At 37.6% G+C, this 124,794-nt stretch overlaps 3 protein-coding genes across 15 annotated transcripts; all 3 read right to left on the bottom strand.

Annotated features, from left to right (window-relative positions):
* Nucleotides 1-4,130: 4,130 nt before the first annotated feature.
* LOC127647021 (sphingomyelin phosphodiesterase 2-like) lies at nucleotides 4,131-16,428 on the bottom strand. 4 transcript variants are annotated; one of them, XM_052131074.1, is made up of 12 exons: nucleotides 11,131-11,171; nucleotides 11,004-11,050; nucleotides 10,551-10,640; nucleotides 9,994-10,090; nucleotides 9,206-9,282; nucleotides 8,957-9,050; nucleotides 8,082-8,171; nucleotides 7,925-8,007; nucleotides 7,602-7,734; nucleotides 7,411-7,515; nucleotides 5,608-5,776; nucleotides 4,131-5,303 (listed from the first exon to the last, which is right to left on the bottom strand). In XM_052131074.1, the coding sequence occupies exons 3-12, from the start codon at nucleotides 10,598-10,600 to the stop codon at nucleotides 4,885-4,887; spliced, it is 1,317 nt and encodes a 438-aa protein (XP_051987034.1). In that variant the 5' UTR covers nucleotides 10,601-10,640; nucleotides 11,004-11,050; nucleotides 11,131-11,171; the 3' UTR covers nucleotides 4,131-4,884. The 4 variants fall into 4 exon arrangements, with proteins under 4 accessions (XP_051987034.1, XP_051987031.1, XP_051987032.1 ...); XM_052131071.1 differs by lacking the exons at nucleotides 11,004-11,050; nucleotides 11,131-11,171 and adding an exon at nucleotides 16,032-16,428; XM_052131072.1 differs by lacking the exon at nucleotides 11,004-11,050 and having other exon boundaries at nucleotides 11,131-11,245.
* Nucleotides 16,429-22,649: 6,221 nt separating this feature from the next.
* Nucleotides 22,650-97,265, bottom strand: LOC127646510 (transcriptional enhancer factor TEF-5-like). 10 transcript variants are annotated; one of them, XM_052130222.1, is made up of 15 exons: nucleotides 97,112-97,265; nucleotides 96,644-96,713; nucleotides 73,113-73,364; nucleotides 50,544-50,608; nucleotides 48,352-48,414; nucleotides 48,190-48,252; nucleotides 40,889-41,020; nucleotides 40,149-40,192; nucleotides 34,916-34,948; nucleotides 34,769-34,833; nucleotides 33,527-33,690; nucleotides 30,939-31,112; nucleotides 28,826-28,969; nucleotides 28,541-28,693; nucleotides 22,650-23,773 (listed from the first exon to the last, which is right to left on the bottom strand). In XM_052130222.1, the coding sequence occupies exons 3-15, from the start codon at nucleotides 73,234-73,236 to the stop codon at nucleotides 23,660-23,662; spliced, it is 1,338 nt and encodes a 445-aa protein (XP_051986182.1). In that variant the 5' UTR covers nucleotides 73,237-73,364; nucleotides 96,644-96,713; nucleotides 97,112-97,265; the 3' UTR covers nucleotides 22,650-23,659. The 10 variants fall into 10 exon arrangements, with proteins under 10 accessions (XP_051986182.1, XP_051986185.1, XP_051986183.1 ...); XM_052130225.1 differs by lacking the exons at nucleotides 48,190-48,252; nucleotides 96,644-96,713 and adding an exon at nucleotides 44,049-44,060; XM_052130223.1 differs by lacking the exon at nucleotides 96,644-96,713 and having other exon boundaries at nucleotides 33,527-33,663.
* Nucleotides 97,266-100,020: 2,755 nt separating this feature from the next.
* Nucleotides 100,021-115,657, bottom strand: LOC127646921 (tubby-related protein 1-like). The gene is made up of 13 exons (XM_052130903.1): nucleotides 115,643-115,657; nucleotides 111,928-112,051; nucleotides 111,724-111,828; nucleotides 110,514-110,675; nucleotides 109,980-110,090; nucleotides 109,311-109,463; nucleotides 109,036-109,121; nucleotides 107,679-107,846; nucleotides 105,679-105,791; nucleotides 105,361-105,469; nucleotides 105,150-105,248; nucleotides 104,532-104,703; nucleotides 100,021-103,060 (listed from the first exon to the last, which is right to left on the bottom strand). Exons 1-13 carry the CDS (start codon nucleotides 115,655-115,657, stop codon nucleotides 102,927-102,929), a joined length of 1,551 nt encoding a protein of 516 aa, XP_051986863.1. The 3' UTR covers nucleotides 100,021-102,926.
* Between the last annotated feature and the right edge of the window lie 9,137 nt (nucleotides 115,658-124,794).

The raw sequence follows: 124,794 nt of genomic DNA on the forward strand, positions 1-124,794 counted from the left end.
TAAATTTACTAGGGTGGCATCAACTTTTAAAACATCTTGGGCACGAGGAAAATCATGGGGGCAATGTCCCTCTGTGAATATTGTCACGACTAAGGGTGTTGTTGGAAATGATGCACAGGGTGGCTTTATTCACAATATAAAACATTTACTACATTATAAAATATTATGTACAACATTTCTTATAAAAAAATAATTTCAGAAAGCAAATTCAAGGATTTAAGTGCCATACTTCTGCTATAAGATATAGTCCCTGACATGTAAGGCCTATGGGGGTTTGGTGCTGTGATGTATAGCCTACACGGTACAGATGAACAGGTGTTTATTTACCAATCATCATCCAGGATCAGAACTTCATCCTTTTATAAAAGCAATTTCATGAGTTAAATGAGATATAAATACATTTATTATCTTTATTTAATTGACTATAGAAAGCATGTGTCAACAACCACTAGTACGGCAACTATTGCAATAAATTAACTAGGGTGATCATATGTCCTCTTTTAAACCTTAAAAAAGTGTCCAGCCGGGATTTTTTTAATTTACAAAATTGTGCGGGATTCGGCTTTAGTTGCATTATGATGTGCATCTGGTCTAATACTTTATTATGTGTGTGCGCATATTTTCTTTGTTTTAACCCCTCTTGTAAGTCCCGCCTTCTCGCACACCAATTGGTCGATTATAAGAGACTTGCAGCAACTATGGGCCAAATTCCTGCCTGTCAATCTCTCCAGGAAGTGCTGTTGTGTTGTGCTTGACAATAGCAGCAAATGAGTGGAAACAATGCCCAAACGGAAGTGCAAATGTACAGATTTGCACCAAAAATTCCCAATGCTTTCATCAAGGTCGAGATCCGTAGGAAGCAGAATGTATGACATGTAAAGCTGCACTTCTGTGTCAGCTGCTAATAAAGGTGCAGGTGATTTAGAAGCACACATTAGCTATGCGAAGCATAAAGGGTCAGCAAAAGGTGAAAGTTCATCAGACTACTTTTTGCAACAAGGTAAGATTGTTTTCACGTTGCTTCATTTTCCATGGCCATTCAAAATAATAGTAATAGTAAATGAAGGTACACTCATGACATCAAATATTTTATTTTAATACATGGACATTCAAAAGTATGTTGGAAATGTTTATTTATTTATATATATTTATGCTATGCTAATAGAGTTTCTTAAAGTTTGTTTTCATAGTAACACTGTTTTGAACCCTATTCAATACTCATCCAACTTTCAGATGTCAGCCCTGCAGACTGTATTACTCACAGCAGCACATTTGTAGACATTACAGGTTCAACCACACCCATGACAGGACTGTGCGGTACTCATCTGTACGGGCAGGTCTCACTCGAGCAACGTGTCATCTTTAATGTCAGACGACTGTCTGTATTTTGAGTCAGTGAAGGGGCAAGCCAGCTGATTTGTCCTATACTTAACTGAGAAGAAAAGACGAGGAGAGGAGGTTACTTTCTCTTGTTTTACCTAAAGGAATAGTTCACCCAAAAAATGAAAAGTCTGTCATCATTTACTCACCCTCATGCTGCTCCAAACACTAATGACTTTTTTTTTTTCTTCCGTGGAAGACAAAAGATGTTTGGCCAAAATATTCTTAGCCTTAGTCACCATTTCACAACTCCGATGTGTGGAAAAATGATAATGGGACTATTTTTCTTATTTATTTAATTATTGCCACAAACACACACACACACACACACACACACACACACACATACACACACACACACTTGTTGTGTTTCCATGTTTTATGGGGACTTTCCATAGACATAATGGTTTTTATACTGTACAAACTTTATATTCTATCCCCTAAACCTAACCCTACCCCTAAACCTAACCCTCACAGAAAACTTTCTGCATTTTTACATTTTCAAAAAACATAATTTAGTATGATTTATAAGCTGTTTTCCTCATGGGGACCGACAAAATGTCCCCACAAGGTCAAAAATTTCGGGTTTTACTATCCTTATGGGGACATTTGGTCCCCACAAAGTGATAAATACACGCACACACACACATACACACACACACACACACACACACACACACACACACACACACACACACACTATAAATAAATACATATATATATTAATATACATACAGTATATGTACATGTTGATGTATATAAATATACATATTATATACTGTATACATATATACTGTATATATATATATATATATATATATATAATACACACACATATATATATATAAATACATTCTACAGTACACACACACACACACACACATATATATATATATATATATATATATATATATATATATATATATATAGTATATATTAGTGCTGCCAGTCGATTAATTTTTTATTCAGCGATTAATTGCATCATTTTCTTGTAGTTAATCGCGATTAATTGCTTATTTTATTGCAGAAAGTGCTGAAATTTCACACTATATATAGTTCTTTTCTTGTCAAAATGTATTTATTTCCATCTTAGGAAATAAAACAAAACAATACATAGCAATAAAATGCTTTATTAACATTTTCCAGACAAAACCTTCCACAACATAAAGGCAATGCACTAAAATTTCCCCAATTCAAGTAACATTAAACATTTCCCAAAGTCTAAGTGGGAGTTTGACTAATTGTAAGAACTAGTCCTCACATAGGTTGCATATTCATTGCAATGGGCATTAAATCTCTTAAACTCTCATCCTCCACAATATTAATTTACCAGCAGACTGTAGCTATCAGCTTTCCTACAGCAATCGTGAAGCTGCGTTTATGATTCGTGCCAGAGCGTCGCTGCCAGCGCTACTTTGAAGTCACCATGAACAGCGCCTGCAAACAAACAAGTTTTGATGATAATTAAGATTTGGTGTGCTTCTGTGGTAATAAAAATATGCCTAACATAGGCAGAAAAATACTAGATTTCTATCACAAGTCCCGTCTGGGCTTGTTTTGTACAACGAATAGCTTGAAGAGCCCATTTGTCCATCATTATATTGTATGTTTGGGTAATAACAATCTCCGTAGAAACCATTATTCTTTTTTTAACCTCTGAATGAGTGAAAAAGTGTATACTTACTTAAAATAACCAACACTGCACCCTTGTGGCATGTAGGCATTTACATAAGGAAAATTGGTAGATGCTTTTATCAGTATACATACTCCCTGGGAATTGTACCCATGACCTTGCCATTGCAAGTGCCATGCTCTACTAGTTGAGCTACAGTGATAAAAGGAACACAATGTCTGTGTATTGTTTATTTATTTTATAAAATATACAGTTATGTAAAGTGTTAAATCAGAAATAAATATGGTTGTTGACAGGTTAGACGAAAAGGACAACCCCATTATACAGTTATGGAGTGGTTTGACAAAGTAACTATTGACAGCACCACCTACAGTTAAACAGTCCTCTGCTTCATTATCCAAGACATAAACTGTAAAATATCTGAAGACATGGGGTTGTTTTTAGTATCAGTTCCCAAAATGGATATGTAATCTCGATAGAAGTACATAAACTCATAATAGCTGAGGACTGGAAAGATTTAACATAAAAAAGAACGGAGACACCTGCCCAGCAGGTCTCGGTTTACAAAAGTTAACGTGACAATACTGAGTAAACAAAAGGATAGAATCATAAAGCCTCTGTGACAAGCAATAATGAGCTGCTACATATGTGATTAATTGTGGTCCATTCTTCTACGACTAAGTGGATTTCCTTGGAATTATTTTGACTGACTTTCCTGTGGTTTTCTTATAAGTTACTCAACCGTTTGGAATCATGAAGACATTCAAAATAATGCTTCTGATCACCAATGTAGGATTTAATTGATCAAAAATACAATAAGAACCTGTGATATTGTAAATGACTATACGGTTTGAAATAGCAGTTTTCTATTTTGCTATTTTTGTATATTTGCTATTCAAATTTTACCTTTTTATTTATAAAATTTTTTTATACACGTGCTGGCAAAGCCCAATTTTTAGAGGCCATTCCTTCAATTCCTTCAGTCTACTATTAACACATTGTTACATAATCGTTACGAAATATTTCTGGTGTGCCTTAGTTCAAATCGGTTGCGCTTCTTAAAGGAATATTCCGGGTTCAATACAAGTTAAGCTCAATTGAAAGCATTTGTGGTATAATGTTGATTACAACAAAAATAAAAAAAAAATCGACTCTCTTTTTCTTTAAAAAAAGCAAAAATCTGGGCTACAGTGAGGCACGTACAATGGAAGTCAATGGGGACAATCTGTAAATGTTAAAATAATCACGATTGCAAAAGTATGGCCACAAAATGTAAACAATATATGCGTTAACATAATTTTACGTAACATAACTTTTCTGTGCAGTTAAATCCAATTTTACAACTTCGTTGCCACAAACACATAAACGTCCATACAAATGACGATTTAAACTTTACAGCTCAAATAATACACAAGAAGAATTGCAAGTGCTTTTATAAAATTAAAAGATTCACATTTCTGCCTTTAAAATTTTTTTCTGAAAAAATAAAATAAAATAAAAGTGCCTGACCTTGATTTTTGCTCTTTTTTTTTTTTTTTTTTTTAAAGAAAAGTAGGCACATACCAAACCAGTAATATACATTGAAGAAATTTGTAAATATAAATAGTCATTTATCAAATATCTATACTGTCATTTTTTTTTTCAATTTAATGCATCCTTGGTGAAAAAAAAAATATATAAATTTCTTTAAAATACATGAATAATTCATAGTGATTCCAAACTTTTGAACAGTAAAAAAATGTCTGGTCAAACCAAAAGCCCTCAAATAGTACGTAAAAGTATGCAAAAGTAATAAAACAAGAGGAGCTCTCAGTTAAGACATCCTAAAATAGTGACCCAGACAATTTCCTCTCCCAAACACAACATTGTGTTCAGTTATCTGGCTCCAAAGTAGCGGGATCGTCTGGTGGATTTTGAAAAAGGTCCGAGGACAGAACCTTGGGGGACACCTTAAGACTTTCCTGAAGGCTACGCAATGACAATCTCATCTGGTCCTCAGCTCCTTGCAATGCCTTCACCTCCATACTGTAGAAGATGTACAGCAGCAATGTGGAGAGTAGGATGGCAAAGCAAAGTGCCCCCAAGAGGTAAAAGGAGGCTTTAGGGAATGGCTGTTCAGCTCCCAGAGCAAATAATGGCACAGCAGCGATGGCAAGCTCAAGTAGTAACAAAACAAGACCCATGATGCCTGTACGAGACGTGGTGTGACGCATGCGCTCAGCACAGTGTAGACCCACCTTCACTTCAGTACGAGCTTCGTTTACCATATTTACCAGGTCGGGAATCTTATCTGAGAGAAAGAAAATACAAAATGTAGCATAAATAAAAATAATAATAATAATAACAATTAAAAAAAAGAATTTTTACCCCATTGTCATGCCTTTGTTATGTTGTTTTCAACTTTGAGTGAGCTAATATTTAAGAGTGTCTTGCATATCCAAAAACATTTATGTAAATTTAAGCAGTCATTATATTTGGGCACCAATTTGCAGAGTATTAGTTTATCGGTGAGATGCTTTCCCAGGCACTGGGAAAACCACAAATCATTTGTGTGTAATTAATATTTGAAAACCTAAAAACTAAAGCACAAATACCTGCAACACAGCCAAATTCTCTCTCTGAACATCCATAGCCCTTTTTAGTGGGAGTTAGCAGCAATTCGGCAGTAAGAGCCTCGTGGTCAGAGTAAGGGAAGGGTTGCCCAGGAACAGGACCCTTGGTAGTGGACAAAGACTCACAACTTGCATCTACTTGCCCAGATCCCTGCCAACAAACAGAATTTAGCATTCAGAATGGAAATAAGTCAAGAAAGTAGACTGTAGTCTCTTAATTTAGATAACATTTTTCAATAAATGTTAATTAACGTTAATTAAATTATGCATATTAATTAATTACTTCTATTATATCTAAATTAACATTTGTTTCAATTAATATTAAATGATTCATGAATTCAATTGGTTGAATGAATTTTAAATAATTGCAAAAAGCTTCAATGGCCAAAAAAATGAACTTTATCACAAAAACCCAAATGGTCCTGGCACAAAATGACCAGCTAACATCATTTCACTAATCATATCAGCAGCACCAGGGAAAGTGTGAATGATTCTGATTGGATTATAAGAGCAGACTGATTGCTATAAAAGGAGGGAAGAAGTGTTTCCAATCATTGTGTTCTTGTTAGCATTGGTTACCTCTAAAGAAAGACGTGCAACCATCATCGCTTTGCATCAAAATGGCCTCACATGCAAGGAAATTGCTGCAAAGAATATTGCACCTGAAAGAACCATTTACCGGATCATCAAGAACTTCAAGGAGAGAGGTTCAACTGCAGTGAGGAAGGCTTCAGCACGTCCCAGAGTGTCCAGCAAGCGCCAGGACAGTCTCCTCCTGAGGAGTCTGCTACAGAATCGTGTCACCACCAGTGCAGTGCTTGCTCAATATTGGCAGCAGGTTGGTGTGAGTGAATCTGCATGCACAGTGAGGCGAAGACTTTTGGATAATGGACTGATGTCAAGAAGGGCAGCAAAGAAGCCACTTCTCTCCAAGAAAAACATCAAGGACAGACTGAAATTCTGCAGGAAGTACAAGGATTGGACAGTAGAACACTGGTGCAAAGATATTTTCTCTGATGAAGCCCCCTTCCCACTGTTTGGGACATCTGGAAAATAGATAGTCCAGAGAAGAAAAGGTGATCGCTACCATGAGTCCTGTGTCTTGCCAACAGTGAAGCATCCTGAGACCATCTGTGTGTGTGGTTGCTTTTCATCACAGGGAGTGGGATCTCTCACAATTCTGCCCAAAACACTGCTATGAATAAAGAATGGTATCAAAACGTCCTGCAAGAGCAACTTCTCCCAACAATCAAGGAGCAATTTGGTGATGATCCGTGCATTTTCCAGCATGATGGAGCACCATGTCACAAGGCAAGAGTGATAATGAAGTAGCTCGGAGAACATTACATTGAAATTTTGGATCCGTGGCCAGGCAACTCCCCGGATCTTAATCCCATAGAGAACCTGTGGTCAATCCTCAAAAGGCGAGTGGACAAGCAGAAGCCCACAAATTGTGATCAACTCTGCACTAATAAGGCAAGAATGGATCGCCATCGGTCAGCATTAAATTAAATGACGTACAACAGACACTACCATTATATACTCTATACTTGCCATTGTACTTTACAAATGTCCTTTAAAATGTAAATAAAAGGCTTTAATGAGGATGACATTTTTGTGCATTACAGTAGGCTACTGAAAATTGGGTCTCAAATCCCAAAACCTTTATGGTCTTAAAAATAGGCTTCATTTTCTTGTGGTGATTTTGTTTTTGTTCATGAGATTCACCCATAAATCAAAATGTTTGCTGTTGTTGCTATAATTTTATTAAACTACAATATTTACCTTGAAAAGGATGTAGTCTATCCGAATTCCTCCCTCATATGGAATGAGCTCATCCGTGTTTGTGAAAGGATTCTCAGTTATGTGTGTGTTTCCCCCCTCACATCCCTGGTATTAATGACGGGCATAATCACAACTTTAGATCGCACATTGCTATTTCAAGATTTCAGGAAATATCAAGCTGCAATACAAACATCAAAGCTGGTGGCCTCAGTGAAACAATCCAGTAGTCCGGTGCAGTTACGCAACAGTCTGGTACCGAGATCGTCCGGATGCATGTTTAAATCTCCGCCCAGGATCACCACATCCGCTCCAGCACTAGTATGCCTTCAAAGAAAACGCTTTTAGTAGTGAGCAATGTAAATAGAAATCTGAAAATGTCGGTAGACACCCATGGCCACGATCATAGAATTTAGAAGAAAGTTTAGGTTTATATGAGAATGTTTGAGACTCAGTTAAGTTAGTACAGTTTTAATTCACTACTTTTCAAAGGACCAAATAAAGAGTGTTTTAATACCTTATGAACTGTTGTAGCTCCCATGTCTGCACCACTCTGTGCGGTAGATACGAGTCTCTCTCTCTGCAGTACTCTGCATGCAACTGCGGGAAAAACAAACAGCTTGCAACTCCACAACACAACCATATGTGTATACACATATTTTGGAAGAACTTACATGAGTGACGAAGACATGAACTGTCAGTCCACTGATGTTGAGCAAGACCTTGCCGACAGCCTTGCCACCGAACCAGTCTCCATGTTGGGCCTGATGTAAGAAGGATAGATTAGAGGTGCATTTAAAACATTGCTCTGTTTGTTTGAGCAACCTGACACGGCAACACTGACTCAATCAATGGAGTGAGGTTGGGGCGGGACCTTCCGTTTGGAAACAGTCATTATGTTGGCTTGACAAAGCCATTCTAAAGACATGTTTTTTTTCAAAGACCAAAATTTCAGACTGTAACTCCTCCTACAGCTTTCAAGCTACATCCAACAAACTTGGCACAGACCTTCAGACTGTTCTGACACGGGTTGCTTTGACTTATCGAACTGTTCAGAATTATATTTTTTGCACAGCAGGCGATCACATATCCTTAAAATCCCATAGACTTGCATTAACGGAATGTTTAAATGGGTCAAGACAATTCAAACTTCATCGTCAAATTGAAATTCAAAAATTCAAATGTAAACAAGACCTTTAAACTGTCTCTCTCTCTCTCTTGCCCTGTTTTCTTTCTTTCTCTCTATACAAAATTTTGTCAAGCTAACATCAATGTTTACCTGATGACCGAGAACATCTCAAAATACTTTTTATCTTAATTTACAAAAGTATATCTATTCTAAATATGATTTATCATACATTTCAAACATATTTAAATTCTTTTTCTGAAATATTTAAGTGTGTTAATACTTAAGTGTGATTTAAGTGTCCAAATACATGCTACTATGTTCAATTTTTTTCTTTCTTTTTTCTCTTTCTTTCTTTCTTTTCATGTAAAGTAGAACATCAGCATAGTTTAGGATGTTTGTGCTTGAATGGTGCAGACCCACCATGTAAGGATAGCCATTTAATGAGTATCTGTACAGGAAAGCATCATGGATTCTGTGTTTGGAGAATACGGCCAGACCGCTTCCTATAAAACCACTAAGGAAGAAATTGATTAGTAGAAAATACTTGGCTAACCCCTCTTCTTTTGTGTATGAACTTGTACATTGCACAAACTACTTTTTTGGGACAAAGAAAATGCCTATCAAATGTTGTCACATGCCATTTCTATGCATTCAAAACTCAATACTTACCTTTTAAAGTAATGTGAATATGGATAAACATTGCCAAGTTTCTTCTTTAGAAAGAGAAAGTCTTTCTCACACCACACCTGTAAAACATCATGAATTTTACATTGATGTAATCTTACATCAAAACACAAAACAAATTATAATGTTTAATAATTTATCAGGGTAAAATTGTATATTTTTCTTATTTTCTGATTTTACATTATGTATCTCAGGGTGTAAATAAGGTGGCTCCGAAAAACTGCTTTTGTTTCATTCTGAATCATGTCAAATGTATCTGATAGAACTTTTGTGTTGATACGACAAAGCAATCAAAAGTTATAGCATAACAAACAAAACATTATCATAGTGTCCAAAAGCCTCTCCAAACAAATAAAACATAATAAACATAAGAACAAATTACACAAGCAATAACAATAATGACAAAAGGTCTGTATAGCATGCAGACATGATTTTAGTAATTAGTTTTTATTCTGTGCCATTTGAGTCATCATTAAGTCTGTATCATGTATTTGGCGCCATCTCCTGGTGGCCATATGTAACATTGTGCTTCATGTGGATTATCTAATGATCTATGAATCCAATTACCTTGTTTGTGGGCTTGTTTTAAAGATAATCAGCTCCTCAAAGTAATGGTAGGTGATATGTATATATATATATATATATATATATATAGCCACATTTTGTAAATCTGGAATGGGGTCTTTTAGAAAACTTTTGACTGTTGTTGCTCAATATTATTCATGCATCCATGTTTGTAAACATCTGTTTGTGTGCTTGTTTATTTGTTTGACCTCTTGCAGTAATGCGATATCAAGCTCCTCTTTATTCAGCAGGTCTCCGATCAAAACGAAACGCTCTACGCAGTGCTTACTGACGTACCTGATCCCCCTAAATCAATCACAACAAACACAATTAAACCATATTGGTATACAGGAAATACACTCACAATTGACTTAATTTACACTATTAGCTAACATTCATGAATATTTCTTAATTTATTATTCATCATTTCAATGCAATTACAGGAGTTGTTGGTTTTTATAGAGATCAATCAAATAAGAGATCTATTAAATAAGCTCTGTTTATCCAATAGGATCTTATATGATTATTAAAGGGTGTTTACACGACCAGTTATTTGCAAAGCGACTGAAGTTTAATTTTCAATTTTCAATTCTTCTTTATTGTTTTGGGAATCATAATAGTCCAATCGGGAACTATGTAAATCCTGTAAAAAATGTTTTACCTTGCAATATTCTAGCAATGACTCTAAATGATGATATAAATGTGATATGATATATTTCTTATTTCTTATTTTAGGACGTGTGTACAATGTGAAGTGTGAACTCACCAGCAGTTGAGAGAGAAGACACGTAATCTGATTGGTGCAGATGTTGGCATGGCGATGAGTGTGGGGTCTTTTTGGATGGTATGAGCCAGTCTGTTGTGACAGGGGAAAGAATTCCGATTGTTAGTGGAACCTGTTCAGCTCAAACTAGTGCCAAAACAACACCGAGTATTGATATGATTCAGATATGCATTTTCTCAATCTAATCAGGGCTTAAACATTTTTTACATTTACACAAAATAATGCACAGAAAACCTTTGACCAGATAACCTTTGTAAAGCTGCTTGGAACAACATACATAGTAAAAGAACTATTCAAATAAATAGAGACAAATTAAATACAACAATAGACATGTTTTAATCAGCAAACAGATTGCAACTACCACCTCATTATCACACAAAGCAAATAACCCAAAGACACATTACAAGTGTAAAACTACATTTACATTACATTTACCTTGCTTGGCTAGGACATTTATCTCCACTAAACCATGACCTGCAGAACTGTTATACGTTAGTCCTTATTTTGCCTACAGAATACAGCCTACAAGCAACTTCAGAGAGTGTACGAGCAATTGAAATACCTTGGAACAAGAGTAAATCCACAGAGAAAAGTCGTTGATACAATGGACAGCTTTGAAAGGCTTGTCTGACAAACAGATGCTCATAAATCATAGAGCCTGGCGCCCAACAATTCTGCTGGATATGTTAATGGCTCCACCTCTATCCTGAGAGGTCAAAGGTCCCTTTACAGAACTTGCTGTGTCAACACTGTACACAATAACCCTGACAGACTGCAACAGGAACTGAACAGCAACTTTTAAATAATTCATTTGAAAGAAGAAAAGATACGTTTTATTTCTTAATTTTCTTTAGAATAGTTTATTTATTTTTTTATTTGCATTTTTTTTTATTTTGATTGTATTTTATTGTCTACTCTTTTGGGTTTTTAAGTATTTTTAAGACATAAAAAAAACATTTAATGTATATTTAAGTCTATATATTGATTATTTGATCATTCTTTATAATTTATTATTATTGTACGTATTTTTAATAAAAAATATTTTTAAATGTTAAATGTTAATATTTTATTGTATTCAAATATTTTTAAATGTTCATATTGTATTTTTAAATAATGTTTTTATTATTTTATTGTATATATTTTTATTGTATTGTATTTTTAATTTTCAAATATTTTTAAAATGTTACTGTTAATATTGTTTTGTATTTTTATTATACATTTAAGCCTACATATAATTTGTTTTATATAATTTTATTGTATTATTGTATGTATTTGTATTTTATTTTATTTTATTTTTTAAATTATTTTAAACATTAATTTTAATATTGCATTATATTTTATAAATATATTTAAGACTATAGATTTATTCATTTATATCTTTTATATATTAATAAAAAATATTTTTAAATGTTACTATTGTATAGTATTTGTAATTATATTTTAGCCTATGTATTTTTATTTTTTTTATTGTATTTTTAACTTCTTAAATCATAAAATATTTTATTGTATTCTACAGTATATTTATAATTTATCCTACATATTTATAATTTGTATTCTATATTTATTATAAGTGATTATATATTATTTTTATTTTTCTTGTGTGTGAATATTTTATATATTTTTCTTGTTGTGAATTTTCTCACATTGTCAAATGGTTAAAATCCAAAGTCATGTTTTATACCAGCTTATCAAAACACCCATGATAATGTTTTTGGTCAGATAGAGGTGTTGAAAGTAAAGACACTTAAAAAGGCATCCAGACATACTGTGAAAATGCCAGCCATGATGGAGGAATACCAGAAAACATCCAGCTTATTAACACGATTTATTACAATGTTTTCCTTTCTGAAGTATTCTGACTGGCCATTTCATATAAACAAACCTTTATTTGAATTTCTTCTGAAAGCCGCAAAGTGCCTTCCAGCTTGTACGTAACTTTCCAGCAATTTATACATAAACATATTTCAGAAACTGAATCTCAGTGGACACAATAAAGTCAACATATGCGTGTGATGACAGTGAAAACAAGCCTGTATTCATTTTCAAACAGGACGAATCAGCATCGCTCGTACGTTCTGATCATCCAGGAACTGTAAACACAGACACAGCAGCTGCGCTCAAGCACCATAGAGGCACCAGTGATCCACACTTACTGCTTAATATAAAGATATTACACAAGTGACTAGGACTGTGCCAAGTATAATGTATAAAGTATCATGGTACTAACATGGTTTCTTGGCATCATGGCTGTACTGTACTAGTACTGTAATGGAGAATGACCAAAATCTCTTAAACGTTTGGTCAAGATTACGATCAAAAGAACAGATTTCAAATCAACAACACTGGCATCATAATTGTGATTCTTTACCTCATATTATGCTAATAAAACACATTGTCGAGTTTATTGACAGGCAATGTCTGTATTTAAAATATAATTGGCTCTTTTACTTGTAAGGCGGGACTTCCTTTCTACACCCGTTCACTGTTGGCTGCCGTTGGGCGTTCCAATTTCTCCCATTTATTTTTATAGTAGTGGCCCGTCTCTGCTAAATAATCTCTGGTAGAATTCATATTAAGAGCATTAGTTTTGTGGTGTTCTGCATGTGCCACAATTCTGCAGGCGCAGATAATTTTTGTGTGCTCAGAATTTAATCTTGCACATGCAAAATTATATTTTGAGAGCACAAAACATTTCTGCGTGTGCAGAATTGTGGCACATGCAGAACACCACAAAACTAATGCTCTTAATATGAATTTTGAATTCATATTAAGAGCATTTTGAATTCAATTTCGTGTAAGATGAAATTGAGCGCGCAAAAATGTTCTGCGCGTGCAAGATGAAATTGAGCGCGCAAAAATGTTCTGCGCGTGCAAGATGAAATTGAGCGCACAAAAATGTTCTGCGCGTGCAAGATGAAATTGAGCGCGCAAAAATGTTCTGCGCGTGCAAGATGAAATTGAGCGTGCAAAAATGTTCTGCGCGTGCAAGATGAAATTGAGCGCACAAAAATGTTCTCGCTGCGTGCAAGATGAAATTGAGCATGCAAAAATGTTCTGCTGCGTGCAAGATGAAATTGAGCGTGCAAAAATGTTCTCTGCGCGTGCAAGATGAAATTGAGCGCTAAAAATGTTCTCGCGCGTGCAAGATGAAATTGAGCCGCAAAAAATGTTCTGCTGCGTGCAAGATGAAATTGAGCGTGCAAAAATGTTCTCTGGCGTGCAAGATGAAATTGAGCGCACAAAAATGTTCTGCGCGTGCAAGATGAAATTGAGCACGCAAAAATGTTCTGCTTGCGTGCAAGATGAAATTGAGCGTGCAAAAAATGCTCATGCGCGTGCAAGATGAAATTGAGCTGCAAAAATGTTCTGCTGCGTGCAAGATGAAATTGAGCTGCAAAAATGTTCTGCGCATGCAAGATGAAATTGAGCGTGCAAAAATGTTCTGCTGCGTGCAAGATGAAATTGAGCTGCAAAAAATGTTCTGCTGCGTGCAAGATGAAATTGAGCGCACAAAAATTTTCTACACATGCAAGATGAAATGAAACTCAAAAATGTTCTGCGCGTGCAAGATGAAATTGAGCATGCAAAAAATGCTCTGCTGCGTGCAAGATGAAATTGAGCTACAAAAATGTTCTCTGGCGTGCAGCAAGATGAAATTGAGCGTCAAAAATGTTCTCGTGCGTGCAAGATGAAATTGAGCATGCAAAAATGTTCTGCTGCGTGCAAGATGAAATTGAGCGTGCAAAAATGTTCTGCGCGTGCAAGATGAAATTGAGCGCGCAAAAATGTTCTGCGCGTGCAAGATGAAATTGAGCGTGCAAAAATGTTCTGCGCGTGCAAGATGAAATTGAGCGCACAAAAATGTTCTACACATGCAAGATGAAATGAAACTCAAAAATGTTCTGCGCGTGCAAGATGAAATTGAGCGTGCAAAAAAGTTCTCTGCGCGTGCAAGATGAAATTGAGCGTGCAAAAATGTTCTCTTGGCGTGCAAGATGAAATTGAGCGTGCAAAAAATGTTCTGCGTGTCCAAGATGAAATTGAGCACACAAAAATTTTCTACACAAGCAAGATGAAATGAAACTCAAAAATGTTCTGCGCGTGCAAGATGAAATTGAGCGTGCAAAAATGTTCTGCGCGTGCAAGATGAAATTGAGCGTGCAAAAATGCTCTGCGCGTGCAAGATGAAATTGAGCGTGCAAAAATGTTCTGTGCGTGCAAGATGAAATTGAGCATGCAAAAATGTTCTGCGCGTGCAAGATGAAATTGAGCGTGCAAAAATGTTCTGCGCGTGCAAGATGAAATTGAGCGTGCAAAAATGTTCTGCGCGTGCAAGATGAAATTGAGCGCGCAAAAATGTTCTGCGCGTGCAAGATGAAATTGAGCGCGCAAAAATGTTCTACACATGCAAGATGAAATGAAACTCAAAAATGTTCTGCGCGTGCAAGATGAAATTGAGCGTGCAAAAATGTTCTGCGCGTGCAAGATGAAATTGAGCGCGCAAAAATGTTCTGCGCGTGCAAGATGAAATTGAGCGTGCAAAAATGCTGCGCGTGCAAGATGAAATTGAGCGCGCAAACATTCTGCGCGTGCAAGATGAAATTGAGCGTGCAAAAATGTTCTGCGCGTGCAAGATGAAATTGAGCGTGCAAAAATGCTGCGCGTGCAAGATGAAATTGAGTGTCATGCTGATGGAAAAATCCAAATTGAAACATTGTTATTTGGAGTGAGATTTACTTGGGAAGAAAGAGAGCGTGAGACAGAGCCTGAAAGCGTGTCTTACGCCAAATGAGTGAGAGTTGGCAACCCTGATTTTGACACTTTATGTTGATCAAATGCAGTGTTGGGTAAGTTACTCTAAAAAAGTAATTAGTTTCTACTACATCTACAGTGTAATTAGATTACTAATTACTCTGTCTGAAATGTAACTGCATTACTTATTAATTACTTTCTAAAACCCTTATCAACCATGACCAGGTGAAAAATACAAGGATAGACATGAAACTGATCTTTTAATCCTTTCAAATAAATCATATCAAATCAAATAAATTATTCATGAACTGACCAAAGAATTTAAGAAGGCTGCGTTAAATTAGACAACATACATTTTAAACATTAATTTCGATTTAAAATTCACTCTTGTTTTATATAGAATTGTTCTAGAAGTCTATACAGTATTTAACACATTTACATCAGAAGTAATTACATTAAGAGTAAACCTTACTTTACTTTTATGAAAAAGTAATTGGATTAAAGTAATTAATTACTTAGTAATGCACTAATATTATTGTATCTAATGCAATGGCGTTTTAAGTGTGACTTAAGTGTTCAAATACTTCTTAGTGCCACTGTAAACAAGCATGGGCCCAAGTCAACGCTAGAGAAGTAAAACGACTTGCTCGATGTAAATAATGTAAACATATATAACGTGGACAATATCTGATGTCGTACAGTTGATCTTACCTTGCATTGATATTTGAAATAATGTTGCGTACAAAACCATCCAAATCTATTTCACTCCGCGTGCAAACTGCGTTATAAACGGTGTAATAAACGAACTTTAAGGAACACACTGCGAGCTATTTCGTGTCCATTGGTTAGAAGAGTCCACTACTTCCTCATCTGCCAGTGACCTGGATGTCGTTCAATACAAACGTGTTAATGTATTGAGCTTTATGCATTTTTTTTTTTTACTTTGTTAACTTGAAACCTTTAAAGATTGCTAAATGACCAAACATGTCCATCTAAAAGCTGACGACATTAATGTGAAAAATAAAACTTGATCAACACACTGAAATTGGCGTGCATGATTTTCTATAATTTATACGTAATGCATCGAAACAGTATCCCTCCGCAACTACTATTAATCAAGTTTTGCTTTAACTAAAAAGCGCCACCTTCCAACACTTTGCTGAAAGCCTGCAGCATGCAAGTTACGTACATACGTAACGGCAACGTCATTAACAACGCTGCTGTGGAATGTTGGGAAATGGAGTTTTCTCTTGCAATGGCATAGTGGGCGGGTTTGATTGGGGTGTTCAGGTTGATACAACTGATAATGTATCACAACGGAGCATGCATGCATTACAATATTACTACAGAATTCATTAACAAGAGATAATTCATCCATGACAAAGGACTTCTTATCTGATAAACCTTTTTCAAATGATTATTTCTTAAATTAACCTTACAGGCCGCACCAAACATCAGTCCTGACGGATCTCCTTAAACTTTGTGCTACCTTCAGGACATTTTTATCTTCTTGATCATTTTGACTGTTAATGCCAACGGCATAGATTTAGCCAAAGGTATTTTTTGGGGAGTTTTGATATTTCAACCTCAGTTCCTATAATACATCAATAATACAATGTGTACCCTAAATAGTTACACTCATGGCCTTCAGGACAAATATTTCCCCATTGAAACCCATTAAACCTGCAATATTTGATCCCAGTGCCATTAAAGCATCAAATTATGAATTCTATGATATAATCCTTTCATTAAGGAAGAGCCCTGCCTTCAAAATAAAACAAATTCCTCCAGAGGGCGCCATTATTTTCATGTTTAGACTATGGAGCAAATCCATGCTTTTTTTTCCTATTTTCTGTTTGCCGTATTAAATAGCACTGTAGACCAGTTGAATTAAAAGGGTTAAAATGGGAAATAATATTAATATATAATGTTATTATGGCAGTTTTTTGAAGCTGACATTTTTGTCCTCTAAGTAACTTTTTAAATTGATGCAGAAGGGATAAGTCACTAATAAACTAATAATATAATGTTAACACTTTATAATTCCATTTGACATTAACAAAAATATACTGTAGGCATGACTAATTATTAACAGATTAGTAGCTAGTTCATCAACATTTAAATATTTAAAATCAAACTTTCATGACATTCTCTGGGTCATGTTGATGTTAAGCGTTGTATCAGGGACGGATTACCGACCGGGCCAATGGGGCCAGTGCCCAGGGGCCCTCGACCACCAGGGGGCCCTTGACTGCCCGGGGCTTTAAGGCTGCACAATCTAGTTTGGCGATCCCCCAGCTTGAAAACCCTTTTGACCAAGAACAACGAACACCCCCTTACCGTTATCGTGCATATTATGGATTCACACATTTGAATTTGACACGCTATTTTTTTTTCTGAATCTCGTGTGAGCACTAGATTAATCTGTCTTTATTTAAAACACCCTACGTAATTGACACATAAAAAACAAGAAACTCTGCTTAAACCATCTTCACATGGTATATCTCTCCCTCAGTCTCTGTGTGCACTTAAAAAAGAGAGAGCGGGAAAGGACAGCGCACGTGGCTGCGCTTCATGTTTGTTTTATGTTGAGTATTGTCATTAAAACTTTGATTGTCATTAAAAAAGTTTGCTACATTTACATTGTTAAAGGTGGTGGAAACACATAACAGGTCTTTGAAAACGGTCCATAGAGCTGTTCAGCCTTGACATTAATTTGTAGACAAACCTGGAATAGGGATTTTAGAATTACGAGTATAATAAGATATGTGGTGAAAATTTGTTATATCACAGTCATACATCAGTAGTGGATTTTGAAGCCGTTGTGTGTTTTAAAAATGCATGTTGCTGTTGTTAAACAAGGAATACAATAATGGTCCATAAAACATGCATCTCACACGCTGATGGTAGTTGTAGTCCTTAATTAGCACATGCATTTTTAAAAATATAGTAGCTTAAAAAATTACGTTTTGAGGTATGACTGTACCATGTTAAATTTTCATTCTAAAAACCCATTGGAAATTCCAGAGGGAACCTATGGCTCGAAAAAGTGTGACGATGACAACATTTTTGCAAAACGAAATTCCATGCATTATTACAAGCTTGGCTGCCGTTTCCCAGTGGGGGGCGCCAAAAGCGAGTGAAATGGTGTCATAATCAGACAAGGTTTTTTAGATGAAAGTTCGATGAACGTTTTAATGAGACTAAACATGTGTAAATATTTGTATGAACATAAAAAGATTCAACAACTAAGACATAAACTTAAGTTTCACAGATATGTGACTAACAGAAATGGAATAATGTGTCCCTGAACGGGGGGGCAGTCAGTATCTGGTGTTGCCATCACGACTGCATTATGTACTGCAGTGCATCTCCTCCTCATGGACTGCACAGGATTTGCCAGTTCTTGTTACCCCACACTTCCACCAAGGCACTTGCAAGTTCCCAGACATTTCTGGGGGGAATGGCCCTAGCCCTCACCCTCCGATTCAAACAGGTCCCAAACGTGAGATCTGGGCTCTTCGCTGGCCATGGCAGAACACTGGCATTCCTGTCTTGCAGGAAATCGTGCACAAAACAAGCAGTATGCACAATCCCTCCATATGACTGGTGGCATTGTCATGCTGAGGGTCATGTCAGGATGAGCCTGCAGGAAGGGCACCACATGAGGGAGGAGGATGTCTTCCCTGTAATGCACAGCGTTGAGATTGCCTGGAATAACAACAAGCTCAGCCCGATGATGCTGTGACACACCGCCCCAGACCATGACGGACCCTCCGCCTCCAAATCGATCCCGCTCCAGAGTATAGGCCTCAGGAATGCTCATTCTTTTGATGATAAACGCGAGTCCTACCGTCATCCCTGGTGAGACAAAACCTTGTCAGTCAAGAGCACTTTTTGCTAGTCCTGTCTGGTCCAGCAAAGGTGGGTTTGTGCCAATAGGCGACGTGGTTACCGTTGATATCTGTAAGGATCTTATTTACAACAGGCCTACAAGCCCTCAGTCCAACCTCTCTCAGCCTATCAGTCTGAGCACTGATGGAGGGATTGTGCATTCCTGGTTTAACTCGGGAAGTTGTTGCCATCCTGTACCTCCCCCGCAGGTGTGATATTTGGATGTACCGATCCTGTGCAGGTGTTGTTACACGTGGTCTGCCACTGCGAGGATGATCAGCTGTCCTTCCTGTCTCCCTGTAGCACTGTCTTAGGTGTCTCGCAGTACGGACATTGCAATTTATTGCCCTGACCACATCTGCAGTCTAAGGCACATTCACACGGATGAGCAGGGACCCTGGGCATCTTTCTTTTCGTGTTATTCAGAGTCAGTAGAAAGGTCTCTTTAGTGTCCTAAGTGTTTATAACTGTGACCTTAATTGCCTACCGTCTGTAAGCTATTAGTGTCTTAACGACCGTTCCACAGCTGCATGTTCATTAATTGTTTATGGTAAATGGTCTGCACTTACATAGTGCTTTTTTTAACCTTAGTGGTTTTCAAAGCGTTTACACTGTGACTCACCTATTCGCACACACACTCACACACCAATGACGGCAGAGCTGCCATGCAAGGGCTTGTCTGCCATTGGGAAGAAATGAGGATTCAGTGTCTTGCAGGCCATAAGGGGCCAGGAATCAAACCGACAAGCCTGCTATTAATGGCCAACCTGCTCTACCACCTGAGCCACAGCCAACACAAAATGACATTTACATTTTTGGCCTTTCAAAAATATTCAGTGACCAATACAGCCACCATTCTTTTCAATAACTACCATGAGCCTTCCATCCATAGAGTTTCTTGATCCCGATCAACTTCTACTGAAGCAGCAACCACAGCCTCCCAAATGCTGTTCAAAGAGGTGTATTGTCTTCCCTCACTGTAAATCTCACATCTGAGAAGGGCCCACAAGTTAACAATAGGATTCAAGTCAGTTGAGGAAGGGGGCCAAATCATTATTTGGGCATCTTTGAGGCCCTTACTGGCTAGCCAAGCAGTGGAGTACTTGGATGCATGTGATAGAGCATTGTCCTGCATAAAGATCCTGGCCTTCTTGAATTCGGAGGACTACTTCCTGAACCACTACTTCAAGAAAGTACTTTCCAGAAACTGGCAGTAGGTTTGAGAGTTGAGTTTCAGTCCATCTTCAACTCGAAAGGGTCCAACTACCACATCCTTAATGATAGCAGCTCATACCAGTACCCCTCCTCCACCTTGCTGGTGCCTGACTCGAAGTGGTGCCCTGTGTCCATTAGTGATCCAGCCACGGGCCCGTCCATCTGGTCCATCAAGAGTCACTCTCATTTCATCTGTCTTGATGTATTTCTTTGCCCAATCATGACGAATAAGTTGATTGCCCAATCAACTTATGAATCTTATTCAGCGGTGGTCGTGTTTCAGCCTTCTTGACCTTGGCCAAGTCTCTGAGCACTTGACACCTTGTACTTCAGACACTCCAGGTAGGTTGCAGTTCTGGAATATGGTAGCACTGCAGTTAATTTGCAACTTTTCTATTTTTTCATAAAATTATTTTGCACCCCAGTTGACTATTCACAACAAAACGTTTGATTGTCCGGTGGTCACGCCTCAATAGTTTAGCCATTTCAAGAGTGTTGCATCCGTCTAAAAGGCATTTTACAATATTTGACTCATCAGTGTCAGTTAAATCTCTTTTTTGCCCATTTTACCTGAGGTAATGAAGCTGCCTAATAATTAAGCACACCTTGATATAAGGTCATTATACAAATAATACCACATGAAAATGATTGAATCCAATAAGCATTAGAGTTCATATGGTTTGGAGTTGAAAAATGTGCATGGAAATAATGATAAGATCAGAATACTCCCTTGCCTAATAATTGTGCACGCAGTGAATGACCACATTTTTATTTAGATTTCCTGAAGTCAACCCAAGCATGCACACTTTATAAAAGAAACATTTTTAAAAAAGAAAAGAAAAAAAAAAAGAGACACTTTTACAAAGTTGTAAATGTGTTTTAAGAAATAAGGATCCAAGAAGACCCATGCCATTTTATTGGTATTGCTATACATTGTTTTGATTATATTGTACAAACCCCTAACATCGAAGATATTCAATACATAACTGCAATGCACAATCGGTATCCAAGGCCACAATGAACTGTTAAAAAACGGGGGAAAGCTTTTGCCAACACCACTTAGATTATGGCATAAAATAACAAAAGTAACACACAAATTTCAATGTATGCATACAGCATCTATCGAAAGTCAAAGAGCAAACATAAAATTAGTAATTATAATAATAATTATAAAAAGTACAAACAAGAGCCTGTAAGAAAAATTACAATTGAGGAAACTGTCGTCATTGAAGTTAAAACAAAAATGTAGGTTAAGGCTGTACCAATATACATAACATATCTGCTTTTAATGTGTACTCAAGATTTAGCAGTACCTTCAGAAATTTAACTAAACTATAAAATTGATGTTTGGACTTTTAAACTGTATCAGCGAGCACCATCTCCTGTCTAGAGAACATCTCATAAACAAGTGCTGCCTTCAGTACATTTTAGGGGATTGTGGAATAGAAACACTGCGTGGCATCTTTAGAGGCAGGCGTTGAAAACATCGAATTTGATCTGAATATTTACAAATTCAAGTTTTTAATGACCTTTCCAGTAGTATCAAAGGATACCAATGATCTAATTAAAAAAAGTTGTTTAAATGGCATTAGATGTTAATGCAAAAATGCACACATAACGTGGTGCACGAAGACTGAATTTTGACCCCAAATGTACATCCAAAGAGAGCAACAAAATAAAAAATAACCAAACCATACGAACAATAACAAACACCTTAAATTATTGACTTTCCCTTTTAGACTTTAACATCAGGAACATTAAAAATAATTGTTGGTTTGGCAGCAACAGGTACATTTATGAGAAATGAACTTGTTGAATGCACAATGCAGGGAAGTCGTGAAAGTGGGGGGAAAATCGATAAAATGCAAACATTCGGATTGAGGATTTAAAGCAACAGAGTATGACAACAATGCAACATCTTCCATTTAAAAACACTTAAAAACACTGTCAAGCAATTGTTTCATTTATTAAACTTGTAAAATATGTATCGATGGGCAGCAACGGTGAAACTCTATTCTTTGCATTAGGCTGACAACTGAATATATGCTCAGTCACGTTTGACCTTTTTTAGTTAACGCATCTTGAGGAAGCTTCAATGAACATCCGAGTTAAATATTTGTCATGTTGTAGTTTCAGGAATTGTGTTACCTATCCTTACTGTTCTAGTCAAGAGGTAGTCAAAAGGCACTTCAGAGTATCAATCAACTTAGTGTTCTTTGAGAGAGAGAGAGAGAGAGAGAGAGAGAGAGAAGGCACTCGCATTTGGGGCAACTTCTCAAAATCTCTTCGTACCTACAAAATGGTTTCCTACACCTCGTTTGTTGTTCAAAGGACAGGAAAGGTTGTTTTATTTCTAATCTGAGAATTGAACTGCAGAATGTTTTGTGTATCTGTCCTTTATAACAGCTGACATCAATCTTCCATTAGGAGATCTAGTTCTGGTTTATAAATGAAAGAATCTCATGAAAACTGACAAGAAAATGTCCATATCATATCTAGTCACCAAAAAAACATTTTAATTTCCGTAATGGGAAAAATAGTGTTCATTTATTATTATTATTTTAAAGTACTTGTACATCATAGTAGTTTTTGTTATAGTGAATTTAACTGATTTTAATTGATACATTGTTTATTTATAATATGTCCAGAAAAGTAATGACTGTATAACAGTAAATAGAACATTATTTTTTTGCATTATATTTGCAAAATGTGATTAATTGTCCTGTAAATGTTTAAAATTGCAAAAACAAATAAAAAAACAACGTAATTATCTTAAAATAGGCTTAATTTTATGGGGGTATGATCTGGACAGTTCTTCATGAGATTCACCCTTGGATATCACTGTAAATTCTGTATGTACTGCTCTGGTTATAGATAGCACATGTCGTCTTCCACGATTCAAAGACATTCATTTCCATCAACACATTCCCATTCCCCCAATGGAGACGAAACAGTTTAAAAGGCATTATTACGTGACCCATTTTGTATTGAAGGCATTTAAAAACAAATACAAAAAAATATTATTTTTTTTACAGAGTAAATCTATATATTTTTTACGTCCTCAAAGACTCTCCGCACCAGGATCAGAACAGAAGCGAAAAATTTGGTTGTTTGTAACATTTTGGCGTATTCCTCCAATGTTTGGGCAATTTGGCATCTTCCTCCATATGTTTGTCGGAGGGACTGTGCAAAGCAATGGAAGTCTGTTGACAGAACTGCTTGTAGAGACCCTAGTCCTTAATGAGCCTATAGACGTGGTATTGTGCCCCGTGTTCGCTTGTCGACACTTCAAATACAAACGCTATACACAGTAGAGTCTCCTGGGTTTCCCTGTTGGTCACCACCTGTAGTGTGTTAAACAGAAAAAGACAAAAATACGTAATTAGGGGTGCTTATCTTAAATCTGTGATCATGCCTAGAATCAGAGGATAAAGAGGCTGCTAACGGGTGTAAAAAACGAATTAAACAACAAAAAACATGCAAATACAAATCTAAGCACACGTGATGTAATGCGATTGGACGCTGTGTGGAGCGACTGACTGTTTGAGCCATCATGAGCGGTTTTAGCTTTACTCTCTTTAACATGAGCGCTCTCATGTCAATCAAACAAGCGCTCTCAATGTCTCATCATCAGTCACTCATCCCAGCACTATTCTGTGAGGATCCCAATTTAAATTAGATTAATGTTGGTCACAATACCACTAAGAACAGATGTACTGTTTAACCTTCAATAACGGCACCGCGTCTTCACGCATTTGTTAATAATTAGCGATTAGTGTTACAACAAGACACCAAAGACAGTAAACAAATGATTGATACATTTCTCTTATTTCTGAAAATATCTCTGCTGTGTGTGATGCTCTCATGGTTTTAGGTTGCCAGTATGTCACAATGGCCTTTTGATATTGGCCGCAGAACTATTTATAACCGTTTTCAATACAAATAAATGCTAGCAACTCACAATGAAATGTAATTTTAATGTAATTTTGGTAAAAATAAAAAGGTTTAATTTCTTTAACATTAGTTAACGCATTAGGTATCATGAACAAACAATGAACAATATATGTTTACAGCATTTATTAATCATAATGTTAGTTAATAAAAATACAATTGTTCATTGTTAGTTCATTGTGCATTAATGTGCATGAACTAATACAACTTTTGCTTTAAAAAAATGTTGTAACTAACATTAAGTTCATTAGTTCATGTTAACTACAGTAATGTTGTTAAATAATGTCAACAAATGGAACCGTTTTTTGTAAACAAACTGCAGCATATAACTTGCAAAAGTGTGGCAAAGGGCACTTTAAGAAAACATCAGCATCGGCCGACCGTAGTGTTAAAAAAATCTATTAAAAAAAAATCAGAGATTGTATCGGGCTCAAATTTCCTGATCGGTGCACCACTATAGGGAATGTCTACTGCATACTCTTAAAAATATTATACATGCTTTTTTTATTTACTATTGGGCCCTTCAGAGGACAAGGAGGGAATTGTCGTTTTTTTTACGGTCCCTCACAATTATTTTGGTTTCCCTCGCAATAGATTTATACATCCGTTACGAAAACTGACCATGTTTATACTACAGAAACTATAGCTGAAATATGATATTTACATATAGTAAATGGTTTTACTATAGTGACCATATTTTAACTATGATATTCCAGGTAATATTCCATAGTAATATTACAGGAAAATCAAACTCATGGTAATAAATAAAAAATCATTATACCACTATGGTTAATTTGTCATATATGTATCATGGTTTTTAAAACAATGTTTCTTACTGCTAAAATATTTACTACAGTCATGCAAAGTGCAGTTTTACTATAGTAAATATGGTTAATTTTCTTAAGTGCATTAATTATTTATTTATTTTTTTGGTGGAAACCAGTTATTAAACAAACATGGTACTTGTACTGTAAATTAATCATGGTATTACTATTGTAAAATTTTTGTTATTATTATTATTATTATTATTTTATTAACACAGTTTTGGTTTTCCTGTATTATTAATATGGGTTTACTATAAAATCATGGTTAAAATGCGGTTACTGTAATAAAACAATGGTACATTTTGTGGTTACAATAAGGGCTGCAACTAATGATTATTTTTATAATCGATTATATCTATGATTAATCAATTAATCAGATATTTTTATAAAATACAGGAAATAATATAAAATTATGATTTTTCCAAAAACGTAAATGGTACGATTTACATACTGAATTAACGATTCTTTTCTCACAAAAATTTGAACAAAGCCTGAATCATAAAAAGTTACGTTTAAATGTATTATTATACTTACTTTCAGGACTTATGCAAAACAGTTGCTTAACTTGTAAAACTTAAGAAAAAATTATCATCATTAAAGAGTAAAACGATCCATTGATCATGGAGTGGGACAAAAGATCAGCCCAGCAGAGGGCAATACTGACACGAGAACAGAAATGTTAATAATTCTGCCCAACTGAAAAATACATAATTATGTTAGATACACCAGTATGCTTGTACACTATCACTGATTATATATACATTTAATTATTTTAATATTAAAGTTTTTAAAATAGCATTTTCACTGATTACATCTAAACTATATGTGTTTTTTATACAGTAAAATCATGTTTACCATTGTATGAATTTACTAGTGAAATCAGACATTACATGATCTGGCATTATCAGGAGGACTTTCAAATATCAGGGCCCTTAGAATTACTATACATTATATTCAGCATTATATACAGTTTAATATAGTACAATCATCTGTAAAACCCTGTGCATATTCACTCTCACGTTGAAAAGTCTCATCCTGGTGCTCACTGTATTACATGCGCTTACATGAGCTGGAGAAGACACTGTGAAAACCGGCTCACCTTGACTGCTGAGACTTCAGTCTGGTATTCATGAAAGCTGCACAATTGAATACACTGAAACTGAAATTGTGGTATGATGGAGAGTTTAATCAGAATGACTGCGCTCCCTTTCTCCATTGCTCCTTAGTCTAACAGAGACTCGCTTGAGGTAAACATGGGTTGAGTTTTTTCCACTACAACTTTCCAAACGTGTTTTATCATGCAACACATTTTTCACTGGGCTGTGAAGTGATGTCACTGACAGGGCTTCTCCGCGCTCGCGGCATATATCCAACTAATCGATAATGAAATTAGTTGTTGATGATTTCCATTATCGATTTTAATCGCTTAGTTGTTGCAGCCCTAGTTAGAATGTTTTTACTACACATACCATTGTTGATGGTTTTACTCCAAATACCATGGTTCAACTACACTCACCTAAAGGATTATTAGGAACACCTGTTCAATTTCTCATTAATGCAATGATCTAATCAACCAATCACATGGCAGTTGCTTCAATGCATTTAGGGGTGTGGTCCTGGTCAAGACAATCTCCTGAACTCCAAACTGAATGTCAGAATGGGAAAGAAAGGTGATTTAAGCAATTTTGAGCGTGGCATGGTTGTTGGTGCCAGACGGGCCGGTCTGAGTATTTCACAATCTGCTCAGTTACTGGGATTTTCACGCACAACTATTTCTAGGGTTTACAAAGAATGGTGTGAAAAGGAAAAACATCCAGTATGCGGCAGTCCTGTGGGCTGAAAATGCCTTGTTGATGCTAGAGGTCAGAGGAGAATGGGCCGACTGATTCAAGCTGATAGAAGAGCAACTTTGCCTGAAATAACCACTCGTTACAACCGAGGTATGCAGCAAAGCATTTGTGAAGCCACAACACGCACAACCTTGAGGCGGATGGGCTACAACAGCAGAAGACCCCACCGGGTACCACTCATCTCCACTACAAATAGGAAAAAGAGGCTACAATTTGCAAGAGCTCACCAAAATTGGACAGTTGAAGACTGGAAAAATGTTGCCTGGTCTGATGAGTCTCGATTTCTGTTGAGACATTCAGATGGTAGAGTCAGAATTTGGCGTAAACAGAATGAGAACATGGATCCATCATGCCTTGTTACCGCTGTGCAGGCTGGTGGTGGTGGTGGTGTAATGGTGTGGGGGATGTTTTCTTGGCACACTTTAGGCCCCTTAGTGCCAATTGGGCATCGTTTAAATGCCACGGCCTACCTGAGCATTGTTTCTGACCATGTCCATCCCTTTATGGCCACCATGTACCCATCCTCTGATGGCTACTTCCAGCAGGATAATGCACCATGTCACAAAGCTCGAATCATTTCAAATTGGTTTCTTGAACATGACAATGAGTTCACTGTATTAAAATGGCCCCCACAGTCACCAGGTCTCAACCCAATAGAGCATCTTTGGGATGTGGTGGAACAGGAGCTTCGTGCCCTGGATGTGCATCCCACAAATCTCCATCAACTGCAAGATGCTATCCTATCAATATGGGCCAACATTTCTAAAGAATGCTTTCAGCACCTTGTTGAATCAATGCCACGTAGGATTAAGGCAGTTCTGAAGGCGAAAGGGCGTCAAACACAGTATTAGTATGTGTTCCTAATAATCCTTTAGGTGAGTGTATATTAACCTTAGTAAAACCATGATAAATATTGTGGTTACTATGGTTTTACGATAAATACATTTACATTTATGCATTTGGCAGACGCTTTTATCCAAAGCGACTTACAGAGCCCTTATTATAGGGACAATCCCCCCGGAGCAACCTGGAGTTAAGTGCCTTGCTCAACGACACAATGGTGGTGGCTGTGGGGATCAAACCAGCGACCTTCTGATTACCAGTTTACCAGTTATGTGGTTTAGACCACTACACCATCACCACTCCAGTCCAAATACCAGTTGATGGTTTTACTAGCATAGTTGAACTATGCTTACTGCAGTGAAACCATGGTAATATTTATGGTTACTATGGTTTTACTACAACTGCCATGGTTCAAAATAACCTTTCATAAGGCATGGATAAAGCTACTGCAAGTAAACCCAAAAGAATGGCAAGGAAATGCAAAAAAAAAATAATTATATATAAATAAATAAATATAATGACCCTCCCTGTCCTCTAAATTTTTCAACCCATTACCAACATTTGGGACATGAATACGGTTTAAAACCTTGATTTGTGTAATTGTTATATTTCAAGCAAGAACATCGTCTAAAGAACATTTTACCTGTAAGATGGTGAAGTTTTCTAATACGCTGTTCATCATGTATTTCTCAGGCAGGAGCTTGAGCTTATGGATGAAGTTGATCATATATTCACACATAGGAGAACGATGGATGCGATACAAACACTTCCCGCCCTCCACACGAGCGTACTCAGTCTGTAAATCGTAAAAACATGGGCAGATAATGTTTTGAAACCACTTAAGCCACTCAAATGTGAGCAGAAGTTCTGCAATGAAGCTTCACAGTCATTTGAAATGTTGACGAATCGTGTTGGAGAAAACACTCACCTCCACTTTCTCGACCACCTGCTTGCCGAAGGAGCAGACTTTGGTTGAGACTGTGATGGTCATGTTCTCTGAGCTGCTATATTGGCTGCTGACTCCGTAGAAAGAGCCCGGTCCATCCTGAATGCCACCATTATTAAGATCCGCCTGAGACAGAGAAATAATCTCAGTTCTGCTGCTTAGAGACGCTACAACCAGTTAAAGAGATCATAGTTGGCTGGATGGTTATGGATAATACCAAACCATAACATAAGACTGTACAGTGTGCTTAAAACTAAGTTGCATTTAAAAAGAGCGAAAAGCCAGGCCATAATACAAATTCAACCAAAACTTATAAGGGAGACATGGCAGGAACTTTGGTTCGTGGAATTGGTTTCCTTGTTTGGTCGTCAGTGTTCTTGAGAGTGCAATACCTTAACCAAAGGGGCTTTGTGAATCTGACAATATCAACTCTTCTTTACATTATTATTAATCAATAAATACACATTAACTTTCATTACATTACTGCTCTTATGGCTTTTCCCCCCAAAAGAAGTACCATAGTACAACCACACATAACATAGGGTTGAGTATGGATACAGATAACCCATTTGATTCGATTCTGATTCACAAGCTCTCGATTTGATACGATTGATTCGGTTGAGTATATTTCAGTTTTTATGTCCATTCTGCTTACATATGAAAGAAATTCTCTCACAAATACTGGGAACATTCTAGGGCCATGTCCACACTACTACGGAATGATTTTGCTACACTTAAAAAACCTAACAAGCTGACTTAACTCAATTGATTGAGTTAAACTCTTTCCCTCAACTGAACTGAGTAAATGGCATCTCTCAAACGTGTGTAATAAAGTTCACTCAAAGGATTAGCTCACCCAAAAATGTAAATTCAATCATTGTTTACTCACCTCTGTGTTGTTATAACCCTATATGACTGACTTTCTTTTTCTTAACACAACGGGAGAAATTGCGAAAAAAAAATTGTGCTCAGTGATGTCATACAATGGCAGTTTATGGTGACCACCTCTTCAAGCTTCAATAGAATGCAAAAGTATCATTCAGAACTCTAATAAATTATTCCATGAGACTCATGATAGTTATGAAAGCATAATCATAATTTTTGGGTGAACTAATCCTTTATCTTAGTGATAATATAGAATTATCTTATCTTTTTAAGTTAAGGTAACTAGATGCAAGTTCACTTAACTTAGAACTGCTTGTTATGCTGATAAATCCACCACACAGAAAACCAATTTATTGCTTATTTTGGTGAGGCAAGTGTCTTATTTTGGGCTTATTTTTCCAGACAGGTGTCTTGTTTCTGTTGAGTGATCTGGCAGTACTACAATTGGTAATTCACGCACTCATGAGCACACAGTACTGTCACTTTAAAAAGAACGTTACTAACGATTCTTTTATTTTGTTCTATCCGGTTACCATTTGGAAAAGAGGCCGCAGAACTTCTGACCGAACGAAAAAATACAGTTTTTGCTCAGAACGAACCGAAATGAAAAACATTTAGTTTTAGTCCCTGGTTTACAGCGTACATTTACGCCTCTAATCCACACTGGAACAGCATTTGTTCTCCACCGAATACAGAGACTTTCGAAAACACTCTTCTTAACTATATTTTAGAAAACAAGTATGTAAGAAAACTGAAAACAGAGGTTTTAATCTTAAACCGATGAATGCAGACGTGGCCCAACTTAAAAATTTTAATTTTAAACATTAACAACAGGGCCCAAACAATACATTTCACTAACTATTTATTTAACAATAATGAACAAAAACAAAACTAAAGTAAACTTTAAAGTAAAAGATCGGTCTTGGGATTTTGAGATTATTGAGAATGTTCAAATGAGAATCGTGATTAATTGAAAAATCCATATCTTTACAGAGTCCTAAAGAAACATGTTTTTGGACACTACCTTGCTGGTAATACTATGGCTTTCTTTGAAATACCTTACAGTACTTATAATACCAATGGCAAAGTATATGAATATACTAATCAGCCAGTACTGTTATAAATCAAAGCACTATGGTATTACCATTACTTCACCACAGTCCCACTACAGTAGATTCAGATAAGCGATATATAGCTAAAGTACACGCACCCAGAATTTGACCAGGAAGAAAGCGTTTTGAGGGCCTTTCTCATACAGATCCTTGAGTCCTCCCTTCTTCTCAGGAAACTTGTCGTAAATCTGTCTGATGTCCACGGCCTCCAGGAGAGGATCGCTATAGGATGGGTTCGTCTGGCCAATGTGAACAAACAGATGCTTGCTGTACTGCAAAAAAAAAAAGTTAAAAATAGTGCTATTAATGTTTAAATTAAGAGCCATTTTTATAAGAATTTAAAACAGGTCAATAAAAAAATTAATGAATATATTAGTGGACTGCAATAATCTGTCAGCCCACTTCTAATATGTAACATCCCAAGATTTGGGGGATTTTGAGAAGTGAATGTTGAGCAGCTATTGCGCGAATATAAATGTCCACATTTAATTTTAGCATATGTAAGAAATGCGTATGTTTCATTTGCTGGTCTGCATTATATCAGCCAGTCGGGCTGCACAATAATGACAAAAATGATAAGTGCGCACGACAGTGCTCGCCCACTTTTTCAGTCATCTTATTTTCAGAAGTGTTTTTCCCCCATTCATTGGGGGAAAAATTATGTTGGATTTATGTTGGATTTTATAAAATCCAACATTTTAAATTAAATTTTTATAAAGTTTTATAAAATCCAACATAAGAGTTCTAAGCCATGAACCAAACAAACCAGCACTGAGGTGAATCACAACATTACAAAAGTTGCTTAGAAGTATTTGAAAATCAAACAAAAAGACAAACGTACAAGGCTGTGTACTTGACGACAAAATGAACCACAATCCCATGAAGCATCGCGAATGACACTCAAATGACATGCGAATGACACTCAAATGACACGCGAATGACATAAAACTAGTGATTTAGTTGTTGATTTTAAATATACAAGTCATTTGGTAGTGTAGGTATATTAACGTGAGGTCACTGCAGAGCTCTTTTGATGCAATTTGTTGGCCGTGATTCTCTGATTGGTGAGTTTTCCCCCTCAGGATCATGGGTAGTGTAGTTCTTCACCAGAAATGAGCAGTACTTCACCGCTATTAATAGGGCTGGGTATCGAGTTCGATACATTTTAGGCACTGACCGAATTGCCTCTAAACTATCGAGTATCAAAAAATGTCTTGTTGTTCGGTACCAAATTTCGATACCAAAGGGATTTATCAAATCAATGTCAGTGTTAAGCATGTAGCATGCTAGATGTGCCCAAATCTAAAAGTGCCGGTGACTGGCTGTGTTTAGGCATCAAGGATAAACACTAGTTTACGCCGGTTACGCCCAGAGATGCGGCTTACATGTGAGGCTGTAGTGTGTATGTGTCTCAACCCCCATACATGTGATAGATGTGGAAAAGATCAAAAGTGTGGCTACATTTCTCTAGGCTCCAATGCCAACAGCGCGATGCAATATTTGCGACAAGATAATTGCTGCCAAGACCGGCAATACGAATCGGCTAACTTGTTGTGGTACATGCTTGTGTACTTGTTAAATTAACGTTTCTGTGCGCGGTGACATAGTCCTATAAACTGGGACCTACGTAACGTTAGATATTGTTTGGATGTATGGTTATAGACAGCTAGCTAAATCGTTGCTAAAAATGCTTTAAGGTTGACGGTAACTGATCAAGTTTAACTTGCATTAAACTAGATATCTTGTTAAACCGTACTTATCCTTAGGGTTGGCTGAATTAACAGTTTAGCTTTTTCTTGTTGTTTGTTTTTTGTTTTCCCTCTTCACATTAATGTCATAGCCTCTGCCCTTGCCGACCCTGGCATAAGGAGACCAGAAGGCTCAGGAGATGAGTCTTTGAGTCTTTTAAAAAAAAAAAAAGTCAACAAACTGAACAAAATAAAACCAAAAGGATGGATTTCATAAAATTGGTATCAAAAAAGTATTGTATAGGAACGGGTATCGAAGATATCGGCATATGTATCGGTATCGAAATTTTTGGAACGATACCCAGCCCTAGCTATTAAACATGGTTTAAAAAAATATGAAGTTGATATAACACAGATTGATAGCTTCAACAGAAGCATATACCATTGATTAACAACCCGTGAACTCAAGGTAGGTCTGTCTTTAAAGGTTTGTAAGTTAGCGTTAATAATCTATTCCCCTATGGAGAGAATATATGGGATTTTTACTTCCGGAATCAGACTGTTGCACTCTGCTGGTAATTATTAATTTCCTTGTCTATGCTGTATCAAAGTGTTTCCAAATTGTTGCTTTATTGCATAGTAGTCAATCTACAATGACTCAAATGGGACTGTTCTAGTTCTTTTACCAAAGGTTGCTTGCTTGCGGTTTAGACTTGATGTTACAACATACAGTGTGGTGTCAGCAATGTGACATTGACTGAATTCAAAATAATTCCAAATTACTGATGTTGCTTTTCACTTCGTACTAAAGCTTCTTTTTGAGGTACAGGTAACGCTTATCCAGTACTCATTTCCATTGACCATTAAAAAGCAAGGCACTTAACTCCAGGTTGCTCCAGGGGGATTGTCCCTGTAATAAGTGGATAAAAGCGTCTGCCAAATGCGTAAATGTAAATGTAAAAACAATACAAATCAGTCGGTCTCTAGTCTGTACTCACAGAGTCCTGATCCTGTGGGACCTCCATGAAGGCGGAGTACTCCAGCAAACGCAGTTTTGAGGAGGCAATGGTGCGATCCTGCCACACGGGCACTGCGGTGGCAGCCGGGGGGAGAGGAGGCGCCAGAGGCTCATATGCTGGATGAGGACGAACACAAGGGGGCGCTAGTGAGACACAGCCAAGGAAGTAGAAGGGGAAAAAAAGAAAGTGGAGATTGCAGTTTTCTTTTAACGCCATGCAAGCTTTTATGGTTATTTTCATGACGAAATAAGGTTAAAATATAATAATTAATTAAAAACAACTAAAACCCCATATATAATGTTTAGTAAAACTAGGAGAAAAAAATCCTCCAAAAACTTATTTTAAAAATGAGCACTATGCATAAACGGCAACATCTAGATTAAAAAATGACATGGACATTCACACTCGCATATATAATCATACATTTCATGTGTTCTGAAGTGCTACAATCACTTTAATTAATGACAATTATAATTTATTTGGGTGAACTATTCCTTAAACAACATCATGTATCTTGAGCACCAACCAATGCATTGAGTTGTAACAGCAAGATTTAGGTGAGAATAGCGGTAGGGCTCTGACCATCACCGTGACAACCGCCCCACCACGGCGGTAGAGTGCCACCGGCAGTAATCCACGTTACATAAACATATCAACTAACGCACACCACAACTAGGTGTAAAAACTACACGTCCATTCGTCCTCGACTTAAGTTACAATCTTATTTTCACGCATGATTTGTCCACCACAGAGTCCTGACCTTAACCCCAATGAAAATCTTTGGGATGTATTGTAGAAGACTGGTTCGACTGTCCCGTCATCAATACAAGATCTCAGCCAAAAATGTATCCAACTCTGGCCGGAAATAAATGTTGTGATGTTGCATAAAGTTGTCGAAACAATCCCACAACGAATGCACACCGTCATCAAAGCTAAAGGCGGTCCAACGAAATATAATAGTAATATATATATATATATATATATATATAAAAATAATTTGCATGTTTAATAATTGTTTTATTTAAATGTTGCAAAGGCACATCCAAAAATCTAAATTACAATATTCAAAGTGTTTATAATAGTCAAATACTTAAAGCTGAACGAGTACTCGATTACTTCAGTCATCACACTGAAAATAGAAGGTCAAGTTGAGGAAAAACCTGCATACAAGTAGTTTTGTAGTATGCCATTTTGAACTGATGGTCAGTATAGGATACTTACATGGTAAAGGGGGCTGAACAGGTCCTGACAGGTTTGGGTAATGGGCTTGTGCAAATGGCTTGATGCTGTAAAAGTGTTCAGGATTTGTTAGAATCGACTGTAAGCCTGTCACAAATAGACTTAAATAGACCGACTCTGCTTATTTACTTTGTCAGATGTTCTCTTAAGCACTTGTGCCACCTTCCAATCAAAAAAGAAAAATGAGAGGTGTATTATTTCACACATGAACACTTCACTTATCACACAACCATTCTTGTTAGCTGTATTAGCTCAGCACAAGTTCACCTACTTCAGAATCGTAGTGAAATATGACATGTGTGTAATAAGTCATGTGCGTTGGCTCATGTCTAATAACAGACAATCAAGTGAGGGGTTTAAAAACAAAACAAAAAAAAAAAGGAGATCTGAGCAGAGGGTGAGGGGGAATGTTGTTGAGAGGAATTAGCAGGTTGCCAATAAGTAGGGTTGAGAATTGTGAAGTGATTCTTAGTCAAATATAGAAACTAAATGATAGGGCTGCCCCCGACCAAAGATTTTCCTAGTCGACTAGTAGTCGTTAGTTTAAGCCATTAGTCGACTAGTTGTCGCACGTTTATGATATTGATTTAATTACTTAAATATATATTTTTGCGTGGCATCAGAAAATGGTTTGAGGCTGAGAAAGAATGTTATAAGTAACATTTCTAACACTGTTCTACATTATTCATCAGAGAAATACTAAAGCGTAATAATGAGACTTTAAAATATACATTTTATAAGCACGCACTCGATACACATCGAGCCGCAGCGACACCGGTAATGATTCTGAATGTGTTGGAAAAACCAGCAAGAGACTGTCTGAACATTTTTGTTAATTTATAGAGAGAAGAGCACATTAGGATTTTGCCAACAGACGAAGATCTCAGGGATCGACGATGTTCAGGGTGATCACCAATAGCTGATGCCTTTGACGATGTCAAGTTGATTTTTGCCTCGTTTTCCCATGTATTAAATTATTATTATTATTATTATTATTAGGCTTTTATTATCAAATTAATATTACAAATAATTTGCCCGTAGAGACACAGACACACGCTTTAAGAAACACGTTGTTTGTACGGAGGCGTGCAGTCTCGAGGAACACACGTATGTAAAAGTTTCTCACTCTTTCTTCGTTTCTGTCTTCTGAATTTTTTTTTGTTGCATGAACAGGATCATTTATGAGTGCTGTAAATGACCTCAGACATCTCAGCTCAGGAGGTTAGTAATTTTTCACCTGCATGTTTAGATGGATTCTTCCTATGGATGGTAAAAGGAAAGCGAGGTTCATTATATATACACAACAGTTAGTTCCGGTCCTCGAATCTGATTGGACGAGAGACATTCCATGAGCACTGATGGTCTCACACCATCAGCACTCGGATGCTTCACTGTGTGTGTAGCACTCCGCTTGTGTTCATGCCGTTCTAAACTAAAGTGTAACAGCAGTGCAGATGTGTTAAGAGCGACTGTATGTGTTTCACTTTAATTGTATTTTTTTGACATTACATATGTTAGCCAGCAGGTGGAGGCAAAAGATAATTTTTGTGTGTAATATGAGCCAGTTAGGTGATGTAAAGTGATGCATCAGCCAGTGTTTACATAAAACAGCCCTTCGTGATCGCTTGTATTACTTCTACACTATTAAAGCTAGGAAATGGCTTTAAAAGAACAACTTCATCATTACGGCTCCCTCTCTCTCTTACAAACACACACATCCTTGTTTATCCAATAACTTGTTAGGAACAGCACAAGCCTTGATACTATTTCTGAAGTGACATTTTTGAATTACTAACAAAGGCTTGGTTGCATCATTTGGTTTGAACCAGCAATGGCAGATTCTGATCAGTTGCATAAGAAAGTAGTTCCATGCACAAATGCGTTTTTATGGCCGTACTTTTTTCCTATTTTTAAAAAATGTACTACTTTGAACTGTTGTATATAAGCAATATCACACTCGCAATCGTGCTATATGACCCTACATCAACAGTGCTGTAATTACCTACAGCACTCGAATCACAGCAGTGCTGATGTAGGGCCATATCGCACTCTTGCTCGTGTGATAGTGCTTAAATATATTTAATTATATATTTTTTGATCACTTCATTATTTTAATTGCTTTTTCGTTTCTCTTGGAGTGCAATTTGAATTTAGAAATCTATTTGATTTAAGTTTTTTTTAAATAAATACAATTTTCAATGCAAAATCACTAAAGCAAGAATATTCACCGATCCATCAGCCGGGGGGTTGCCGATGTAATTGGATATTGCAACACACACACACACACACACACACACACACACACACACACACACACAAACGCACATTTGGAATACCGTACAGATTTTGCTGTTTCACGTGAGTGTACTGACTGGCACATGTTCAAGGAGGCTGCAACATATGGAGACTCAACCAACTCGGAGGAATACACAGCTACACCAGCAAGTGCATTAATCATGTCACCTTCTCCAAGACCATCACCACACGCTCCAACCAGAAGCCGCGGAGGTGCGTGCGCTGATGAGGACCTGAGACGCTTTCAGAGCAAGCGACAAGGCTGCCCTAAGAACAGCGAGGGCCAAACTGTCCCGGGCCATCAGAGAGGCAAAGCACGCACACGCCCAGAGAATCCACAGTCACTTCTAGGACATCGGCAACACGCGGCAGGGCATCCAGGCCATCACCAACTACAGGACAACATCAGTTACCTGTGACAAAGATGCCTCCCTTCCAGATGCGCAGAACGACATCTACCCTAGGTTTGAAGCACAGAACAGTCTGGTGGTGAGGAAGACCACCCCTCCTCCCAACAACCAGGTGCTCTGTCTTACCACGGCTGATGTGATGAAAACTCATGTAGAGTCAACCCACAGAAGGCTGCAGGACCAGACAACATTCCTGGCAGAGTGCTCAGAGGATGTGCAGACTAGCTGGCAGATGTTCTTACCGACAACTTCAACATCTCTCCGAGCAGCGCCGTTGTTCCAACGCGCTTCAAGGCCACCACTTTCGTCCCCATGCCAAATAAGTCTTCAATGTCCTGCCTCAACGACTACCGTCCCATCGCACTCACACCTATCATCATGAAGTGCTTCGAGAAGCTCGTCACCAGGCACATTAAGACCAAGCTGCCCCCACACTAGACCCACTGCAGTTCGCGTATCGTCCAAACCGTTCAACAGAGGACGCCATCGCCACCACCCTCCATCTGGCCCTAACCCACCTAGATAAAAATGACACAATGAATGCGGTTCATAGACTTCAGCTCAGCATTCAACACAATCATTCCTCAGTACCTGATTGGAAAGCTGAACCTGCTGGGCCTGGACACCTCCCTCTGCAACTGGGGCCTGGACACCTCCCTCTGTAACTGGATCCTGGACTTCCTGACTGGGAGACCTCAGTCTGTCTGGATCGGGAACAGCATCTCCACCACCACCACACTGAGCACTCAGGCCCTCCAGGGCTGTGTGCTCAGTCCACTGCTGTTCACTCCACTGACTCACGACTGTGCAGCAATGCACAGCTCGAACCACATCATTAAGTTCGCCGATGACACGACCGTGGTGGGTCTCATCAGCAAGAACGACGAGTCAGCCTACAGAGAGCTAACGGACTGGTGTAGAGCCAACAACCTGTCTCTGAATGTGGACAATACAAAAGAGATGGTTGTTGACTTTAGGAGAGCACAGAGTGACCACTCTCTGCTGAACATCGACGGCTCCTCTGTGGAGATCGTCAAGAGCACCAAATTCCTTGGTGTTCACCTGGCGGAGAACCTCACCTGGTCCCTCAACACCAGCTCTATTACCAAGAAAGCCCAGCAGCGTCACTACTTTCTTCAAAGGCTGATGAAAGCACATCTCCCACCCCCCATCCTCACTACATTCTATAGAGGGACTATTGAGAGAGCATCCTGAGCAGCTGCATCACTGCCTGGTTTGGGACTTGCACCGTTTCGGACTGCAAAGCCCTGCAGAGTACAGTGAGGACAGCTGAGAAGATCATCGGTCTATCTCTGCCCTCAATTAAAGACATTTACAAAAAACACTGCATCCGCAAAGCAACCAGCATTGTGGATGACCCCACACACCCCTCACACAAACTCTTCACCCTCCTGCCGTCTGGCAAGAGGTACCAAAGCATTAGGGCCCTCAAGGCCAGACTGTGTAACAGCTTCTTCCCCCAAGCCATCAGACTCCTCAATACTCAGAGACTGGACTGACACACACACACACGTGTCCTGAGTTGCACTTTAATTATTGTCATTTTATACCTGGCTGCTACCTCAATAACTGCTATGTGCATAGAACACCTGCATCTCATAGTCTGTTATGTTTACATTTGGCATTTTTAGAAACTGTCATTTCTGCACTACTGTGTACTGGCCGGCGCTGCAATTTTTAGTAATTTATTGTACTGTCCCATACCGTTTGCACGTGCACTTTATATAGGTATGTTATTTAGTCTGTGTAGTCTCATGTGGTTCTGTGTTTGTCCTATGTTGTTTTATGTAGCACCATGGTCCTGGAGGAACGTTGTCTCGTTTCACTGTGTACTGTACTAACTGTATATGGTTGAACGACAATAAAAACCACTTGACAAGGATCTGCAAAGCTGTCAATGCTGCACGTGGAGGAATTTTTTATGAGAACAATTTGAAGTAGTTAAAGAAGTTCTGATTTTTTTTTTTTTCAAATTGTAATAGTAATTTTTCACATTATTAATGTCCTGACTATACATTGTGATCAGTTGAATGCCACTTAGGTGAATAAAAGTACCAATTTCTTTCCATAAGAGCAAAATCTGTACATTATTCCAAACATTTGGCTGCCAGTGCATATATATATATATATATATATATTTTGAAAAAGGAAACAAAACAAATTTATTGACACACATTTTCCCAGACAACGAAATACTCGACTGATAGAAAATGCCAACTTTCAACAACACGCATCTTAATTTAAATACTTTTTCCAGTTTCATGTGAATTTTTTGTTAAAATAAATAAAAATAAAAGGTGTCTTGCCTTATTGTGCAGGCTTAACCCTAATCCTGCTTAACGTAAATGACCCCATAGTACCACCTAGCGTCCAACCAGTGGTAATACCGGTATTCTTCGGTTTGAATATCACCAACCGACCAATCAAAACTTGGTAGACCAAGACTCATCTCATCGACTAACATTTGGTCGACTATTAGGGGGCAGCCCTACTAAATGATTTCCATAGTTTCAGTTCTGCTAACAGTACTTAAACATCTCCATTTGTTTTGTAATTATTCAGATATTCAAAGACACATATTCAGAATATGAGTGTTGTTGTAATAAATATACTTAACTACATTAAATATTACTCACTCCTGAGAGGGTCCAGGTTGACCTAGGATGGGGGTCGGCCAGAACTGCAAAACAGAGGAGTGAATGAATCAATTAAATGACATAATTGAGTAATTGGTTCATTCATCTCTATAAACAGTATCTATAGCCTGATGTTGATTGCAGGGATATACAAAACAACTTTATTTATTTTGAACTACTAGTCCATCTCAATTAAGCTGTACAATTAGGCAGGTTTAGGGTCATATCCACAACATCAGAGCAAATGCATTTTTTGGACAATATATGGATAAGTACAGCCCTTCAATTGGATAACTGACAATTAAACAAATATATAGGCTAAATAACTATAACATGTTATTGCACAAAACTACCATAGTCCTCACAAAACAACAGATCTACAGATTGTACAAAAACAGGCACTTGCTCGTAGCAGACGTTTTGAAGTCTTACATTAAATGTATTAATAGTAATGAAAAATAATTTGATTTCATGTTTACTAATGTTGAATGAAAGAAGTGAACATTTGTACTTAATACAATTAAAACTACTAATCCAAAAGTAATTAGATCAGATTACATTACCGATGACAATCACATAATTTTAATCAGTACCAGATTACATTTCAGAAGTAATCCAACAAACACTGTAGTTTGTTTATGATGTTTTTTTTAACTGACAGACAAAAGCGAATTATTTTCTATTGTAACTGACAGCATGTCGGCTACAGCAAGACAGGTCTGGCTGTGTTTAAATCTCACCCGTGCACTAGGGGGGTAAGGGGACTGCGGCAGAGTTGGAAGAGGCGGCGTCTTCATGAGACGCGGAGACACGATCTGAGCCGAAGAGAGCGCCGCCATGTTCTGGAGAGCCTTGTCTTTGGATGCTTGATCCTGAGGAGATGACGGAGACAGGTGAGAAAAATGTTTCGGAACCAGGTACACAGACAAAGCAAAGCAACAAATAGTGTTACTGATTGTTCAAAGTAATGCGAAGCAGCCGGCTGGTTCATTATAAGGCAAAAGATACAAGCAGAGGAAGTGAAAATGAGTAAAAAAAAAACAAAAAAACAAAAAAAAAAAGAAACCAGAGAGCATCCAATGGATCACAGAAACGTATGTAATTATTCTAATAAGCAGTAATTACGTAATTGGATGTTGAACATGTTAAGTTTGTCCATCCATCCATCCATCATCAACCGCTTATCCTGTGTACAGGGTCGCGGGGGGCTGGAGCCTATCCCAGCTAACATTGGGCGAAAGGCGGGGGACACCCTGGACAGGTCGCCAGTCCATCGCAGGGCATGTTAAGTTTGTCTTATTTATAAAATAATAATAATGTAACAATTAAAAAAAAACACACAAAGCAAACTACATTGGAAAATGTGCCATGTATGAATCTCTGGTTTTTCAGTTGAATAAAAACAGGAAAAATTAAAAGCAGTAAAGGAGTCCAAATGATACCAATTATTTGATAGCGAACACCCCTGATATAAACTTCAGTAGCAAAAATTGTGTAAGAGCTGATACAGGCAAGTTTGATTAAACGAATCAATACAGAACTCTGATTGGAACGACTTGCATAATCACTTAAACATGTTCACGGAGGCTGCCACATTGGCATTTTACATGTATTAAAATGTTTTAATAACAGAATGTCAATATTGTTGTTTATTACTTTGTTTTGTTATGTCAGTGCGTATAAATTATAATGATTAAAGATCACTGTGAAAAACATGACTTGGATTGTTTGTAACATTATTATTTTTATGAGTGACTCCAGTCAGGTCTCCTAAGCAACCAAATTGGCCTGGTTGAAATGGAAGGTAGAGTCACATGGGGTAACCTCCTCGTGGTCGCTATAATGTGGTTCTCGCTCTCGGTGGGGCAAGCGGTGAGATGCGTGTGGACGCCACGGAGAATAGCGTGAAGCTTCCACAAACGCTACGTCTCCATGGTAACACGCTCAACAAGCCACGTAATAAGATGTGTGGATTGACGGTCTCAGACACGGAGGCAACTGAGATTCGTCCTCCGGCACCCGGATTGAGGCGAGTCACTACGCCACCACGAGGACTTAAAGCGCATTGGGAATTGGGCATTCAAAAGTGGGGAGACAAAGGGGTGAGAAGAAAAAAAAACATTGCATTAAACATACAGAATCTATATGGCAACAATGGCTGTTCGTTTGAAATTATGGTTTCTCTGATTGAAAAAGGAAAAAAAAAAAAAACTGGACCCACTTGATATTAGGTGTCTTTAACTACTATGTACTTAAGCATTTGATACAATGTACTTATTATGTACATACATGTTGTGGCATTGTACTTACATTTAAAGTATCTGCATTTAATTACATCTGTTGTAACCCTAACCTTACCTTTAAACCTACCCGTGTCTCAACCTCATTAGCAGCAAATGTGAATCTTGTGAGAATTTTGCAGAACAACATGTAGTTACACAATAAGTACATTGTATTGTAATATAAAGCAGGACCAAAATATATATAATATTGTCGAAGTTTGAAAAAAATAAATAAGCATATATGTTATAATTAGGGATGTAATTACATGATATGCCGATTAATTAATCCAATTAATCACATATATAAAAATTGGCAGAGAAAGACTATTAAATAAAAATAATTCAATATATAATGATTCAATTATAAATAGTTATGTTTAAATAATTGTAAAAATAATATACAGTATATCACAAATGTGAGTACACCTGTTTTTCACTTAGGGGTGTACTCACTTTTGTTGCCAGCGGTTTAGACATTAATGGCTGTGTGTTGAGTTATTTTGAGGGGACAGCAAATTTACACTGTTATACAAGCTGCTACACTCACTACTTTACATTGTAGCAAAGTGTCATTTCTTCAGTGTTGTCACATGAAAAGATATAATCACATATTTACAAAAATGTGAGGGGTGTACTCACTTTTGTGGGATACTGTACATCATAACTATAATAATTCAGATAATTAAAATGCACTACATTATTGTGGCAGATGAGTAAAGCAATGATACAAATTTTAAAAGTGGTTTTATAAACATTTTTATTTATTTTTAATTATGCAATGTTTAACTAAATTAATTTAACTTAATCAACTTAAAATATTTAGGTTTTTATTTGTACTTTATTTTGTTAAAGATTCAATTAGATTTTGTTTTTGAAATTTTAATTTATTATGTAAATTATGATTAATTATTTTGAGTGTAGACCGCAATATACTGTTTCTTTAATACTGAACATAAGCCTATCAATGGCCTACAGTCCACAACAATCCATTTTGCAATTGAATTAGTCAAATTTGACAATCTGTCCAAAATAGTTTTATTATAAGGTGTATTTCAAGGATGCGTTAATGTACACATTCACAAGTAAGTGCACCGAGTAAACTCATGAAATCAACAACCCTAGTTATTATCTTATCATTAGTATCGGTTTATATAATAATAAACCTATAATTGGCAAGCCCTAATACTGGACTGACATTCTTCAAACAAAAATCTTTTACCTTCATCCACAAGTACACTAGCCAACCCGGACCGATGATTCAATGAACACATGGCCAAGATCCTTCTTAAAAGGTATGGATGCCCCATGAAAAACACCCCAGAAACGAAAGCTGAATTTAACCAAATGTTCTGAATGACATTCCAGTTTTCCAGAGGCTGAGCATGTAACATATAGTTGACCTCCACATACATTATAAACTAAAGGAGGGACAACATGGAAACTTCAGAAACCAAAACGCCCATTATTGGCATAAGAATTATGAGCAATTATGCACACCGCAGGTCAAGAAAAAGAGGGATTTATAATGGCAGTGCTGGATGTAAAGCTGGTCCTGTGCGGGACAGCCAAGCAAAGCGAAGCGGAAATAAAAATGTGCACAATTCAAATCCACACTTACCAAGTTCATAGCCTGAATCAAAAGAAAGAGAGACTATTAGAGCAATATTTTGATGAGAATTATTAAACCTATCTTCTAAATGACATTACATTTTACGGATGTACGTAAAACATATGAACTAGTCACAGTCAAAAAGTATTCAAAATTAGCCTTTTAACAGTTTATTGGGCAAAAATCGCAATAGTTACACATACGCAAGAACCATGCGGTGTCTAATCATGTACCTAACCCAACATAGACTTATCCTCTAATAAGCTTATGAAAATCATGCGAACTTTCTACAGTGCATTTTATGCAGTATACACAGGCAGGGGGCGCCATACATAAGGAGTTATACTTGTGCCACAATTCTGCATGCACAAAATTATATTTTGAGCGCACAAAAAAGTTTCTGCGTGTGCGAGATGATATTTTGAGCAAGCAAAAAGTTATTTTGCATGCAGAGTGAGTAGGAGGAGATTTAAAATTCAAATAAACTTTATGCAAGCGCAAAATTGATTTTCGTTTGCTCAAAATGAATTAATCTTTGCAAAAGATACATTGCTTTACAAAACTGAGTTCAAGTGCATGCAAAATAACTTGTGTGCTCAAAATATAATTTTGCACGTGTAGAATTGTGGCACATATATAACTCCATATATACACTACCATATAAAATGCAACAGGGTTAAACATCACCTGGCTGTGGATTTCCAAAACACAGAATGGCAGAGGAAGACTCGTTTATATTTACGGGGAAAGCTCTACCTGGTTGGTTAGGGTTAGGGATGGTTTATTGCTTCTCAGACCTAACAGGTTGCACTTATTTTTCTTTCAATCAGGTATGGCTTTCTTCATGAATATAAATGACTCTTGATCTAGCATCCTATGTTTCAGAAATGTGCTGGTCGGCCATAAATGCAAACGCTAAATCTTATGTCCAGAATTTGTTTGATTAAAATAGTCCAATATTTTTCCAAGACATATATAAAATCACTTTATAGATAATTTAAAATATTTTTAAAGTACGGTAAAGTCAGAAAAACAAAGATTCTCAGGATTGATAGACTGGCCTTTTACTGGTCAGCCAGGCCTTTTTATGGGCTTATATTTGGAAATGATAATAAGTAAGTGTTTTCAAATCACCCACACAGATTAAGCGAAGTTCAGTCTAAACAATCAAAACAAGATTACAACATGTTTAAAACTACTAGAATCTAAGCAAAGAGTGAAATAAACATTAACCCTTTTAATACTTATTGTGTGAAAATTATTTCGATCAATTGCTTTATGACTGTCCTACAGTTGTGCCATCATTTCCACCACACCAATACATTTTCCCCAGAATAAAGTTATCAAAAGTGTTAGTGTACTTGTTAACCAAGTCAACAACAGTGTCAGTGAAGAGCATGCTTGAGATGAAATATGAATATCAAGTAATGTTTGAAGAAACAATGAAAATTCAAGGTAAATATCACTTCTGAACAGAATATATTTATTGGCCGTAATTTCCAGTTAAGATGTAATTTTGTCGAATTACACAAAAAGTAGCGGCGTAACAAGTCACCCATTTTCTTGATGCAACGATTACAAATCCTGCCGATCTATATGCATCGATTTTGAAATATGATTTTTGAATCAAGAATCGTCAGTGTTGGTCAATAATCGATTTAAAATGCTAAACATCAAATGAATTGCGCTTCGATAAATCAGTGTACAATATTTAAAAAAATATATAAATATTTCATTAGTTGCATCTGGAATTAACGGAGACATGTGCGGGACGTTCTCTAGCACACCTCGGAGCGTGCACACTCATAGCTCTCCCCCTCAGAGCCGCGCGCTGCACTCTTCTGTTGCCCTACACAGGATCACACCCGCTCTCAGTGCCGTCCGTAACTCGCATTGAAAAATGTTCTAAACAGACCATCTCTCCTTAGGATGGCCATTGACTTTCACATGAGCAATTGAAAGCTAGCGCTCCGGTCTCAAGTGAAATGGGTTCAAAGAATTGCACAGCTACCAACTCATTGGCTGCGTCCAAAAACTTGAAAACTGGTGCCTTTAGAGGTTGTATACAGAGATGGGATGAAAATAAGATGTGTTTCAATCTGCTCTGAGACCAGTTTCTTTAAAAGTTCATTCAAAACCTCTGTCAATTAAGCCATTAACTGGTTAGGCAGCAAGTCAGCTGCCTATGTTGAAATAAACTAGTCATTGCGGTGAAACTTGTTGACTAATTGATATTGCTTTTCTCTTTTTATTAATATAGTCATATGATGTTACTTTAATACTGTAATATTTTGAGACTGATTCAGGGTTGCCATGGTCATGGAAAACCTGGAAATATTATGGAATTGTATAACGGTGTTCTCCAGGCCTGGAAAAGCCATGCAAATAAATAAAATCTTTAAAAAAAAAAAAAAACACGACCACGTTCCCTTTCGGAGTATACTTTTCTGACCGGAAACTAATAGAAATGTGTTCGATGCATGCACAGGCTATGCGCATAGACGAGGACCACGTGCACGAGTCAACAAAATCTAGGCAGCGCACGGTCAAGCTGTGCAACTTGTCGGATGACGCAGTTTGCGTTACACATTCTGTGCCCGGAGGGATCCACAATGCAGACACCCGAAGTATACTTTAAAGAAACATTTGAAAAATTCTGAATCGAATTTCATTGTGAATCAAATCGTTCTGAATTTGCAAAGAAAAGATAAAAAACCGAAATGAACACCTATGAATCGTTAATCAAATCAATTCACTATAGACCAAAAGATTCACAAACCTAGCAAAAAAGTGTGAAATCATTATATAATCATGTGTATTTAGGATACAAAATATGTTAGGCATGAAATTAGCCTTAACACGGAGGAGTCGGACATTCTTTTTTAAATTTTTTTAAAATTGTAATTTCCATGATCAAAAAACATTTTTTGCCTAATATTTTTTTTTCAAAACTCAGTGTACTTGTTAACCAAGTTAACAAAAGTGTCAGTGAAGAGCATGCATGAGATTAAATATGAGACAAGTGATTTTTAAGAAAAGTAAATATCACTTGTGAGCAGAATATCTATAGTGGGCGTCATTTCCAATCAAGCTGTAAAAGTGTAAAAATATGATTTAATTGTGAGTATTTCGGATACATCAAATGTTAGCTATGAAATTAGCCTTAGCAAGTCAAAGGAGTTGCCTATTTTATAAAAAAAATGCTAAAATAAAGTAATTGCCATCAATGTCATTTCCACCACAGAATTATATTAAACACAATACAGAATTTGAGATGTGCTGGAAATGTGAATGTGGTGGGAGGGGCCTAGGTAGATCAACGAGTATTGATGCTGACTACCACTCCTGGAGTCACAAGTTTGAATCTAGGGTGTGCTGAGTGACTCCAGCAAGGTCTCCTAAGCAACCAAATTGGCACAGTTGCTAGGGAGGGTAGAGTGACATGGGGTAACCTTCTTGTGGTCACGATTATGGGTTCTTGCTCTCAATGTGGCGGGTGGTAAGTTGTGTATGGATCGCGGAGTGTAGCTTGAGCCTCCACATGCTGTAAGTCTCCGTGGTGTCATGCACAACTTGTGCAGCTTGACTATCTCAGAAGCGGAAGCAACTGAGACTTGTCCTCCGCCAACCAGATTGAGGTGAGTAACCGGGCCACCACGAGGACCTACTAAGTAGTGGGAATTGGGCATTCCAGATTGGGAGAAAAGGGGATAAAAATAAATAAATTAAAAAATTAAACTTTCTAGAAGTCTATAGTGCTAAAAGTGCCCAGTCGATCACAAATGTTTAGTATTGTTACCCAGCATTTCATTAGGCAGATTTCATAGAAGAGAACTGAACAGTGGTGACAAACACACAGAGTTTGGTTGTAAGAAAAGAAGACTGAAGAAATAGTGAGCATCAGGAAAGCCAACAGAAAAAGAGCTCAGATCTACAGCACGGCCAATCGTGCACCTATAGCCTTTATAACAAACACTAGCACAAAAAGCCAAGCACTGCACTACACAAACAAGTTTGGATATACTTAGCACTTCAAACTTAGACCTTTTCAAGATTTTTTTCAGCCACTGGAACTTTTCATGATCTCTCATTGGTTTGTGCATAGGCAAATGCCGTTAAGCCCCACACCCACCCGCAGAAAAGCGCATACCTTCAGCTTTGACTGTATGTCGCGAGATTTTCTCCGGGCAAGAACCTGCAAATGGCTAGAAACCTGCAGAACAGAAAAGCGAAAGAGGAGGGACAGAAAAAGAGGAGGAAGAGAGAGAAGCTGTAACCAAAGAGAAAGAGCCCTGTTGTGTTTTCAACCTACCTTTATACCTGCTTGATACTCTCGAACTTTCTTCCGTGCTAACACCTGTATGTGACTAGATACCTGAAGAATTTCAAGACAGTTTAACAAATACACATATATACACAACACACACCATTTGCTTAGTTCAAACACAACACAATTACAATGAAATTACAAAGTAAAGTGAACCCTTTACGTGTAAGTTTACCCAAAAGAGAAAATTCTGATCGACTAAAAAGCTACATTTCTATACAAATCACATTTGCTCATTGTGGTAAGCTAGGGAGTGGTAAATCATTGCTCCTTTTCTTTACTAAAATAAAACAGTAGCCTAAAAAAGTGGGCTGGGTAGCTCAGCGAGTATTGATGCAGACTACCACCCCTGGAGTCAAATCCAGGGCATGCTGAGTGACTCCAGCCAGGTCTCCTAAGCAACCAAATTGGCCCGGTTGCTAAGCAGGGTAGAGTTACATGGGGTATCCTCCTCGTGGTCGCAATTATGTGGCTCTCGCTCTCAATGGGGCGCGTGGTAAATGTGTGTGTGGATCGCAGAGAATAGCATGAGACTCCACACGCTGTGACCTCCGCGGTGTCATGCAAAATGAGCCACGTGATAAGATGCATGGACTGACTGTCTCAGAAGCGGAGGCAACTGAGACTTGTCCTCCGCCACCCGAATTGAGGTGAGTAACCGTGCCACCACGACTACCTACTAAGTGGTGGGAATTGGGCTTTCCAAATTGGGAGAAACGGGGTTTAAAAGCTGAAATGTGAAGCATATAATTTTATAAAAGCCATAACATTAATTCTTCTGTTAAAACTTCTGTATTATTTGAGCTGTAATGTTGTTGAAATCATAATTTTTAGGATCATTTTGGAATCGTAGGGCTTACGTCGTTACGTCATCATTGTAGCGAAGTTGTAAAATTGGATATAACTGTACAGAGTGAAGGTTAGCATGTCATTTTATAGTAGGAGTGGTGGTGGTGGTGTAGTGGCTAAAGCACAGGGCTGTTAATCAGAAGGTCACAGGTTCTAACCCCACGGCCACCACCATTGTGTCCTTGAGCAAGGTTGCTCCGGGGGGATTGTCCCTGTAATAAGTGCACCGTAAGTCGCTTTTTCAGACTGTATGAAGTTGCAAACATTAGATATCTTGCTATCGATTAGGCAACGCCAGTCACCGTGATTTGGGCCTGGACCCCGTATTGACTCCATCCGGACAGCAAGACATCATGACGAAGGTTGCGCCATCTCTTCGCCTCTAGTGAGCAGCGCGACAATACAACAGTGCTGTGTACACAGAAATTTCTCTAGAGCTGAACACGCTCCATTTATGCCCTGTCCCGCTCTGCACGTGTTGCCTCTTTTCCCCACATGCTAGTACACATGAGGCGTCCCATAAGTTAACGTGGTTTCAGAGCGCCTTCAGACCAATTTTTTTCTGATTTTGCTGATTAATTTTGCTTTATTAATCAGCATTTTACGAGCATTTAATAATAAACAAACAGATTTCTGAACTAATTTTGTGAAATTAATCAGATGTCATCATCTCTGGCATGGATGACAACGAAAGACAAAATTACTAGTTTGTAGCCTACTTCAGTCTCTCTCATTTTTATGAAAATATAAAAATCGTCCATTCAGACTTTAACATTTTCTCTCAGGGGATACTCCTGAACCCCCATACAGCATCATTCCTCAGTCACAATCCCTCAGACCCACTGCTTTGGCAGTCTCTGGGCCCCCAATGCAGTTTTGTAGAGACTATTTTGACTGTCTCCTTTTCTTATGCCAACTTGAAAATATAATAAAAAAGTGCAATGTGCAAATGTGAATGTATATAGTGATAAATATCGATATCGAACAATATAAAATATATTGTGATAATATTTTTGGCCATATTGCCCAGCCCTAGTTAACACGCATAAATCAACATTATGTAATCAACATTATGCCACAAATGCCATCGATTGAGCTTAACTTGTATTTATTTACAATGCAATTTCAAGTAATATTCCCAGATAGTGGCACACATTTAACATTTGAATGCACAGTTTTAACATTCAAATGTGCATTATAATCTTAAATTTGACAAATACTATAATTTGTATTTGACAGCCTTATATAGCCTAAAAGATGTACGAAAACAAACATTGTGCAATCATTAGATATTAAATAAATGTTAAGATACTTTAGATACTAAATACCTGTTTTCTTGTGCGGGTTTTGCCTGTCCTCAGCTTGATGTATCTGGCAATAAGCTCATTGCGACCTGAGAAGGAAATAGAGAGGATGTGTATTAGACAGTTTCAGTAGTAAACAGATGTGACCAAAAGGTGGCATCATAAGAGAGCAATAAAACAACTCTGAACAACATTTATAGACCTGAGGAGATGAGTTAGCACAAATAGAAACAAAGTAGCCCACAAACAAATGGATCAAATTGGACCATTTTTTAATGGTTATTTAGTCTATTGTGTTTTTAAGTAGCTTTATATGAGTAAAACTTTTAATAACTGGTATAATTTATACAAATGCTTTAAAATTACAAGATTCCCAACAAAGTTCAAGTGGTCAACAAATGAACATTTATTCCAATGCGTGTCTCTTTATGTCTGCTATTCTTCCATTCTCTGGTTATTTATTGCACATTGACTGGATTCTGGAAGCTCCTGTGGTCAAGATATGATATAGCCTCTATACCCACATCAGCGATTGAAGAACACTATTCTGTTGTACCATCAGGTGGCAGTAGATGGGATGTGTCGCATGAGCAAACTTTTGCCAAAGACAAAGACAAGACTGCTTCTCTAGCTCTCTCTTGAAGGTTATACTAGCAGATCAGTTTTTGATCAGTCTTTATTCAACAATAAAAACAGATTTAAACAAATACACCTGCTCCACAAAAATAAAAAAATTATATATATATATATATATATATATATAGGAATCATGTACAGATTTTGCTCTTATGCAAAGAAACTGGTACTTTTATTCACCAACGTGATATTCAACTGATCACAATGTATAGTCAGGACATCAATAGCGTGAAGAATTACTATTACAATTTTTAAAAAAATGTCAGAACTTCTTAAACTACTTCAAAGAGTTCTCATCATAAAATCCTCCACGTGCAGCAATGACAGCTTTGCAGATCTTTGACATTCTAGCTGTCAGTTTGTCCAGATAATCAGGTGACCTTTCACCCCACACTTCCTGTAGCACTTGCCATAGATGTGTCTGTCTTGTCGGGCACTTCTCACGCACCTTACGGTCTAGCTGATCCCACAAAAGCTCAATGGGGTTAAGATCCGTAACACTCTTTTCCAATTATCTGTTGTCCAATGTCTGTGTTTCTTTGCCCACTCTCTCATTTTCTTTATGTTTTCTGTTTCAAAAGTGTCTTTCTTTGCAATTCTTCCCATAAGTCCTCCTGAGTCTTCTCTTTACTGTTGTACATGAAACTGGTGTTTAGCGGGTAGAATTCAATGAAGCTGTCAGCGGAGGACATGTGAGGCGTCTATTTCTCAAACTAGAGACTCTGGTGTACTTATCCTCTTGTTTAGTTGTACATCTGGTCTTCCACATCTCTTTCTGTCCTTGCTAGAGACAGTTGTGCAGTTGTGTAATTTCAAGCATTGTATAGCCTTCGTTCCTCAAAACAATGATTGACTGATGAGTTTCTACAGAAATCTGTTTCTTTTTTGCCATTTTTGACCTAATATTGATCTTAAGACATGCCAGTCTATTGCATACTGTGGCAACTCAAAAACAAACACAAAGACAATGTTCAGCTTCATTTAATGAACCAAATATCTTTCAACTGTGTTTGATATAATGGCAAGTGATTTTTTTTAGTACCAAATGATCAATTTAGCATGATTACTCAAGGATAAGGTGTTGGACCGATAGCTGCTGTCTAGATTTGATCAAAAATTACTTTTTTCAAATAGTGATGGTGCTGTTTTTTCAATCAGTAATGTCCTGACTATACTTTGTGATCAGTTGAATGCCACTTTGGTGAATTAAAGTACCAATTTCCTACCGAAACAGCTAAATCTGCACATTATTCCAAACTTTTGTATGTGTGTGTGTGTGTGTGTGTGTGTGTGTGTGTGTATACAGGTCCTTCTCAAAAAATTAGCATATTGTGATAAAGTTCATTATTTTCCATAATGTAATGATAAAAATTAAACTTTCATATATTTTAGATTCATTGCACACCAACTTAAATATTTCAGGTCTTTTATTGTTTTAATACTGATGATTTTGGCATACAGCTCATGAAAACCCAAAATTCAAAAAATTAGCATATCATGAAAAGGGTCTCTAAACGAGCTATTAACCTAATCATCTGAATCAACTAATTAACTCTAAACACCTGCAAAAGATTCCTGAGGCTTTTAAAAACTCCCAGCCTGTTTCATTACTCAAAACCGCAATCATGGGTAAGACTGCCGACCTGACTGCTGTCCAGAAGGCCATCATTGACACCCTCAAGCAAGAGGGTAAGACACAGAAAGACATTTCTGAACAAATAGGCTGTTCCCAGAGTGCTGTATCAAGGCACCTCAGTGGGAAGTCTGTGGGAAGGAAAAAGTGTGGCAAAAAACGCTGCACAACGAGAAGAGGTGACCGGACCCTGAGGAAGATTGTGGAGAAGGACCGATTCCAGACCTTGGGGGACCTGCGGAAGCAGTGGACTGAGTCTGGAGTAGAAACATCCAGAGCCACCGTGCACAAGCGTGTGCAGGAAATGGGCTACAGAGAAGCAGCACTGGACTGTTGCTCAGTGGTCAAAAGTACTTTTTTCGGATGAAAGCTAATTTTGCATGTCATTTGGAAATCAAGGTGCCAGAGTCTGGAGGAAGACTGGGGAGAAGGAAATGCCAAAATGCCTGAAGTCCAGTGTCAAGTACCCACAGTCAGTGATGGTCTGGGGTGCCATGTCAGCTGCTGGTGTTGGTCCACTGTGTTTTATCAAGGGCAGGGTCAATGCAGCTAGCTATCAGGAGATTTTGGAGCACTTCATGCTTCCATCTGCTGAAAAGCTTTATGGAGATGAAGATTTAATTTTTCAGCACGACCTGGCACCTGCTCACAGTGCCAAAACCACTGGTAAATGGTTTACTGACCATGGTATTACTGTGCTCAATTGGCCTGCCAACTCTCCTGACCTGAACCCCATACAGAATCTGTGGGATATTGTGAAGAGAAAGTTGAGAGACGCAAGACCCAACACTCTGGATGAGCTTAAGGCCACTATCGAAGCATCCTGGGCCTCCATAACATCTCAGCAGTGCCACAGGCTGATTGCCTCCATGCCACGCCGCATTGAAGCAGTCATTTCTGCAAAAGGATTCCCGACCAAGTATTGAGTGCATAACTGAACATAATTATTTGAAGGTTGACTTTTTTTGTATTAAAAACACTTCTTTTATTGGTCGGATGAAATATGCTAATTTTTTGAGATAGGAATTTTGGGTATGCCAAAATCATCAGTATTAAAACAATAAAAGACCTGAAATATTTCAGTTGGTGTGCAATGAATCTAAAATATATGAAACTTTAATTTTTATCATTACATTATGGAAAATAATGAACTTCATCACAATAAGCTAATTTTTTGAGAAGGACCTGTATATACAGGTGAAACTCGAAAAATTAGAATATCGTGCAAAAGTTCATTAATTTCAGTAATTCAATTTAAAAGGTGAAACTAATATATTATATAGACTCATTACAAGCAAAGTAAGATATTTCAAGCCTTTATTTGATATAATTTTGATGATTATGGCTTACAGCTTATGAAAACCCCAAATTCAGAATCTCAGAAAATTAGAATATTGCATGAAATCAATAAAAAAAAGGATTTTAAATACAGAAATGTCGGCCCTCTGAAAAGTATAATCATGCATATGTACTCAGTACTTGGTTTGGGCCCCTTTTGCATTAATTACTGCCTCAATGCGGCGTGGCATGGATGCTATCAGCCTGTGGCACTGCTGAGGTGTTATGGAAGACCAAGATGCTTCAATAGCGGCCTTCAGCTCTTCTGCATTGTTTGGTCTCATGTCTCTCATCTTTCTCTTGGCAATGCCCCATAGATTCTCTATGGGGTTCAGGTCAGGCGAGTTTGCTGGCCAATCAAGCACAGTAATACCATGGTCATTGAACCAGGTTTTGGTACTTTTGGCAGTGTGGGCAGGTGCCAAGTCCTGCTGGAAAATGAAGTCAGCATCTCCATAAAGCTTGTCTGCTGAAGGAAGCATGAAGTGCTCTAAAATGTCCCGGTAGACGGCTGCCTTGACTCTGGACTTAATAAAAGCACAGTGGACCAACACCAGCCGATGCCATGGCTTCCCAAACCAACACAGACTGTGGAAACTTCACACGGGACTTCAAGCATCTTGGATTGTGTGCCTCTCCATTCTTCCTCCAGACTCTGGGACCTTGGTTTCCAAATGAGATGCAAAATTTGCTCTCATCAGAAAAGAGGACTTTGGACCACTGAGCAACAGACCAGTTCTTTTTTTCTTAAGCCCAGGTAAGACGTTTGACATTTGAAGCCCATGTCCAGGACCCGTCTGTGTGTGGTGGCTCTTGATGCAGTAACTCCAGCCTCAGTCCACTCCTTGTGAAGCTCCCCCACACATTTGAATGGCCTTTTCCTGACAATCCTCTCCAGGCTACGGTCATCCCTGCTGCTTGAGCACCTTTTTCTTCCACACTTTTCCCTTCCACTTAACTTTCTATTAATGTGCTTTGATACAGTACTTTGAGAACATCCAACTTCTTTTGCAATTACCTTTTGAGGCTTTCCCTTCTTGTGGAGGGTGTCAATGATGGTTTTCTGCACAACTGTCAGGTCAGCAGTCTTCCCCATGATTGTGAATTCAACTGAACCAGACTGAGAGACCATTTAAAGGCTCAGGAACCCTTTGCAGGTGTTTAGCTGATTAGAGAGTGACACTTAGAGCCTACAATACTGAACCTTTTCACAATATTCAAATTTTCTGAGATTCTGAATTTAAGCTGTAAGCCATAATCATCAAAATTATATCAAATAAAGGCTTGAAATATCTTACTTTGCTTGTAATGAGTCTATATAATATATTAGTTTCACTTTTTAAGTTGAATTACTGAAATTAATGAACTTTTGCACGATATTCTAATTTTTCGAGTTTCACCTGTATAATTTCTGTTTGCTTTATAGTAATTAAAAGCAGTTGACGTGAATTGCTAGCAGAGCTTCCCTGAAATCTTGACTTACAAGGAAAAATTCAAGTTAAGTCGAAAAATCTTTTATTTTAATGTTCTGGATATTGCGATCTCTTGTCTATAATGTTGATTTAAGCGTAGTTCACATATTGACAATGATGCAAAACAAACCATTCACACGGACTAATATCAACACACACACACACACACACACACACACACACACACACACACACACACACACACACACACACACACACACACACACACACACACACACACCACACACACACACACACACATATATACACACACCACACACACACACACACACACACACACACACACAGTCAGCAACCCTAAAATCTGCCTGTCTGATGCTTCATCATAGAAATACAGTAAATGCATAGATTTATAAATTACTTGAAACATGGGATCACAAAAACTGTTGAAATGAACTGAAATGTCTTGCCCAAAATCAAAAGATAAAACAATTCTATTAGAACAAAAATAAACTCATAACCCTTCCCCAATTACGAACAGCCTACATTTTAAGGTAGAAAAACAATGAAATTACTGTTCTGATCACAGGATGATTACAGTTATTATAAATAGAGGTAGACCGATATATCGGTTTTACCAATTAATCTGTGCCGATCTATGCAGAGATCGTTCTTTTATTCCTCCATGTTCCTCTGTGGCCTTTGCTATTTTTATTAGATAATCAAGTAATCAAAATTGAACAAGGGCATGCAAAGTCAAATGAGAGTACTTCATATCTTGTCAATAAGAACAAAGACTTTCTAGCAAGTCAGTCCACAGTCGGCGATATTTGGAACGCTCTCGGGAGGCTATTTTCAGTCATGCAAGTGTAGCTCCTATCGACTTGAATGGAGAAAGACCAAAATCTCAAGAATGGTTGGTCAAGATTACAATCAAAGTACATATTTCAAATCAGCAATAAAATCTGACAGTACTGGTATCATAAATTGTGTTTTACACCTCATATTACATTAAAAAAACGCAACTATCCCAGCTTGTATAGCTAATGCGCATGCACGTTCTAGAGTTGATTGACAGGTGATGTCTGGATCTAAAAGCCGATTGGCTCTTTTAACAAAAGACGGGACTTCCTTTCTACATCCGTTGACCCCTCAGAGCTGTTTGGTTGAGCGTTCTCCCATTCGTTTAAATACAAGTGACCCATCTCTGCTAAATAATCTCTGATAATAAAAAAACTTTTTATAAAAAGCTTAATTTGGTAAATACTTCAATCTAGATCACTGTAACAAAGCCAAATCTCCATTATTTCAAAACGAGAGCTTCTTTTGCGTTTCGGGCTTGTTTACAGATAAAAGCTCCAAATTATGCACAAAATCGTATTTTTTTTTCTTCTGGTTATTATTGTGAATTTGGTTGAATAATTTTGGACTCTTTGATGTGTAATTAAATGTAAAGCATTTTAATGGTCCCTAACGTAGGTTTAATTATCCTTCTGCAATTATTTTCCCCCCTATTGATTTTGGGGGTTATTACTAGGGTATAATCAATCTAATTAATAATGGAGATTACAATTACAGCTACCACAATTAACTAATCAGGATAAGTTAGAGCATTTCATTTAGGTCTACTCACATTGCGTCAAAATGTTCTATTTAAAGCATGCTTTTTTTTGCAGTGCTTGAGCATGACATTCATGTCCTTTGATCACTTTCTCTGTATAATTTATTCAGTTTTGGAATAAGCTTGTTTTACATGCTGCTAAGAGGGTCAATTAAGTTTGCAGTTTAAGCAGCAGTTAGTGGGGCACCTAAATAAGGAATATGACATGCATATGTCCCCAACATAAAAATAATATATAAAATCGCAAATAAAATATTAAGGAAAATAATTGACTTTATTTTTACCATTTTGGTTGCATTTGTAATTATTACCCAGACATTTCTTCATGAATTTCACCCGCCAGCACCCTTACAAACATGTTTGCAGTTTTGAGTGAGAGTAGAGACCACTGAACAGAGTTGAGTTTTGTTTCTGCACACCCTTCCCCAGTCACACCCTCCCTCTCTCTGCCTCCGCATTCCTCACATTCCACTCCGCCTGTGACATCTGCACCACACAACTTGATTTGATGAGGGCAACAGCCAGGAGCTCTCATTGAGAGAGTGAGAGGGGGAGAGAATGACAAAAAGAGAGAGAGACAGAAACACAAAGGGCTTTGCTGTTTCTGCCAACAATTGGCAGCTGAAGCTCACCCTGTCCTCCCCAACGGACACCCACACCTGCCATGGACAGTCCTGCAAGTGGCAAAGAATAACACTGACCCCTTTGTGCCCAATATTGTGACCCTCCATCTCTTGTTCCCTCTTCAAATTTCTTCTCAATGTTTGCTCTCAGACCATGTCAGCAAGTGGGAGACATGTGCACTCGATGTGTATGAATATCCATGGTTCTCCAGTTCAGGAGTACGTGTCTACTCATGACACCCTCAAGGGCTGATTTGGTGTAGTGGTTAAAGCTAGGGAGTGGTAACCGGAAGGGTTCTGGCGCAACAGTCTGGTTCCGGAAGTAAATATTTTTTTACGATAACTTACAATCCTTTGAAGACAGACCAACCGAGTGCACAGAGCTTGTTAAGCAATGTTACCCATTGAATATATTGAATATGAAATATACTGCTTCCATATTTATAACTACTTCAAATCGATAGTTGTATATTTTTTAGGGCTGGGACAACGTGTCGACGTCATCGATGACGTCGACGCAAAAAATACGTTGACGCAAAATATGCGCGTCGATTCGTCAGACCCAAAACAAAGATGGCGGCGCCCGAGAGTAGTAGCAACACGAGTGGCTCCTCAGACTATCAGAAGTGCAAGGCACTCGTTCCTCTAAAGTATGGGAATTCTTTTACATTAAAGGAAACAATTCCGTGATATGTCGATCTTTGCAAAATGGAGATAGCCTTCCATTCTAGCACCACGGCAATGCACCAGCACCTGAAGAGGCGCCATGCACTACACACAGTATTCTTAAGGTGAAAGGAAAGTGTCAGAGTGTAAGTTGCTATTTGCATGTGAATGAAGATGCTTTTTTTCAGTATGTTCAACATAAATGTTGAATTCTGTATGTTTATTTTCATTATTTATTTTTTGTTGGAAAAGCACTTTCTGTATTAGCTTTAAGCCCCCAAGTTTACAATAGTTACTGTATTCTTTCAATAGCTCTAAGAAAGGGTGGCTGGGTGACCTTTTTATTTTTTTATTGAATGCTAGACATCAGAATGCATTATTTTGCTCTTGTACACTTTTACTTGAATTTTATTTTTGAGTTTAAGAAAAAGGTGAGTGGCAGAGTGTATTACTACTATATGTTGTTGTTATTTTTATGTGAATGAATAATTAAAAGGTACACTTTTTTCAGTAAGCTAGGACTATGTGTTTTCAACATAAATGTTCAATTCTGTTGGTTCAGGAAGGACGCCATGACAGGCTGCTGGCTCCCACTGTCGCTGTTAATTTTTATTTATTTTTTGTTGGAAAAGCACTTCTGTATTAGCTTAAAGCCCTCAAGTTTATATTGGTTACTGTATTCTTTCAATTGCTCTAAACAAGTATTTTGGGTGACCTTTTTATTTTTTTATTGAATGCTAGACATCAAGTTGTTGTTATTTTAATCTGAAAGAAGAATTACAAGATGCACTTTTTCAGTAAGCTAGGCCTATGTGTTTTCAAGGCGTCAAGGTTTTATTGAATGCCACTTCTGACTAAGAATGCATTACTTTGCACTTGTATAGTCTTTTATTTTGGAATTTTAAGAGCAATAAACATATATTGCAATGTTAAGGAATTAATTTTTTTTCATTGAGATATGTAAATCAACATGTATAAATTGCTATTAGTAAATTAATGGGGAGATAATCGAAATCGAATCGGACTGGAAAAATGAATCGTTAGATTAATTGCTCTTTGTCTGATTTCTAAATGCTGTTTTGCTTCAGTTCAAAAAGTTTGTAATATTGTGATTCACATCAAAGATTGTTGGTTGGGTTCATGGTTTTATGAAGGTTTTTTTTTTTTAATCCCTATGGAAAAAAATGAATGGGGAAAACACTTCCGGAAGCAAGATGAATGGAAAAAGGGTCTCGTATTTAGATGAGCCATTTATTAATTGAACTATAAGAAAAACCGAGGCTGTGAGGGATAAAAATACAGTAGGTTAAATATGTTGTACCATTCAGCCAACAATACATGGAAAAATTTAAAATGTTTGCATACTTGAATTTTTTGGAAAGATGCAATTACAAAATATGGCCAGTGTAATTACTGCCGACATGACTTTGAATATACTCAACATTTGAATATACTCATTTGTATTGATTGTTAAATATGACCAGGGTTTTTGCTTCATAGAGAATTACTAAGCGGCCGCCTATGTCAAAATTCCGTGCCGCATCCGGCTGTCTACACATCTCTGGAGGGTGTCTTCATGGAAAACACTAACAAGCGTTGCACTCAGTGGATTTGCAACTGCAAATCTCGGCAATAATAATAAAAACAATCTGTTGTCGAATAGTCGCTTGATGTAATTTAACGTAACTTGAGATCAAACGAACTATAATGATGACCGCGAGACAAGAGGAGCGCTCCAGCTCGAGTGTCTGATCGAAACACAGATCACAGCTTGGCGATATATCTTTATTTCATCCTTAATTAAAGTTCATATAATACGGGAGTGTGACATGTAAATAAACACAAACTCCAAAACTGTCATTCTCTGTGCGGTCAGATCCGCTTCAAGTTGCGGAAGAGACCCGGGATTCGAGACTGGGAGCGATTTAAAGTTTGCTGTCTGATGCGCACTCTAACACGGAGACGCTCGTCTCACCCCCGCTGTCTGCAGCTCGCAACGTCATCATCATGATGATCATCATGATAAGATCAATCTTATGTGAAAAATAACACAACATAAAAACAACAATAAAATGTGTGAGATATATATATATATATATATATATATATATATATATATATATATATATATATATATATATATATATATGTTTTGGATGGACTAGATTGAAAAATGCTCATCAATAATACTCTAAAAATGTTTACAGTTTTCATTGACTAAAACTACATTAAAATGCCCAGACTTTGTCAACTAAAACTAAAAAAGGACATTTGATACAGGACTATTGGGGCTTTTCCACTGCACTGCACAACTCAACTCAACTCTGCTCACTTTTTTGGGGTTTTCCACTGTGGATAGTACCTGGTACCTGAGTTTTAGTACCACCATTGTCGAGGGTCCAAGCGAGCCAACTCGATACTAAATGTGACGTCAAAATCCTGCAGATCACTGATTGGACAGAGAGAATCGCTCACTACCAGCGTCACTGGATTTCCGACACGTGACATCAACCCGTTAGTTTTAAAGTTAGCAACAGCGATAACGGTATCATTTGTTCACGTGACTTTCGAATTGTGAAAAAAGAAATGGCTGTGAGCAAAACCACGCCGTGGTGCAGACGTGGTGCCACGCCAAACAAGGTGCAGACGGTCCACTGGCTAGCGTTGAGTGAAACGAGAAAGTCTCTCAGGAAGTGTCTCAACTGTTGGCCACACACAGCTACCACCGGACCTATCAACAGTGTAGGGAAAAGTCAAAAAAATAAAAAATAAAAAAAACTTAAGTGACTACAGAACCATCAAGGAAAAGTGGAAGTGGTTAGACAAAATGGCGCTATCTAAACCGGCGAGCAATGGGAGGGAGAGTGCCCAGGACTCAGCCACGATGGAGGATGGTACATTTTTTACATTAACTCTATACTCTGACTGCAAGCTTCACTTTATTTAGTTGACCAACTACTGGAAAGCTTCTAAAACAAGCAGGCCAATTTAACTGTTGCACTTGTGTAAAATCACAATGCAAGAACTGTTTTATGCAGAACAATGAGCTAACAGCTAGCGGTCGTGTTATTGTTTTGTTCAGTTGGTGTCGAGATTAAGATGATGTCACGGCAGTAGAGGCGGCGCAACTTTGACGATCAGCCTATAATCCCACCCACATTGAGATGGCACTAAAATGCTGTGGAAATGTAAGCTCAGATTTCGTAAAGCGAGTAAGTTGAGGTTGAGTCGAACTGTAACGTGCAGTAGAAATGTGCCATAAGACTAAATTAAAAAACAGATGACAAAATTAACACTATTTATTCAGATGCCAGGTCATTAGGAGTGTAGTTTAACGTCACTTTTTTGATCAGTATGTTACCAACTCCACCTCATTTTGAGCCAAGAAAACCCTTGATGACTACTTTGATTAAGGTCTATAGCTCTTAAGTTCTTTTTCCTTTTCCCCAATGAATCCTCTTTAAGGTTATATTTCCTTTAGAACAAAGACTTGAATGGTAATGCCTGTGATTCCTCTTCCTCTACTTTTGATTCATTTCAAGTGCTTAATGGGTAACGAATCAAACCTCTATAAAAAGATACAACATGGCAAAGCTTGGCAAGCCTTTTCCTTCTGGCCACATCAGAGTCACCTTATCTGACAAACTTGCATGCCCTTCAAATGCCTTTCATACTCTGCTGAAACTATTATCCTTGATAAACATGCTGCTGAGCAAAATGGACACCTAAGGAGGGTGAACCATCCTGAAGCCAAGGGCACATTGCAAGCTTCTCCTCCCAAAGTTGAAACACAGGTGGAAAATATCTTGACACTTTAATAGCAATGAAACCAGACAGACGGCATTTCTGTCATTCAACTGGGTTGTGAATCACTGGGCAAACCAAGATTAAGGAAGGCTGTTTTGGCTCAGTCGGTCCACGTCAGAGGTTGTGTAAAATCACATAAGCTGGTTTGTGATTTTGTGTATGACACGCACCGGTGTCGGTAAAGAGGTTACACCAGTGGCCAAGGAGATCAAGGGAGTCCAGAAAACATAAGTTCACCTTGACTCCAATAAACAACAAAAGAGTGCTTAAATCTAGAGTATACTTTGCCATTCCATCTCGCACACAATCGAGTGTTCATCCTACCAAAATACACTTTTTGACTGTGAGCCCATTAGGGCTGTGTAATGATACAGATTTCCCAATTTGATTCGGATTCAAAAGCTTTCGATTCAATTTGATTGAGATTCGATATCAATTAATATGGGTGTTATGTCCCTTTTGCTTACAAATTATACAGGGGACTGGAGTGGTATACAGTACCACTGGAGTGGTGGTGGCGTAGTGGCTAAAGCACAGGGCTGTTAATCAGATGGTCGCTGGTTCTAACCCCATGGCCACCACCATTGTGTCCTTGAGCAAGGCACTTAACTCCAGGTTGTTCCGGGGGGATTGTCCCTGTAATAAGTGCACTGTAAGTCACTTTGGATAAAAGCGTCTGCCAAATGCATAAATGTAAATGGACCTTCTAACTAGGTACATTACAATAATATTACTTTTACAAATTATATTTGATTTGTTTATCATCATTTGACAAATTGTAGCTTTTTAAAAATGAACAAATCCATGTATTCTATCAATAATTATGATATTATATTGCATATTAAAATAGTTTTGTGACCGTTTAATTGCATAATTTGTTCTTTACATTGATTTGTTGAACATGTGCTAAAAACTGGTACTGTCCCTTTGAGAAAAACGTTATTTCTGTAAAGAGTGTTTGTAAATGAGCGCAAGTTAACGAGAGAGGATTCTAATGGCTTTATTTCATCTGTGCTATGTGTGAATACAATTAAATGTTTGTTTTGTTTGTTGTTTTTAAAGAACAGAAATGGTGCTAAAAGAGAACTATTCAATGACAAATGGTTGCGTGGATCTAGTCTTTAGACATGCATTAGTCTGAACAAATTTTACTCTGAAAACACAGTGAAAGTTCTCGCTGCTGAATACTCCACCACTATACTAAACCAGCGGTGAGTGAAATCTGAACATTTACCAGCTAGTTGCCAAATATATATGTCTTAGTCGCATAGTGTAAAAGTTGGTTGGAGATGCTTGCGATTTCCTCTCATTATAGTAGAGGGTTGCACATCGAGTTAAAATTTAGATCTTAGGATTTCAGAGATTGTTGATCAGAAAAAAAAAACAAAAAAAAGTTACCCACCCCTATGCATGCACACTACGACTGCTTTGTGATCCTCGTAGTACATTCAACGGCTGGTGCATGCACAGAAAGCGCACACTGATGCGGACTGTCTAGAAATACTGGGTTGCACAAGCATGATCTTCACGAACTTTGCTCATCGGCCCTATAGCCGATGCATCTAAAACCTTCAGTATCGGAGCCAATATTGATATTCTCAAATATTAAGTCAAATGAGGGGGCTAAACACTTCCCTTGAATGGTGGTGGTGTAGTGGTCTAAACCACATAACTGATAAACTGGTAATCAGAAGGACGCTGGTTCGATTCCCACAACCACCACCATTGTGTCCTTGAGCAAGGCACTTAACTCCAGGTTGCTCCGGGGGGATTGTCCCTGTAAGAAGGGCTTTGGATAAATGTACATAAATGTAAATGTATGTAGGGTAGCACTATTCCCAGATAGCAGTGGTATTCGGCTGAACTCTGTGGTGAAGTGGCTCAGACCGAACACAACTGAACATGAGGATCTCGAAAAACACATTCCCAAGTTGAACAAAAAAACCTCATTGCTTAATTATAGAACACTTATAAGAGAGCAAGACACAACGGCCAAAGACCTCCACCTACTGTAAGGGGCCGTTCACACCGAACGCTTTTGCAACCATCCATTTGTTTTTCTTTATAAATGCATTCTAGACGAACGTCTTTGTTGCTTTTGTTAATTCAGCTTCTCGTGCAGAAGCACTGTTTTTCGCTACCATGTCTAATTAAAAATTACTTTTAAAAGTATCTCGAGACACCTGCTTTCTGTTAAACAGTATTTGTTGTGCAATGTCAAGCCTTTTCTTAGCGCAAGAATGCGGTCCATCTGAAGCAATCATCAGTGTTAACTAGGGCTGGGTATCGTTAAAAAAATTCCGATATCGATCCCGATATTCTATACAGGTTCCTAAACTATTTTTTGATAACAATTTTATGAAATCCTTCCTTTGGTTTTATTTTTTCAGTTTGTTGAATTTTTTTACAGACGGCTCAAAGACTCATCTCCTGAGCCTTCTGGTCTCCTTATGCCAGGGTCGACAAGGACAGAGGCTATGACATTAATGTGAAAAGGGAAAACAAAAAAAACAAGAAAGCTAATTTGTTAATTCAGCCAACCCTAAGGATAAGTACGGTTTAACAAGATAACTAGTTTAATGCAAGTTAAACTTGATCAGTTACCGTCAACCTTAAAGCATTTTTAGCATCGATTTAGCTAGCTGTCTATAACCATACATCCAAACAATATCTAACGTTACATAGGTCCCAGTTTATAGGACTATGTCACCGCGCAGAAACGTTAATTTAACAAGTACACAAGCATGTACCACAACAAGTTTTGTTTGTTGGTTCGTTTGCTAAACGTTAACCTTACCTGTCGGAGTTCTAGTCTTAGCGCTGCTGCATTCATCAGTAGATTTGGAGGAGGACTCGTGTAGTGGGCATGTCCAAGGAAGCTCTGTGGCAGGAGGACGCTGAGAGGATGACTGCACCGGCTCGATCTTCTTGCAGTCAAAGACGGGGCAACTTTTTGCTCTTAAGTTTATTCCGTGCACTGTCAAGTGCTCATCAGATTTGTCGTATTGCAATTATCCTGTCGCAAATAGCATCAAGCCTGGTGAAATGTAGCCACACTTTTGATATTTTCCACATCTAAGGGACTTGGGACGCATTCACACTATATGGAATTACGATTGTGTCAATAATAATGAATGTAACTTTACAAAACTGAACGTAACTTTATAAAACTGAACGTAACTTTTTCAGAAACTATCAAAAATATTCCATTACAAAAGAAGAAATACACAATTAAAATGAAAAAAATGAACTCAGTCGCACGAATTTAACAGGCTCTTCAAATATGCTTCATTTTTTGTTAATGTTTTTCAAAGATTCGTTTTGCAAATCGTGGATTCTGAATACATTGCCAAAGATTTACGCTTACGCTTCGCAGTTTTTCGTTTGCTGTTTTGAGACAAACCTCTCGTGGGGGTGGGCTTAACAGTGATCTACTCTGATTGGATAGTGAGCTTTTGATGGACAGGTGCTCTCTGACCCGGATGTACAGACGTCACTCAGTGGCGCGCATATTGGAAAGCTCTCGCGGTGATTTGTAGTTATGCAATACGTCGTGCTTTGTTGTATTACTTACTAACAATATGTAAATAATATTTGACCTATAATTATATAAGAATTAATATTTAATAATTAATTATATAATTATATAATTTAATATTATATGAGACCTTCGATCGTCAAGGCAGCTTGAAGTAAGTTTGTGTTACTGAAGTAACCAATAACATCGATAAAAGTTTTATTCATGTAACGTTACAGTGTGCAACAGTTCTGGCTTTATTTCGCAAATTTATTGTTTAAAAAACTTTATTTATCAAGATACCATGCATAGATATAAATATAAAATATAAATAATATGTTTGCCTAATCTTCCTTTCTTTTAATGCTAACGTTACTTGTCAGGACCAAAGACAAATTTCACTTTTCCAGGTAGGCACTGAATGATAAACAATGTTACATGAATAAAACTTTTATCGATGTTATCTCTTGACGTAACCGGCGTAAACTAGTGTTTTTCCTTGATGCCTAAACACAGCCAATCACCGGCACTTTTAGATTTGGACCCATCTAGCATGCTATATTCTAATCACTGACATTGATGAAATTAACCCCTTTGGTATCGAAATTTGAAGACATTTTTTGATACTCGATTGTTTAGAGGCAATTCGGTCAGTGCCTAAAATGTATTGAACTTGATACCCAGCCCTAGTGATAACAGGGCCGTAGCAGTTGGCGTTCCCAAAGCCTCACGTAAGTGGTGGTATTATGATACATCTTCCTTGTGAGTGGGCTTTTTCAGTGGCAGAGCTCAGGCCCTGCCAATTAACCCTCAGATGACTAAATGTAAATGGAGAAGGTGTTTACAGTTGCAGGAAAGAGCAGGTACTCCATGAGGCCAACATGCACTTTCCTAACAGCTCACCAGTCAGCAGTGAGAGCAAAAGTGTCAACGACATGCTAGTGAAGCTGGTTGTTGTAAAAATCTCAAAACTCTACCACAAATCTGCATTAAATGATACATTAAATCTAATGTGAAGGAATCAAGAACATCATATGGCAATGACATTTCAAGATTTGGTCAAGGGAATCCCTCAACAAAAATCACAGGCATAAACTTGCAGAAAATGCCAACAATGCCCTATCAACAATGTCATTATTCCAGTATTTTCTTATCAGCCAGTCCCAAAGTCTGTAATACAGACCAGTGGGGAGTGTCCTTCCAACTAAATAGTGAGTCAGTAAATATGTTTATTTTTAACAGCAACAGGGAGGATAAAGCCTGGATGATGTAACCTCAGACTATGCTGAAGTCTCGGACTCTGTTCCAAAATCTAGAGAGCTGCCTCACTTTTTACATAGGCAGCTACCTTCTAAAGCAGCACCCTAAATGAAATAGAACCTCAAAAGTGACTGAATGAATTTGTCACTCACACAAGGCACACCAATAGTAATTCTCACGGGACAGTTGGATAGATACTGAGGTTTAGCATCGTATTCTGTAAGGGGAAGGTTTCCACTTTTCCTCAACAACACTGGGTTCAGAACACTTCCTGTCATTGTGCCGTGCATTCTCCAAGTCTGGTTTACATCTCTAGGCTGGGCTGGCTAATTGAAACCAGCACTTGGTTTTGTCTTGTCTGTTTCTCTCAAGAGAGGAAGAGAGAACAGAGAGGAGGAGGAAACCAGTGCCAAACACCTGGGCCCTTCCAATTCAGCCAAACTAGACCATCCATCTGCCGTTATTAGCCTTACATTTTCTAAAAATTTAATAAATTCATCATCTTAGAAGTGTTCGGGGAAAAAACAAACAAACATACTCTGCAATAGTACACAAACACAAATGTTTGACCAATGCATTGCAAGAGCATAATCTGTTCTTGAGGTACTATGGTGGTAACAACCTCAGTGCTAAATGGGGCAATCATCTGTGCCAATAAACTGGACATGTTATCATTCAGGTAGCTGTACTATAACCTTAACTGACACTATTCTCTTTGAACTGCTGCTCCACAACAACAGTAGTTAAACTGAAAGGAAATATTGGCCATAGAAGATGTTTACGCATACAAGAAGTTAACGCTAATGCCCACAGACCATGTAGAGTCATTCGTTTTTTATTTGATTAAAAAACAATAATTATAAAGGCACAGTCACATATACCTTTGCACTGCAAAATTCTGTGGGCGAAATACTTTTTCCAAGTAAATAAGAATCCGTGTGATCAGGAATTTGCCTTGATGGAACTTCCGATGGGTGAAAATTGTCCTATGCAAATTTCTATTGGGGTTCATGTTTGGAGAACTTTGAGCCACAAATTTGCAACGTTGACCAATAGGAAGTTGCTTGGTCTGGCAGGGACCTCTGTGTGCTTCAAACATAGCTACGCAAAATATTCACAATGGACGAAGAAATAATTTTAGCAGTGAGTTTTTTTTTTTGCAGGAGTAGAAAGTACAGCATAAAAAAAGAGAAACCGAGTTGATTTAAAAAAATATATATTTTTTTTTTATAAATTAATAAATAGATTCTGTAAATAATTTTTTAAAGGGGTTATGAAATGGATAATCACACTCATTTGTATTTACATTTCCTACAACATGCGTCATCGCACCCTTGGCCCTGCCTACTGGCGCGCAGTTCAAGTCAAGAGAACAGGCCTTCGGTGGCTTACTATTCCTAACGTAACACCTAAGGGGACCCAAATTATTTTATATATGAACATGAACTACACAGAGTCTTTGACCACTGCCATGTATCTCACAGCTTTTAAAAGATGCAGTATAAAGTTACAACTCTAAAAGGAAGAAGCAATTCCCTCATTCAGCTGCTGCCCTCTTGTTGTTTTGAGCACAGATGTGTCATGGACTAATTTTTCGCCCACCTGCACTTTTTCATTGTTGGTGTACGTAAACAGACACATTTGACAATGGACGTCTGTGACTGTTTCGGTGTATTTCTGGTGATTTCAGTGCACCTACAGTATATGCTTGTCATTTAACCGTTCTTTAGACTATGATGCGTTCGTTTTTTTCGGCTCATGTCAGCGTTGATTGTTTGTGAACAGCCATAATATGATTCATGCTTTGCAAAGGAACTGTTATTGAAGGATGGGGTGGTTAAAAATACTTCAAAAACACATGTAAACAGTTTATTCATGAATATTTCAAATGTTGTGACCGTTTGATATTTTATGGTGCTGAGTGTTGCTTGAGATGAACAGTTTAATATTTTCAGATGCAACGTGTTGCATGTGCGTTGTGTGTAAACCCTGCCATTTTGTTTTATAATTTTGAGGGGCTTGTTCATACCCTTCCGATTTGGTTTGCTGAATTTGAGTGGGTGTTTATGTTGAAGTTTTAAGGAGGTGCCAAAACAGAGCATTTCAGACAGAGGGCCAAAAAAGGTTTTGAAAATGATCATATATTACTAAACTGTGACTGTTTTGGTGCAAAAAATATTTTACAACATTATCATTGGACCTAGCACTTAATGGCCCCTTTAAACAAAACGAACAAACAAAGTTTTTGCTAAGTTCTTTTAAAATTAAACTAAGCCTTCAAAGACTATTTTTTTCGAAATTGAAAAAAGTGAACCCAACGTACACGGACCATCCACTATAACGGCCAAAGCGGCAACACTGAGAATGCAAAAAGCTTGCGTAGTTTGAACATTTGCTTTGTACAACAAAGCTGCATATTCTTTTTATACCCATTAGCAAAAAAAAAAAACTAGAGAAATTGATTCGATTTGTTAATTTTTCAGTTTCTTAAACAATTCCGTTTAGAATTTAGCCTATTCTTTTAAAAATAAGTACCATTATTATTAATTTTTTTAATTTTAAAACCAAAAATGAATGAAACGCATATGGACCACCCACTATTGTAGCCAATGTGCCAACACCTTGCATTACGTATTGCATTCGGGGACATTTCTGAACGCAAAACGTCAAATAAATCTTGCACAGCTAGAAGCATTACTTGCATGGAGTATATTTCGGGTCTTCTACAAATTGTTGTTCTAATGCTGTTCAATCTAATGAGAGTACAATACAAAACTTGGGATACTTCTTTGCACCTGGAGTTATTAAAGTGCTCTGTCTCGAGGCAGACTTACCACATTTAGAAGGAAGAACTAGAAAGTAAAAAAGAGAGAATGTCAACGGAGGAGGAAGGGTAAGAGTGTGATATTGTGGGGGAACAAACCTTGATTGAGCAAGACAAACAGAGCTGGTTTTGCCACTTTTTTAACTGGGTGAGAGGGAGGGAAAAAGGAAAATAAACAGCAATCTTCGCATGACTGGAAACGAGTTGCTAATGATCAGAGATGATAAATAAAACCAGTTTGAGGCTTAGGGCAAACTGGGGAGTAAAAAAGACAAAGAGGAGGGGGCAACAAGCAGAGGCAGAGCACGAAACACAATACGAGAGAGGTGTTCTTGAGAAAACTGTTGGCTGCTTGGCTCATAGTCCCCCACCCTACTCTATGACAAGTTCAGGCCTGTTTTATACGCTGTTCTGAGTTCTGAAAACCTCAACTGCTGGCTAAGCAGTGCGTGTATGTGTGTTTGTGAAGATGCATGCGTGGGAGTTGAGTGAGCACATGTTTAAGTACATGATAAAGAGCCTTTTCCATTTCATTTTCAAACTAGAAGCTTCTTTCATCAAATAAAATTGGACATATACATCATAAGAAGCCATTGATGATGACTGCTATTGAACCGTCTCTCTCCTAGAGAGAGGGAGGGACACTTCATGAAGGTTTATGAATGAGCAAATGACACGTGTGCATGGATTCAGCTACTGGTATGCAAGATATCATGTGTTAACTGACAATTCTCTGCGGACACTTAAGTGGATCACAATCCCTCTCCATCGGTCCATTATCTCCCTCTCTCTTATCTATTCTCTAGTTTCCATCCCTGCTTGTCCTCGCCCCTACCATTACCCATTCTATCCAGAAACACTTGTCTTGCAACCAGCAAAGACACAAAGCCCTCTCTATCTCAAAACCAGTAGTGCAGAGATGTAATCAAAAAGGCATTGCAGCTAATCACATTCTCATTGATCAAAGTGAAAACTGGGTGTTTCTTCAACTTCACTGTGGACTTCTAGAAAGTGAAGTCTCATTAAAACATTTTTCCTCACAATTGTTTCTTTTGATTTGTGTATTAGCAATATATGTACATGCATCACAGGAGACTTGTCATTTTCTGAAAGTCATGAAAAGTCCCACCACAGTATCATTTCCAGCACATCTCAAATTCTTTATTGTGTTTAATAGAATTCTGTCGTGGAAATGACGATTATGGAAAGTACATTTTTGTTTTAGAAATGGTTTATTTCAATTTTTTTTTTAAACATTTTATTAGGGATGCACCAATATATTGTCTGCCGATATTTATTGGCCAATTATTGGTCATATTAAAACCCTCTGTATATCGAATACAAGCATGAAATATGAAAAACCGATGGTTTATCTATAATTAATAACAGACTTTGTAAAAACATTCAAACGCATAATCAAGAAATAATAATAGCTATGATATGTGCGAAAGCATTGGCGTTCCTACGAACATGCTATATTTAATTATTATTCTCTCCTTCTTATGCTAGTGCAGAACAACTGCCATAAACGGACGTGACAGTTGTGAAAGCGGTACTTACCTATAGGCTACATGATGAGCGAAATCATCCAAAATGCTTTGAAACCAGCAGACTTTGACTTCTGAGATATCTGTATGATATCCATTAATGCTGCATGATTGTTTGAATTACGACTGAAATCACAATATGGCCTTGCGCGATAACTAAACCTTAGAGAGCTTATTTACATGTTACATTTATGCATTTATGCATTTATGCATTTGGCATATGCTTTTATCCAAAGCGACTTAGAGCCCTTATTACAGGGACAATCCCCCCGGAGCAACCTGGAGTTAAGTGCCTTGCTCAAGGACACAATGGTGGTGGCCATGGGGTTCGAACCAGCGACCTTCTGATTAACCACTAAATTAATTTGTCATTTTTTAAGCTTATTATGTTTTTTCAAATATTACCTTTCATGTAGTGTGTGATATAGCTGTTTGTGAATGTAAAAAAATTCTACAAAGTTTCAAAAATCAAAGTGCACAACAAACAGAGTTATTGACTTCCAAAAGAAAGAACCGATTCCGAACACCTGAAAGGAGTCGTTAGTAATTCCAGAATTATTTCCTGTACTAACCTACGTAATTTGGTAACAAAAACCCGCCTCTGGTCTTCATTGGCTGCTCGCGAACCGCTTTGACCCACCCACAAACACTAGACTACACAGTGGTAGACCAATCGTAACAGACTGGGGCATCTGACCAATCAGAGCAGAGTAGGATCTCTGAAAGGAGGAGTTTAAAATGAATCCTTTAGAACGGTTCTTTGAACAAGCCATTTTTAACACTGGGAAAAAAAAGGTCATGCTGCAATTTAAATTGAGCAAATTTAAGTGTTTTTGACCTTGGATTCATTAAATCTATTGTGTGAGACCTTTAAAACATAATCAGGCACGTTTCAAAACCATAATAGGTGCACTTTAAAAGGCGGCATTTCTGAGTTCAGCGCTGTGTGAGAAAGCGGCACCCTCTAGTGGTCTGGATGGCAAGATCAATTATCTATTATACCACTATAACACAGTACCCCCAAAAAGGTGTATTGTTCCTCTGGAATACACATTTTATTTTGTCATAAATAAAATCTTTTTTATTTGAACTGCAAAAACAGAAGTGCACAAATGTTATAGAAGTATATATAAAAAAAAAAAAAATTATATCAATCATCATGTTATTATATTTAAATGGTCTGGTAAATGGTCTGCACTTATATAGTGCCTTCTTAACCTTAACAGTATTCAAAGCGCTTTACACTGTGACTCATTCACCCATTCATACACACATTCATACACCAATGGCGGCAGAGCTGCCATACAAGGCGCTAGCCTGCCATTGGGAGCAACTTGGGGTTCAGTGTCTTGCCCAAGGACACTTCGGCATGTGGAGTCATGTGGGCCTGTGATTAGTGACCGACCCGCTCTACCAACTGAGCCACAAAAAATGTCATGTGTTTAACAGATTCAATCCATGTTCAATAGATCTAACCCTAACCTAACTATAACAGAATCCCTGATTTTCATAGTTTAGAAGTGTGGGTCTGGGATATTAAGCATAATGTGATGCACAATGTGAACCACGTTAATGTGGAAGAGATTTATCACTTGATGCTTTATTACATCACACTCTTTTTAGGTCATAACATAATGTGTTTCAAACTTTTTAACAGCAAGCTGTCCTGTAAACTCAAGCTCACTTACCATACATCTTTCCCTCGTCCGAGAGGATGATTTTGCGCCGACCACAGGGCGGGTAGATCGCCAGCGCCTCCTGAAAGCTCTGTTCAATGTCTGGGCTCCATACGCCCTCGGCGTCTCCGTCCATTGCCTTGTCCAGCTCATCACTCCCATCCTCCAGCCCCTGCTCCGGGCTGCCGTTTGCACTCCACTTGTTGGACGCAATGGTGTCGGCTCCTACCGGGCCCTGCCACGAGCCCCAACACTATGCAATTACTGAAAAAATAGAAAGAGAGGCCGAGAGGCAGAAAGAGATTACCAATCATAATCATTATACTGTGGTCATAGAGATCAAGTCAATTATTCTGAGAAAATCCTCTCATTTCTTTTAATGGAAACAATCCACCCCATTCACATCGACATCACTCACTTAATTTAGAACTGCTCACCCACAAATCTGAAGCTTAAACTTAATTCCCTCCACAACTAATGAAGACAACAGCAATTGTAACTCTTATTATGGTTTCCTTTCCTCTAGCATTCGCAAAATGACAAATGAATTTTTGACATTATAAAAATCCCATTTGAAAGGATTAGATAATTAGGACTGGCCTACAAAAATACCTGTGGTTAGGAACGAGCAGCCCAATGTGGCCGTCTTAAGCGTCTGAAAATGGTTAAGAGATCTTAAGCGTTTTTCAGGCTGCCTCTTTTTCGCATGGTATTGTTCATGAGGATTGGGTCCCTGGAGTCACTATCATGCCAACATATTTCATTCTTTTATTTCATTTTCTGCTGATGTTGACAAAAAAACGCAGCTTGGGTAAATACGACTGACTCCGATTGCGACCTTCCTTTGGGGATATTCAAACGCTCTGGTTACACACACGCTGAAAGAATAAGCTTGACATGGCAGCCTGGAGACATAGAATGAGCAAACAACGGCATGGAGACTACTGGAATATGTGAGCAGTCAAATTAATTTTCAACATTGCGGACCCAGGCCTCAATCCAAAGCCAGAGAGTAAATAATTAGCGATTCAATACGTTTCCAAATTGCATTTGCTTCTCAAGGGATGACAAACAATGTTTACTCTGATCAGGATGGTTGCAGTCACTGTATGTTCGACATAAGAGTTACAGAACCTCAGAATGTTTTGAGAATAAATGTCAAACAAAAGTGAAGGAGATTACATTCTCTGATAGAAGAACCAATAATTAGTGCAATGGGCTTATCTCAAATGGAGAAGGCCAGTCCTGTTCAGGGGCTCAATGTTTAAAGTGGAAACACAAACTCATTCACACTCACTAGTCCTTATGGGCTTGACTGCACAGAGGTCAAAAACCATAAACCCTTTACATCTAACAAACTTGAGAACCATTTAACAAGGGTTTAAATAGTAAAAAGGGTCCACCTTATGATATTCTGTGTAGGATTTACCTTTACTGATCCAATAAGCAGCCCTTAATTTTTTATTTGAATAAATGTATTTCCACAAATACATAAAAAAATAAATAAAAAAAAAGGTAAAAATAATAAATAGTATATGTAAATAACATTCAGGAACTGTACTCTAAGGGCAATTCCAGCATTATGGATGTGACATATGTAGTGAAGATGTAGCTTCATATACAAAGTACTCACAAGGAATATATCAAAAAATGCTATGTATAATCATAGACCACTAAGAGTCCAGACATTGGAAAAGTTTTTTTTTTTTTTCTTCAGTTTAAATCAGGAAATGAGATTGTGTTATGGATGTGATAAAAATGGACACCCACGTTTTTGGGAGACCACAGACTTTGTAAAAACTCTGTGAATTGAAATGCACATTATTATAATAGCCACAGAATGTAGAGGTTTTGGCACTCCTAAGAACATGCAATATTTTTATATTTATTGTCGTTTTCACATAAATGGGGAAAAACAGGCATTAAGGATGTGACATTTCTTTGTTAAGTTACAGTTGTGAAAACAGCACTTACATCATGAGAGGAAACCATCCAAAACGCTTAGAAATCTTAAATCTATGAACCAGGAACATTCATACAGTATATTCGATTAAAATTCCCTTATTTGGGCATTAAAATATGATTGGAATTTGAATGCCCAATAATCGCGGTTGTCTCAAATAACTGCGGTTAGATCAAATAACCACGATTAGATGGTTATTTAATAAATCGCGACAGGCCTAATAGCTAGCAAGATAAGTCAGCGTTGACAACTCACCGACTGTAACTGCCATGGTGTCCCGAGTGGTCTCTCCACTAACAAAGGGACAATGTCCCAGCACGCCGTCCATGATCTCTAACCATGTTCTTTGGGCACCTCTTTGCCCCCCTCTTTGTGTTTTAATGGATTTGTACAGTGCCTGCCATTTTTTTTTATTTTTCCCGAACCTGTACCATTGTGTGCTGGATACACAACCTGCAAGCTCAGTGATCTTGGTGCTGAAACCTCTGACCAGACACAGCGAAACTTCACCTTTGACATCGACCCTGCCTCAATCCCCAGTTGGCTTTCTTTGAAATTGGCGGGCCAAAGGCCATTGGCCCCGAGGATTGAAGCCACAGAAGTGACAGTGTAATTAATGATGAATGCGGCAACTAGAAAAACTTCTGTGAAGACAGCACCTCACAAATGTGAGTTGAAAGCTTTACAATCAATGTGTAAATATGCACATTATTAGAGATACATGTGTTGAACTGAGTTTTGCTAACATGCTAAAGCTAGCAGCAACGAATCACATGCGTTTGAAACGCCATACCTGTCAGCTCAAAAACAGCGAATGCTTCCGTACATGAAAAAAAAAAAAACCTTTCCATTCGGGACGATACTATACTTTGAAAATTCATACACTACATGGCTGGATGCATAGTGCATATTACAAGCGCACAGTATGTCTTCTCAACAATATGCACGATTTGGGTATCATGCATGTCTGTCGCACAAATGATGCGCATCAAGATACACACTGTGGGGTTTGTCTTTTTCAATCACCATTAATTATATAGCACACCCTACACGTTTTTAGAATAAACTAATGTGGAATGCATTCTGCAATGTTACCACATAAAATCACCTTATGGCATTGCACGAGGTAACATACGGTATATGATTTGCTTACTCTATGAACAAGACATGGCTGTATTTTCCAATTTAGAAAAAACTATCTATGCATTTTGTGCATATATGTACTGGAGAAGAGGGTGAGAGATGGGCATGTGTATGGGGAGTGCAGAGAAGCCACTCTATTGGAGAGTTGGGCTTAAATTCCAGACATGTCCTTATTAAGGAAGTGCGGCTTGAGTTCTTTCTCTCTCGCGCTTATGTCAACCAAGCCCCCTCTCGCTCTACCCTCTTCCCCAACCTGCACTCCCAAACACTCTGCCCAAATAAGGAGAGGAGAGTAAAGGATGAGGGGAGGGAAGAGGGAGGCGTGCTGTAGTCTATGGGTGGGTTTGGGGTTTGAGACAAAGCTGTAGGGACGGGAGGGGAGGACTGACCAATTTAGACATCCACTTCGGAGTCTGAAAAACAGTGGGATTGTTTTGGACAAAATGCAACATCAGCACACCCAGGGACCTGAACATTCTCGGTGCTCCAAATAAAGCGAGAGCTAGTAGTGCTGCTAACTGCAGGCCAACTCTGCTTGGACATGGCTTGTTCTTACACAAAATAGGCCTAGTACCAAGAAGAACCGTGGTTTTTGGACATCTACCATTGTAGCACCATGGTATTCTTGGAATGACCTTGGAATCCCATTTAAATAACATGGTGCAATAATTCCAGTACCATGGTACCCAGTGTTATTATTGTTAACTAAAATGTATTCGTAAACTAAAGGAAAAACTGCCATGCTTGGAAAAAATTACAACTAAAATACATTTTCATAACTCGAAAACTGACAAAAATGAGATAATGTGATAAAAATGCTGAAAAGCTAATATTAAAACATATATTTTTAAAATTCATACATTTCATAACGTACCTAGTTAGAAGGTCCCCATCATAATTGAAAGCATTAGATGGGGGAGAAATTAATATTAAAAGGTAAATCAGAAGCTTGAGAATTGGAATCAAATCAAGAAATCTGTATCAATACCAAGCCCTAGCTGTCATGGTAGTGTCCAAAAGTCATGGCATTAGCATACATTTAAGTAAAATGGCACTTTAACATAATGGTATGGTTTGATTAACATGGCATGCTTTACATGCTACTTTTTTGTAAGGTTAATAGCAAATAGTGAGATTTAAAGTTGAAATTACCAAGACAGTGTCCTGGAAGAACAACAGCTGCGCACAATACATTGATCCAAAGCCAAAGTAGATTTCTGATGCTAAGTGCAACTCACATCTGGCAGTGCGTTCTTTTGATCTTACCCTTTGATCTTGAAGCAGATTTCAGAAAAATCAACTTAGCACATTTCTTTCAAAAAGAGACATGGCAAATAAGAACAAGAATAAGTTTAGACAGAGTCAATAGCATTATATCTTTCTCACAACAAACGAGCTCTTCAAATATGTTTCTGCAACTTTAAAGTCCATTGAGCGCTACGTGATGCAGCAAGCTGGCAATTATCAGGAAAGATTGTTAAAAAACAGGCACAAATGCCTAATTTTCCCATCAGGCAGCTAGGACGTCACGACTCTTGATTCAATGACATGGCACACACAGATTTTCGCTGAAGTCGTTCCCAATGTCTCTCGAGAACCAAACAGAGCTCTTATTCAGTATATAATGCTGAAGAATTTCCATGTGGTGCAGGAATGTAAATAATGCAGTGAAATCCACTCGGCTCACACATTCATTGAGACGCCCATTGAATAAAAACACCCGTCCCTGCCCACTATCTCACAGAGCTCCAACACAGTACGTATTGTTGTCGAGTGCAGCATTGAGTTGCTGACAGAACTGCTTCTCTTGAGGTTACAAGATTGCTAACAGTCAGTACATTTACATGCACAGTTATTATCAAGCTACAGTGGGTTTTTGCATAGTCACGCTATAAGTATATATTAGATTAATTGCAATCTTCATTTGAACGATTCAGATGGCAGTTCTTAAAATCCCAAGATTGATCTTTTATATTTGCTTTCAAATTTACCTCTACTTTGTCAAGTTGATTATTATATATAACTAGACAAACATTCTCAGTAATATCCAAATTGATGCCTATCCTTGCATCTGAAATCATAATTTTTAAGTGCATGTAAAATTACTGAATAACTTTGTATTATGGTACTAGTTTAGAATTTATATCTGTATCATAAAGTCCAGAGAAACTTCAAAAAGTATGATCAACTATAGAGCATCGCTTTAAAACTAGTGGACTCTGAGATAATTCCTAACAAATGGGATACAGCGTGGAATACTGGAGGTGTTCGGAGGGACTGAAGTTGCCAGAATGTTCTTACCAAAATCACAAAGGCTTAGTCACAGGGCCATTCCAGGAACGGGGCAATGATTGAGGCTTACATTGTTGACTCTTCGGATTTTCCTCTCAGAGAGGCTGTTTATGACTCAGTCAGACACTGTGGTCATGCATAAGAGGTATTTCATATGCAAAGACATTAAGCAAAATAAGGCCAAACTAGAACTGTATTGAGCCTTTACAACACATCAATAATACAGCTAATATAGATGTGTTCTTAGTAATTATGTTGACTAAGATCTAAAAGTATAACACACATTTTACAGAAAGAAAAGTAACTGTAGCACCCTTGAGTACAGCGCTGAAGACGAAGTTGTTTCAGAGAAACCTCGCCGATACTTTTAGCAGATGCTTTTATCCAAAGCGACTTGCAGAATGCTTACCACTAATAACCTGGGGTTAAAGGAATATTCCAGATTCAATAGAAGTTATGCTCAATCGACAGCACTTGTGGCATAATGTTAAAATAATTTTGGCTTGTCCCTCCTTTTATTTGGGGCAGTGGTGGCTCAAAGGTTAAGGCTCTGGGTTACTGACCAGAAGGTTGGGGGTTCAAGCCACAGAACCGCCAAGATGCCACTGTTGGGCCCTTGAGCAAGGCCCAACAGTCAAGGCTCCAGAGGCACCATATCATGGCTGACCCTGCACTCTGACCCCAGCTTAGCTGGGATACAGTGGGTACGGAAAGTATTCAGACCCCCTTACATTTTTCACTCTTTGTTATATTGCAGCCATTTGCTAAAATCATTCAAGTTCATTTTTTTTCCTCATTATTGTACACACAGCACCCCATATTGACAGAAAAACACAGAATTGTTGACATTTTTGCACATTTATTAAAAAAGAAAAACTGAAATATCACACGGTCCTAAGTATTCAGACCCTTTGCTGTGACACTCATATATTTAACTCAGGTGCTGTCCATTTGTTCTGATCATCCTTGAGATGGTTCTACACCTTCAATTGAGTCCAGCTGTGTTTGATTATACTGATTGGACTTGATTAGGAAAGCCACACACCTGTCTATATAAGACCTTACAGCTCACAGTGCATGTCAGAGCAAATGAGAATCAAGAGGTCAAAGGAACTGCCTGAAGAGCTCAGAGACAGAATTGTGGCAAGGCACAGATCTGGCCAAGGTTACAAAACAAATTCTGCTGCCCTTAAGGTTCATAAGAGCACAGTGGCCTCCATAATCCTTAAATGGAAGACGTTTGGGACGACCAGAACCCTTCCTAGAGCTGGCCGTCCGGCCAAACTGAGCTATCGGGGGAGAAGAGCCTTGGTGAGAGAGGTAAAGAAGAACCCAAAGATCACTGTGGCTGAGCTCCAGAGATGTAGTCGGGAGATGGGAGAAAGTTGTAGTAAGTCAACCATCACTGCAGCCATCCACCAGTCGGGGCTTTATGGCAGAGTGGCCCGACGGAAGCCTCTCCTCAGTGCAAGACACAAAAAACACCTGAATGACTCCAAGATGGTGATAAATAAGATTCTTATCAAGAATCTTATAAGATTCCCACTGTATGTGAAAACAATAAAATTTCACTGTATATATGCAAAAATGTATAATGTGCGACCAAAATAAAGGTTTCTATTCTATTCTATTTAACAAAATAAACAAAAAAATCAAGGTTGCAGTGAGGCACTTACAATGGTAGTTCATAGAGTCAATTATTTGGAAGGTTTAAAAGGCAGAAATTTGAAGCTTATAAAAACACTTACATAAATTTTTCTGTAAGAGAGTGTATTTGAGATATAAAGTTGTTTCAAATGTAATTTTAGGGTTTACAGCATTACATCGTCATGGCAATGAAGATGCAAAATTGGATTCAACTTTACACAAAAAAAGGTTAGCATGTGATTTTATCACACTAAAATCCTGCTAACACTCATGTTGCTTTCGTCCATTGGCTATACTTTTAAAACAGTGAGCCTTTTTAACATTTTAGGATTGGCCGCATTCACTTCCATTGTAAGTGCCTTGCTGTAACCTCGATTTAGCTTTTTTTTTTCAGTAATAGGGGATAATTTTTGTGGTAATCAATATTATGCCACAAATGCCATCGATTGAGCTTAACTTGTATTGAACACGGAAAAGTGTCTCCGCTAAAGAGGAAAAAAGGTGATCGATCGCCTCAAGTGCGATTCAAACAGACAATCCAATTACTTCAGTCTTTAACAAAGGTGCCACACCAACAGCGGTGTACTGAATGACACCTTCATATGAAAATCTGAACTTCAACTGACCGAAGAACAAGCTGAAAAAGTAGGTGGCACTGTTTTGCTCTATTTTGGTCTGATTAACGTGTATCATTTCTGCATGAAACTGAGCTACAGGTCTGAAAACGCAATCTGACTAGTTTACATAAAATTTAAAAAAGACAAATTATTGTTTCAGTCCAACTGAAATCAAGCTTTTAAAATGCATGTAAACATACTGACTATCGTAGATGATTGTTTGCTATATTTCATAAGGAAGCATCTTGCATATCCAAGTATTGCTTTTAGTCTCAATAAGTAATCTTCCTAGATTTCAGGGACTCCACGAACTGTCAAAGGAGCGGAGGGACTTTCCAGTGCAAACACACGAATACAGCCTCTCAGAGCAAGTGCTGGAGTCCATCTGCGAGTTAGTCATCCCAGGAGGACTTTTTGGCGGGAAAGAACCAAGTGGAGGATCCGGTCCAGGAGGGAGGTCTTCACGCCATCCAGCCAGTAAAAGAAGAGATGCGGGGGTGGAACCGAGAGAGTTAACGGTAGCTTGGCAAGGAGCCAAACCTGCAAGCTAGAGGGTCTAGCCAAAACTAGGACCTAGAATTGAAGCAACCACACTATGACAAGACACAGCTACAATTCCCTTTTTTAATATTGGAACTAATGCATGGATCTCTCTCTACAGTCGTCCTCCCAACTGTTAAACGCTGCTCAGAATGTGAGATTTGTTAGGACACTGTTGCAGCTGGAACACTTGTTGGCAATAGTACCCCTAGGGAGTATATCCCTCCGGGGAAGCTTCGACAGCACACCCGCCCTTCAACTCAAGCAAGAGAGTATTCTTCAGTATATTTTGCTCTCTCAAACACACCCACACACACACACACACAAAAAAAAACAGTCAGCAGAGAGAAAACAACAGGGCTGGACAAGTGTAGCAGCAGCTGCTGGATGGGTTCAGATTACAGATAAAGACGTATAGAGTCTGAAGGCAAAGTCTCTCCTCTCTTTTCCTCATTCTCCAGCACAGATTTCCAACTATGGCAAAAACCGCATCAAGACTCTTCAGCCCCCTGGTCATGGCAAAAACAAAATGGCATGTGCTTTCTACTGGTTGTGATCTTCCAGATAGGAAACGGACTCCCTAATGGGTAATTCATACAAGACCATTCCTTACACGGTTTAGGAGGCTATTTTTCGTTATAATGTACAGGCCAAATTATACTACACTTTTCCACGTTCGCATTGCATCTCATTGTTGTTCCAGTGACTCGCATATCCAATATTATTGGCTGTTCTAATGTAATCTCTAACGATACGTATATAATCACAATATAATGCATATTAATTTGTCATTATGTGAAGACTCGCAGGCCAATTCCATGAAAGAATGCTCAAAGTGCATCTCTTTGCTCTTCCTTCAAGATAATGTAATCATCTAAATAAATCCGCAACCCTGTTTTCATCATGGCTAGCTGAGCAGTGTATTTTCAAACCATGGTTTGCTTGACTGGAATACTTGCCCGTTAAAATTTCCACTTGTCCTGGACAAGCATTAATAACGAGCCCAGTTACATCTTTGACCAACAAACTGATACGTGAACTAAAAGAGTGACAAAAAAAACGGTAAACCTGCCATTCACTTGCGTGTTTTTATGTTTGTTTGTTTTTTAGCTCATTGGCTTTGATGGTCTGCCTTTTAAAACAACAGTGTTTAAGGTTTTTCGACCAAAGGCCACACACCAGGAACTGGCCACCATAAAGCCATTGGGTGGCCAAATGGAAGAACAAACATCTTCGTAACAGCTCAGAAAAATCTAGTTTGACCAACACAGAGAATTGTTCTGACACCACATGCATTTCATCACATTCTTAATATGTAGCAAGTCAACAGATTTTTAAAACACGCAGTGCTAAGTGAATGTTCCCTTTGTTTTACTGAAAAAGCCAGGAAAAATAATTATGCAATAAACATCAGCATAAGGCTAATATGCAATGATATATTAAGGTCCAAAAATTTGACTGTGAGCTCTGGGCTTCATGATCTCATAAGCTCAATATAGCATCTGTTGGACGCTAATATCATCTAATACAAATAAAGAAATGGATTTAGGCCAGAAACATACTCTGCAAATTCTTCGCCAATGCACTGCAAGAATGCAGTCCCGTTGTGCACACTTAAAATGCGTTCTTGCATTCAAGTGGCAGTAACAAACCTCAGTACTCAAGGGGGCGGTGGATGTTTTATTATTCAGGCAGCTAGCTGTAAACATGTTGTTGACAGTAAGTAACTTTAAATTGCTCAGCAAGATTCTGTTCCAACTATTGCTCCGCCATGACTGTAGTTGATCTGAAAGAGAAAACTGACTTTACAAGAAGACATATGCTGATTCTCCTCTTGTGCCAACTGTGAGAATGCTAAATATTTGAGCGCTGCTTTATGAATTGTGCTAAAACACATATCGGAATGCGATGTATGATTTGATCTTGCATTAGGGCTGCACAATTAATCAAATAAACAATTGCGATTACAATCACAGCAAATAGGCTAACTATTCGTGATTCTATTTAGGTTCAGTTGCGTGTTCTATTTACCGATTAATTGAAATTTTCATTTGAACAGATCCAGATTTAGATTCCTAAAATCCCAAGATCGATCATTTAGTCAACTCTATGCACTACGCTTTACAATGGGAGTAAATCACACACATATATGCAATTTCATGCTATGTGACAGAAAATGTCTGTGATTTGCAGTATAGTGGCGGAGAAGTTAAGCTCCGAGATCCTTTCACTGGCCACGTTTACTTGCACTTAAGAAAGCAATTTATTCAAGGGTTTTGCCAGAACGCGGCATTCTGAAACATCATGTAAACGAGAATGCGGATTTCCTCATGTCGCTTAATGGATTAAGAGAAAGTGGTTTATCACATCCAGGTTTCTCCTCTAGAACGTGGCTTAATATGGTCATGTATATGCATAAGCGGCGTTCTGATGGGTGTTTAAAGTATCCGTATGTGTGTCAACAGACCGGATAACAAAAGTCATAGGATGCAGCTCAATAACAAGTCAACACAGTGGAAAGAATTCAACATTTCTCAGAGTACAGTAGGAAAAGCACATACACTATAATGTGTAACCATTTATACACGGCAAAAATATCGACTGTCCCTCATGTTTGCGTATATGTGCTGTACATTGGGGGAATCCCAGAGTTTTATATAAGAGGGAAACCCCACTATTGCAGCGCAATTCTGCTGTAGTTTGTGATGAAAAGTTAAGGAAACAAAAATTGGAACAAATCTGAAATATCTGGAAATAAACGAAGCAACGGAGAAGCGACATATTCCACTGATATCTTTGTTTGTTATGTAACAAGCGTTGTGGGGAAATTACGTTGCTGTGGAAAGTTGCTTTCCTCACAATAAGCCGCTTTCTGGTATCCATGTTAACGCAGTCACTGCATGTTAAGAGTAAATGCATTATGAGAATTTCTTATATATGCAGGCAAAATTGACATTTTAACCCAAATGAATCAGAATTGAAAGCTTCTGAAATCGAAACGAATCGGGAGATCGGTGTCAGTTACTAGCCCTATTCTTTTAAATCGTGATCAAGTGAAATAATTGACAATTATTTTTGTCAGAATTGTGCAGCCTTCACTTGCATGGCTAGAAGAGTTTGTGCTCACATGTTTCTGGCCTCACATGTGATGTTAATCAAGTTTGATGGGTTTTAATCAAGACGTTCCAGAGAGATGCAGGTTAAGCTGAGCTCTGCCTTCAAGCAAACATGGACAGCAGCTTAAGATTCAAATATTCCAAAGAGTTTTGTTTAAAAGCAATCTTCTTGGTTAGAGACATCTCCTCGTCTAGGACTATTAGCTTGTCTGAGAGGAGAAACACTTCGCGTTCTCTCGTTCCACATAACTTGCATTTTGCCTCTCTGTCACTCCACCTCCTTTATCGTGCTCATTTAGTCTCTCGCTTTTCTTCCAGTCTCTCAGTTTAGCTCTAATAAATTCTACACTACTTCTCCAATAACTTCCTCTAACTTCCTCTCTGGCTCGGCAATCAGGAAACAATCAGAGCATTTGAAGAGACTGAAAGAGAGAGTGTGAGCTGCTGAACTGCTAGATAGACAAGAAAGGGTCAAAATGACATTCTTACATTCAACATTCTTACTCAACAAAGAACACTAAACGTCTGAACATTGCCGTTTGATCAGTAACACTCTCCCACATGAATCTCAGGGACATTAACAGCTTATGATTTCTGGGTTTTCACATTATCCGTCAAGGTGAATTTCTTGGACACCAACTGCTTTCAGATCTGGCCATATGGTTAAATCGAGTTCTGAATCAGTCGGCAGAGGAAAGATTGACACAAAGCGTGGCGTGTGTGCCAGAGGACTCACTCTCTAAAGTCTGATTCAGCACTTTCCTCGGAAAATCTTCAGGCAAATTTGTCAAGTACGGCTCATGCCTGACTTGGTCATTTAGTGGCTAAGGCAGAGGCTGGTGCCAAACCCCATGAAAACGGAAAAGACATGCATAGAGAGACAAATGCAAACACAGGACTCTTGGGACGGCAATAAGAACGAGGCCCCATGTACTGAACTCAGCAGAGAGATAGACAAAGAGAGAAACATCGATACCATCTACTAAATTCCATATAAATCATATTTACAAAATGACTTCTTAAGTAATAAGATGACTCACTAAAGGTTAGATTACAGATTTCCAGAACAAATACAGTATGTTTAAGCAGATATATGACTTGTACAGCAACATTCATTAGTAAAATTTAAATTCTAAAAAAGGGAAATTGCCTTTCATATCAAAACTAAACTCGCTTTTACATTCTCTGAAAAAATGGGACTAGTTCTTGAGTAGGGAATGTTGGGTGGTCATCAAGGATTTGCTATACGATTTGCGTGCCGATGCATCTCACGCATAGTGCACAACACAAATTTCGTCACCAGCACAGCACGTGTGGACTGTCCGCATGCAGCTGCTTTTTCTAGATAAGCAGACAGTCTTCATCTTTGCACATCGCCGGTGGATGCGCCCAGCATAAACTGTGCTAAAAGAGCATCAAAGCAGTCAAAGTGCATATGCGTTGATTTGGATCGATGCATCGATCAAATCACCAATGATACAATGGCATTGATTCAACAGATAAGGATCACTTTATATATTTTTAAGATGCACTTTTATTTTTAAATTCTCTTGCCAGCCACATCTGTATGCATTTCCATCAGGCGATGCAACAAACTTATGATATTCATCTTGCTTTATAAGCACAAGATATGCTTCTCATGTGGCCACACGGATGTGCACGGAGTGATTGAAGCATGAAGTTGCGCCCATCGACAGGGCAGTGAACTCCGGTTCCAGGATAGCGCAGAGCGGCTCACATGTGCATTTAAATCATGCATCCCTCGATATTGTGGCGCATAAAACACATTTGAATTCTACATGAGAATTTTATTTTCTAAAAAGCTGTGATATTCTGAACAGTGCTAAAGAGGCAAAGTGAAAACGCCTGCCCTGCCCCAACATCAATTACAAGACTTTTCACATCTACAAATAAACAAACTTACTAACATTTATTTTAATAAACTAACAGAATTTACACTTTTTGCATTTTTTAGATAATAAATGTAATTGATTTGGTAAAATATAGCACATAAATCGCAGGCCCCTGAATCGAATTGTGGCAGACTTTGAAATAACGGCAAACATCGGCTTGCTGTCTAAGAGAATTTATATAAGATTGTATTGCGATGAAACTTGCGATTTATACCCCTAACGGTATACCAGAGCCATTAGGTGTTCTGGATGATTGCTAGGAAGTTGTAGGTGGTTTCTATGGCGTTGCTAGGGTTTTCTGGGTGCTTACCACACTGAGTCCCTAAATATAGTTGGTTTCCTCTTTGAAAGCAAGTCTTTTGAGTTTTGTTCGTCCATTTTATCGTCTGACTAAATAAAAAATACCTGGTATTATTTTATTCCAAAATCAAAATAAACAATTCATATATTTAATTTTGCATGTAGAAAATTAAGCCTATTTTTAGGGCCATTAATACGTTTTTGTTTTTTTCATTGCACCAATATTTTTATGACAGTTACGCACAGTTTCCCCGTAGATCATTATGATATTCTTATTACTGCGATGTTAACAAAGTGATATATTATTTAAAATGTTCAATATTCAAATGAGTGTTACAGTAATGAAAATCATCATTGAAAACCATGGGAATAGTAAAAGTAAAATGTCCAGAAGCGTTGTGGTAATGAGAATTGGGAAATGTGCTTAAGTATCCTGAAAATAATGTCACGATACAAAAAATCTTAATGGTCCTATAACAGGCTTCATTTTCTTTATGCAAAACAGCATTTCATATATATTTTTGTATTGATTTAGGGTTAAATAAGACAAGAAGATTTTCTTGAGAAACACCCAACACTATTCATCGTAACAATTTGTTGACTCCAATAATAATCAAAGGATCTTCTAGGTTAACAATAACAAATAAACAGCAAGAAAAATTAGAAGAACGAATACAACCCACCACAAAACAGGACTAAAAATAATCTAGGTCTACTTGTTTTTCCAAATGGGGATATTAGATTAGACCTCAGGTGCATGTGTGTATGGAGCGTAGCTGACTGCTCTGTGAACTGGCTGCCACAAACAGTTGGTTTCAAGAACAACTGGAAAATTTTGCAACTTCAGACAGACAGAAACAAAGGCGATACTGTTCTAGCCCATAGCTCGCCCCTCCCACAAGTTGAAAGACCACAGAGAAGCCAAAAATCTTATCTGCCAATGCCTCACGCAGGAAATATATGTAAACAAGTGTCTCGAAAGCAGGCATTCATTTTCAGCGCAATATAAACACCGTTTCATAGGCAGCCTCTACATCATAATTAATAAAGCATAGCGACACATTGTGTGTGTTTTGGCTTACGCCTCGCTACAGGCTCCTTCAACCGCGACGTAGGAAAAAAGCCTTTAATTTAAAAGGGAAAAATTTAATTTGGGGAACTGAAGACCACATAAAATGTTTCTTTTTACAAATACAGGGCGGTAAAGAGGCAAAACAGCAGCGCATCAAACGGTATGTGAAATTCACATTATAAGAGTAAAAATCTCTCGTTTCCCACAAATGCTCAAACACACAGAGCAAGATATTTGTTCAGAGCTCTGTTGACAGACAGGTAAGTGGTCACCATTTGGAGAGCCACTTCTGCGGCGGGTGCTAAAAGAGCGCTTCAGTCTGCACAAATGGATAGAGGCTCATTACTCTCTCAGCTGGACTCTTAACACAAACCAGCTAAAGGAACTGTCAACTGGCCAGCAACATAAACACAAATGGCACAAACAATCCCTCCAATCACACACGCTTGCTCTTTAAAGAGGATATGCCTGCAAACTGGGGTGAAAAAAGGAAAATTCTTTCATTATTTCTTCATCTAGAACAATGCGGGTGCGAGCAATTTTCTATATTAAATGAGTGGAGAGGATGATTGCAAACCTCAGGACTGGTTTGGGTGCTGGGAGTGAAATCTCAGCGCAAAAACAAACAAATCATTAAAACACGCGAGCACAGGAGAGCAAAAGCAGACGTTGAAATGCCGTATCCCCATCTGACAAAGCCTGACAACGGATGGAGTTTGTGGTTGGTTGTGATGTCTGAAAATGAGAACAGCAAATTTGCAGCTGAACAACAAACGCAGTCCATTGAAGAAACCAACCAAAAGGCGATATGTGGCATCTGTTAAAAATCACAAAAAAAAAAATTACGTTTACAGACATTACAACAGCACTGCGATGCACAGATGTGTTGCGCTCAAATCAATCTCAATATGAGGGATTTTCACCCCGTTTTGATAAATCACCATAAATAAAACTTCAATAAAAGAACAACAGTAAATATTTACTTTAATTAACCATTCATCTCGCACATGAATCCACACCAACCCTTTTTTATTTGCCAAACTATGCGATAAAAAGAGCATTTTTGAAGCACTCTGTTTTCAGTGGCGGAAAACGTCAATCTAGTGTGGTAACAAAATCACTGGGCTTCATTCACGAAAAGAAATTGTGTAAAACTTTAAAAAAAGTCACTTTGACCCAAATTCTCGGATTTACGAAAGCTTTCGTATGTTCAAAACGTTAGTTGGTAAGAGCAAATTTGACACCTGCTCCCAACCACCTGTAAACTGTGTGTAAACCATTCTAATGTTTTGTGTTCTTTTTGACATACTGCCATGACTACATTTTGATACATAAAATTAAATAAGTAATGAAAAAAAAGAACTAATAATTACATTTGTGAAATTAAGCTTAAAAAAAATAACTAATTGGGGTGGGGGCATCTGCTACCCCTCCAAGTCAGCTAGCTCCCCCTATTGAGCCCCTGCAGTCAAACTATAGGAGGAAAGAAGGTCCCTCGTTCCCTGATCTCACTAGGGAGGATGAAAGCCAGAACATGATGTTAAAGATGGCCCTATCCAACTTGTTACCACATCTTATTGGAGTGGTGGTGGTGTAGTGGCTAAAGCACAGGGCTGTTAATCAGAAGGTCTCTGCTTCGAACCCCACAGCCACCACCATTGTGTCCTTGAGCAAGACACTTAACTCCAGGTTGCTCCGGGGGGATTGTCCCTGTAATAATTGCACTGTAAGTCGCTTTGCATAAAAGCGTCTGCCAAATGCATAAATGTTATTGGATCTAAAAGGTAGACCAGGCGGGGAGACTTGAATTGGCTTATGTTCATGCCCCAGTTCCTTATACTCAAGCTATATGGGCTCTAGATGAGAGTTATGGTCAACTTAGAAAGCTTGCTTTGAAGGAGCTCTGAGCTATAATGGAGATGCCAGCTATCTGCATAGGTGATGGTAGAGGTTTAGACCAATTTGCCCTCAGAGTTCAGGTATTAGTGGGCCTCCTTCAATCCATGGGCCCTGAGGGTCTCGCTGAGCTTACTTGTGGTAAACAGCAGCTTTTAGAGAAGCATCCCCATGAGCAGTTCAGCCCGTTTAAGAGGAATACGAGATTGAATAGACCAGGTCCCCTTTCTGATAAACTCCTAGATTTTTCCAACTGGCTACAACAAGCCCGCTGCCAGCCCAGATGGCAAAGATTACCTCAGCCTATCCATCAGAGGCCATCACCCTCTCACCCATTAAGAGGTACAGCCATAGTCCATGGTGCTAAAACCTCCTCACATGTGACCTCTCCTAAAGCCCAAGCCGCCCCACTTAAAGTTACCTCTCCCCAACACTTCTCACATTCACAATCTGAATGCTGTCCAGTGTGCACCTATTGTAACTCTAACAAACATCATGTTAGTAAATGTTATTGCTTCCTCCAGCTCACAAAAGAACAGACCACTTTGCCACCCAGTGTGACCTGAAGGGACGCTACCTCAGCCTATCCATCAGAGGCCATCACCCTCTCACCCATTAAGAGGTACAGCCATAGTCCATGGTGCTAAAACCTCCTCACATGTGACCTCTCCTAAAGCCCAAGCCGCCCCACTTAAAGTTACCTCTCCCCAACACTTCTCACATTCACAATCTGAATGCTGTCCAGTGTGCACCTATTGTAACTCTAACAAACATCATGTTAGTAAATGTTATTGCTTCCTCCAGCTCACAAAAGAACAGACCACTTTGCCACCCAGTGTGACCTGAAGGGACGCTACAGCCAGTGCAATGGGAAACATTTACATGTTCTATGCAATATCAACCAGAGGCAAGTGCATAACCTCTCTCTATCTTGACGACCCTATTGACTTCAATAAAGTGCTGCTGAAGGTAGTTGAAGTGACCCTGCGTAATGGAAACAGATACTTAAACACTTATGCCATACTGGATGATGGGTATGAAAGAACAATCCTCCTGCACCCTGCTGCCCAGACAGACCCGCTACTCCTAACTCCGTCAGCTTCCTCTCAAACAGCTTAATAAAGTAAGACCCCTGCTCCTACTAGGGGTTGATCATACACGCCTTATTACCCCAACACAACCTGTGAAATTAGGTCCTCCTGGAGCCTCTCTGGCAATCAAGACCCAACTTGGCTGGACACTGTAGTGCCCTGCAAGAGATCTCGTTAGCTCTCCCACTGCATTTTTTTCACTAAATCTCCTTTAAATGCCCACCTGATGACATCCACCATAATGTACAGAAACTGTGGCAGCTGGATGCACTACCTCAGAGAAGCATGAAAGCTGTGGTTTGTTCTAAACAGAATCAAGAAGAAATGCACCAGCTTGAGACAGAAACCATTAGAACACCTGTTGATGGTGTCCTACGGTATGCCACACCTCTTCTCTGTACAGACCACTGCCCCCGAAGGCTCCTAAAGAGGCAGTTATGCCCGGTCTTCGCAGATGTGAGAAGCAACTCCTTCAAAAGCCACAACAGGCCGAGACCTATACCAGAGAGATCCAGAAATTAGTTAACGCTGGGTATGTCAAGAAGTTGTCCTCATCTGAAATAGAAGATGCCCCTGAGTCCTGGTACATACCTCACCACATTGTGCATCATAATGGTAAAGACCGCATTGAATTTGATTGATTTTGGGAGGAGAAGGAACAATGTCTGAACTCACAGTTGCTTCCTGGACCAACCCTTGAGCCTTCCCTCCTTGGAGTTTTGCTCTGTTTTAGGCAGCACAAGATTACAATCAGTGGAGAAATTAAATCAATATTCCACCAGGTGCGCCGGTTACCTCGGGATAGACCTCTCCTGCACTTCCTCTGGCATGATCTGGACTGCAGATCTCCTCCAACTGTGTATGAATGGCAGGTTTTCCTCTTTAGAACGACCTCAAGCCCTTGCTTTGCCATTTACGCATTACCCATTCCATACTCAATTGCTTCTAAAATGTATAACTGCCTGCAAATTCTCCCAACACCGGAGGATGCCAGAGACCTTCTTCACAGCTTGCGCACTACCCTCTCCTCTGGTGGCTTTGAAATCAGACAATGGGCCAGCAACAAACCTAGGGTAATCTGTGACCTACCTCCAGAAGCCAGGTCAAATCAAATGGAACTCTGGCTGTCACACCATCCTTCCCTTGATCCCCTTGGGGTCTACCCTAGGTCTCTACTGGAACTGCCATGCAGACACCCTCAGATACAGGCACAGAGCCATTGAATCTAACACTCCAACTATGCGCCATATTTACAGAGTTCTTGCTAGCCAGTATGATCCTCCCTTACACAACAAGTGCCAATATCATCGTCCAGCACTTATGGGGAAAGGCACGAGAATGGGATGACCCAAACCTCACCCATGATCTTCTAGAAGCCTGACTTTCGTGGGAAAAAAACTCCATAACCTCTCCACCATCACCTTGCCTCACACCTCAGTCAGTAGACATAGACACCGTCCATCCAAGACCTTCACATCTTCTGTGATGCATCAAAGCAGTCCTATGTTGCGGTTGCCAACATGCACACAGAAGATGGTCAGCAGCAAGTCTTTCCTCATGGCAAGGTCCCATGTTGCTCCCATAAATCAGCTATCCATTCCATGACTTCAATTATGTGCAGCGCTCATATGAGCTCAGCTATTCAGTCTCCTCCAAACAGCGCTCACCCTCCATATCAGAAAGACTACTCTGTGGACTGACTCTACCAATGTTCTCTATTGGCTTTTCTCTGACTCTTGCCACTATTAAGTCTTTGTCGGAACCAGGGTAGCTGAGATTCAGGAGCTCACTGAAGGCCAGGAGTGGTGCTATGTTGATTCTCAGAACAACCCAGCGGACGACCTAACTAGAGAAAAGCACCTGGCTGATCTTGGTAGGCTCTGCAGGTGGAACCAAGGACCTGCCTTCCTGTTTCTATCCTCTGAGCTGTGGCCCACTAACCCTGTTATAGATCTGTCTGATGACCCTGTAGAGCTGCGTAAGCCCAGTTTCTGTGGTACCGTATCCCTCAGTCAATGCCCCTCCATCCCTGATCCCAACCAATTTGCCACCATTCTAACAATTTCACTGAAGATCGTTCCGATTGCAAGTATATTACTATTACAATATTAATTTACCCGAGAAGTTTCTCCAACGATTCTGGCGATGTGCTCAATTGAACCAGAGAAGGTTAACGCTGGTGGACATCCTCCTGTAGGCATGAACTTACGTGAAGTGTAAATTTTCTTGCACTAAAGCTTCATGTCAAACCATTTTTATTGACCTCTTTGACCGTTTAATTCACAAAAGAAATTCTGATGACAGCAAAAGCATGTGAAGATAAATCCTTTTTTATATATATATATATTTTTCGATGTGAATCGAAGAAGCCTTACTTATTTGGCGTTTTCATGGGCATGGATACTTTTTTATGGTAATTGTGAATGAACATGCTTGCACACCCCATTTACAAATGTTTGGAATTTACTAACACAAGTTTTACCAAGAAATTTGAGGTGTATGCAGCATTAGTGAATCCAGAGGAATGTTTTCATGAAGCTCCATTTTACAGGTAAATGACTTCTAATTCACTCACATATTTACGAAATTTATGAATGAGGCCCAATGCGTTTTGAAATGAAAACGCATTAGTGTGGACATGGCCTTATATTTGCTCTATAACACCAATTTTAGGGAGCTAATCTTGCCTGTTCAAATAAGTGTATCCTAAGACCGAACAAATGGTGAAACTTCTATATATAGGTTTAAACAGACACTTTCTTCTTCTTATTATTATTAGAACTTTAATACTGCAGGGCAAATTAATGTAGGGCTGCAGCAGTGCTTCACACAACAACATAATAACTAAACAAGAATACAGCATACCAGATCACACATTGAGAATAAATATTAAAAATAAATAAAAATACAATAATAATTATAAGAAACTTTGATCATCAGCCATTACATAGTCGAATAGCCACAGGCACAAAGGTAAATTTATATCAATTTATAAGGCACCTTACACCATGTAGATGCCTCCCAAGGGGCAAAAGCTTAAACTGAGGGTGCAAGGGATGCGTTTCATCTCCCATGATGCTATAAGCCCTTCTTATCACCTGTTGCTCATAAAATACAGTTAAACTATGGCTTGAAGGCAGTTTTTGATAGACAGTGAGGAAACTGTTTATATGAAAGATAAACACAAAATACTATATGAACTATAAAAATTTATGAGAATAGACCTTTGAACACTGAAGGAGTTCAATTTCCTCAGCACATGTAGTCTTTGCTGTGACGTTTTAATAATCGCCTCAGTGTCCGTTCAGACTTACACTTTTTATCAAAAATGTTCCCCAAGTGCTTGTTTTCTTGCAGTAGTGACTTACAATAAAGTGCACATATCACGTAAGTGGCAAATACCAGGACAGGTAGCTGAGATCACCTATCACAAACTAGGCTATAAACTTCCCATAGCTGACAAAGACAAGACATTTTCAGTATCTCTCTATTCTAGTGTTAGCAAATTGGGCAAACATGACCATTGAATATTCTAAACAAAATACAGCAATAAAATCCTGCAAAACAAGCACATGCTAAACCAAAAGCTAAAACAAGGAGTTTCAGTGTGTCTGTGGCAAAAATAAGTGCGTGGCCTTCGAATATATGAGGTCTTAGTGTCCCATATAGTTCATTTCAACTTTAATAAGCCAAACACATTGGGCGAACTAGGGTGATCTGAGACGTTGGGTAATGTGGGAGTGTGGGACATCTTATTCCTGGTGCTCCATCACAAACAAGTCTTTGCTAATATGACCATATTTTAACTACTTTGTCATATGACTGACAAGGTTCCCACACCTTTCAACCAATGAATTTACATAGCATTTCCATTACTTTTCCAGTCATTAGTGATTACTGGATTGCACACACAAATTGCAACTTATTTCTTAAACAATATAGAACAGAGCATATGTATATTCACTATAAAAACTCCATGACATTTCCAGGCCTAGAAATCACAATTACAATAGTCCTTGATATTTCCAAGTTTTCCATGAATGAACCTTGGATTGAGGTCTCACTAGTTGGTGATCAAGTGTTGGTGTAACACTACAGCTAATTACATATCTTAATATAAAAAATAAATAAATACAAATTACTCACACTAATTCACGCACACGCATGGCATCTGTTTTAGGACCCATGAGAAAGAAAGTTAAAAAAAGTTTAAAAAAAAACGATTTTGCTCTAACTTAAACAATTATGGCTAAGTCATGTAAAACAAAAATTCCATTATTACAAAACAACACCTAATGGATTGTCTCACCAACGCTCTGCAAAATGTTCCCAATCAATGAGCGCATCAACATGCACTTTAAAACTTCGATTTCAGTTGGATTAAAGCAATAACAATCATTTAAGTAATGTAAACAAGTTATTCCGAATTAAATCGCACCAGTCCAGTTTTTGCGAAATCAAACTAACAGACCTAGATAATGCGATTGTAGATTGGTTCTGTCTAGCATTTTTACATGTCAATCTGTGATCAATTCTTAAGCCATTCCTGCATACTACAGTCTCTATAACTCAAAGAGATTCAACATACATTTCCAACAGTCATTATATCATAATACAAATTGAAACACTATTTAACCTGGAAACCACTTGAACTTCATCTAGCTGAATTTTGACCTTTTTTGAGAGGCTTTAAAAGCTAAGAACCAAAAGGCCCAACCTTGCTTAAAGGAGGTAGATTATAAGACAGGCAGCAGAACTTGAAGAGGCAGTTTGTACTGAACTGTTGAGGTCGAACCTGAAGTACAGCATTTCTTTTCAACCTGCCCATTAATAGTAAGTCTGGTGAACAATGACAATTTGAATACCATAATGTAACACACTTGCATATTTGTGGGGCAAGCTAAAACAGCATTTACATATTTTTGGGAACAAACAACTATAAACACTTAGGTCTTACCCAGAAAGAATAACTGTTAAATGTAAATTAACACACTAAATATAGGGTCATTTTAGCTTAATCAAGGTGGGAATTCATTAATATTCAAATACTAAATCTGAGGGAATATCACTGTATGGGCGGGAAGAACAATCAATGTCACACAATGGTTTAACTGATGAAAATGGACTGTTTTTAATGGTAAAAATCTAAATACATCTACATTATTTTTTGTTGATGCTGTTTTCAAGTATAACCAGCAGTTTACAGACAAAAACACACATAAAGAAAATCACTTAAAATTCTGAGCAAATTCACATTCATAGAAACTTTATTCAAGTGCAAAATTGATTGAAATTTGCTCAAAATGAATTTATCTTTGTAAGAAGATACACTGCTTTACAAAACTAATTTAAATAACTATTAGTGTGCTCAAAATATCATCTAGTGTGCAGAAAATGTTTTGTGCGCTCAAAATATCATAATTGCACGTGCAGAAAATGTTTGTGCACTCAAAATACCATCTTGTGCGTTCAGAATTTTTTTTGGGTGCTCAAAATATCATCTTGTGCGTGCAGAAAATGTTTTGAGCGCTCAAAATATCATATTGCGAGTGCAAAATAAATGTGACAATAAAAAATTTGCATAATATGCAAATTTTGCATTAAATATAATCTCGCGTGTGCATAATTATTTTTTTACATTTTTTTTTGCACTTAAAATATCATCTTGCCCATGCAAAATAATTCTATGTGCTCTTAATTTGATCTAGTGCGTGCATTCAAACATTCGAACATTCAAAACATAATTTTATGACTGCAGAATTGTGGCATATATATAACTCCATAATATTAGTGTCATTAACGTTCACTTCACATGTACCTCAAATTTGTAAATAAAATAAGGAAATGTTGCATATTTTATTTAAATCAATTTCTCTATTTCATGTCAACATCAATGTGAAAGGAATAATTAAAACATTAAATGAGCCTGTTACATTTGGTCCACGAGACTTACCTTTTAACGTATAAAGAAAGGAGTGATCGATCTCTCCAAACACGACTCTCGCTTCTTTCTCGTCAATTCTCTGGAAAAATAAAATCTCTTACTTTCAAGCTAAAGTGTTTGTAAAATCCTGTTATCATAGTCAAAATAAGCTGCTTGTGCTGGAAAGCATGACATTTTCAACGCAACTTGCAACGTGCAACAATGGCCGTGATAGATGAAATAATGTTTTAAACTTTAAAGTCTAATCAATGTTTAGGAGAAAAGTTCGCGGCTATCAACCTAAAGTAGCCTTCTTTACTTCCACACATGCACAATCACAATCCACCCGGAATCGTGTCCCTCATCCCACCCAAAGCAGGGAGTTCCGAGGAAAAATGCGAAATATGACAAAGATCCGAAAACTTCGCAAGAGCGGCATGAAATCCGCGACAAAAATGCAAACAGACAAAGGGAACGAGTGAATCTAGGAAAACTCACCTTTATTGGGAAACCCCTCTACCGATAGGAAAGGACGATGTTTATTTCTTTAAAGTTATATTTATCTTGGTGCTATTGTTTTCAGTCATATATTTCTCCGGGTTTGACAGTAAAGGTGGAATGCGAAGTATGGGTTTGGTATGAAATTCACGCACTTCAGTGGAAAACGAAGGAGGGAAAAAAAGTTTAGGGAGGGGCCATTGTGGAGCGTCAATCAACAGGGTTGGGGGCGGGACTTCTCCAAACGCCCCGCCTCTTTGAGCGAGAGAAAATTAAGAAAATAAGCTTCACTTGGGCTGCATGGAAAAGTTACAAACGCACAACCACTGTTTGTAATTTTTATGTGATTATATCTTGGCAATGAAATGTCTATGTTATGATAAAGTGGAGAACCACGCAAACCAGTTTAAATTAATATTGTTAATTAAAACAGGTTAATATTGTTATACTGAACTAAAAAGATAAAAATAATAATTTATGAATGTTTCTAAATAGTGCCCCTATCACTGTTTCACTGCTCTCTGTTTTTTAGTCTACCAGTTAAACATGTGTTTCTATAATATAATAATATAATGTTTGGGCAAACATATATATGTTTATGTTATATATACATATATTATATGAATGTCATAAATCTTTCCCTTTAATGTGTATAACTTGTGTGTGTGTGTGTGTGTGTGTGGGGGGGGTGGGTAGGTTTAGTTAACTATTATTTTCATTAATTGTGTTTTTAAAGCATTTTATTTCAGTAAAGATTAAAATAGTTTATCACTGCATTTAAAGCTATTTGCAACAGAAGGTGAATTTTGCTTTACTACTGTATGTTTATATAACATACTATAATATACTAATATACTCATACATACTGAAAAAACAAATATACTATTATAACATTTTGGGCAAACAAGAAAAAATATGGAATAGTTCATAAATATTTCCTTTATGTTACTTGCAGTGTTTATAGTCAGTTTAATTTTAATAAAAACATATTTTGATTAAATTGTTTTTCAACTGCAATTTAGAACTTCTTTATAATTTAGTAAATATTTAAATAGATTTTTATTATATTAAATACTATAAAAAATACTAATAAAAAAGTATATAATTATATACTCATATACTCATATATACTATATATATATAGAAAAGTTGGGGCAAACAAGATTAAACAAGAATTCTGAGTAATTCATAAAAGTATCCTTATATGTTTGTAACTTATAGTGTTTTTAGTTATTTTGTTTTAGTCAAGTATTATTTTTATTAAAAAAATTCAATAGCATTTTAAAACGTTTGTATAATTTGGTAAATATTTAAATATTTTATTATTGCATTTTTAAAAATTTTAAAAAGTAAGTGAATTTCGTTCTACTATGTGTTTATGAAATATACTAATAAAAATGTATATACTAATATGCTCATATATTCTAAAAAATAACTGATATACTATTAGAAATGTTGGGTTGGAGTAATTCATAAAAGTTTTCTTTTATGTTTGTAACTTCTAGTATTTTAGTCAGTTTAATTTTAGTCAACTATTATTTTCATATTATAGTTTTATTAAATTGCATATTTAAATGCAATATAATTCAGAAAATTATTTAAAGAATTTACAACTGCATTTAAAACTATTTGAAACCAAAAGTGAATTTCATTCTACTACTAGACAGTATGTTTATATAATATAATAATATACTCAATTATGCCAAAACAGTACTAATAATAGAAATGTTTGGGCAAACAAAATTAATTCAAGAATAATTCAGAAAACTATCCTTTATGTAACTTGTAATGTTTTTAGTCAGTTTAGTTTTAGTCAACTATTATTATTTTTTAATCTTGTTTTTTTTCAAAGTATTTAAAAAATTCTTCATAATAAGATACAATAAGATTTAAATAGTTTATAACCACATTTAAATCTATTTGAAACAGTAAGTGAATTTTCGTTCTATTACTTCTAATTAACTACGTGGTTCTGAGACACTTGGAAGGCCATCGCCATCTTCATCATCATCCTCATCGACCAGGAATTCTAATAGAATCCATTCAACATTCCAGAGCGATGAGTGTGAACTGCGAAACCTCTTCACCACCACTCGTCTCAGGAGAGCAAAACAGTCAAAGTGAGTGATGTAACTCTGGAAGCAAGCCTAAGATTATAATGCTCAATCTGTGAACTTCTTTTTCATATACTGCTTTAACATACAAATTTACAGGCACAGAGCTCCGTCTGTATATGTCAAACAGGAAATGTGTGATTACATTGTAGAGTAAAATCAACTAAGCCAAGTTCAAATATTACAAAAAAGCTATGGGGACAATTCAGAGAAGGAACTGAAACTAAAACATCAATCACAGCAACTCTTCGTGGTAAACTTTCTGAGATCTACAAGTTTGGACAACCAACCGAACAGGTTGAGACAGATCAGATCGATGGTCTGGCCTGGGGCTGCTGGTACAAAGAACGATCTCAGTGTAATATCACAGCTAAAGCTGACTTGGTGAGTGGTGGTGGTGTAGTGGTCTAAGCACATAACTGGTAATCTGGTAATCAGAAGGATGCTGGTTCGAGCCCCACAGCCACCTCCATTGTGTCCTTGAGCAAGGCACTTAACTCCAGGTTGTTCCGGGGGGATTGTCCCTGCAATAAGGCCTCTGTAAGTCGCTTTGGATAAAAGCGTCTGCCAAATGCATAAATGTAAATGTAATATGATAATGACTCCAGAGAGACTTTAATTCTGTTGCATTATCCATTCATTAATTTGACTAGACTTGATTTGAATAGAAAACCCTTTTGTTTGGCAGTCCCTTGTAAAATAATTTCCTGAACATTTTTAAAAACACTTTTATTTCATTTCAAAGTATTGCATTTTTCTACATTAACATACTGGATTTATGTCTCCATGCCATAAGACAACTATGAGTTTACATCAAATACATTTTATTGTGTTATACAAGTAATCTGTGTTACAAGAAAACTAAAATGACATATAAAAGGCCAAACAAAACAAGTATACACCAAATGCCTGACACTCACACACACACACACACACACACACACACACACACACACTGCATCAGTGATGTCAAGAAAATGTCCTATTTTACTCCAAATATAAAATAAACAAATATGAAATTATATTTTGTAAATAGAAAATAAAGCATAGTTTTTTTTTTTTAAATTGTTACATTATTTTTGTGACAGTTATGGCAGATTTTACCTCCCAATTCTCATTACAGCAGTGCCAACAAGAAAAAGATATTGATCAAAATATCAATAACTACAGTCTTGACCAACATAAAATACATTTTAAAGCTTAGATGCTCTAGTTTACAATGCATGTAGGCATTATGAACAAAATGGAAAAAGTGCTTCGAAATTTGTAGACAAATCAGAAGTGTTCAGTTTTGATCATTTATTAACAATTTTGCACTGTACATATACAATCGTTGTAATCATTGAATGTTGTTGGAAAGCTCTCAAAGTTTAGAATACAACCATTCTAGAAGTTATAAGCAAAAACACGGCTTATAAGCAACACACGTTTACTTTTAATTTGTATTACTCAAAGAAAAATATGTAACGAGTAATAGCTAAGTATATGTCTTTGACATACAAATTAAAAGTAAACATGTGTTGCTTATAAGCCGTGTTTTTGCTTATAACTTCTAGAATAATAAACATAATGTACAATATCACATAGCATTACTTAGAGGAGGGGATTCCCGTTAAAACGAGCCCACACATGACATTGGATGCAGAGATTATTAGATAATCCACAATGTGCACCCAGCACATAATGTGCTATCTGGCTAAAAACACGTTAGCTTTACTTGATCAGCTAACGTCATCAGAAATTATGTAGTACATTGTCCAGCATCATGGCACACTAAATCAATTGTATTAGGATTCAGATCGCGGCAACCAGAGATGGAAGTCATCCAAATATGGGCAGAGAGGATTTTTCACTCTAATTACATATAGCCTACATATACAGTAGTACCTGACACAGACTCAATGATGGCTCAAATGACACAGAATGGAACTGAATGAGATCTCGTTACTCATGCCTGCATTCTTTGGAGAGAGAGCATACCTTGAGTCATTGTTGTGTTTACGTGTGTAATTATTTCTTATGTACAATTATTATGTTTTATTTATTTGGAGAGGCTTTTGGGCACTTGGAGACGTGTTTGGACACAAGGATAAATAATTTTTGTAATGCTATACATTTTAATTACGTTGTCGAATCAACACACAATTTGAAAGAGTTACGAGTTGCACCATTGCTAACAAAACAAAAGCAGTTTTTCCCTTTTTTTATTTACACTCTGAGATATATAATGTCAAATTATAAAAATAAGAAAATAAAGTGTATTTTTGGCTAAAATATTTTTAGTTTTTTTTCAGCAGGCTGAGAGACATCATTTATCATAATCTATATTAATAAAAACTTTTTTTTTTAGTTTTCTTTAAAATGATATCAAACAATGTAGAGTTATAAGCCTTTAGTTTTATTCATGCTACTGATACAGGACATCTTTAAAAACACCCTCACAGCTTAAATGGTTAATATGGTATTCTGCTTACCACAATGTAAAAAAGATATACTGCATGGTATTTAAATTGTATTGCATTTAAACATTATAGTTCAGCAGTCCTCCCTTGGCACGGCCTTTCATATTTGCAGATTTCAATAAAAGATAATTGTACAAAAGTATGCTTTTTACTCTGAAACAATAAAAAATGATGGAGTTATGGTAATTAGAATCATCATTGAAAACAACAAGAAAAAAACTTTCAGACGCATTACATTAATGAGAATTTGGCGGTAAAATCTGCTTAAGTGTTCTGAATCTCTTAATGGTCCTAAAAGTTGGCTTCATTTTCTTTATGCAAAATATATTTTCATATTTTTTGTTGTTGAACTGTGGTTAAATATGGCCAGGGCATTTTCTTGACAGGCTTCGAAAGAATCACCCCTATACATCTTGATGTGGAATTCTTTTGTAATGACACTTATTATGCATCTGTAAAAGAGATTTACAAGTCATTTTTGCTTGAGTAAGCAAGAAACGGCATGAGCGGTTGAGATGCTTGACATACTCCATGCGAGAGATACTGCATGCACAAAAATCTGAATTTTACTATCTGCTTTGATAAATCAAGACCTTGCTGTAATCTGAAGCTTTCAGAACACAACAAGCAATCTCTTTCTCTCTCACTCACTCTTTTATAAGCATTCTTCCACAAATTATTAACACTTAAGGGGTCGTATAAAACTATCTTGCGACCCCTGTGCTATGGTAATAATGCTGATTTCTGGTTTGAAACGTAAAACAGACCATACTAACATACATTACATTTAATTAACCTGTATAGATCGTCTAAACATAAAATAATACAATTTCTGGTGACAACATTCAACCATACATTTTCTCCAGTTTGAGCTCTTACTGAAGTCCGATCAAGCACATACAGAGTGTAATATGTCCTCCTCTCCACCAGGGGGCATTTTCACACTCTCAAATCAAACATCAACACACCCTATCCTTCCACCAGTACACCTATTATTTGATTGTAGCACATTTTACACAATTTTTGAGTGGATAGAACCACTCAGGACGGTCTAGAACCTCAGCAGGTCTCTGTATGGCAAGTAAAATCATGTAACCCCAGAGGCTACAATATCATTTTCAGGTTCATGACTTTTGGTCGTTTCGTAGTGTATTACAAGGAGCTGATGCTGAGTGACGTTTCCCATTTGTTGCATGTGACAAAATCACAAAAAGATATCAGGTAGACGTCTTGGATCTTTTACTCGCAGGCGATTTTGCCGTCAAAGCTGGAAAGCGCGATAGCAAACGCCTGTACGGCACACAGAGGATACTTATAGTCCAGAGTAAAGGCGTCATCGGCAATTCTCCCAAACTGCATCACAATGTAGTCCTCTGAAATATAAAAATACAGTGATTTAATAATCATTGATAATTTGATTATTCCTTTCTAATATATTGATTACTTTCATGTCATTAGCTAAATTGAACAATAGTTCCGCTTACTACACAGTATATACTGTATACTGCTTACTACGTGAATAAAATAGTATGTGAAACAGAACAATTTGAAACAATAAACCTTTGAATTTAAAATATGTTTGTGGCAGGGCGGAGGGCGGGGCCGGGTCGTGATTATACACACCCAGTCCCTTATCGGGCTAATTGAGCCTCGGAGAGGGATAAAGGCCGATTACGGACGGTGGTGTGGGAGAGAGAGATCGTTTACGGACATGTCCGTCATGTGTGTGTTTGTGTCTTTTGTTTTAGTTTATCATTAAAATATTATTTATATTGCCAAGCCAGTTCTCGCCTCCTCCTTTCCATTGAACTGCATTACACTGGTGCTGAAATCCGGGAAGAAGGATGGATACGCCGTAGTGGAGTTCTCGCCACTACCGTCCACCCCAACGGAGCAGCCATGGCCGTCTGCCGGGGGAAGAGGAGCCTGGTCGCCTGGAAGCGGAGGAATGGCCGCCGACCGCGAGGGGAGAAGGGGCTCCTAACCGACCGCCTGGAGCGGTCAGGGCCGCCGCCAGAGGCGGAGGAGTCCCCTACCAGCCATTGAAGTACGGCGGGGTCTGAGACCGACGACCGCGAGCGGGGAGGGGTGTCGCTGCCGACCGCCTGGAGCAGGAGAACCGCTGTCAGGGGCGGGGGAGACCCCTTTTGTTCCCCGATAACGTGGCGGGACGTTCCGTCCACAAGGGGCTGGAGGACTGCCTCCAATCCGCTCGGGGATGCGCGGCTATCGTCCGTTTGAGGGTGGAGGAGTGGCCGGGGACCAAACTAAGGCGTATCGGAGAACTGGCGAGTAAGTGTTTTTTTTTTTTTTTTATAATCTCTCTCTCCTCTCTCTCTCACTGCCGCTCTGCCTTGGCCTTTTCCCTCTCGTTACATCATGCCGGGTGCTCCCCAGCCTGAGAGAACGAGGGAAGAATGTGACAGGGCGGAGGGCAGGGCCGGGTCATGATTATACACACCCGGTCCCTTATCGGGCTAATTCAGCCTCGGAGAGGGATAAAGGCTGATTACGGACGGTGGTGCGGGAGAGAGAGATCGTTTACGGACATGTCCATCATGTGTGTGTTTGTGTCTTTTGTTTAAGTTTAGCATTAAAATATAATTTACATTGTCAAGCCGATTCTCGCCTCCTCCTTTCCATTGAACTGCGTTACAATGCTACATTATGTTCAAATGACCTCGTTTTATTGTATGTTTAATGCCAAATGTAGTACTGGTAGGTCATCTGTGTATTTTATGTATTCAGAAAATGTGCATACGTTGCACACTATTTATAATGCATGCTATTCCGTATGCTATTCTGAACATAGCTCTATGTTAAGAGACAGAGAGTGTTGCTTACGGTCTTTGTTATGGACAATCTGGAAGTTTTTGATGGAGGCCTGTGTCACTCTGCCGTTGAAGTTTAACACGTGTGACGCCGTATCTTCGTTCCACACTGGCGTCTTATTGCGCAGCTCTATCAAGTTCTCCATATTTCTGTTTTGATGTCTCATGAGGAGACCGTCATTGTCCTGTAGGAAAGGAGTACATTCAGTCTGCATTTGTAATAATAAGACATTATATTTTGCATGAAGAAAAAGAGGCCTTTTTTTTAGGACTATTTAATATTTATTTAATTATTTGAATCAGCATATTAAAGCAAGTCCAAGAAATTATGCATACATACTTATTATCATTTATTTTGCATTACATTAGTAGTGCTTGGGGGAGTGCTTATGAAAGAAATGTCATAATGCAAATCATCTAAATGGCCCAAAATATTTGATTCTTTTAATTGTAGGGCATGTTCTAAAGGTTATACATGAGATTAAGCCCAGTAAATTTATAGATTATTACAAAGCCTAATAATACTGTACATTAAATAGTACACTTTACATCACTGTGCATTTCAGGTTATTCTGTGAGATGTACAACCATCAATGACTATTGAATATTTCTGTTTCTTTGCTTTACTCACACTTCGTGGCTGTATGGGCACTCGTTCACCGTCTTTGTTCATGCCGGGGATAACTATAATCATTCGTCTCGGCCCTTTCATGCCCAAAACATTGGTTTCCTTGAATCAGAAAACAAGGTAAAGCTGATAAATGAAATGTCACATGTAACTTGAATGATACGGTTTAGTGCTTCTCAACCAGAACTGCATCGGTTAGTGGATTTTGCCTTACATAGATAATGGCCGCTAATTCCTGTCGTGCGTTGGACATGTCAGGGAGGGCTCTGTCCGGATGTAGTGCATTATCAAACACTGTGAATTTAGTTCCCATTAGATTGGACCTAAAAACATAAATGCAAACAATAATGATGTGTGGTATGTGTGTGTGTGTTTGTAGACTTATCAAAGTGTTAAACACGTTGTGCAGCCACAATAGTGGCATGTAGAATCTATATATTCATACAAAATCATAACTGATTTTAATCAAATGTATATCAAAATAGAATAAGCCAATGAAAGAGCCAAACCCAGCAGTATAAATTCCTCATACCTCAACTTCCCGATAAAGTTTTCTCCTCCTCTCGAGAGGTCAGTTGGGTTGATGGAGATCAGGTAGTTTGAGGTTGTGCTTTTCTTCCTCTTCCTCCCCGCTAACAAAAACACCTGAATATAAAATATAAAAATGCTAAAATTATTCGTTTCAATTAAGAGGTTGACCGATAGTGGATTTTGCCGGTACCGATAACTAACGTGGTGGAAAAGGCAGATAGCCGATTAATCGGCCGATAGTTTTTAAAATCAATGTATAATATAAAATTTTAAATGTAAGTGTTTTGTTACTGTGATGGGCACAGACACAGAGGCTACAAGAGTCCAAAATGAATTAAATCCAAGATTCAGTTTATTGTTCAACCAAAATCCTGGCCAATTTTGGCCCTTCTCAATCATGACCTTTTAATAATCCCCTTTCATGAATTGGCTCCATCACTCTACTCTCTCCTCTCCACCAATAGCTGGTGTGTGCGAGCATACTGGTGAACTATGGCTGCCGTCGCATCATCCAGGTGGATGCTGCACACTTGTGGTGGTTGAGGAGAGTCCCTGTTCACTGTGTGAAGCACTTTGAGTGTAGTGTCAGAAAAGCACTATATTATATATAACATTCATTCATTCAAAACTAACAACAAAAAACTTAGACATGGTGCATAATGTGGGACTTTTAACCATAAACAAGCACAAAACACACAAGGAACTCTTATTATATAGCCTATATAATCAGCAGATGAGTTTATATGAGGAATAAAGGTAATGATTATTAACCAGTTTTGAAGTTGGAGATATGATGTGCTGATGGGGCACATTTTCATATACACATTTCGTCTTTGCATGCTCTCGTTTTAATTTAGAACACTTGATTACCCAATCAAAATAACAAACTATGCATTGAAGTGAGGATAAAAATATGGATGAACATTGTCAATAACGAACGATTTATGTACAGCAAATTCCCATGTGATTTAGTTTTTATTTCACCACTAGAGGTCGCTGTTATTCTGTAGATTAAAGTTGTTCTAAATGTAAAATCATCCAACGCCAGCCAAAGTGAAACATGACAGGATATAAAACAATCCTATCGGCAACTATCGGCATCGATTTTTGCACATAAACTATAGTTCCAAAAAGCAAATATCGGCAGTGATTAATCACTAAAACTGATATATCGGACCGATATATATGTCTCACTTTAGTTTTGAACACCTGATTATCTAATCAAATAACCAAAATATGCATTGAAGTGAGAACAAAAATATGGATGACTATTGTCAATAATGAAAGTATCAGATACAGCAAATTCCCACATTTTTATTTCACCTCTAAAGGCCACTGTTAAACTGTCTAACAAATTCGTTCTAACTGTTGAATCATCTAGTGGCGGCCAAAGAGGAACATGAAGGAATAATACAAATAAAAAAACCATTGGCAACTATCGAAATACATTTTTCGGATAACCGATAGTTCCAAAAAGCAACTATCTGCACTGATTGATCGGTAAAACCGATATATCGGTCTACTTCTAATTTCAATTTGTGTAACTAAAAATTTGGGATGGGACAACATATTGGCAAGACTATTTTGTCTGCCGATATTTTACCATTTTTCCGATGATCATTTTCTATATGGCAATCTCAGCATCGGTATGCTAAAAGAAGCTAAAACTTTTAATAATTAAAATAGAATAAATGAATATAATAATACAATTATTTAAAAAATCCATCAAACCTAAAAATGAATAAATGTCATTGCTTTACAAACTATTAAACCATGTGTCATTTATTTTATAGATACTACATAGCACAAGCATTTCACCAAAAATATGTTTGATAGGTTTAAAATGATAAAACACATTTTTGATAGGGATATAAGTGTCCAAATACTTAATGGGGCCACCATGTCTAATTTTACCAGTTTTAACTGACCCTAAAAATACAAGTTTTCCACACCACGAGGAACTCAATAGACAAATGCAAACAATCACAATAGATTACTTACTTTTTTCGCATTGTCCAGGTGCAGGTAGTATGTTGGATAAAGGCCTTTGTCCATTCCTCTCTTGTCACGGGTCACTTTACACTTTACGGTGACACCTTGTTGAGCAGGTTGAAGTACAAACTCTTCCAGATTGTCAAACTCGATGATGGGAGAAGGTGCCCTTTCCTCCTTTACAGGAATAACAGAGATTAAAGGATTAGATTAAACAATTACCTTGGTTACCATTCAGATACTACAGTATTTTACGGTTACTGCACAGCCAATGCCACTAAGTGTTAATTTTGTGGTGAATAATATTGCGTTTCACGGTTTTTTGTAGTAACAAAAAGTATAGTAATTATGGTATTTGGACTGTATTTACCATTTTACAGTAGATATTTGTTGGTGAACACAGCCTTTGTCATTGGATTTAACATACAGTAAATTATAAAGTTTCAGCAGGTGTGTTTTAAAATGTATTACTCAGAAGGGATGTCTAGACATTTAGATCTGTTTCAATTTTTAAATACTTTTAAAACAGTCATGGACACATTATAATGATATTTATGATATGTATAGATTAACAATCATAATGCTAAGCTAATGTCAATTAATTATTTATATATATACACAGGTATATATATATATATATATATATATATATATATATATATATATATATGATGATATAGATATATATATATATATATATATATATATATATATATATATATATATATACATATACACAATATCCAATTAAATGTTTATTTTTTTAATTATGTATTTAATTTAATTTCATAACAAAATTCCATCAAATTAATTGGGTAATCTTTAATAATATAAATAAATAAAAAATTATAATAAAAATAAAAATATATAAAAAATAATAATAATTTTCTTGGATATTGTGTATATATATATATATATATATATATACACAATATCCAAGAAATTGTTTAATTTTTTTAATTTTTTATTATGTATTTAATTTAATTTCATAACAAAATTCCATCAAATTCATCGAGTAATCTTTAATAATAAATTTTTTTATAAAAATATAAAAAATATATATATATATTTAATATTTTATTATTTAAGTTTTATTAGTAATTTTTATTTATTTTTTTACATATTATACAATTCAATTAAATGGAATTTTGTTATGAAATTGAAATGCATAAATATTTTTTTTTAAATTATATTATATATATATAAAAAAATGTTTTTTTTAAAAATGTTAATACTTTTTATATATTTAATGCTTTCTAGAGGCATATAATTCTGCCTTATGTTACCAAATAAACCAGAGTGTTCCAAACATATTTTTGTATTTTTGTTTTAAAATACACAATTCTTTAAAGTAAAATAAACACACCTTCTTGACTTTTTTCCCTTTTCCCTTTTTCTTCTTCTGTGTCACTTCTGAATCTGATTCTTCACTCTCTTCTGTTTTAGCAGGACCTGAGCAGAAGCAACAATCAATTAGACATCGAAACAAACACGTGCAGCCAGCGCATTTTATAACAATCAGTTCAAATAGACACGGATATAAGAAAATCACAGATAACAACAATCAATTAAATATTCAAGTACCCAGTTAAAAAGATTTAGCTCTTGAATATTTTAGTTTGTCAGCTGTAAAAGATTTACAACAGGACTTACTTTTGGACTTTTTGGTCTTTTTGTCCTTGTCTTTGTCTCCTCCGGTCTGGAACATGGACGCTGGGTTTGAGCTGCTTTTCTTCTTCGTCTTGCTGCTTTTGGTTTCTGGTTCGCTCTCGTCTTCACTCTTTGATTTGGCGGCTGTGTCAAACAACAATAATATGTATAGTTAATGTAGAAATTAAACATTGGTAGTTACATTTTCAGCAGTGTCTTGCAATGTGACATGCTGTAATTAAATACAATAAACTTGTTTTTTCCAATTCTTCTATAATTATTATTGGCAAAATGTAGTTTTAGGACCTTATATTAACTGAGAGACTCTCTATATATATACACATACAGGTATACGTTAAAAAATTCATTTGTTACACCGCAGGGCCATTTAAAATGAAGTAGTGGAGACAAAAAAAATAATAAATGGTGAAAATGATATGAAAAAAAAATTATCTATCCACTTTCTCACATATATACACATATAATGTATTTATATTGTAAATAAAATCTTAAATGTATAGAAACAATTTATAGAAAAGCTATCTTAAACCATTACATTTCATCCCTTACATGGCTTGAATTTAGCAGAGACAAGGCAATAAAGTCTCAGATATGAATTAAATAATAACAATATGTATGATGGCACTTTCCTTAACCTACCTTTCTTTTTACTCTTGGTTTCTGGCTTGTCTCCATTTATCTGAAACATAGAGGCTGGTTCCTTCTTCTTGCCTTTGGATTTTAATTTACTGTCTGTGTCTTCTTTAGCGTCTTCATTAAAGAAGCAAAACCGTAAACAAATCAATAAACAGATAAATAGGGAGCAGTTACAGTATTGAGACTGGCAGCTGCTCCTTTAATAAACATGTTTAATGACCCCATGAAATGTTGGTATGTAATCGGTATGGGGGGTGAATGTCGCTGTCCTTTTCTGCATATTGTTGCCCCCTTCGGCATATCGCCGTGCTGTTTTGTGACTTGTTCTGCATAACGCGGCGGCTCATTTCAGCATAGTCCCGGCTCTACCAATGGCCAGTCCGCCCCTGATCGGCACCAAATGCCCGGTATGCCAGATTACCAATCCAGTCCTGACAGCCACAAAACTCCAGATTATATTTCATGGGGTCTTTCAGAACGTTTAATAAATGAATCTGAATGGAGATATATTGCAGCTATGATTTGGGTCAAGCTTACCTTTAGATTTGGACTTTTTGTCTTTGTCTTTGTCCTTTTCTTTATCTCTTTCTTTTTCTTTTCCATCAGAAGTTTCCTTTGAAGTCTTTTTTTTCGTCTTCTTCTGAGGCGTGCTCTCCCCGTCATCCTCTTCATCATCATCATCATCCTCTTCTGTAGAGCCTGTTTTATAACAAACACATTTTAGTGCTCAGATACAGTAATCAATCAGTATCAAACCATGAACTTTTTTTCCCTCCCCAATAGGGTATGCCCAATTCTCAATGCGCTCTAAGTCCTCGTGGTGGGGTAGTGACTCGCCTCAATCCGGGTGGTGGTGGACGATTCTCAGTTGCCTCCACGTCTAAGACCTTCAATCCGCGCATCTTATCACGTGGCTTGTTGAGCGCGTTACCGCGGAGACGTAGCGTGTGTTGAGGCTTCACTCTATTCCCTGCGGCATCCGCGCACAACTCACCACGCACCCACCGAGAGCGAGAACCACGTTATAGCGATCATGAGGCGGTTAACCCAACGTGACTCTACCCTCCCTAGCAACCGGGCCAATTGGTTGCTTAGGAAGCCTGACTGGATTCACTCAGCACACCCTGGATTCGAACTTGCGACTCCTGGTGTGGTTCTCAGCATCTTTACTCGCAGAGCTACCCAGGCCCCACTGAAGGTGGACATTATGTTTGTATCATTTAATAATATAAACAGTAGTGAACCATAAACTATACAGGCAGGTCACAGCTGCTGCTATTTTACTGTAAATTTAATGGATTTTATTTTTACATTAAGACTAAATGATCTGTGCTTTGCTATTCACATCAATTGAATAGCTCTATACTCTTACTGAATGTCAACAATTGTCTCAACTGCCTCTTTATTTCCTTTTATACTTGACAATACTGTACAGTAATAACTGACAACTCTGAGATCACTATATAGCAGGGCTGGACTGGTAATCTGGTGGGCCGACGCACTCTGGGGCCGATCAGGGGCGGACTAGCCATCGCGAAAACCGAGCAGGCCGGTGGGTCGGCCGCGTTATGCAGAACGGACCACAAAACGGCGCTGCGATATGCAGAAAAGGACAGCGAACAACACCCGCTCAACTTTTAGGCCAGTTGCTATGTAAAATCCCGGGCCGACTTCTCTTCCCAGTCCAGCCCTGCTACATAGGATTTAAAATCTGCCACTAGGTGTGAAATGAAAAAAGTCCACTTACTCTTCTTTTTCTTTGGAGCGCTTTTAGCTTTCTTTTTGGGTTCTTTCTCCTTCTCTGGCGATTCCTTCTCTTTCTCTACTTTCTTCTTCTTCACTTTCTCTCCATCTGTGAGGGAGTTTAGTAAATAACTTTTTGTGAGAGCTGTAAATACATCTGACAGAACTCAGTGATGTAAATCACAGTCCCGTATGAACTCTAGCATACTTTGAGTGGCTGGGCTGCTCTCGGCCGATAAATCTCCACTCTTCTTAGACTTCGTCTTTTTAGGTTTGGCTTCGGTTGCATTGGTTTCTGCTGTAGAAGACTCTGGCTTCTTCTTTTTGGGCTTCTAAAATAATCTGATACGCACATTCATAAAATTGCATTATGTTAATAATCTGAGCATCTGAATAGACGTTTAAAATGGATTAAATGAAGACATGAAGGAGAGTAACTATGAAAAATGGCAGGAAACTAACACTGAAACTGATTGAATTATACATTGAAATGGAAAGACAAAAGTTAGAACTCACCACCAGGTATGCAAGCCAAAGGAACAAAGAATAAAGATCAGCATATCTGAATATATGTTTTAATATAAATTAATTTAAGTGAAATGCTGCTTATGTGCTGTATTGTAATATTTCTTTTTGCTTTCAAACTAAATTGGATACAGCATGATATGTTGCTAAAAAATCACAACACAACTAAAAACGTATACTATTTTCATTCAGTTTCTTCATAGTAAACCATAAAATATATGGGAGTGAAATCTAAAACACAAAACTAACACCATTTTAGAGATTCCAGGTGTAATTTCATCCAAAACACAAATTGGGCAATGCTTTCCATGAAGCTTTAATAATTATAAGCTGTAATAATAAGCATTATAGATGCACTATAATAAAGAATACCTTTGTAATGCATTGCATATGAAGAGTTCACAGAAAGTGTTACTACAAACAGAAAGGTTAGGCTGATGGCTAAAGTAGCAGTTTACAAGATGCATAAACTACATTATGCAACTTGCCCTGGCTCGGACTGAAGTGTTTAGGTGAAGAAGTCAGTTCTGAAAACACATTGCGTCACCAAACAAAATGTATAAACACACGCAGGCCACATTTAGGCATCCATCCATCCATCCATGGGTTGGTCTAAGTTGGCATTTTACATTTGGCAGACACTTTTATCCAAAGCGACTTACAGTGCACTTATTACAGGGACAATCCCCCCGGAGCAACCTGGAGTTAAGTGCCTTGCTCAAGGGCCCAACAGTGGCATCTGGGTGGTGCTGGGGCTTGAACCCCTGACCTTCTGGTCAGTAACCCTGAGCCTCAACCACTGAGCCACCACTGCCCCATGTCTGTAACCTTTTATTCTATGTATGTTTGAGATCAGAATTATGTTGCATAATTATGTTCAGACTCCTAACGGATGGTGTTCACTCAACATGATTTCTACTTCTTGCTCAATTCACTTATTTAAATTGAGCTAATGTAGCACAATTCTTTAGCATTTGGCCTCGACTTAATTTCATTTTAACAAATCAAATTTAAGTGTAGGGTAACTCAATTAATTTAGGGTGTCAGTACTCAAAATACTTGAGTAGAGCCAACATTTTAATTTCATATCATATCATACTCATTTTCTGTGTGTGGAACCAATGTCCACAAATAAATTAAGTTAAACCTATTTGTTGTCTATATACCAACTTAATAGTATCCACCTGCCTTTCCACCCTCTTGTCTTTGAAAAGCGAGGCACTGTGTCGGCTATAAGAGTCTCTGTCTGTGTGTGTGTGCATGCATGATCCAATCAGAATTAGACTGCGTCTTAATTAGGTTATTTATACCATCACCTCAGACAATCCCTATCAGCAGGTGTGCTGAAAAACACAGACAATTATTTAACCACGCTTCCATGAAATAAACAAAGAGATAAACATTTATAAAAGACACATTTCCAGCCACAGATAATCTGTTAAATAAAACAAATGAAATATAATTGCACTGTAAAAATGTACTTGTTATATTGTGCATTTATAAAATCTTTTTAGTGCTCTCAAAAATACTGCTTTGAAGAATATACAGTATATATATATATATATATATATATATATATATATATATATACACACATACATACATACATACACACACACACACACACACACACACACACACACACACACACACACACACACACACACAGATCATCCACAATATTAAAACCATCTGCCTAATATTGTGTAGGACCCCATCGTGCTGCCAAAACAGCGCCATCCCGAAGATGATATTCTCACCACAATTGTACAGAGCGGTTATCTGAGTTACCGTAGACTTTGTCAGTTTTAACCAGTCTGGTCATTCTCTGTTGACCTCTCTCATCAACAATGTGCTTCCATCCATTGAACTGTCGCTCACTGTTTTTTGTTTTTGGCACCATTTGGAGTACATTTTAGAGACTGTTGTGTGTGAAAATCTCAGAAATACTAAAACCATCTGTGGCAGGGCGGAGGGCGGGGCCGGGTCGTGATCCTACACACCCAGTCCCGTATTAGGCTAATTATGCCTCTGTGCAGTTTAAAGGCTGACTGCAGAGGGCCGTGCGGGAGAGAGAGATTGTTTACGGACATGTCCGTCATGTGTGTGTTTGTGTCTTCTTTTAAGTTTATCATTAAACTATTATTTATATTGAAAAGCCGGTTCTCACCTCCTACATTCCATTGAATACCTTTACACTGTAAATTATATTATATATGTAAATTAGCCTAATACGGGACCGGGTGTGTAGGATCACGACCCGGCCCCGCCCTCCGCCCTGCCACACCATCCCATCTGGCACCAACAATCATGTCACTGAGATCAAATTTTTTCCCCATTCTGGTGGTTGATGTGAACATTAACTGAAGCTCCTGACCCTTATCTGCATGATTTTATGCAAGGCACTTCTGCCACACGATTGGCTGATTAGATAATCGCATGGATGATTGTTGGTGCCAGATGGGCTGGTTTGAGTATTTCTGGGATTTTCACACACAACAGTCTCTAAAGTTTACTCCGAATGGTGCCAAAAACAAAAGACATCCAGTGAGTGGCAGTTCTGTGGACGGAAACACCTTTTTGATGAGAGAGGTCAACAGAGAATGACTAGACTGGTTTGAACCAAAGTCTACGATAATCTCAGAATAGCATTCTGGGGCACGAGGTGGACCCACACAATATTAGGCAGGTGGTTTTAATGTTGTGGCTGATCAGTGTACAGATATATATATATATATATTTCCAAACAGCATTTTAAGTGGCAAAAAATCTAACAAGGGACAACTGAAGTCTTGTTTTGTTTCCATATTTTTTGCATTATAGTTCTAAATAATATTCTATAATCAATAACACAATAAAACAAATGTACAGCAACATCTAAATATCTCATCGGTATTTTGCATTTGAATCACATGCAACCAAACAAACTGGTAAACCAGTGATTGAAATTCAGGGCTCAAAAAACGTATTTTTTCTCTCAATAATGTGCATGTGTGGCTGTAATACGATTTGCATTATTCATCAGTGATCTTTCTTGTACAACTATAAATGACCTGACGATTCCTCTCAAATCTAGACAACATGTGACATGAACCAACAATGTGCTTACAGACCGTATATGTTTTTAAACTATTAATTCTAAATATATATCTATTCTGAGAACATAGCCTTTCTAATATAAATACAAATGAATACATAAAAACGTGTGCTTCTGTTGCAGGATCATTATTGTTATTTTTTTCCTAAATAAATTAAACTACTAATGAATTCGACTCATTTAGAAGAGAATGATTCAAAGGGGAAAAAATAACAAAATGATCCTGCAACAGTAGCACAAGTATTCACATCAACAAAACTATCTGTCAGCTTTACATTAGGTAACAGGTAAACAAACTCACCTTTTCAGAAGACATGTCTTATGAGCTGCTATTCTATGATATGCAAAGCCACAGAGGCCAGACACTGAAGGTGCTGCAGTTCTAATGAGAAAGTGTGCAGCTTTACTCAATGAATCGCAATAAGCAGAAAGTTGCTAAGAGGATTTTCCCACTGCCCCATCTGTCACAGGAGGAACAAGTCAACCGGAAGTGACAGGGCATGAGTGATGATGGGGAAGAGTGTTGAGATCTATAGGATTGGAATGGGGATTATCTCTCTAAATGTGCTCTATGGTCAGGTGGAGTGATGGTCTTTTATGTAGATTAATCAGAGGACTTTTTGATCAGTTAGTTCATGTAAGGATAGATCAAAGTATGTTCGCGTGAGACGCTGAGCTACACCTCAATAAACCAAGTCAAATTAATTATGAAATCGAATTGATGCGAAAACTGTGATTTCTTATATTTAAAATGGATTGGTGTTGCTGATGAATGTATAACACACCCGGTGCTGTTTTACTGAGAGAATCCGCTAAATTGAGCAATTTAGTTCAATGAGTCATTGTTAAATATGAGTTGAATGAGTCATTGTAAAATGTGTGGTGTTGACACTCACCCTACTGACACATTTCAGAAACATTTGCATTCTACATTTATGTTGCTTTACCAATGTAGATATAATTATGAGAAAAAGTATTTATGATACCATGGAGTACTTCACAATACTTTGGAGTACCAATGTAAATACCATTGTGCATAAATATGGTAATCATTCAGTGCCATGGTGCTGAATGATTACCGTATACACACACACATATATATATATATATATAATGTGGTTTGCTCTCAGTGGGGTGCTTGGTGAGTTGTACGTGGATGCTGCAGAGAGTAGCATGAGCCTCCACAAGCACTAGGTCTCCACGGTAACACGCTCAACAAGCCACGTGATAAGACGTGTGGGTTGACGGTCTCAGAAGAGGAGGCAACTGAGATTCGTCCTCCGCCACCCGGATTGAGGTGAGTCACTACCCCACCATGAGGACTTAGAGTGCATTGGGAATTTGGCATGCCAAATTGGGGAGAAAGGGGAGCAAAAAAAAAAAAAAGAATAAAAAAAAAAGTAATTTCCACCACAGTATTCTGTTAAACACAATGGGAACTTTCATGGTGTTCAGCCAAAAAATTTAAAAAATTATGCATGTACTTACAATGCTGGAGCTTGATACAAAATTATTTAAAAGAGTGTGAAAATTGTTTATAATGGGACTTTACCTTATAGAAGTCCACAGGTCTGAAAGCTGAAGCTGAAACACCCAAATACGTCTCTGGAATCTTTCTTCCCATTTTATCATCGCTTAAAAAAGTAATTCATACCTCTCCTCAATAAGCCGAAACAATTTGAGGTTTCCTTCATGTCTGTAGCACAATTGGTGCAGGACGAGTTACGCATCAACTATTTTACTTTAGAGGTTTGCTTAAATCCCTAACACCAAGTACCCCAAGAGCAATAACAATAGCAAAGCTTGATAGCTGGCCGAATATGATGCCAGCTACTGTTATGTTGTAAGGTCACCACTGAAAGTACATTTTGGAGCACTGAAGCAGATTTAGGCCACACTATCTGTCAGGCACAGGATTTTTAACAGCCTGATCTCACATAAAAATTGGCAAGTGTGTACCGATTTTTCTTTAGCTGAAATCGGTATACGTTGACCGAATTTGAAAACACTGCCTCCAGAGGCTAAAGTGGTAAGTGTTTCAAAGCATAAACAAGTGTGACATCCATTTTTATCACCAGAGATCACCAGAAGTCAGCTGAACGGTGTAAAACAGTGAATTGAATCTACCCCTCAACCAAAACCCAAATCTAACCTTAACCATTAGTAGAGAAACAAATGCAATTATAGGGATAAAAATGCAACCTCTTTATCATGCTCGTGAATGTTTACACAAATGTGATTACTTCCTCGTTTGATTGGGGACTGAACTGTAGTCTCCCACGCAACTGACGCAATGCGCTACCAGTCGTGCTACGACGGAGAGTAATTGTTGTTGAGCCGTTATGTCCGATGGGAGCTACAGGCACTCCCTCTTTGGAAATACAAAGTACAAAATAATGGGTTTCTCACTAAATATTCATCTAAGGCATTAAGTATTCTGGCTTTCATCATCATATACAGGTATGTGTATCTACCTTCAGGAAATCACTTTCATTTGGATGTTTCTGAAATATGCTTGAATTGACATGGAATAACTGATATAACTCTTGAGCTAAAGCTTACTGGACTTTACATGGACAAAAGTGTTTCTAAAATATAAAAAAAACCCTCTCAAAAAATCATAATCGGTAACACTTTACAATAAAGTTCCATTCATTAACATTGGATAATGCATTAGGGATCATGAACTAACAATGAACAATATATTTTTTACAATGTTTATTAATGTTTGTTAATGGTATTAAATAGAAAGTTCGTTGTAAGTACATGGTAGTTCATAGTGCATTAACTAATGTTTTTATACGGCAGCCTGGAATACTTGATGCTGATTGGTCAATGGTGCCATCTAGCAGTCTGTTATTGCTCTGTAACCACCGCAGCTCAACGTATCAGATCGCTCATCCGTCTCTCTGCTTTTTTGATCACTGTGCGATCTCTTGAAGTAAGGTAATGAAATATTGCAACTCAAATGTTTCATGTCCATTTATTTGTTTATTTGGGAAGTAGTCTTTTAATAGCCTGAATAATGAGGAGGCAGATGGCCATTTTTGCAAATAAACACCAAACAGAAAACTCTGATGCAAGGTTGTTTTCAGTTGTTCAGCGATTTATTTCTTCTTAAATTACATTATTTCAATGCAAATTCATATTTTATGTCCATGTATTCATTTAGTTGGTTAGTAGCTGTGTAATAAGATGGATAATGTACAGTCAGCCGGTTGTTCTCGCACAATAAACCCCTAAAGGGTGATCAGGACCCCGACGTGAACCAACATTATCCGTTGCTTAACATATACAACTTTTTATATAAAAAAAAATGTATTACTGTGTGTTGAAATTAACATTAACCAAGATTAATAAATGCTGTAAAATTATTGTTTATTGTAAGTTCATGTTAACAAAGTTGAACAAATGGAACCTTATTGTAAAGTGTTGTTTTTTTGTAAAGTGTTAAATATTATGTCTTATATTTTAGCTTATAAATTGTCTAAAGATAAGCTTCTCTTTTCATGAATCACTTTATATTTGTGTATATATTGATAAATATCCCTTTCCTTTACACTTGGTGGGAATACAGTTATGCAAAATCCACACTGAAACTGGCCCAGAACAAATGATCTGTGATCAAATGAAGCCATTTGGACTACAATGCTTTATGCAAAAGCAAGATGGTGCTGTTCTCTCTTCAGATTGTTCTCTTGACTATAGGCCCCCGTGTACAGATCATGAGCTCTAACTAGAGTAGTGCAGTGTTTGGCTGAGCGCCTGAAGGGGCCAGTGAACTCAGGGAAGTTAAGAGGCAGGACTCAAACTCTTAAAGAGACAGTGTACTTACTCTATCTATCTATCTATCTATCTATCTGTCTGTCTGTCTGTCTGTCTGTCTGTCTGTCTGTCTGTCTGTCTGTCTGTCTGTCTGTCTATCTATCTATCTGTCTGTCTGTCTGTCTGTCTATCTATCTATCTATCTGTCTGCAGTATCTATCTATCTGTCTATCTATCTATCTATCTATCTATCTATCTATCTATCTATCTATCTATCTATCTATCTATCTATCTATCTATCTATCTATCTATCTGTCTGTCTGTCTGTCTGTCTGTCTGTCTGTCTGTCTGTCTGTCTGTCTATCTATCTATCTGTCTGTCTGTCTATCTATCTATCTATCTATCTATCTATCTATCTATCGGTCTGTCTAATACAAAAATTAAACACTAATCCATATTCCAAAAGTAGTGCACAGTGGAATGCTGAAGTAACAAGTCTTTAAAGTAGACCATATATAAATATGGTAGAGTTTAATATAGTTTTGTGCAATATAGTATATTACTATGTGGTATAGTATAGTATAGTATAGTATAGTATAGTATAGTTTTGTTCAGTATAGTATATAGCTACATATAACATTCAGAAGTGAAGCTAAATTTAAATTATAGTATAGACTAGTATGGTATGATATATTATAGTACAGTATATATAGTATAGTAAAGGGTAGTATATTGTAGTTTGATATAGTACAGCACTATATAGTATATCATATTATTCTACACATTACTGTAGTATCATACTGTACTATCCTATCCTATACCATACTACACTATACTAGACTATATGATATTTAAAAATGGTCTACTTTATATATAGACTAGTATGGTATTATATAATATAGTATAGTATGTATACTATACTATAGTATGGTATTGTATAGTATAGGCAGGGATGGGGAGTAACGGAATACATGTAACGGGATTACATATTTAAAATACAAAATATAATTAACTGTATTCCACTACAGTTACAATTTAAATCATTGGTAATTAGAATACAGTTACATTCTAAAAGTATTTTGATTACTGAAGAGATAATTTGCATTTTATTGTAATTTGTTTCATTTAATATTTAGTCCTTTCAGATGGAAAACATTTATACATATAAATGATGCGATCCAAAATGCATTTGAACAGCGGTGAAACACTTTCTTATGATGTGTTACATTCATACGAGCAGACAGAGAAGTATGTTTGAAGTAAGTTTGGAGCAGAAGAAATAGAAATAAACCGTGTGTAAATTGTTAGCTTTACGCTAAGCTAAAATGCTATTTCTAGCCATTTTACATGCACATGTTACCAGACACGATCATATTTCTTATCAAGATCTTAATTTCTTTTTCTCTAGTTAGACCTTTGATATTTGGGCAAAAATCATATTGTTTTATTGTTTTCCTGTAAAAATATCTAAAAATCCTTAAAACAAGATCAGTTTGATTTAGCTTGTTTTAGAAGCAACACTGCATCAGATATTTGGGTTTTTCAGAGAACGTATTTTTAACATGTATTTTGTCTTACTGTACTGGCAGAGTTTTTATAGTCAAAACAAGTGAAAAAATCTACCAGTACTGAAGAAGTAATCCAAAGTATTTAGAATACATTACTGTCCTTAAGTAATCTAACGGAATCCATTACAAATTACATTTTACAGCATGTATTCTTTAATCTATGTAGTGGAATACATTTCAAAAGTAATCCTATAGGATAAGATAGTGTTGAATAGTATGATATAGAATACTATAGTATGGTACCGCTACACTATACTATACAACAATACTATCCAAAACAATACCATACTACACTGTCCTATACCATACTATACTAAAAACTGTATATCATATTTAGAAATGGTCAACTTTTAATTACAGTATAGACTAGAATGTTATGATATACTGTATAGTATGGTATAGTATAGTGTAGTATAGTATGATATGATATACTGAAATTGGTAAGAATAAATAGTGCAAAGCTATAGTAAAATTACAGAGAGTATGGACACACACACACACAGAGAGAGAGAGAGAGAAAAACGGGATCAGTATCAGGGAAAGAGCGACTGACGTTTGACTGCACAATGAATGCTCAAACTGCATGACATCACTACAATGATTTTATCACTCACACACTCACAGTTCTATCTTAAGAATCACAAACAATGAGGACAACCCATAAAGATGTGGGTCGAAGGATTGCACATGCTCCTGAGGGACCTGTGTGTGTGTGAATCAAAGAAAACAGACAAAGGTAGCAGGATACTGTAAAATAGATACAGTAAGTCAAGGATACATCAGTAGGTGAACAAAAACAGTATGACTGTGTCCCCCTGACCTGCTTTCAGAGTGTTTGAGTGATCCCATGATGTTACATGCCATTGTCAGAACTCTGGATGATAACATAGTAAGGTTTAAAGACCATGTTAAACTGAAATATGACCAGCATAAAAAGGTAAGAGCCCTTCAATATGTTCCGACCAAAACTCTGGTTTAATTGGGAAATCTATCAACACACAGGACAAAAACTGTGTTAATCAACTGTGCATGTTTTAGCAAACATCACTAATACTTGCAGGGTTCTCCACTGTGCTTGTCAGTTTGTGAGAGTGTGTGTTTGAATGTGTGTGTGTGTGTGTGTGTGTGTGTGTGTATAAATACTTAACTATAGCTTGGGGACAGATAGTTAATCTGACAAGCCCTTCCACTGAAGACATTTAGAAACGATCCATCCATAAATTAATAATAATATCAATACAAAAAAATATTTGGAGTTAAGGTTAGTCTATTGTAAATAAAATAGCTTTCTATTAAAACAATACAGGTTAGGGTTAAAGTCTATCCCATTTAGATAGCTAAGTAATTGTGTGTGCATGCATATGGCACAGTCTGGGCAACACATGCCACCCGGGCGAGTGGTGAGGTCATTATGTCTTAGACAGCTGAGCATCTGGTAAGAGCCATTTGAATGCAGTAAGAGTGTCATTGTGATGCAGTTTACTGAAACACTGATTTGCCAATTGACTCAAAATGCTCCTGATAAAACAGCATCATAGTACTGATCTGGGATCAGATTTCTCCATCAATATATTGACCTTGGCTACAATATGTTAATAGACAAAACGGATCCAATGTCTTGGTGGAAAAGCTTAAGGAGCAAAAATAAATAATAATAAAAAAAAAACGGCTGTTCTGGGTGGTAACATGATTTGGTACTTGCTTAAAAGTCTTTTTTGATAGATAGAATCAATAGAATGGTAGAACGATAGATAGATAGAGTGTACCATCAATGATAGATAGAATTATAGAAAGATAGATATATAGTGAAAAACGTCTAAATAAGAAGAGGGCTATTGAAGAACCATCATTTTAAGAGTGTCCTGGAGTTCACAGTGTTGCTCTTTCTACTCTGAATCATGCACCCTGTGTGAACTCCCAGAGCAGCTGCCGTTGGCACATTTGCCACCACCGCCAACCCCCATCTTACCCTGACCTACTGTCCGCACCTCCACCCCCTCATGGGTACCAGGCCGACCCCTTTCTATGCAAGCCTATCTCCCTTTGAGAGAGTCACTGGGTACTTTAGAAGCAGCCAGATCTCTTCTTGAACCGCTGCCAATAGATGCTGGCCCTAAACGTCCCAGCTGAAAGTTTTACTGCTGCTCTAGTTTGGAGGGCAGGAAGATATAGTGAGATATTCACAAAGGCAGCCTTTTTATATCTGTTCACTTGCTCTCTTTCCCTTTATTTACATCCCTGCATTGTCCCTCTCTATATAGATTTTCCAAATAGCCACTGCCTCTCTATGAGAAACAGTTAAAAATACTTTATATTTGGTGGGGTTTTTTTTTGGACAAACATGGTTACATATAAAAATAAACTGGTTCTGTTTATGTGCTGTGTTGTTTGTCAAACATGTGATGAGAAATCAAAAAAAGCATTTCTGTTTATTTGCGGGTCGTTCCTTGGACCAACTTAGGGAGATATGGACGAAACTGTTATTTAATTTGGCGGCATGTTTATTTTGGTGGTGATATATCGGGAAGAAAATTGGTTTATTTGGCTAATTGCTTTTTCGGACAACAGTGACGCTCCTGTTCTTCCCGCTCCGAGCTGGATTCAAACCTGCGTCTATAGCATGGGAGGCGGGTGCGCCAACAAGGAGGCTAAAGGCACTAGCGTCAGTCGCTAGTGCACATCTTGAGGTTTATATAGATTGCACAGCTATCTATCAGCTAGCCACTGTTACACAGGCATCAGGACAAATGTAGAAAAAAAAGGTTATTTTTATTTGGTGCGATATTTTGTATTTTGATATTTCTGAAGCCAACATGGTTAGATATTGCTAAAAAGTTTTTTTGTTTTTGTTTGGCGTGTTGTTTCTCGAACAAATATGGGGAGATATCGGAAATGTTTTTAGTTTTATTTGGTGGGTTGTTCATTGGACAAAAATGGGGAGATAATAAAAAAAAATGTAATTTGGCTAGTTGTTTTTTGGACAAACGTGGCGAGATATTGAAAAAACAAAAGCGGGTTATTTAGCGGGTTCTTTCTCGGACAAACGTGGGGAGCTAAAAAAACATGTTCTATTTATTTGCCATTTATTCGGACAAACATCTTGATAAATATATATATATATATATATATATATATATATATATATATATATATATATATATATATATAAAATGGTTCTGTTCCTTTGGCGGGATATTTCTCAGGCCAACATGGCTAAATATAAAAAAAATGTCTCTCTCTTTTATTTGGCAGGTTGTTTTTTTGACAAACATGGTTCAATCCCAAAATCGCTTCTTTCTTTTTTATTAGGAAAGAGTATACATGTTTGTTGGTGAAAAAAGATTATAAAGACAGTAAAGTGGGACGAAAGAAATACATTAACAAACAACAAAAGGAAGAAAGAGGGGGCGCTGACGTCATGCACTGTGCTGCCCCGGACAATGCCTGAAAGGAAGAATAGAACGTTTGCACTTGTCTGGATATCCCTATCTCTTTCTTTCCTTCTCTATTACTCCCTGTCGCCATTTCTACTGTCAAGAAGGGGCGGCACACTTTTGGCAGAGTTACACTGGATTATTTCTGTCGCTTTATTCTCTCGAGGTCTGGCAGGAACCCGTTTTCGCTACAGCTGAGCAAGATATAGTACAGTGTGACCACAAACTTTTGCCACAAGTACTGTCACAACCCTTCTCTCGATGTCTGAACATTGTTGCTCTGCATGTTGCTTCCTTCAACGAAGAAAGGTGAGAAAACTCAAAATGGGAATTGAGCTCTTCAAAACAAGCATGAATTGGTTCCATTCACCTGCTGGGTTGCATAGCAAAAGTGACTTACCTTCAGGTTACCTTTTAGTGCTTCTGTTTGAAAATACATATATTGCAGTAGGACGACCAAAATGGAAGATTGTGCACTTTTGTCAAAAAAGGCTAAATATGGAATACATATCAAAATGGAAAAGCAGGCAAAACCACGACACCTAAAGATGCTGCTATGAGTTTTTTCAAATACTGACAAAGACTTCACTACATATTCTTTCAGGAAGCTAACTCTTGATTTCAGGATGTGTCTGAAATCTTCAAGGTTATCCTGAAAAATCTAGCATGGCTAGACTTCACAGTAA

Source organism: Xyrauchen texanus, chromosome 7 (genome assembly GCF_025860055.1).
Source record: "Xyrauchen texanus isolate HMW12.3.18 chromosome 7, RBS_HiC_50CHRs, whole genome shotgun sequence".
NCBI lineage: Eukaryota > Metazoa > Chordata > Actinopteri > Cypriniformes > Catostomidae > Xyrauchen > Xyrauchen texanus.

Coding starts and splice junctions, on each gene's coding strand:
- LOC127647021 (XM_052131071.1), bottom strand. CDS start 10,600: ATGCCAACATCTGCACCAATCAGATTACGTGTCTTCTCTCTCAACTGC. Junction 9,051..9,205: donor TATTCACATTACTTTAAAAG/GTAAGTATTGAG, acceptor TTTCTTCCTTAG/TGGTTTTATAGGAAGCGGTC. Junction 8,008..8,081: donor TTCATGTCTTCGTCACTCAT/GTAAGTTCTTCC, acceptor TTTTTCCCGCAG/TTGCATGCAGAGTACTGCAG.
- LOC127646510 (XM_052130221.1), bottom strand. CDS start 73,236: ATGGACGGAGACGCCGAGGGCGTATGGAGCCCAGACATTGAACAGAGC. Junction 48,253..48,351: donor AGTATCAAGCAGGTATAAAG/GTAGGTTGAAAA, acceptor TCTGTTCTGCAG/GTTTCTAGCCATTTGCAGGT. Junction 41,021..48,189: donor ACATACAGTCAAAGCTGAAG/GTATGCGCTTTT, acceptor TCATCTCCTCAG/GATCAAGCATCCAAAGACAA.
- LOC127646921 (XM_052130903.1), bottom strand. Junction 109,464..109,979: donor AACCAAGAGTAAAAAGAAAG/GTAGGTTAAGGA, acceptor TGTTTGACACAG/CCGCCAAATCAAAGAGTGAA. Junction 103,061..104,531: donor GATTGTCCATAACAAAGACC/GTAAGCAACACT, acceptor TTTATATTTCAG/AGGACTACATTGTGATGCAG.